The 144,179-nt window shown below is 39.5% G+C and overlaps 2 protein-coding genes across 2 annotated transcripts; one reads left to right on the top strand and one right to left on the bottom strand.

Annotated features, from left to right (window-relative positions):
- The first annotated feature begins 22,806 nt into the window (after positions 1–22,806).
- On the top strand, positions 22,807–24,156 carry LOC139741834 (transcription factor Sp9-like). Its single transcript, XM_071652413.1, has one exon. The coding sequence runs from the start codon at positions 22,807–22,809 to the stop codon at positions 24,154–24,156; it is 1,350 nt and encodes a 449-aa protein (XP_071508514.1).
- Positions 24,157–74,195: 50,039 nt separating this feature from the next.
- Positions 74,196–133,673, bottom strand: LOC139741831 (dnaJ homolog subfamily C member 13-like). Its single transcript, XM_071652412.1, has 53 exons — positions 133,580–133,673; positions 131,878–131,967; positions 129,860–129,935; positions 126,769–126,918; positions 125,824–125,868; positions 124,579–124,725; positions 122,753–122,806; positions 121,835–121,977; positions 120,576–120,735; positions 119,674–119,765; positions 118,308–118,474; positions 117,587–117,666; positions 117,280–117,346; positions 116,441–116,546; positions 115,088–115,187; positions 113,083–113,190; positions 111,968–112,123; positions 110,915–110,971; positions 109,438–109,635; positions 108,520–108,723; positions 105,432–105,479; positions 104,267–104,481; positions 103,244–103,403; positions 102,148–102,312; positions 101,573–101,677; positions 100,832–101,034; positions 100,111–100,195; positions 99,078–99,232; positions 98,297–98,342; positions 97,478–97,632; positions 96,532–96,733; positions 95,305–95,420; positions 93,892–93,970; positions 92,417–92,552; positions 91,659–91,843; positions 90,958–91,032; positions 90,598–90,714; positions 89,652–89,831; positions 88,603–88,770; positions 87,764–87,877; positions 86,897–87,013; positions 86,042–86,317; positions 83,786–83,885; positions 82,720–82,794; positions 81,974–82,174; positions 81,076–81,157; positions 80,334–80,376; positions 79,030–79,200; positions 77,975–78,154; positions 76,886–77,026; positions 75,843–75,983; positions 74,964–75,063; positions 74,196–74,346 (listed from the first exon to the last, which is right to left on the bottom strand). The coding sequence occupies exons 2-53, from the start codon at positions 131,940–131,942 to the stop codon at positions 74,249–74,251; spliced, it is 6,609 nt and encodes a 2,202-aa protein (XP_071508513.1). The 5' UTR covers positions 131,943–131,967; positions 133,580–133,673; the 3' UTR covers positions 74,196–74,248.
- Positions 133,674–144,179: the final 10,506 nt, after the last annotated feature.

Below are 144,179 nucleotides of genomic sequence, written 5' to 3'. Positions count from 1 at the left end.
TGATGGAAATTGGTTTTTGAAATGGCTGAGATTTCCAAAAACAAAGAGGTCCTAATAAAATGTGGAACCCATCTTTTATTATGACCATCTTGTTTTACTCTGCGTTTGGAAATCTCAGCCATTTGAAAACCGATTTTCACCAAGTAAACTTTGAATTCCTCTTAGAATTATGTGCTCTTTAATATGTGATAAATGGTTTATAATCATCTCGCAAAAAAGTTACAATCTGAATCCCCTTTAGCAACTAAAACTATGATATCCCTTTAGCTTCTTCGCGAATCGATCCTTCAACAAGTCAAGAAAGCTAGAAAAAGAAAATGTTGGCACGTATCCATGAAGCTGTGACAATGTTAGTCTCATTAGCATGGATGGATATTCATCGAGTGATTACGACCGCTTCTTCACTGGTCAACACGAGGAAGAAAGAGAATAGAGACTGGATTAGGGAAATCCGAGTATAAGATTGATCATGTGGTGGAGGGGGTATTAGCGACCTGAGAGCTTTAAATAAAGATACCATGTCAGTTGTACTTTTTTTTTTTGGGGGGGGGGAGGGCGGGTTAGTGATTCGTCCACCCTCTGGACTAGGGAGCACCCTGTCAATATCGACCAATTCCCAGACCATTAATTATACGACAAAAAGAACTGGACAATGGATCTGTCAAACCAGCAAAGACAAACATACCTTGCCCATTGTTTTTTGTAAAGAGGTCATCTTTTTTGTCCTCATCTTCTCTGACTTTCCATGAAGAAAGAGAGAGAAGAGAGAGAGAGAGGGAGAGAGATGAGGATGATAAAAAAAAGGAGTGACCAAGGTAAGCAGTCTTCAGCCAGACGTTTATCGATTCTAGTCGAGGACGTGGTAAGTGGCGCGTTAAGTTTGTTGGTGATTGTTCCGAGACACCCCTTTTCATCTCTTACGTGCTTGATGGTGGGGCTGACCAAGAATTCACCCCGGCCGGCCCTGGTATCCACCCCTTTGTTTTCTTCATCCCAAGCCCCCTTCTCCACCCCTCATCAGCACCAAACGGAGGTTTGGCGTGAACAATTCAGGACTTGCAGACCGTTACGGAACTTACCACTTTATCTCTTACTCTTTAACCCCGCGACCTCTCCGCTTTGTTCATCCGTAATCGGATCCCTATGCCGAAACTACGATATTTGTTTTCTTCGCCACTCTCCGCTCGCGCCTTGTATTTCGATCGATCAAGACCCAACAAGGAGGGGTGATACGTGAGTACTTATTGACCGAATCAGCTCGAAGTTACATCACCTGAGTCGCACGCTTTAGTATGTCAACCAATGACTAATTAATTATCTTGCATCATGGGCGTCATTTAAACAATCAAGTAATACATTTGATTATATTTCCCAAATTTGAATTTAATTCAATTTACGTACATCGCAGTTGTACCGAATTATGTCGAGGTAGTTATCGGCATACCTTGCCAAGAGAAAAAGAGTCTTCATTTATATCTCTTTGCTGGCGCACAATGGTAATGTCGCGTACATATTCATTCGACACCATGTTTCTGTTTAATTTTCAAACTAAGAAAATATTACCTTTTATTAATTTGTTTTGTCTCTTTGTTATTCTGTAAATATCTATATTATGACACTGCCAGTGCTTTTTTTTTTTTTTGCTCTCAAGAAGATGTCACTCGTGTTTTTGTCCATACTTTGAAATTCAAATGAAAGGACTCAAAGTATTCCCATCAATGTACTTCTGAATATATTACTTATTCAATGCATATTCTGCGCTCTCTTTGATTTATTCTCCTTCTTTTCATTTCTTTTTTTTTTTGTTGAGAAATCATGTATGGGTTTATATTTAGATTGCACATCGGGCCTGTTTTTTTTTTTCTTTTACTTTTGTCTTTTTAGTTGTATGTGTAGAATTTGTAGGCTCTATACAAGTTGGCAACCATTTTCTTAAGAAACCCTCAAATGATAATATATGACGTATAACATTAGTATGAACTTTCTGACATTTTGAAATGCAAGCTTTTCAATACGTGAGGGGCTTCACCAGTCCCTATTCCCTGTCTAACATGATAAAAAGACGATTTTGATTGATATCATATCTTTGATAACATTTAAAGATTAAATAGTTACTTCTCAATAGCAGATCACATCATAACAACCTTTGTCTTTCTTCAACTATTATCATAATGTTACATGTTCTAATAACTAGGTTGGAAATGAATAACCCTCTATCCATTTTAGTTTTAGTTTTGATGGTTGATGTAATAAACATAAATGGATTCCGGTTTGCGGGGAAATCATCAGTCATCACTTTCATTTTTTTTTTCCAACAAGTGCACTCCTAGTTTTTTTTATGCGTTCTTTCATTTGAACAAGAAACCGTCATTTTACCCTATTCCTATTATCAGTTAGTTGCCTGCTGGTTTCGCTTTTTCGTTTTGTTTTATAGGCTACAAGCGTGCTCTCGTGTTTGTTTTGGGTGTTGTTGTTTTTTGTCCATGCTGATATGAATTGACGGAAGCTAGAAAGCACAAATATTTTGAATTAATATACCAACATTTCATAAGCCGATATTGATCCTAAGAACCTTGTTCACTTGAAAGTTTTCTCCACTCGTGTATTCGTCAGAAGAATAAAAAAAGAAGAAGGGAAGCTAATATCGCGTCTTCATATAACCACGATGATTTCATTCCGTGCACCGAGTCCGCCCTCCGGTTATAAACGGCTGGAAGGCATTTTCTATTCGACGCACTCCCCCCAACTGCAGGCCCAGGAACAACGGCAGATTGCCTTGTGGAGGATGTTCTCGCGCGAGCTCCAAATGCATAAAAGATCCCGGAGAAGGGGGAAGAAAGAGCGGGAATTTATCGACAAAAATTGCGCATGATTCATTCATGTTTTCGATAAATCGAAAAAGCCTCTGCCACTTCACTTCAAACTTAATTAATCCGCTACATCCCTCCTCTCAGCTGCTATCAAGCAGAAAAAAAGGGGGACGAAAGAAACGTCCTGGCTAAATATACAGGAGAGGGGGGTAAATTTGCCGGCGCCTTAATTCAGTGGTTGTTGATTTGAAAACACCATACCCGCAGAAAGAGAGAGAGAAAAAAAAGAAGACGCTGCTGAAGCAATGTATTCCAAGTCCTACCCCGCTCATCCCTCAGGCATGTTCATTTTCGATCCCCCTTAATATTTCGTCGTTATCTACCTCACTTATCTTCCCTCAATGCCCCTTTCTATGGCACAGCTATATGTTTCTCTGCAACCAGCCTCTCTCCCTCTCTCTCTCTCTCTCTCTCTCTCTCTCTCTCTCTCTCTCTCTCTATCTATTTATCTATCTATCTGTCTATCTCCCTCCCTCTCTCTCTTCTTCTTCTTCCTTTATTTTTCTCTTTCTCCTTTCCAATATCTCTTAACTTCATTCTGTCCCTCTCTCGACTTTCTGTATTCTTTTTCTTTGGCTTTTCTTTCAATCTTCTTTTGAAAGCCTGCAGAAGTTCTTATAATCATATTGTTATAATTATTATCTCTTTTGACTTATCTCTCTTTTGATTTATCTCTTTTGATTTATCAACACGTACCGCCCACGTCACATCCCAATTTGTCCTTACTTAATTCCAAGAACTTGTTGCTGTTTATGAAAAATATATGCATATACAAATAATGGGCCTTAATTGAACTTTCGACAATGCGTCAGTGTTTGGGAAAATTCCTCTCGGTGTCAAAACTCTCGCTTCTAAATATCCTTCAGTTATGTCTGACTCTAGTTTCATAAGTCCTCAACAATCATTACATTTGTATTATACTCATAATCTGATAAACGCAACACCATTGGTCAAAAGCAAGCAGGACAGAACGAAGCTCATCAAACTTGACTCCCTTTTAGAGAGCGAGTTTTGTTCCTTTTCGACCGTTGTATACCTTCTTGCTTTAGAGGAGGTAGAATTATTTAAGGTTTTGGAATAAAGGTTTAGCGCTAGATGCAGTTGTGGTTATTTCCAGTCCGCGTTGCTTGCTTCAAATGTTTCGGTCTTGTTAGAATGTGCGGTGTCTTCAACTAGCTCTCATATCGTCGTATCACTCAAACAAAGGCCTATATCGTTCTATTTTCAAGTTAAAAAGATCTTTACTTCTCTCTTTCTCCCTACCCATCTCCCTCTCCTCATCTTCCTCTCTCAATCTCCCTCCCCCCCCCTCTCTCTCTCTCTCTTACCCTTGTTTTCTCATTTTCCTCATCCTCTCCTCATAATATGCGAGGTGGAGGATGTGATGTGGTTGATACCACCGTGACTTGGTCGTGGTCGGCGGAGTTTCGGTAGCGCCTCATCCCGGCTCTCCGGCTGAACCGCAGCTCCACTCGTATAAGGGGGCAATTACTCAGCGGCGATCTCTCGGAGTATGAGTGGCGTCTGGTTCCTCGGAAAGCCGCTTGGACTTAGGAGGGAGGGAGGGAGGGAAGAGGGAGGGAGGGGTACGGGGTAGGAGGAGGTGGGCGTGGAGGGGAGGAGAAACTCTACTGCATCTAATAGATAATAGGCAAAATAGCTTGGTACTAAACGGTGTATACGCAAATAACTATGGCAGATCGACGTAGACCGGTGTAAACTCTTCAAAACGAAATTATTTGTTGACACTTAAGAGGTGTTGGATAATCTGATACATTTTATTGCCCGTTTTGATAACTCTCTCTTTTTGGTGTCAATATGGATGAAAGATGTGATATCTTAGTGACGGAAACGATGACCATCCAAGAGTATGAAGACAAAATTTCGATTGCAGTAATTTCTTTGTACGCATGACAAAGCCAACGCCAGTCGAGGCGGTTGATTTCATATTTGAGAGGATATGTTGCATCTTATTTACTCGTAAACTCATAAACACACATATACGCACAAACAAACAAACAAACACACACACACACATATACACACACAAACACACACAATCACACGCTTCCCCTTGCCCCTCTCCACTACTCTGCCCCCTTCCCCCCCCCCCCTCCTCTTCCTCTCAGTACTTTGTAAGACGACGTAGATCTAATTGTTGGAAATCTGTGGTCAAAGTGCATTTGTTTTAGCCAACACTTTGGATGTTGGCGTGAGATTGGCATTTATTGATTAGTGATAAGGATGGCTGTGTTAAGTATTTCAAGTGGTTTTCTGCTTAATGCGACACACTTTAAGGGATTTAATATCACGTCGAGTGAGGTGGGGTGGTTTTTTTTATCATGGTGGGCTTGGGTGCCGAATGGGCCATTGACAATGATGAAGCGAAGCCGTTTTCAGAAGCAACACCAAACTCGTCATTGATGGAGGACTATTGCTTCGCCACAAATAGATAGCAATCTTTTGATGGCGCGCTGGACTCCTCCGATCTTAGTGGAGCAGACGGCACGTTATGAGCTTTCTGTTTAACCCTCTTTCTGGGGCGCCTTTTTTCCTTCAATCTCCCTTCTCCTCGTCCATCTGAACGCTTTTAGCGTTCGTCTATCAGTTTTTGTTGTATGCTCAATAATGTGTTGCAGGCGCTGAAGAGAAGTCAAGATGGGACATGGGCGGGCTGTTGAATTTCGTAAGTTGGTTTTGAAGCCAGCATCATTTCGATTTTAATTTTTTCCCCGGCTCTCTTCCTTCTTCTGTAGTTGTTCTAGCGATAGAAGCAGGTGCGTCGATACCAGCTAAACGCTCCACACGTTGGAAACTTTGTGCATGTTGGTGTTTCTAAACAATGGGTATGCTCCTACACCCCTTTCCTCGCCCGTGTAGACATTTTTTTTTCTTATTTCGTTCAGTAGCCGCTCGGTCAGACACCCCTCAACCATGGAGCGTCGGTCATCCACTCCTCACAGCGCACAAAACTTCCCCCATTCAACGAAATAGTCCGCTAACGGCCGATTTTTATCATGAAAACGCAATATAATAATCCTTAGCCCCTGGCAGTTTCATGAGATGTTGCCCTGTTTTTCCCCTTATTTTTTTCTTCCTCCTTCTTTTTGTCTTTAAGTTATTTCTTCTTCTTTCCTTCTTTTTTTTTTGTTGGTTTCCTTCGGGGAGAAATGAAGAACCTGGACGTTCGCACATAGGATGGAGCTAAGATAGGGATTAGAAGAAACGAGTTGGCAGTGGGATGGGAGGGGCAGCGTTCGGCGGAGTTCCCGAGTTGGGTTTCAGGGAACAATGTAGGCAGGACGCACACCAATCGAGACGTCCGCGAACGTTGCAGATGTCTGCGCCTACAAACCCACCCCATGATTATGTTGCCGGCCATTCCTCGCGCGCGTTGCCCAGCCAGCCTTTATTATTCAAAATCGACAAAAGCGATCAGACGGAAACAATGCGCCATCCTTAGACTTTCTCTGGCTCGAATTTCGCCAAACTCTAGCCAGAATTGCATATCGTTGTGCTGCAAAGGAAACAATTTTTCTTTAGAATCAATCTTTCTTTTCTCCCCCAGCTCCCCTTGCCCACTTTCACTCTCTGCATCCTCGTAGGAGATGGAAATCGCGCGGGAGCGCAGAGCATTAATATCGTCTGCCCAAACTACTCAAGAGCATGCCATCCCAAAATCCCCTTCTCCGATTTCACTTTTCTCAAGATAATCTTACCCCCAAAAGTAACGATTAGAGACTCTTTGTTTTCATAAGATATGAGTAATCAGTCTGGAATAGTCTTTTTAAGGAAGTGTTATACGAAAGCCTTTGAGCGTATTCAAGGGGGGGAGAAGAAAAAAAAATAGAGACGGGTTTCACAATCTCTGCCCTGCCGCTGGGAGAAGAACGCCGGGCAGTGTAACGCATCCACTGCAGACGACACATCTCCTTTACTTGAACTTCGCCTTTCTTTTCTTCTTTCTTTCTTTCTTATTTCTTCATTTCTTTTTTTTTTTAATTCGCGATCGAAATTTGGCGCCACTTGCAAACGCTCCCTTCATCTCCGCTTTTCTTCGCCTCCAGCGGTGTTGCTGACTTCATTTTCTGGTACTTTAGTTTGGTTTAGACCCGATGCCTCCTTAAAGAAGATTAAGGAGCCCCCACTAACGAAAGACACCCTCGCCTTAAAGGGAGGAGGGGAAATCGAGATCGGTAGAGAAAGACCCGCTTGGTTCGCCCGTCCTCTCCCCCGTTAGAGTTTCTCGCAAGTCTCCTTTTTTCTTAAGATACTTTTCTTGCTCTGCGGCGGAAGAGTCGGTACGATTGCAGCACAGAACACACCCGGCAGGGTTGTCTCACAGACGGACAAGTGCCGGACGGTAATGCAACATGGAAGGCTCGAGTTTAGTCGATATGAAAGATCGATATTTTGGAGATTTGAGACAGGCGAGCCACGTAGAGTGTCCGTGTAATTGGGTATCAGCCGGCTATAGCGCGACTTGGGTGTGCGACACGGTCCTGAAACAACGGCACACTCCCTTCACGTGATGCGCCATTATTCATACTTGGCAGTGATTTGATTTGTATTTCATTTCGCACTTGCTGTCCCTATATAAACACAACCCTACTTTCCTTCTTCTTTTTTTTTACCTTTATTCGAGTGTGCTGCCTGCGATATAAAAGAGAGAAAGTTGTCCCTGAACGTAAAAACATCCTGCGTTGATACTTGACTCCGTTGGCATGGAAATTTCTGGTTATCATGCAGTATTATTACAATGTATGAGAGAAGGAAAAATAAGAATGACAAGCTAACTGAACAACAAACAAGCTGTACTCATTCTTCAGAACAGTGTTGTTGTTTGTTTGTTTTTTGGAAAAAAAAGAGGGGGAGAAAAGAAGCATTTAAGCTTTTAATCGCTCGGCAAGATGGATGACTATTTCACTCAAAAACGTGTTCATCGGAGTGCCTCGTTCCATAGGACCTGGTGTATGTTTTACTCTGAGGCTTGCGCTTGAAACCTTTGCTGTTGTTGTTGTTTTTATTTCCGAAACAATAAAGTCATAGACAAGATAAACAGTGTTGAAAATGACATAACTGAAACATGAATCAGGATTGAACTATCAAAATACAATGAAGACAAGTTGACATGTGACAATGATGATAACATGTAACGGTGGATAGCCCATTTCAGATCTATCAACATGATAGATCTGTTCTTCCATGCATGGGGTCCAAGATTTATAACCCATAAAATAACTAACATGTCTTTAATTCATACCAAGCATAATAATATCTAAAATCATATCACAAAACAATCCCTCAAAACAACCCCTACCTATTGTTCTTGTTGTTGTTGTTGGTGTTGTTGTTATTGTTCTTGTTCTTGTTCTTGCTGTCTGTGCTGTTTTTGTTTTTGTCGGCAACAAAGTTTGACTTCGCGACGGGGTATGATGATACTTGTGGGTGTCACTTTTTCTTCTTCCGGTTTGTTTCCTGCTGTGTACAGTTCTAAATGATCATGTTCTTACTTAGCTCGGCACATGCTAAGAGATTAAGAACGTCTCCTATACACTATGGAGAATGCAAAGCTAAAATGATGAAATGTCAGCTGAAAAGCCGCGTGGTAACTCGATACGGGATCTTTTTTTCGTGTTGTTTCTTCTTCTTCTTCTTTTTTCGCCAATCAGGAAATCAACTTAACAGTGTATACTTCTGCGCAAAGCGTGTCTTAAGTTACACTCCTTAACTACAGGTGAAGAAATTCGTTACAAAAGCCTTCGCAAGAGAAGGAGAAGAAGAAGAGGGGGAAAGAAAAGGAAAAAGCAGGAGCGCGGAGACTCCCAAACCCCGCCAGTCAGGAGTGTCGTTTTTCGGTATTTTCGCGAAGATTTTTCCTCTGAAACTACTCTTAATCATTAAATAATATTTGTTAGCTTTGTTAGGCAAACAAATGATTTTGGTGGTGTTTTTTTTTTCTTTCTTTTCACAGTCGACGAAAGGCAGAAAGGGATGTCCCCCGAGACGACTCAGTATTCTTATTCATTTTGTCTTCCCCTGTTTTCTATTACCTTTATGGTGATATTATCGCCTGGGGCCATACGCTCCCACGAATATATTCCTTTTGCCTTTCCTATTCTTGTCGTATTCCTATTTTTCTTCTTTGGAGATAGAGTGTTCCTCTCCTCCAGTGTAAATTGCATTGTTGGACTTCGGGAGACCTTAATGAGTTAACTTCGGAGGTGGCAAAATCCCCCGTAGCCATGGTTACGTCTTCCGATACCGGTTTGTTTTCAGTCGCGTATTCTTTTTTTCTGATTGTGGACGGGGCTCAGTTTCTGGTCCATCCGAAGAATTCCCTTTCATTATAATGAAATATCGAATATCAGCTTGATGCAGCGTTAATACTTTAATCGTCTCCATCGATATCCCAAGGAGTGGGATTCGGGTGAAATACAAGATGTGTTATTTTTTTCGGCTTTGGGTCGTTTTTTGTTAAACTGTTGGAACAAAAACAAAAAAGACCGAAGGGCTGCTAGCTGTTTCTGATATGTCATTGAAAAGGACTCTTTGGTGAAGAGAAATAAGAAAGATATGTAAGGAGATTGTCAAACATTCAAGACTTTAGAATGGTAGGAAAATTTTACGTGCTGCCCTTCTCTATTGGGACTACTCAAACCGAAAGTTGCCGTGCCGTCGAAGAGAAATTCCAATTATTCTTCAATGTTGTCTTGGAGCAAGGTCCATGCTTGGAGTACCCATATTTTCATGCTCTGCTCGGCATTGGATACGAATTAGGAATGGACTGTTTCGTTATCTCTAACCTCTAAACTCTGAATTGTTTACAGATAATCTCAAATGTTTTGCACGAATTCAAATGATAAACAGAATGAGTATTTTTCCCCTTCGTTGGGAAGAGAGACATTAAAAAAAAAATGTTCTCGAATTTCACATTGCTCTCACAAGAAAGTAATAAAGAAACATTTTCCGGGACAATGTCATGCTAGCATTGGACACATTCTTTTTCGTGTAATTTCGGGTCATTTCATTTTCAGCTGGCTAAATTCATGGTGCTTATGAAATAAAATTCGCCCACTTTGAGAACGTGACGAACATGTGGTAGAAAACGAAGTTTGGTTGTGTCGTCGGCTTCGCGACAACAGTCACTCTCTATATGTCTCGTTTGTTTATGTGTCACTTGATGTCGACAAAGTTGAGTTGTTAAGTGTGTTTCTTTCTTTTTTTTTTTCGAGCAGACAGCAATGTTAACGGTAACTGAACAAAGCTCATTACAAATCGCTGTTGCATAGAAAAGCCTGGAGTGTATATTTCTAAGGTGTTCCCTAGATGATGCGGTTGCACAAGCTTTAATGCATTTATTTGCTCGATTGTCTTTTTTTCAGTTTGTCTGGTTTTGCTTGTTTCTTTGTTTTTTCGTTTCTTTGTTTCTCGAATGTCTCTTGCTGAGAGGCCTTCGAGGCCTCTATTTTTGGCAGAAGTTTTACGTTTATGCATTACGCATTTCGTTACATCTGCAGAAGGTGCGTGGTACTTTCATTGAGCACCAAGTGACCAGAACTTATGGTGTGTTGACAAGAGATGGTGTATGTAAGAGAAGAAAGGGAAAGTGTTTTTTTAGCGTGATTCAGGTTCAATCAGTTTTGGCAGTGTGAATGTAGCTGCATTTCCTCGTTTGGTTGATTGATTTATTGATCAATTGATCGATTTATTGATTGATTGTTTTATTGATTGTTTGTTTTATTGATTGATTGATCGATTGATTGATTGATTTATTTCTGCATTTATTTTTTCGTGTGCATGAATGTAACACAAAGTCTTCTGAAAAAAAAGTTATTAAGTAATATTATTTGAACTTAACAGCTAGTGGAAATACTCGGAAACAGATTAATGATTAAGTTTGAAATACTTGAAAACAAGCATTTTACGAAATTGGGAGTTCTTGGGATTCCCTCCACCATCACTTCTCCCTCGTTTTCAACATTTATGTTCGAACTTTGGAGAGAGAAAGCAGATCAGAAGAGCTACAATATTCCCTATTCATACTTGTGATCTTAAGTAGTACTCGATGACATTTTTCAGTGTTCTTCGACACTACTCAATATTGATTCGTCCATGCTAAAAAAATCATGGCGACATTGGTTCTTGTGAATTTTCTGAGCGTTAAGGTGCTTCTAATATAACGATGATTTGATTTGTTTTTATTCAATTTGAACTTTATTTCTGCGTTCCTTTTTCATAAAAGAATATAACGGAAAGCCAGTTTTGGAAAGTAAAAATACATGATGATGATCGATGATAATGATGCTCATGATAATGCTGAATTACAGCGGTAGAAGCTGAGGAGCAACAAGGAGGGATGACCATGTAATGGTCGCAAAAATAATGAAGATAATTAATTATTCATGTCCTTGCCATTTTTTATTATCATTATATAATGATATATAATAACAATAATGGCGATAGTAATGATAATGATAAAGTAGTAATAATAATAATAATGATACTACTACTAATAATAATAATGATAATAGTAATAAGAAGAATAATAACTGTTGTTATTATCACTATTATCATTATTACTACTACTATTACTATTACTATTACTATTACTATTACTATTACTATTACTATCACTATCACTATTACTATTACTATTACTATTACTATTACTATTACTATTACTATTACTATTACTATTACTATTACTATTACTATTACTATTACTATTACTATTACTACTATTGTTACTATGCTTCTTCGACCACAACTACTATCATTATTATCATTACAGAAGGACGATGAATTATAACCTTGCATTAAAAATTCATAATTTTGGCAAGATATAAACATGCTTTATGTATGAACTTGATATATAAGGAGAATGTATACTCAACGAAAATCTGTGAAATTCCTGAAATTGCCATATTACTATGTAATACCATACTTTTATATGCGATGACAATGAAATTGCTGAAAATTGATGTCATTCTAAAGCATGCCAGACAGAGAATAAATCAAATCAAATCAAATCAAATCCATGGAAGAAAGAGATGTGATCAAAAGAAGAATGCTGCATCAATGACGTAATACTGAACATGATAATGGTTCCTTCCCTTTTCATGTACTCCGTACTTCTCTAAAAAAAAAAGGGGGGGTTTTAGTAGTTTTTTCTCTTTATATTTGTTTCGTAATGTTTTTGCTGTTTTTTCCCGAGCCATTGTTTCTGAGATAACAGAGTTACTTGTTTGTGAGGTTACATTTTCCCCTTTCTTAACTCCCAGCCCCCTATAAGTCTTATGAGTCTGTTTTTGTTTGAGTTTTTGTCTTGTATTTCTTTGAAAACTACAATTAATCTTCATTATGTTAATGTTTGTCTTTTTTACATGGCTTTAATCATCTTTAGTAGCATGCAGAAATTTTCACTCGTCAGGCTTCGCGATTAGATTTGATTTTAGCGTTTTCGCACGTCCACGACTCCTTTTTGATTTATTAAATGTTCGAGATATACGTCGGTGGGAACGTAGATGGGTTTTAGTTATACTTGTTCCACTTGGATAGCTCCTGCCCGACGAAAAAAAAAAAGAGGGGAAGAAAAAAAAAGCGCAATAAATCGTTACACTGGCTCTCGACAGAATTGGATGATCTCAAATCTCCAAGTGTCCCGGCCTAACCCTGTATTGTACTTTCACTGCCTCTCAGGCTGTGATTGACAAGGGGCATCTTCCTTTCCTCCGACTCCCATCCGTCACATTTTACCCGTGCATCCTCCCCAATCACTATAGTGCCCGGCTAAAACTATGCCAATAATGGCGTTGGTTAATTAGTTAATTGACGACGAGTAAAGTACGAACTGCTAATTGACACGGCTTGCTAATGACGTGCCAACCCGTTAGCGACCTTGCGGGACGCGGGAACCACGTAGCGCAGGGAGTTAATTAGCCTGACAAGGGTTGGGTTCTAACGGGAACATAGCGCGCCTATCCAGTCGTTACCTCTTCCCTAATCAGGTGCCACGGTATTACCACTTTTTTTTTTGCATACCAAACAATGGACCTTGAGCGTAGCACGGTGATCACTGTTACGTAAGACCCGTGTCCTTGTCTGGGGCAGAGACTGGCGAGGGGTCAGGCGTACTTTCCCGTCCTCTCCAGGTCGGGGTTGGGTCACCGTTTGAGGAGAACAAAAGGGCGAGGCGTAGATGGCCTCCCAGTAAGTATCTACCAGGAATGTGGGTGATCCCTAGACCACCTTTGTTCCTGGTCCACGGCTGGCAAATGCTGACAGCACATTCTACACAGCGCGGAACATGAGCCCCACCCCAATGTGCCCATCAATCAATAGCCCCGTCAATCGTCTTTTCATCAGTTGCCATGTAGCTAATCTCGGTGCTCCACCCCACTAACAAATATTGCTTTCACGTCCAGAGAGCCCGTCCCGGCTGATCCCTCACCGCCCCGCCCCGCTCCAGCGCACTCCTTTCAAAGAGTCCAGAGTGTGGTTAGCTTTTTCGCCGTCCCCCTCTTTTTTTTTTTCTTCTTCTTCTTCTTTTCTTTAATGTCTTGGGTCGACCTTGTGGGGACCGTGGAGCGATTCGAAGCCCTCGATAATGCAGCTTTTTGTGTTCACCGACCATGACCAGAAATGTTCGGTGACGACAATAGGCGAGCCTCTCGTAAAGGGGGCTGGGCGCTTGTCAATTTCGATTAACTGTTCCAGCCCGTCTCGATCTATGTTGTGATACACTGATTGAAAAGGCTGAACTAGCCAGCCGAGCCCCCGCCATTGTATCGGAAACTCCGGGAGGAGGGACGCCCAACAAAGACTTCGCAATGTGGCACAGTTTTGGCTTGCTGCCATCACGTAAAGAAATAAGGTTGAATAAGAAGAAAATAAAATGTCCTCGTTTTGGCGAATGCAAGCGCATTTCCCCGATTACATCATCAAATGACAAACATAACCTGTAAAATTTTGACTCGTTTGACAATTGTGCGATCCGACGTCGTTCTTCCACGGTTATTATGTTCTTGTGAAAACTGATATTTTCATAACAAGTGCCTTGAGCATTACTCAGCTTATGTAAGACTTCTATATGGTCTATCAACTTTTCTTTTCTGTATTTCTGCATGTGATATGGTATGCATGGATATCATATTTACAGAAATGTTACATGAGCATGCATTATTCAACTGATCTTGAAATGATGGAAATCATACATGAAGAATTACTGATTCCTGTTTAGAAACAATGTATACATTATGTAGATATATATAGGCTACCTCTCTTCCCTTTTCTCTCTCCTTCAATCTCTCTCTCTCTCTCTCCTCTCTTCTCTCTCTCCTCTCTTCTCTCTCTCCTCTCTTCTCTCTCTCTTCCTCTCTCTCTCTCTCTCTCTCTCTTTATCTATTTATCTTACACACGCTCACAGCACACGCTTACGGACGTACTTTTACCCCCCCCCCTTCCGTCATTCCGAGAAAATGAAAGGTGACGTTCCTATATAACGTGCTGTACTGATCTCCCAGTCCGTATCGACTTTTCTCGATGGTTGTATACATGGAGCTCAGCATGCAAGATCGTATAGTCTTCGAATACAACTCTCGCCTTCTCTCATAAAATTGACATCACCTAAACTTGTCATGTAACACCCATTTCCTTAAAAAAATGACAAAAATATATATTGCACATCCTTTACGACTCCACATTGGAAATCAGAACACAGACTAAGTCGGCATCTTCTTAAGATTTCACACTCTCAACAACATCTAGTGCATGGAGTCGTTCTTGCAACATGTCTCGTACGATACTTCTTTTAGTAAATTGCCTCGTTATTCAGTATTCTTTAGGCTTGCACTTAAGTGAAGCTCAGTATAAACTCTAGCGTTTGGTGTGTGTGTGTGTGTGGGAGGGGGGGAGGTGGGGTGCCGACCCATACTCTAGCTTGCTTAAACCAATAGATCAGAAGTAGAGTTTGATCACGCTAATTCGGAGATGATAATTTTGACAACGTTAGGATTGTTTGCTAGCACAATGGCATTTTGTCTATCTTTCTTTCTCTCTCTCTCTCTCTCTCTCTCTCTGCTATAGACACACACTCACTTAAAGACAATACACACACACACACACACACACACACACACACACACACACTTCTTTTCATTCTTCGCACACATGCTCATCACTATAACCCTCTTTCCCTCCAGACCTCACACAGAACATAAACACACACAGAGACACACACATTCACACACTCACACAAACTCTCTCTCTATCTCTCTCTGTTTCTCTCCCTGCCCCCCCCCCTTCTCTCCCCTCCCTTTCCTTATTTTCTGATGATTTTTCTGATGTTTTATCCGCCACTGGTGCACGCAAACATGACCGGTGAGTTTACATTCATCCTAGACAGTTACTAGCCGGCCAACCCACCGGAACGTCACGGCGGGGTGAATGCCCGCTCCCCCACCATCTAGTGTCGGGCTCGGCGCGCGCTTTCTCAACCTCACGTGGAATAATGCTATTCCACCCAGGACACGGGCAGTGCTCACCGCTCAGAAAGCGGGGTCCTGATTTGCATCATCACTTCCTCTCTGTATCCTCCTTGCTGTCTACTTCTCTGTATTTCTCTCCCCCCCCCCCTTCTTCCCCTCCCCCTCTCTCCATATCTCTGTATTGAGTTGTTACCCCCATTCACTCTCAAAGCTGTTGATTAAGTATAATAAGTTTGCCGAGACAAATCCGTAACAGGGGGAATGAGACCTTTAGCTACTCCCGATGTGTGTTGACTTAGCTATACAGTGACCTATAAAGTACTCGCTTTAAGGTTCCGCGTTGTGAATTCCTTCCATGTTCTTTCTAAAACACCCTTTGTTTATCCGCCTCAGTGAAATCAATACCATGACAATAACAGATAACCAGTATCTTGCATGAATTACAATTCCCGCATCTCTTAGGGTGTGTTTTCGACGCACTAAAAAAAAAAAACATTCTTGCAAGCAACAAAGATTGCGCTTAAGCTGTCATTTCACAAAATATCTAAAGGAACTGTCATACAATTCTTATTCTAAAATAATGTCTAACGCTTTATGTGATTCGAGTAGTGATTGGCACACACAAAAAAGACCCCATAGCGTTGTACACATTGTCCAATGTCCCTTGCAATGAAAGGGTTAGACTGAAAGCTATAACCAAAGCAGTGGCGGATCCAGAGGGGGGCGCAACCGGAGCACGCCCCCCCCCCCTTTAATTTTCGTTAAAAACAAAGAAAAGAAAAAGAAAAAATGAAATGAAACCCGGAAGTGGCACCAGAAATATTAGTCACGCCCCCCCCCCCCTTTACAGAATTCCTGGATCCACCCCTGCAAAGTGTAGTGAAAAGAACGGTGACCATTACGTGGAATATCAAAATTAAATGAACCATCGCCAACCCAACCAATCATGATGATAAAATCTCTGTAAGCCCCACGTTAGTTGTCATGGTAACCAGTCATTCTTTCTGGTTTGTTTCTCGAATGGATCTCATAATAATTATTCCGTTTAACCCTAAGAACATTTGGGTTATAAAACGTATGAAAGTAATAGCTATGATATTTCATTTCATTTCATTTATTAGTTTTTGTGACCTTTTCCTGAACGCAAATTTTACAAAGAAAGTACATGGAAAGATATGAAAGTGTATGATACCAAGGGTTTACATGTTATATAGTGATATAATATAACACAGGCTTGTCAAAATCAATGAGAAATATAAATTGTGTTCTCCAGTGGTTTCTTCCTGACGGGGTGGACGAAAAAAGAGATTCAAAGCATGATGCGAACCTGGAAGAAATATGTAATCTCTATTTACTTTTGAACTTAAAACGAGAGGTTCAGGTGCATGGGGGTGGGGTGGGGGCTGGACGGGGGAGCTTGGCCCTAACAATGTATTTCGAAATCCTTTGTTTAAGTCTAAGCGTAAAATGTATAATAAGTGTTAGTGAAAGTGTATGCCAGTCAGTGTGTCCCCCTAATTTAATTTCAATCAGACGACACTCTCCTTCGTGAATATCAAATAACAATCGCCTCCTCCTCCTCCTCTTCCTCCTCCTCCTCCATCTCTTGTAAGAGTTGATTAGCACCATAATCATTCCATCTATTTTTGGTTATACGCGCACTAATTATGGCTGTTTGTTTCTAGCAGGCGGTGAACCGTTATACTTTCACCATAAAGTGAATTTTAATGAACCAAAGAATACTCGGCATATAAAACGATGCTAGAAACCATGATACATTCTCCTTATCGAATTCACGTGTGTGTGTGTGTATGTGTGTGTGTGTGTGTGTGCGTGTGTGTGTGTGTGTGTGTGTGTGTGTGTGTGTGTGATGTTGTTCTTGTTCTTGTTGCTGCTGCTGCTGTTGCTGTCGAGATAATGTTATTAAACAACACTGCTGTTGTTTAATGATAACTGTTGTTGCTGCTGTTGTTGTTGTTGTTGTTGTTGTTGTTGTTGTTGTTGTTGTTGTTGTTGTTGTTGTTGTTGTTGTTGTTGTTGTTGTTGTTGAAGAAGAAGAAGAAGAACAGTCTCCCTCCTTTATTAATTGTTTTGGGGCCTTTTTTTTCTTAATTATCGTCTTCATTTGCCATCATCCTCGGTGGAATTTTTCAGGCAGTGTTGTTTAATAATATTATCTCAAATGCTTGAAGCAAAATGTGCAGTAACATCAATTTTTTTCTTCGCCTCTTCCCCGACGGGGAAGATTTTTTTTTTCGTCTTTCTTTCTTTCTTTTTTTTTTAGTACACCGATAAAACCAATTCCCTCACACTCCTTCTCGCCCCGATAAACCTCACCGAAACACTCACAGCACAAGTTGACATTTCCCATTTTCTAGGCTGCTCCGCGATCTTCATACTTTTACAGAATTATTAGTGTAGCCCTTTCGACTATCACATAAGAGGAGAGAGAGGGAGGTAGGAATCAGCGGAAGAGAGCGAGAGCGAAGGGGGAAAAAGAAACGCATTTGCGGGAACGAAGGAGGGCACTCCACCGTGTCCTCGTACGCTGAAAACGATACATCGCGCCGAGGAATCCTAATATTTGTATTGAGCGCGGGTTTGCGTGTTCACTGGCCGCAGAGGCTTCAAGTCCGCGTCGCGTGGGACAAATATTTACATACCGACGGTACTCCACGCGCTCGAGAGCGGGGCACTACCCCGGTCATTACTCCGCCTCTACCTGCTTGGGACGCTATACATTCACCGCTAGCTTCTTCTTCTTCTTCTTCTTCTTCATCTTCTTCTTCCTTCTTCATCGTCATCATCTTCTCTTCTTCCTCTTTTCCTCGTCTCGAAATCTTCCCGCATTATTGTCGTTGTAGTTCTCATTTTCCCTTCCTGTCCAGCGAAGAATCGTATGAGGTATCTCTTGAATGCGGAGATTTAAGAGCAGTAAAAGGTAAACAGTAATTACTGCTATAAACAGACTTGTACTGTGACAAAGCCAGTCCAGTTTGTAGGACGAATTTTGCCTGCCCTGACCGTGACTGACTATTATCATAGCCACATACTTTTTTAGTCCCTGTTGTTGTTTTTTTTAACCTCCTCATTAATAGCAAATCTACACACTTTTTTCATTAAGAGTTTCTTTAGAACATCTATAATCCGCTCATTACAATAAAGCAACCGTTAAATGTGTAATCATGAGTATATCTGTATCAGGTTACAAAATGTTGTTAGGCTGCAGTGGATGTCTGGTATTATTTCTATCATATCATAGGGTGTAAATGTTCTACAGATAACGCTTTTTTTACTCATTCACATACAAACCTCACTCTATGTTTATAATTTCATTTATCCCCCTGCTATTTCTTGTCTGTTATTTTTTTCTCGCGATTAGATGTTTCATTCATTGATTCCCATTCAGACTCATCAGCTGACAAAAACAAACAAAACAAACAAAAGCTTACTTTGATGAGTAGGTGTTCACCTCTCAGACATACGAACAAGTTTAGGTCGATCGCTTGACCGACAAGAACGCGTGGTAGAACAATTAGTGTGTATGTGCGTATGTGCGTCTGATCAATGGAGTTGGTTGTCTGGCTTCATTAGCTTGACGTCATAATTGATCTTCGCATGTTCGACCCAAATATCGCAGGGGAGCTTTACAACATATACTAAAAATGTCCAGGTGATTTTATAGATTCGTCGACATGTATGTGTGTGTGTGCGTGTGTGTGCATGCCTGTGTGTGTATGTAACGAAATTCAAGCAAAGAATATCATAAAAACGACAAAAAGGTGTGTGGGGGTTGTTATGTTATTGTCATTTACCAATTCTGTTGTTGTTATTATAATTTGGAATGTTATGTTCATCATATCGAGTGTTCCTACCTCAAATTATAGAAGCGTTGACTGCACTATCAGTAGTAGTACTAGTAGACGTAATAGTAGTATTACTAGTAGTAGTAGTAATAGTAGTAGTAGTAGTAGTAGTAGGCCTAGTAGTAGGCCTACTAGTAATAGTAGGCTTAGTAGAAGTAGTAGTAGTAGTAGTAGTAGTAGTAGTAGTAGTAGTAGTAGTAGTGGTAGTAGTAGAATTACTACTAGCAGCAGCAGCAGTAGTAATAGTAGTAATAGTAGAAATTACAGTAATATTCAATTCTTTTAAGCCGAGTTGAATTCGCTGACAGTTAATCGACATTTAAGGAAATGCTAATGAACAGTTACGAACGGATCCAAATTGATTCAATTAAACGCGACTCCTCTTGACTCTTAGTATCCATTTCCCTGATGATGCAATCATGTTCGAGAGTAACCACAATCTGAACTCTTTAGTGCTTGGATGTTCCATTTCAAAACGAACGCATTGATCTTTCATATAAACGAACATAATTGAAACTGACTTAATGAACCGGGGCGCTAATTACCCGAAAGGCATACCCGATAATAATACAATCTAATGATAGTCAGTCATACGAAACATTCGCGAACCCTTTTTTTTTCTGCCTAACAACACCCTGTGGAACACATACAACACTTCGATCGCAGTGAGATCGATCGTTATGATTCATCGATGATAATTAAGTGAGTTCGATAGCAGTTAATCCTGTCTTTCCTGCCACGACTCGATCGATTGCACTATTCGATCACCGTGGGTCAAACGTCGTCTGCAAGTTGACGCTCAGTTAGCTCAAGTCAACCGCAGCGTTGCACATTTGCACATGTCTGCCCGGAAATTAAGACTGTCACAATATTTTGTTCCGATTATGACACGAGCAAATCGCATGCAGCTGTCATGAGCCACCAGAGCAAATGAATCCAGAGTTAGCGTTTTATGTAAAACCATGTACGCTGGTGTAGACTCGCTTCGAGTCGTTTCGTCCACGTTAGATTCAGGCGAAGTCTGCACCAATAATGGTGTGAATGACCAAAAGATAAAACCAAAAGATGGCAGGTGACGGGAAGCGAGAAGAGGAACGATCAGAACACTACGAGGATGACTGCTAGTATATTAAACATCCTCCATTTTTTATGCTTTATTTCAGATGAATCAACTGATGATAAATGTTGTCGTTATTTGTAAGATTCTACGCAAATTCCTGCAAATTTGTTGTTGCTCTGTATATTTTATTTCCATCGAATTTAGTCTACATTTGTCAAATTACATCACAGTTTGTCGACCAAAGTAGAAATGGAAGAAATCATGGACGACGCTATTACAACAACGGGTTTACCATAGGTTCCCGATGTTAAAATCTAATTAAATATTGCAAGTTATGATATTAGGCTTCGTAGAGTAGTCGAAGTTGCGCTAAAAGATGTTGTTGCTGTTATCGCCAAGGTTGTCGCTGTTGTTGTTGTTGTTGTTGTTGTTGTTGTTGTTGTTGTTGTAAGTAACTGACATTCAGAACAACTTCCGAGTTGGTCTACATCCGTAGTGAATGCACGTGAACTAGGTTCATCGTAGAGAGTTAACGAACCAACGAATTGAACAATCAAGACTAGATGTCACGTGATGTATTTCCCCCACGAGGGCGTTATATTCTGTGAAATGCGCACTCTGTGGCTCATCGTCATAGACCTTCGCTCAGCTAGGTCAATGGTTCGAAGTGATTACTAATTCGAAACTGTCCCAGTAACTTCTTGATCGTCTTCCTTCTGATTGCTGGGCCCATATCAATGTACCATTGCCTGTGTGTTTGTTTGTGTGTGTGTGTGTGTGTGTGTGTGTGTGTGTGTGTGTGTGTGTGTGTGTGTGTGTGTGTATGTGTGTGTGTGTGTGTGTTTGTGTGTTTGTGTGTTAGTGTGCAGAGCATCGATACAAGGTTGTATCTCAAGGGTCAAATATGAATCACTTTTTCCCCTTTCTCTCTCTTTCTCTGTAAGATTGCGATATCGCCCAGTTTCGATTTATACGCAGACGACACAATTCATAATATATATTTTAGAAGATGTTTGGCTGTCATCATTGGCTCAACTCAGCCACTTGTATGTTTTGATGTGCTCCGAAACTCAACGATAGTTACGCTCCAAATGCTCAACAGTCTCTGTAGGGACGTGTGAAATATATTACACGTTTCACAGAGAGAGAGAGAGAGATGGCCTGAAAAACAAAAAAGATGGAACATGTAGCTACCGGATTTTTTTCTTCCTTTCATTCAGATTTAATTATTGGACCTCGGAGTGTTGTTGGGAGAATCGCATCACTTAACCCCCATTAGGTGAAAGAATAAAGTGTCGAAACAAGAGATAGAGTTTCGTCGGAGCTCGAAGCAAAGTTCACAAAATATCCATCTTTTATCTCGTATCGAGCGAGTAAAGGGAGCCGTGTTGTCTGCATTAGACAGCCCTCCAGCCGGTACTTAGGCGGGAAATCATCCAAAGGCGACGGGCAAAGCTATCGTGCACACGCCCTATTCCTTCGCACCCCTTTTCTTTCGGTCCCCGTGCCATCTTCATCGGAGCGGGGCTGTGGGGGCGCCTCATATCAATGGGGTGTCATAACTCTGGTATCATTTTTCAATTAAGAAGAATCTTGAGCTAAGCGCGGCGTGTGCCTATAAAAACTGTTTTTCTCTTTCCATTTTTTTTTTGTTGGGGGGGGGGGGCTCCTCTTATAATTAAACAGTCTTGCGGCGTCTTGCACCAAATCTCTTATATACCTATATACCAGTGAATCACGAATCACAAACATTTAAACAAGTATTGTCTGTTCGCATCTAGGCATTATCAAAGCTCAGTCATAGCTTGTTACTGCGTTTTGCGTTGTGAGCTGCTTCCTGGGTTATTTGTTTTGTTTTGTTTTATTCATGTCGTGTGTGTTGTGGCTGCTGCTTTTGTGTTGGTTTTCTTTGTTTTAATTCTGTTCGTGTCTTCCCATTCTTTCTTCCATAAGATCAAAATGAATCCACAGTGATCAGTTTACTATGACTTTTCCACATGCAACTTTCGTCGACTTTAATAAAAATGAATTTTGCCAGAGAGACACTCTATAGGAACGGGTCAGTTTCGAAAGTCAAACACGCGACATCACCCACGAGTCCATTTGCAAGCTTTCGTTATCGATTGAGGACGTGTTCAACTAGCATGGTGCGAAAGGAAGGCAGAGACGCGTGGTTGCACTGCCCTGGAGCCTCCCACGAAGCGCCCCTCCGCCTGTACTCGTCAAGCGCCCTATCAGAATCAATTCACACTAATGATAACAATTCACCGTAGAATCGCTGGGAGTAATTGTACTTTCTTCTCTTCTCCTTCCGAAAAGAAGAAAAAAAAGAGGAAAAGGTTCGTTGGGGGTTAGTAACTCTCGAGAAATGAGCATTACTGTAATGATAATAATTGCCACCTCGTCGCGACAAAATTCCATTAAAGTGCTAGTTTGATTAATAACCGCGATGTATCTTGTTTCTTTTTTCTCTCTCCCCCCTACAGGCTTTGTTCGAAACGGGAAGAACTGCGCCTTTAGCCATGTTAGCCGCCACTTGTGATCGAGTCGTTGAGGGGAGTTCGGAGAGTTTCCCAGACCCACCCAAGGCGAAGGGATTCCATCCTTTTAAGCGGACAGCGCCAAGTATGACAGAACTTGCCGCGGAGCACGCAGCGTCGAGATTAGCCGGAGTATCGGGCCCTGGAAGCGTGTTTGGCGCTTCTCTGCCCTACCCCTTGGCACCCAGCAGCTCGTTAACGTCGCCGTTTTCGGGAGAGCTGTTCTTTTCGCGAAAGACGGAACCTCGCGTCCCGATCGCGACGGAGACGGCGAAATCGAACACGTCGCCGTTCGGACACAAGACAGGTTTCAGTTCCGAGACGGAACACCTCGCGGGCATGCTTCCGCACCACGGCCTGCAGTTATGTGGACACGCTGCCTACGAGTCTTGGCTAAAGGCCGCCACATCGGCTTCGATGCTGTCGCGGGAGAGCGCTGTCTCTGGCCTAAGTCCGGCCTTTCTGAGTTTACCAGGAGCCCAAGCGAATTGGTTTGATCTTCACAGTAGCGCGGGAACTTTGCCGTCACATTTTGGCAAAATGCCGACATGCAGCAGCGCATCAGACTGTACAACACTCGGGATGAGTCACTCTATCTTACCGTACCCACCTCTTACCCCGACCAGCCCTTCCCTCTTTGGTCCCTCACACCTCTTCCCTCCCAGTGGCTTCAACTCGTTGCTACCCCCAGGGTACGACATCATGAGTCTTACGGAGATGCGCTCTTCTTTCTTCGGACCAGCCGGCCTTGGACTTTCGCTCTCTAGAGCTAGTCGCAGGTACAGCGGCAGAGCGACGTGCGACTGCCCGAACTGTCAGGAGAATGAGCGACTTGCAGCAGCCGGACAACCCCTCAGAAAGAAGAACATACACAGTTGTCACATTCCAGGATGCGGAAAGATTTACGGGAAGACGTCGCATCTGAAGGCGCATCTGCGTTGGCACACTGGAGAGAGACCCTTCGTGTGCAACTGGCTCTTTTGCGGGAAGCGCTTCACGCGATCGGACGAGCTCCAGAGGCACCTGCGCACGCATACCGGGGAGAAGCGCTTCGCATGTCCAACCTGCAACAAGCGATTCATGCGCAGCGACCACCTGAGCAAACACGTGAAGACGCACCAGAACACTACCACCAGTGGGGGCGCCACGCCCAACGGCAGCACCACGCCCAGTGGCGCTGGAAAGGTACTGGGTGACACCGGGAAGATTTCACCCATCAAGAAGTTGGCGAGCGTTGGGAGTAGTGAGGCTGAACTGAGTCCAAGCGGTACAGACGATTCTTCGTCCCCAGCTTCAACCTGTCCCGGTAGAATTGGTGTTTCCTTGTCGTAATCAGCAGGACTTTACAAACAGGTCCACCTTCGAATGGACATGTTATAGAGCTGACAGACTCGTTGGTTCAACATTTGGTGTATTCAATTGTACCAAGGTGATAGCATCACTTTAAATTGTCCATGTAAATGCAACCTCACAAAATGTATTTGCCCTTTAAAAAAGCACAAACTGAAATACTTACTTTGCTGTATCCCGAGTGGACTCAATATGTAAAATCCGAATCCAAGTAACTGAGATTAATTCAAACGCACGTAATTCATGAGTAATCATTGACTATAAATGAGTAGTACAAGGTATGTAAATAAACACAGACCACCCTTCACAACCAAAGAATATTTTGCAAGAGATCGAAATGACAACGCCAATTTAGAACTACTTGTCATAAAACCATCATCAGACATCATGAACCTAAGGTATAAATTTTTATTCTTCAGATTGTCATCTAAATTTTACACCTAAATTTTCATCTCCGAATTCACTATGCGAACTTCACCGTGTCTGTTATAGAAACGGATTACAAGAATGTCATAACAGGTCCTGGAAACATTAACACATTGCATACGGGAGCCTGCTAAACCATGAAAGAAGTCTCTAGGAATTTCGTGGACTCATAGGGAACAGGTAAATACCATGCAATTGTCACAGGTGAATTCGGACTTCAAGGTTTTAAAATCATAGTGATCTCGTACGCTGTCATTTAGAAATGATCTGTAATGTTTCAGATTTTTTTTTCTCCTTTGTCATTTGTTGCCGTGAATGTTTTGGTCTGGTTATTCTTGAGCTTCGGTTTCCATGTATTCTGTTGGCGTTGTGTTCTAGTCAGTATAGTAAGTCAGTGGAAAATTATGTTATACGGAATATTCGTGTGTGAAAACGATTCGGGAAGCGGTGCGAAGGTGTGAACGGTTTAACAACAACTCTTCTTTAGCTTAACTCCTTTCTTTTCCGAGCACTGCACCAAATCCCCTTGAATAGTTTAGATTACGAAATTGCAATACGTATGCTTATACTATCTTGCCTCACTTTGCTGTAAGCAAGAAATCATATGTACACCTGTGTTTAAACTTTTAAACTGATTCTAAGAAGTAAGAAGCGATAGCGCTTCCCATTGGAACACATTTATACAGTGATATAATCATGTATGGCTCGTCCCTGGAGGCATGCTCGTGTAATATCGACAATAAAGTTACGCGATTAGTATGACATTCTCAAGGACATAGAATATTGTCTGTTCGTGTCTCTGACAGGCAAAAGGTACGTTTACACTACGCGCGTCATGCAACAAACCGACTGCCTATCATAACGCATTCAACAGCTTTGCTTTAAGAAAGTCCTGAAATCTTCCAAGCCTGATTTGTAGTCGTTGTTTAAGTTCAGCGCCGTTTTTTGACACATGGCATACATAATTCAGACATGTAAATGATAGCTTGAACCGCGCTCGTCGTAGATTAAGGTGATCTAAATCACTTTTCGTGACTTACGCAATGCTCGGCTGAATTTGACAGGCTTAAGTAGACCGTGGATCCGATACAAGATGGACCACTACACGACCATTGGCGAGGGGGGAAAAGATTGATACATCGCCTGAGAAGAGAAGTCAGATGGAACGGTTATCTGCCGTCCCAATACGGTTTTAGCGGGATCTCTTTAATGCGCGTGTTCTTATACTTTGGCATGCCGTGAGTATTAATGTGGGGACGAGCGAATCGACGGGGGTTAAGCGAAAAGTCAGACATCGGAACTGTTCGAGTTGAAGATGTCAGCGGAGTGGCGCTTCTCCTACTTTACGTGCGCAAAGGAGAAAGGGATATGGGAGAGAGGCGAAACGGAACGAGAGAGATGAGGGAAGGGTTTTAAAAATGGCAGGCGATAAGATATGGTGTAGTTAATAAAGACGTATCGCCGGGGTGAGGGAAGGTGACAGGACGAGGCGATTGCGCGTTTAGCAGCTAACGAGGGTCTGACGTATGGCACTGTCTTTTCATCGAATTATGGAGCCGACGGCTTGAGAAGCGGGGTATAACGTGTTCTCCTTCGCGAGCTGAAGGCCAAAACATTCACCAAACGCTACACGTAGCTTTATAGGAAATCCACGCAGAGAATGGAATAATATGCGTGCACGCGTGGGCAGAAAAAAAGAAAGCACAGAAAAAAGAAAGAAAAACAACAACGGTGATGTTTTGGCTAACGAACATTAAGTGCATGTTGAAGGAGTATGTGCATAATATCCGCATTCGTTCAAGCCGGGGTCATTTTGGGGAGTTTGTGATGAAGGTCGCGACGCCTTGCATAATCATCGGGCTACTGTGAAGTTCAACGCTTTGGAACTTATCACAAACCAGACGCAAGCATTCATCTATCATAACACCATTTTCCGTTTGCATATTTCCCGCCTTTTCTTTCTCTGCAGATTTCAACTGATGAATAATAATATCAGGACGATCCTTTGACTTTAGAGGGTGCAAAGTGTCATTTAATTTGTGTGGGGGTGGGGTATGTATAGATGTTTCTACTGTACAAATGCTGACCTCCCTCCTCATTGGCAGCATCTTTTGCTATCATAACCATATTGATTCCATCTGGCGGTAAAACCACCATGCTTAACTTATATGTCATTCAAAATGTCGCAACATTATGTAGCATACTTACATTGCTCTGTAAAACACTGCGTCTTCACATCATCCAGCCGCCTCGTTTTGTTTCCCCAACAATCTCTGCAATAACACAGCCACGCTTTCATCGATGATGATTTACAACAACTAAAAACAAAATAGGTAAATGATTACCCACATCAAACACTGTAATTCGAAAAAAGGCAAGAGTTTGATGTCATAATTTGATCTTATAAGTTTTAAGAGATTTTTCTGTCCCAAGGTCACGCCTTGAGCTACTTGCGACGAAAATATCGGAAGTGCTGTGTCAATAATCAAAGAGATGATGTTCTGAGTCTTAAAGGCATAACTGTGATGTTCACGGCAGTTAAGACAAAATGAACACGACGATTCACTCAAGATTGCACAATTCTCATTTTATTCTTTGGTATGATAACTTGCACAATGGGGTGATCCCACGAGACCGACACCCACGAGTCATACATCCCACGAGTTCGACATTGGGGGGAAAAATGGTCCATGAGTTGTACACCCCATGGGTCATGCAGCCCATGAGTTTGACACTAGACAAATAAGGCCCATGTGAGTTCGACGTTACTGTGTCGGTCTCGTGAACCTTGTTTCCTCGCGTCGAAATCATGGGCTGTATGACTCGTGGGTTGCATAACTCGTGAGCTGTATGACTCATGGGATGTATGACTCGTGGACTTTATTATTCGTGGGTGGCGAACTCATGACGTGCAGCCATTTTGTCATTTAATATTGTCAGTTCTTCTCTGCCCAGAAATAGAAATCAATTTTGTCATTTGCTTAAGCATGAAAGGACAGGCTGCAGAGTGAAATCTCCGTTCTCTAACACACAGCAGGCTAAGGTGACATCTTTTAATGGTATCATTTCGTTCTTTGGCACAAATTTCGTTTCCATTTCACATTAGTTCTTGCCTCGCCCCTTGATTGACAGGTATGACGAAATTGTAGGTATTACCATTTTCTGATGTGAAGGTGCGACATCGAACGATCATGATTTTTAATTATTTTTTGTGTTTTTGTTTTGTGAATGGAAGGAGACTGAGTAAAAATGTATACATAAACATCTTTGCAATGCGCTGAACATGGAAATATCTTCTCTCGTGCATTGCAAGCTATAATCTTATTGATACCTGAAATAACGACCGACAAGTTACTACTCAAAGTCTAATTCCATGAGAATACTAATGAAGTTTCATACGATATGAATAGTTGATTGAAGAGAGGTATTTGCGTCTAATTCGAATTAATCTCAGTTAAGCTGAAAGTGCTATACGTGGATACATACTATGACGTTCTGTAATATACTTGTTAATTGATTGGAAATGTTATATTGGACTGTACGAAAAAAATTGTAATTATGGTTGTATCATATACAGCGTGTATCTACAGATGTTCGGATGTTGTAAAGATTGGTTTAGTGTGAGATATATATATGAATATATATACATATGTTAGAGAGCTGAAGCCGTTATAAACGGGTAATGATTTTGATGTATTGATGTGGGGAAAACATTACGGTGATTATGTATGTTTCTTTCTGTCTCTTGTCCAAAAGATATCATGGTTACAGAGTACAAAATATTAAAAAAAGAATGAATTCAAAGCAACGTCTGTCATGTTTTCTTGTTTTAATTACTTGGACATTCATTGTGCTGTTGTGCGAACGAAGCTACTTTGTGAAATGTAATGTGATATTTCACATATAAAGAATTACTTAAGGTCAACATTGTTATCTCTCTCTCTCTCTCTCTCTCTCTCTCTCTCTCTATATATATATATATATATATATATATATATATATATATATATATATATATATATATATATATATACATATGTTGAGAATTCACGTATTGGCTCGACGAAGAAATGAAGAAATAAACTGGTAATGCATTTTTTTTTTGCTAATAAAGACTGAGTTTATTAGACTCGAATTTTCAACGGCCTCCGCCTTTTTCAGAAGTCTTATTTATATATATATGTAATATGTATATATAGATAATATAAACATGTATATGCATACATATATTCATGTATATATAATAAAAACATGCCATAACGATAGATATAACCAAATAATGATAATAATGATAATAATAATAATAATAATAATAATAATAATGATAATAATAATAATGATAAAAATGAAATGAAATGAAATAACGATAATGATAATAATAATGATAAAAAGATAAAGAAAGTGGATGGATCACTGGGCAACATAATATGTTTGTTATATAGCATATAACAATGTGCATGTAATATAATATCTCTCTATCTATGTTCTTCATGATAAGTTACTTGTCGTGCCTTCCCAGAAGCCGATGCAGTAGTTGCTGTCTACGTTTGATTGCAACATTATGCGTACACATACAAATATGAATGATTGAAATGGTGTGAAATACATACACAAATATATGAATAACTAAGCTTACTTGATACTTGATACTGTAATCCCTCTCGCAGCTCCAAGAAGCTGTACTGGGATGAACTACACTTGTGTGTCATGGGGAGGTGTCACAGTGATGATATTATTTACAATAAGCTTAGCTTAGATATACTTTTGTTTATCTATTTTATACATACATATACATGTATTCATAGGCCTACACCCATACATACATACATACATACATACATATATATACATACATACGTACATGCTGGGCCTACATACTTTGTATGTGGACAAAATACTCATTTGCAACACACAATACACTCCCACACACGTGCACTGACACATATGAGCACAAATTAGGTGGCATTCTTGCGCAGTGTATATCATAATAATAACAGGATAAAGTTGCTGCAGCTCTCCTTGGAAATTTTTAAGTGATTGCTGTTCAAAGAAGAATAAAAGATAGGGTAATCTGTTACAAATTATACTCCTATTAAGATTAATTTGTAGCGCGGAGAACAGCGGCAATTGTTCAATACCGGCAAATACACACACACACACACACACACACACACACACACACACACACACACACATTCAAGACGTTATATATACGTACAATACGTTATATATACGTATATATATATATATGAGTGTGTGTGTGCGTGTGTGTGTGTGTGTGTGTGTGTGTGTCCGTCCGAAGGGAGGATTGATAAAAAACAAAAACAAACGCAAAATAGATTATTCGGCTATCCGTGGATTCGATTCCCAAAATTGCTTTTGTCGCGTGTATATATTGGGGAGAAGACATCCGACGGGGCATGGCATTAACAAGACGTTTTCGAAGATACATCTCCCCTCGCGCTGAAAGGGCAAAACCTGGCCGCGTGTTTTTCTACTCCCGCTCCTGCAAACAAATTCCAGGCATGGCGCAAACACACCCACTAACCGCCGGGAAGATGGAGACGAAGTATTTTGACATCTGCGCGGTTCTGGAGAAACATAAATTGACGGAGGTCTAGAGTTCAGATCGGGAGATGTCGCCCGAACGCCTCTACGTGCGGCCTACAATTCTTCTTCTCGGAGTAGGCTGAAGGGGGAGGTGTGAAGGAATTCAGTATTCCCCCCCCCCTCCTTTTAAATTCTGACACACATAAACACACACACACACACACACACACATACACACACACACACCTAATCAATATTGCATTCTCACCCATATCCCCCTCACAAAAATACATAATTACACACTTTGTCAATTTCATTGTCCTTTCGAATTTCAGTTGGTCATAAAAAATATCAATTAAGTTATCCGTCTTCGTGCTGAGACAAATTGTATGATGTATTGATTTTCAAAACTCCTACGTCAATGGTTTACATAATAACGAGGAAGATGAGTTATTTCAACCAATAAAAACAGACGTACATGAATTCAGCAGTGACGCATTGAGCGATTCAACCCGCAACGCCATGAACAGTACGACGCCATTTTGTGTTCTTTTTCGCGAATTCAATCAGTAGTAGATCGCTGCCAGCAGTATGTTTGTATAATAAGGCGCAGTAAATGTAAAAATGGATATTGCAAGTATTGATCGTTTGGTACGTGATTATAAGCATCTTACGCTTAAGACACACGTTGAAACATGTGTTGCAATGATGCATCCCCGACCCCCGAAAAAATGTAAGTAAAAGTGGCGCTCCCCTTTTCACATGCCACTCGTGAAAGCAGCTTTGCCGCGAGTCAAACTTCTCCTTTTCCCACCCAAGGTGATCCCGTCTGCACTTATGGGAGGCGAACACGCGAAATTGCCATCGTTAACTTCGCCGAAAGATCATCATCATCACTTTTTTTTTAGTCCTAACCTATATTGCATTCTCACCCACATCCCTCCCACCTCACAACACACATACACACACACATACAACACACATACACATACATGCCTACACTTAATTTGTCATCGTCAGTTATTTTGTAGGTCTGCGTCGGCATTTTCCCTCGCAGTTTTTGTCAATAATATTTATCCTCTTTCCCAGCCCGTTCTTTTCATTTTACTCCTCCATCAAATCCTTCTCGGTTTCTATGTTCCTGCTCTTTCTCCCTCCTCCTCCTCCTCCCCCTCCTCTTCTTCTTCTTCTTCCTTTTCATCCTTATCGTCTTATTGTTCTTCTTCTCTTTCTTCTTCTTTTCTTTTCTTTTCTTTTCTCTTCTTCATTTTCTTTTCTCTCTTTTATCATTTCCTTCTTCTTCTTCTTCTTTCTCTTCTTCTTCTCCTTCTTCTTGTCTTTCATCTTTCTTCTTCGTCTTTGTCTTCCTTCTTTTCTTCTCCTTCTCCTTCTTCTACTTTTCTTGTTCATTTTCTCCTTCGATTCTTCTTCTGTTTTGGGTGTGTTATCTGCCCTTTGTTGAATCTGTGATATGTCAAAGTCGATAGCTTTCCGTATCCCTTTTGATTTCATTTTATTTCATTCTATACTTCTCAAATCTAGCCTTAACGATTTGTTTGATATTCAGTTCTTTTTTTTCTGCTCTTTTGGAACTGCCCTCTGCAAAATATTGCAGAAAGTTTGAAAGAGAAGCTGTCTACCACTGAGTATAGGTACCCGATTGAAATTATGAGCACATGATGTAAACATATAAGAATATTCATGAGAAAGCAATGATGTCATAGGTTGTGTAAGTTTCTAACATTTCCCACTTCAAAAGACCTGATTGTACTTTTAGCTTTTATGAATTACCACGTGAAAGTTAGCATAATACACCCTTCCCCTCCGTATGTTTATCCCCTTTGGTAGGTATTTAACGGGATGTCATTGACACATGTCACTCTAAATCTGTAGTTCATTCATTTTCACTCATTCATTTATCTTTTTCCATTTCCAGCAGAAATATTCTTATGATAACATTGTCTGATAACACAGCCAAAATGCAATGAAGGGCTACCCCTCGTTTTACGGGGCATTGCTTTACTATTTCAGTGCAATTTTAATCAGATAGTCATCATGATCATAGCATTGTTACTTGTGATAACAAAAGGAATCCTAGGTTAAGATACAATGCTGCATGCTGGAATCCCTTAATAACATTGTAATGAAGTATCCTTTTTATTCCACTACTTCGGTCACCGATGTTGACTGTCTGTGGATGATTCACTTCTTTTCTTCTTTTCTTTTGTATGTGTAACTGAAAGTGGACAACGAATGGCGGATACAAAGTACAAACAAATAAACAAACAAACAAAATATAAATGTCAGAGATCATGCAAGGTTGGATCATTCTTGAAGAAGATACTTTTTTCCATGACATCCTTATCTACCTAAGTGTGAAAATATACAGTAAAAAGTTTCCGAGACCCATGCTAAAAGACTTTGCAAAATGTTAATGAGTAGCCACGCAAATTTGAAACCTACTAAAGGAGAAAAAATACAAAAACCAAATTGAAGAAAAGTACAAGTGGCAGGATGTAAGTGACAGGGGTGTCGTATACCTTTATAGCCCATCAAAGCAAGTATGCCGGGTACGTGGGTCAACATATCTATTTGAACATTTTGTTGCACTGTACTTTTGAGGATCCGTCTCGCTCTCATTCTTCCAGTCTCGAGACAGGCTGTTGTTATCATTATACTTTGATCAAGACTTTTACTTCTGGGATTGATCGGTCTGGTTCCTCAGCCCGACAAACTCCGCCAGCTATGGCCAAGCCAGAACCGAGTGAGCAAGGAGAAAGACAGAGAGAGAAAGGTTATGGAAAGTTTAGGCGACAATAGAGCTTGGTGGAGCGTGATGTTAATCTCGGAGGGAATTAGGGGGGACAAAAAATGAGTCTGAGGATTGGGTGGGGGGGGGGGGGAGGGTGGGACAAAGGTATGGTAGTAATCGATAACTTGCCATTAGAACATTCCTTGACGTGACGGACAATGGATCGTGATACCTGTTCCTCTCGCCACGAATTTCACAGTGCAACTCGAATGTTTATTGTCCAATCTCTAATGCTTTGACTCCGGCTTGGTATGTTATTTATACTCTTTGTGGGAGGCCTAATTGTCATATAAAAAAGGGGGTAACCGTCTCCATTTCACCTCCTCTAAAGTGGGCATTATGGATCGATGCTAACGAGTATTTGGTAATTCTTAATCAGCTTAAGGTGTTGATGCACATTTGACGGACATTTGCTGAAGTCTTCAGTGTGCTGCGTAGAGACGGGATTAAGATAACCCGTATAACAATGCGTGATCTCGTTTTCCTAAGTCCATAAACGATAACCATATAATCATTTTTGGGAAATGTTCATTTATTATAGACCAGGGCATGACTTCGGAGACTATTCTCAATTGACTTAGAATCGTCACATTGTTACGTCGCTTTTGAAATTGATAAATCAAGTTCAATTGCTTCAATATGTCATATTGATTTCATGATATAGTGATACACAAAGACGCGACTATAAATACCAAGCATATTGCAAGTTACCTGTTCTTATGTCATAGTAACAATGATTCGACACTAGAGAAAAATAAAGCCATGGCGCCGCCTAACGAATTCGAATGCATTTATTTAGAAAGTATGTGTGATTGACTTCAAAGGCTGCATTAGAAGCCTCAAAAGCGTCGCATCCAACTTCATTTGATCTAGATTAAGCAAGAATGTGTTTTTCTTAGAAGTCTACACAAAAGTTTACACAATGTATGTGTGCATGTACATATCAGTTTGTTTGTGTGTGTCTCTGCGTGTGTATCAAATAATCTAGCACGTAGGAGAAAGGTAACTGCGACCTTCCCTCTAGGCCTATGATGTGAACCTTCATCTGGAAGTGACATTATCCCTTTTATTACCCCGTTTCAAGTTTATTGTGGTTATATCGTGCTGTTAATTTTCTCCTGCAAAGAGGTAATCAAATATCCCCTTTTTCTCAGCTTTTATGCCATCTTTCTGCATGCGCGTATGGGGTTGTGCAGTTTGCCCTCAACAAGTTTCCCCCATAAAGTTTGAAGGACAAGTTCACCTTCATACGTATGTAAATTGAGGGACTGCAGCAATATTAATGGAACACATCAGTGAAGGTTTGAGGAAAATTGGACAATCCGTTCAAAGGTTGTGAATTTTGTAAGTTTCTATGCAGTCACTGCAAGATGAGAAGACTACTACAGCTTGAAATGTCACAAGTGTAGAATGATATAAAGAACATAAATAATAAAGAAGATTCAACATACTTTCTCCTTTCTCGCACGATAAAAGAACACTCGACTTGCTTCTCTCAGAAGGCCGGAGGAATAATATTACCATTAACTATGTCAGAGACAAGGGAATGTGCGCTTTTTTCAAAATGAAAAATGACATTTTTTCAATTTTTTTTTATTTATTCATATTGTTTTAGTGACATCATAAACGGTAGTAGTCTTCTCATCCAGCAGTGAGTGCACAGGTATTAAAAAGAAAATCATAACTTTAGAACGGATTGTCCGATTTCCTCAAACTTTCGCTGATGTGTTCTACTACTAGTGTTGCTGCATTCACTCAATCCACATGTATAAGAAGGTGACCTTGTCCTCAGATAATACAAGTCGACGGCAATCCAGCGGGTTTTCTGGTGTGACGAAGGAGGAGGAAGAGGAGGAGGAGGAGGAAGAACAAGAACAAGAAGAAGAGGTGAAGGAGGAGGAGGAGAGGGGATGAGGAGGAGGAAGAGGGGAGGAGGAGGAGGAGGAGGCGGAAGAGGAGGAGGAGGAGGAGGAAGAAGAAGAAGAGGAAAGGAGTAGGAGGAGGAGGAGGAGAAGAAGGAGGAGGAAGAGGAGGAGGAGGAAGAGAAAAGAGAGAAGGAGGAGGAGAAGGAGGAGGAGGAGGGGGAAGGAGGAGGGGGAGGAGGAGGGGGAGGAGGAGGAGGAGGAGGGGGGAGGAGGAGGGGGAGGAGGAGGAGGAGGAGGAGAAGGAGGAGGAGTATAGGCCGGTGCTGGGGCGAGGGGAAGTCGAGAACAAGGCCACCCTATGTCACCGGAACGTCCCTCCATGTGGGAAAGCCATAAAAGAAAAACCCGAGCAGCTACAAACTCGGTGGGAAGCCCTCACCGACACGTCCCCCTCCATCTAAGGAAGGGATGACCCCGAATCACGGCCGGTAATTCGACGGGGCAAGAAATGCCCTTAAAGATGTCGCTATTCTGGCGGTCTTGATGCAAGCAGGGAGACGCTCACTCCCTCCTGTCCGACCAAATGTAAGGTAGCTTTCCCTGTAAGCCACGTCCAAGTCACTTTTGTAATTACATTTTTCATTTAGCATAACACTTTTGCCTCGCTTTTAGAAAGAAGAATGTGAAATGAAAAGAATCAGAAGGCGTGAAAGATAATTGATTTTATCCGTCGCATGAAATCAACTTTTTTGTGCGTCATTATTCTTAACTTTCCCGTGTGAAGAAATGTCAAATCATAATTTGCAAGAGTTTTAATCAGAGATCAAGTCTATCATGTCACAGCATCTATTCTTGTCCCGGATGATTTATATGCCTGTTTCTTGCTCCACTTTTAAATGTGTGAGACCACTAAATGATTTCACAGCAACTTGTATGCGCACGCGGGATTCGAATTGATTTCTCATTGCATTTCGCATCGTAAAATTTCATTTCATTCTATTCACATTCCCCCTGCCATAATTATGATTTATTACTCTTGTGCTACTCTTCTCAGCATTTAAGACAGCACATACACACATAGAAAGTTATCACATATTGCAATCTGATACATATCATAATCCTTATGTTATATAAATACGTATCTTTGTGCTGTATACTATTGTTATAATACAGATTATTATCTATGAGTATACACTCTATGTGTGTTCAGCCAAGGAGAAAGTGTGAATAATACCACATCTATATAACAGTAGTATTACTGTGATATCTAAATTCACACACACATACACACACACACACACACACACACACACACACACATATATATATATATATATATATATATATATATATATATATATATATATATATATATATATACATATACATTCAGAATCAAGAACACATGATAAAGGGCGAGTCGCCCGAAAATTTGTGTGTCAAAATAAACTGTTGGTATCGACAGCATGAACTTAAGTTCTGTTTTATTTTTGATATTATTGCACCAACACGTGGACTACTTACTCAATACATACATGATGTCGTTTGATGTAGAAATGTTTGGCTTTTGAGTTATTAAGATAAAGGCGCGTAACCCATAGCTATCTAAGTCTTGGCTTAATTTCAATGGATTGTGCAATCGCATAGACACGAAAGAACACACACACACGCATACATGAATAAAAGAAAAAAAATGTTTCTTCCTAATATTGCCACAAATTTCATTTTGTCCTGCTTTATAGCAACAATAAATGCAGGAGGGAATAAGATTTATAGTTCAAAATCATAAGACGCCCAAAGTCATTGTATAACGTTCCTAACGGTGTAGTGGAGTGTATTATGAGCTCTGCGCGGTCGAGACGTGTATCGTGTGCGGGCGGTGATATTATGGTGAACTGCATGCTTAGTAGGACGTGCACTCGTCTCTGCTCGCGTGTATGAAGACGTGTACGTAGTTTATTTGTAATTTCCCGACCTACATTAATGTTCGTCCCCCTGAAGAAACGCGATACTTCCTGACATGAAATCGATACCTGCCTTTCACATTTTGGTATCGTCTTTGGCATCAGCAGAGGTCTTTTCGAAGAACAGAGAGTACACGAGGGGAAACCGCGGAACTACTTCTTTTTTTTCTCGCCTGCGTTTTTGTGTGTGGTATTCAAACCCACTTATACGATTTCTATTTTTCTTAAATGTTCCGTCTTCTCACATTTTTTTCCGGTTTCTTCCTTTCTCTCGCCACGAAGTCGTCGTAATAATAATGGACATCTCTGCAAGACTATTAATGGAATCTCTATCAATGTATGCCTGTTCTGCCCCCTAAGTGTGATAGTCCGCAATTATCTTTCACACGGACCTTATGTTTTTTTTTCGCACTATGGTTTCTGCATGTAGTCTGAGATCTCATTCCATAAGAAAGGACCGTCGCTCTCCCAACCGTACCTTATATTATTGTTCTATTCTTTTCTTCCTTTGTTCTTACCCCCCCCCCTATTCTTTCTTATCCTTCCTAACTCTCCACTTCTCTCTATTTTTGTCTCTTCATTGTTTGTTACTGCCATTGCTAGAGTAGTTGCAGCTGTAACTTTTTTTTTAAACATTTTCTGCGCACATTTTTTTTTTTTCGGTTTGGTAAAGGTGTAGACGAAATGCAGTGCTAAGACCAGGTGACTATCATTTATTGAATAAAACACTTTTTATGTATGTTTTTAGTGATTTTCAATATTCATAACATCTTAGCCTAACAATAAATATATCACATAAAACAGAAAAAAAACAAGGAATTACACTTGTTTTAATTGCAGATGTCTTCGATATAAACAATTTCTTTCACTTGTCTTTACGAATAAGGTTAACTAATCATTGGATTTTAAAACTCCTTGTTAGTATTTTGATAGAGAGTTGACATCATTCACATCTATTATACTTCAGGCATATCATCTACTTGAAAGATCGTCACCATTGATTAGTCACTAACTTGTTAGTAATTTCTTCATTACACATCAAATTATTACTGTCTCATGATATCAACAAAATTTGAGCAGAAGTTTGGGGATTTCTTCGCTTTAATTCCATTTGTTGTTTGATTCATGGTGAAATATCATTACTAAGAGTTTATCTGTAGCTGTATCTCACCTCTAGCATCGTGCGAAATGAAAAATATTGTCATCAAAGTTAAACGTTTGGCAGTCTTCGCCCACCCAGTTAGAGGCATGGCCTTGCTTCCTTACCGCCTTCTACGCAGCGCGTAACACCTCGGGGTGGTCACCTATTACGAGCAATCGGGGGTGATCAAAAGTATAAGAGAAAAAAAAAAAAATCCTGGAAAACCAATCACAATTCATTTGCTTTATCAGACGTCGCTTGCAAGCCCGCCCTCCGTGATCCGAGTTTTGACAGGGATCATTCAACGAGTTCAATTTGCGGCCGCCGAGAATTCAACGCATTTGGGTTGTTGTTGTTGTTGTAGCTATGCATGGTGATTATAATGTAGATGAGCTGATCTCAAACTTGTCATATTTCTACCTCCTCGTTGATTTTTTTTTTTCTTTTTCAAACTTAATCCGTTCTCTGTACCTCTCTTTATTTCTTTCTCTATCTCTCTTTAATGCCTCTTGCTACTATTACACCAATAATTTCTAAAGAATTAATATTTTTCAGTTTTCATGAAGAATATTGTATTTTTTTGTTTCCTTCATAATTGTGAGTATAATCTACAAATTTTCTGCTGTCCTGCACAACTTGATGGAAAGAGGAGACCATGATGATGATCAGTACGAATATACATTTGTTTTTGTTATCACTTTAAAGATTACTGTTACTATTATATTAATAATTATTATCATCATTATTGTTATTATTATTACTCCTATTATGATTATCATTATGATTATTATTATTATTACTCTTATTATTATCATCATTATAATTATCATTATTATCATTATTATTATTATTATTATTATTATTATTATTATTATTACTCTTATTATTATCATCATTATTATAATTATCATTAGTAGTAGTACTGGTAGTTGTGGTTGTAGAAGTCTTTTTTATATTAGTAGTATGAGTAATATCATGTGTTATCATCATCATCATTATTGTTATCATTCATGTTGTTACCATCATCATAAGCAGCTTACCTTTGTTTTTTATCAGTGTCATTCCATGCTACGTAATGCTATGATATGTTTTTAATCTTTGTTTGGTTTTATTGTAAAATGCTCTTACTGTAAATAAATAAATTTTGATGTGTAACATGATTTGGGCATTTTGTTTTTCGAGTGAATTACGTTTTGCAAGCTCCTCTTCTTAGTAGATCACTTTTTACGTCGATTTAATTTATTTACTTTTTTGTTACCACTGAAAAGTATTCCTTGTTTATGTTCCTTCGTTCATACAAACATCTCATGATCTGCATCGCTTACAACTTGTTAATAATACATGAAGATCGTTTATTAGTGTATACTTTGTATCATTTCTTTGTTGGATGGAAATAAAAAGCGCAGTTGAGTTGAATTCCCTGAATAATGATATAAAAGATTCCCCCTCTATATATTCATTTAAAAGAAGATTAAAGTTTTCTTTATTGCAATTTTATGATCCCACAGAATTGAATTAGCCTGTTGGCTTATTTCAATTCCTTTTCGAAGAACTTGGCTTACAAGTGATATACCGTATTTTCTCGTCTCTCTTGTCCTGAGACACCTACAGAGTAGGTTTGATTTCATTTATATTATTTCTGCATCTATTTCTCTATACTTTTCTATATAATGGTATCCTTTTCACGCATCCCATCATTTTTTTCAATGAATTCTGTCGAGGATCACTGGATCTGCTCTGTCTTTCTGTCCGTTGTATTGTCTTCCTGTTATATTAGTCTTGTCTCGTTCTGTCTTGTCTCGTTCTGTCTTGTCTATGAGTCCCCCTTTATTAGTTTCGCCGTCCCAGTTTCGTTTTCTGTTTACTCGCCTGAGTATGTATGTCTGTTTGATACTCTATCTTCCTAGAGGGCTTCCAGACTTTTTTCTTTTTTACTTTATTCCCAGTCTTTCTTCCCCTTTTTGCATCAGTTCAATTTCTATTGACATTCTGTACTTGAGGGGCCCACATTCTACAAGCATTGTCTTTTTAGTGGGTCCCTCCATTTTTCGATGTCTTGATACGCATTATGTCGTCTTTATCACTTCAGTCAAGTTTCATTACAACGTATTTCTTATTCCAAGGTTCTTCGATTTTATTTTTCTCAATTTACTTTGTCTTGACTATGCAACCTTATTCTCTGTTACCAAAGAAAGTGAAATGTTTATGTTCTTTTCGAAAAATGAAATAAAGCATGAATTGAATTGAAAATTGAATTGAAGTGAACTGAATTTAGTTGAATTGTTTACTTTCACATCGCCTTTCGCAGCAAACATGTTTTCAAATCCCTCTTCTTTTTTCTGCCTCCGGTGGACTGATAGAATCGATGACACACTGTAAAAACATCGGTGTTAGATTTAACACCATGGGTGTTAAATTTAACACCGATAAAGTGTTAATAGAGAACCACACCCACAGGTGTAGAAAATGCACTGTGATGGTGTTGAAAAGTGTTCACCTGACACTTTGTGGTGTTAATTTGACACTGTACCTGGTGATATTTTGACACTGTACTGGTGTAAATTCAAAAATGACACCACATAGTGTTGATTTGATATTGCTGGTGTTAATATCAAAGGTTTAGCACCCGTCCAGCTTCAATAAGAGACCACACCAGCTGGTGTTACTGTGGTGTAAATTTAATTTCACATTTTTTCAAAAATCTAGTATTTTAATGTAAAATTCTTGATCGTCTTGTTTAAATAAAAAATCAACAAGAAGTGCAGTTACTAAGAAACTCTTCAAAAAACAGTTTTATGTTTGGAAATGACACCCGGAGGTGTTAATTTAACACTACAAATGAGCACCGAAAATTTAACACCAGCTCGGTGTTCACTATTTAACACCGGACTTTTTGCAGTGCATGTTTTTTTTTTTTCACAAAAAGTTCTGTTCTTTCATTCATTTCCAGATATTATCTCAGTTACTCTTCTTTCTCTTTTTGTTCTTTTTTTTTTTTGGGGGGGGGGGGGGTCTTCTCTGATATCTATGACTACGTCCGAAAACAGATCAGCGTTTTTTCAAAAGAACACAAAAGCTGCTCGCACAAAACATATATTTGTCCTGCCCTTAATTCATTGTTCCCCGATTTCTGTCTGACGTGTTTACAAGCGAAGCTTCCCGTCCGAAGATGATTAGTGTACCGACCAATTGTAAATTATTCCCCAATATCCTGTCCCATTACAATCATATTCGCGACACAAACAGGTAAACTAATTTTGTGGGTGGCAAATTTAGGGGGTAGCGAAAGGGGTGGGGGAGTAGGCGGGAGGGACCCGGGTCAAGAGGAGGTATAGGGTTGTTAAACTTGCCCCTGTACGTGAAAAGGGCGAAACTATTATACCAGCTGGTTTGAATATCAACGGGAGCTGATGCGAGGAGACCGGGTCGTTACCGCGCGGGGCGGACGAACCCCCTCGTTACGGGCAGACAAAGAAGGAGTTGTCTCCCTGTTTTCGGCTAGCGTGTCGGGCGGGCATGTTAACGCCCTCTCGCCCAGCAAGTGTCATGTCAGTTTGTGACATGGAACTTCACTTTTTCATTTCTTCGTTTCTATGATGTTTCATGAAGTCCTCTTTAACCTCCCTGATGTACGAACACTCCCCCCTCCCCCCATCCTTGTAGTTTACATTGAAATAATGTCCTTTTTAATTGTAGCCTACTTACTGGTTATTGTGGGGTTTTTTTTCTTTAATTCGACGCTATATACTTAATTTTATAAGGATGCATGATTAAGATACCTTTTCTAGCTTTGACACATTCCAAACTTAGAATATATTCAGACAAAGAGACTATAGATCAATTTCTTGAAAGGGTTCATTATAGAGTTATTAATTAGTAGAATATAATGAATGCTATGACCGCTAATCGAACATGACAATATCAATATCATACTAATTATGTTTAAGAGTTGTTTTTTACCTGATTCATATTTACGTGTTGTGATCTTGTGTCGTTTGGCATAGTTAATCATTCTGTGTGGGTTTTTTTTTACCTTTTTACCTTTTTCTTTGTTATGACTTTTATGTTCATCTATATCATTTTGCAAAATCAAATTATCTTTGTTTTTTTTTTATTCTATTTGTGCGCGGACATGCTGAAAGAACTGCCATGGCTGAAGCTTGTGCCGTGCAGAAATAAACTGAATGAGTGAATGAATTGATGACCAAAGAGGCATCGCTTATCTCATCTCCGAGACATTATGTTTGATGACACCTTCATTTTAGAAACCTGCTACAATAGAGAACGAATTGCTCATATCTTATGAAAACAGAGGACAGTAAAATGATAGCATTGTTCATGATAATGATATCAACAGGAAAAAGTTTTTTTTTTCGCCGCTGAACGGACAAACGGTTACAGACTGACGGTATATAAGTTTATGGTTTACTCATTCTCCACGCTATCATAAATGTTCGGAATCTTTGCACAACATGTGTAAAAAAAAAAGATTTCAAGGAAAAGTTTGTTGATGATATTGTATGGTATTATCAAACAATGCTCAATGGTAATATCTGTGACTCTAACTCTTAATCTTAATGTATGAATGTGATCATACGATTGAAATTCGTGAGTAGCGAGATCTTCTACGTCATGTTCCAAGTTTGCTTGTTTGATGTTGCTGTTGTTGTTGATTTTTTTCTTTGAAATTCCAAAGCTCTTTGCCAATGACAAATGTAGAAAATGCAAGGAAAGATAGCTGCAAAAGAATAATGCTTGGATCACAAAAAGAAAAAGAAAAAGAAAAACATCTGACAATATTGACAAAATTGACATATCCCTTGCTTTCGTCACTCCTTTTGAGATGGTCTTTCCCTGGCCCCCCATCGCGGAAGGCAGAGTATGTCGGAAAGGGAGAGGGAAATGCAATAAGACCGTCTGAGAACGAGCGAAAATTTAGCAAATCGTGCAATCCCTTTCTTTATCTCTCTTTTTTTCTGTCTCTCTCACTCACTCCCCCCCCCCCCCGTCTTTGTTGAGCCGTGGCTCTTTTCATGAAGAGCATTTTTTTTCCGCCAAAAACAGTCCTAAGCGGCAATGAGTGTCTGCCGCGTTAATTTCGAAACCCTTGTAATACTTCCATTTGGCCCAATTTGCAAACAGGATAGGGTGCTAAATTCAGATAGGATCTCGAGCACGGGCGTACAGGTAACCCTGAATGAACCCAGAGACCCGCCACCCGGCGAACCAAAAAATTCAGTTGCCAGTTGGGGATCGATTTCTTAGGATTCAACGATGCTATCTACTATTGCAAGAATAATCATCTTGAACCCTCTTTTTTTCGGGGTGGGCTTCGTTGTAACATTTTCCACAAAATATTTCTGCTTTGAAATATTTCTTTATTATATTATTATTCATTATGTATATTATCCTGCATTACTGTATATGAAAATGAAATTATTTGAATTAAATTGAATTAAACTGAATTGACTTTCGGGAAAAATCACGGGAATCCAGACAGTTTGAATATGAGGAATGGGATGAAAAAAAATATATACATGTAAGGAAAATCGAATGGATTTTCAAATGTCCGTGTTCTCTACTAAATTTCGCTTCCAAACATAGAATTCTCATTTGTTTTTACAATTCTCCTTAATAAGCCATAATCATCCCCGCTCTGATTAGAAGTGTTTAGCAACGAAATTATTTCTTATTTCTTTATTGGAGCAATGATACTGTATCATTGTATTTTGAGTGAATAAAATGATGCATTTGACACTCTCAGAAATGATACAGCACGTCTGTTTACGTCACTCTATCGGGAGTTCAGTGTATATTTTCAAAATATGTTAATCGATGCGAGACCACCGAAGATAACTTGACGCCCGTAACCATGTTGTGGTACGCCACGACGAACGCTGCATCGCCTTGTTACTATGGCAACGCGATCGAGAGTCAAGCGGTTTCTGGTACAACGTCCTTTCGCGCACTCGGAGCGTACCCTCCTCAACCATCCCCGCTTTCCCTCCCCTCGACTCTTTTCATAGCTCTCGACATACAGGACAAAAAAAAAAGGAGCACCCTAGGCTCGCACGAGCGTGGTGAATCGTAAATTTGACAGTGTATGATTGTCTCGAATAGAAAGGACCGGCATGTGACTCACAGGATATGTTATCTGTGTCACAACATTCTATTCATGTTACCGGAGTATCAAACAAAAGGCACTGCAAGTGTGATGAAGACAAGTTTACTTCAATGCATCACGTGGGCGCTGTGAGCAGTTAAAGAGTAAAATAAAGGGAAATTCATGAAATGCTCCTCATTTTAAGAGCGCTTGTATTTTACCTGAAATTTCATACATGCTCTTTCGATTCCAAATACCGCACTTGGTGGAAATTGGGTGGAAATTAAGAGAACTTGCAAGAGGAGGCATGTCCTTTGCTACCTCATCACGGATACGACTAAAAAGTATCTTCTTCTTTTGGAGAGAAAAAAAAAAGAAAGGTCAATTTTTACGTTCGGTCTCTTTCTCGCTAGTCGCGAATAATTGATTGCGGAATATGGCCTCCCATAGCTTATTTAATTGCGAGTGGAAATAATGGCGCGAATGGACTTGGCAAAAGCTCTGCCTTAATGCCATCCGTCAGCGAGCGAAGCGAAGTTTAAATGACATTTAGGATGTGGTGTTTAGCTTAATTCTTACAAAACCTTTTGAGTGATGGGGTCCGCTGCGCACCTCTTCCCCCCCCCCCCTTTCTCTCCCTCCCTCTAACCATGTGATTACGTTTGTGAGAGTGTATGTGTCTGCGTGCGTGCGCGCGTGTGTGAGTTGAATATACATATGTAACATTGCATTTATACATTTTATGTTTCTGTTAATTTGCCTTTTTTTTAGCAATAAGTCTCTTGTTTACCATTTGCGTTTTCATAATCATGCTGTACTCATCTAGAGTACCATGCGAGGAGTATTTGAAGAAGTGTGTGTGTCTGAGTGTGTGTGTGTGTGTGCGTGCGTGCGTGTGTGTGTATGTGTTTGTGTGTGTGTGTGTGTGTGTGTGGTTCAACCTCGACGGAAGTTCATTTATGAGTGACATGTGTACAGTTGATGGATTGGGCGCGAGGCGCGTCCCATTCTATACGCCTCACTAAAAACCTGGGTCGAGCGTAACGCACCAAAAAACATAACATGAAAAACAAAAACCAAACCTGCAAATGGTCTAATTAAATTGTCTGTCCCTGTCTATCTCACCCCCATGATTAGCCTATATCTACCCATTTGTGATGATTATGCGAAATCCCACGGATCGGCGTGGGGGGTACTATACCCGGTTTGTTAAAACCTGTGGTCAGACGTGTCCAATAAAACAGGTGCAGCTGTTCCATTTTGACATATTTTATTTAAAATTCATTCGTTTCCTCGTGAATTCGCGGATAGGATCTAAAGTCTATTAGTTGAATTTAAAACATGGAAAGAAAAACGCAGCGCAAACATATCATAGGAAACTTCTCCGCACTGTAATGCTCATATACTGTATAATAGTTTTCGGGTATTAAGAGGGCGGGGGGGGGGGGAGATGTTTCCTTGTCTCCAAAATACAATAGGAAGATTAATCGCTCTGTTTCCGTTAATGATGAATAGTTAAGAAAAAGGGGCAAAATATACATCATTTCCTAGTTCTAAGTCTTTTTATGTAGTTCTGGCAAGTCGTAGCATTCACGAGAAAGACGAGACTTGTAGTAAATTCAGTTTTCCATGTCCGGAACAACGGACTAACTTTGTCGATTTTTTTTTTCGTTCAATTAAGGTACTTTGGAAATACGTTTTCCAGTGCAAGTTCGCCACGCTCATATATTGTTGACCTTTCATCTGGCACTTCGTACTGATCTTTCAAGTACAATGGATAATTAGAACAATGTATTCACTCTTATCTCATGGGCGAAGAGTTGATGAAATTAAATCATGATAGGTATAGATGTGCTGTTTAAATTGATAAATCAGTGGTTACTTGCGTTTATCCTATGTTTCATGTCAGGGACGCTTTATACCACGCACCGAATATTGCCACGCAATACGATGCCCATTTGAAATTGACCCGTCATTTTCATAGGTCCGTTCTTGTCTCTCGGGATTGGGGGGAGGGGGGTAAGGGGGATTATGCACCTAAAGGTGTGAACTAGTTCAGTATTTAAGTACATGTGTTTTGCATTAACCCCAAAATCAATGTTCGATGATAATTCAATAATGCTTTGGGGAGGGAGAATGATATGAGAACATTTCCGCGGTATGATCGACGGCTGCTATCACTTTGTGACGAATTAATTGCATTAAGATTAATTTTTTCCCTATTTTATGTCTCCATGTTTATTCATAGATGCTTGTGCGGTTAAAATTGATGACGCAGGAAACTGACTGGCTGCAGTGTGTGGGTATGTTGGTGGAGGCTATAAGATTATGACCGTGATACTGCTGATGGAAATTGTACTGAGAGCTTAACAAATGATCATGAAAACCAAATAGATGTACACTGGATGTTGACCACCCTTGATGGTGGAATATACATATTGTGTCAACACGATCAAAATGATATCAAGTATGATGGTGATGGATTGATGATCGTGACAGTGATAATGATAATGATGATGATGATGACGACGACGACGACAAAGATGATGATGAGAGGATGATGATGACGACGACGAAGAGGAGGACAACGACAGCGGTGACGAGGATGACGATGATGATATTGATGATGATGATGATGATGATGATGATGACGATGATGACGACGATGATGATGATGATGATGATGAAGAAGATGACCTAGTCGTTATGATAATGAAGATGATGATGATGATGATGATGAAGTAGCCGTGGTGATAATGATGGTGGCGATGATGGTGATGGTGGCGATCAGTGACAATGACTATGCTACGGATGATCATGACGGTATTGATGATGACCAGGGTCATTGTGAAGCTTGAGAATGCATAAAGATTTTGTTTGCGTGTTTGTGTGTGTGTGTGTGTGTGTGTGTGATGGTGCCTGTGAATGTGACACTGTAACAGGTAATGGTGGAGGTATTCATACATACGAAAGGGATTTTTAAGTAGTTGTTCTCCAAGTTTCCTGGAATGATGTCTCCAATTCAAAAATGCATAATTGTTTTTCTTTCCTTCCTTATCTCTCTCTTCTCTTTAGAGTTTATTCATCTGTTTCTTCTTCATTGAATACAATGTGGATCAAGTATTCTGTGCAATCATATTTTCATTCGACTTTGTAAAAAGGCTCGTTTCCGTGCGTAGATATTATCCCTTTTTGCGTAAATATTCTCCCTTTTTCTCATTATTGGTCTGATTTATACCATCGCAACAGATAGCTTTTGTGCTCTGTAGATATTTCATTCTAACAGGTTTTACACACTTTTAGAGGCAAAATTTAATTATCTAGTCAATGGACCGGGTAGATTAACATATTATGTCTTAACACGTCAAACAATTGCTGAGTGTTCCTTTGCGACAAAAAATACATAATATATGTATAATACTGAGTATACTTCAGTTTTGGAGCAGACGAAAGAATGCCACAAAGGATCGGCGAGACTTTTGATTTTGACATGATATCACTCTCTGATCAATTCTTTTTTTTCTCTCTCTCTTCTTACTTTTCTCATGCAGATCTTATCTCATCAATGAAATGCCATTCCAGCAACCAGCCTTAGAGATGTTCCAGAGATAGATATAGACGGATGCCAAAAATGGATTTCCGTTCGAGCACTTAAAAGAAAACGAAGAAGATACGAAAATGAATCAAGGAATAAAGGAAACGAAATGAGAAAATGATTGACACTTTTAAACTGCGAGAGAAGATATCTAGTAAATTGTAAATCAAGTTTCTATTCCAGTGCGTTCAATTGTTGTTGTTGGTTTTTTTGGAGGCAAGTTCTATGTGGGGGAGAGGTACATGCCTCCTGGACTTACTTACAAGCACACCTCCAATAAGGGTAAACCTGTCCCATTAGTCGAACAAATCGAATTCCAGCAATATTTAGACATCGAGAGACAACTGTTGGGCTGCTGAAAAGTCGAATCAGTCTGGATCAGATAAAGGCATTTCCCGACCATCCCAACTTTTTTTTTCTCTTCTGTGTGGTGGCCCAACTCCCTTTCAACGAGTAGGTCAGACCCTAAAAATGATCGGCTGCGAATGATTTCATCCGACTAAAATGTTCCTGAATCTTGTCAACGCAGTCAATCTCATACAACCGCTGGTGCTTTAGCACGAGTTAGACGAAACCCGTAGATTTCATGACTTTGGACATTAAAAAAAATACTTTGGAGTACTGGTTTTGATTTGTTAGAAAACGTTTCACATTTATGTAATAAGTGTCCTATCGTGAGTTTTCACTCCCAAATGTAACTGTTTGACACGAACAGGGTTATAAACGGACATAGAGTAAAATTTATAGAATCAATGACCGCATGATTAATAATCATTTATCATATTAACTACAAAATATCTATGACTGTCAGGAATTGTCCATGAAATGACGTCATGAAACTAGCTTCAAATCTTCCGAAGATGATGAAAACGATGAAACAGAACTTTTATACTGTTTAGGCCAACTTCAATGCCTTTCATGGTGACTCTCCTCACCTCAACACCGACCCCAACCAATGTATTCTCACTGTTAGAATATCCTCCGATTTTAGCCATAGAGGGAGTGGGTGATTCAGTGACCAATAATCCCTAATTCACACCTACTCACCCGCTGTACTCGTTGCCAATTTGAGGCCGCCCGTCATCGCGAAGATCCGCAATTGGAGCTGATGTGAAGTGGCCCTCCATTTCATAATTCAATTTTTCCATATTCGACTTTAACAATAAAGGGCTCCCGGTTGGACGTAATCCCTCACTTCTTACAAGCACATAACTATCTTCTATTTCTTCGTCACCAAAATCCACCATTATACACACTGCCTAAAATAGAAAGCACTGAGCAAGAATTGGAGTAAATGATCAGAATTATTTCGGTGAAATGGAGTATTTTGGGTTTATCTCAGACAGAGAGAGAGAGGGGGGAGAGGAAGATGTACTGTAATGTTGGAGATTTGTGCAAGGAAAGGATCGATGGATCTTGTCGGAAGGTCTCGTTTGCTGGAATATGAACGGTTTCCTGACTCCGGGTGGGGTTTGAAACGGGAGGTCGCGCCCGGACACCCGGGGAAGGCTGTGTCGAGATGAGGGCTAGAACGTCGCAAAATGACTGAGAGAACCGGGTGACAACAGGGGGAGTCTGCGTCTTTAGTTTAAAAAAGAATGAATAAATAAATCTTAGAATCTGAACCTGTAAATCGTATTACATCTAAACAATTTTCTTCTACAGACAATTCGTTCAATGTTAACGCATTTCTCCAGCAATAATTACCGAATTTATTCTTTTACATATGGTTTCTGAGAAACGAACAATTTCCTCGAGAGAATAGAAATTTCACAAGTGGTCATTAATAGCTCTCTCAATCATAAGGCAAAGCCTATTAACCAACAATTTTGTTCAGTAAGTACAATTATGTTCATGTGCATTCTAATGTTAGATAAGATGTTGATTTAGAACAAGGGAAAAGGGTTTTTGTTGGCACTCAGTGCTTACGCTAGTATATTCTTCAGTACATTGCGGTCTATGGACAGAACTTATGGTATTCGTCATTGGTAATAATGATATGACAATAGATGTTGCCAAAATAGAAGAATATATTTCGTGATAATACTACCTTGTAACTAGTTTCATATCATAGTGTAGCAACTGGCTGTAAGTACTAAATGAAAGGTGAAGATGTCTAACCGAGTAACGTTGGGGAATACTCAGCGGATATGATTTCATATTGAAACTTTCTGAATGTAAACCTAGTTAGAAATCAATGAGACTGAACATGTTCTGAAAGGTACGAAGTAAATGAATGATAATTCAGCATAATTCCTCTTCTTGCTGTCGATCTACTGTAGATCAAGGATAAGCTTTTGTGACAGAAAAAAAAATCATATTCACCTCAGATGATATCAGTAACCCTTTATCAAACACATGCATACAAATATTTAATTATTGTTATATGCATATATGCATTGTGTGTTTCTGTGTCTGTTTGTGTGTTTGTTAGTGTGTGTGTGTGTGTGTGAATATGTGTGTATGTATTGTATATCTCTATTTGTATGTATATACATGTATCTCTACTTGTTAATCATCGTTTCGCACATTCTTATGTATATATGCTTATGATACAATTCATGATTTTAGTCTGTGTTATGTCTTGTTGGAAGAAAAATGAGGATGAAAATAAATAAATTGAATTGAACTGAATGGAAATGAATTGTTATGATATCGTGACTGTAAAACTGCAAGCTTTGTAAGCATTAGCAAAATATTCTTTGTGTTTGCAAGCAGCATAAATTATACTCGCTAGTATATGCAAAATGACAAGTTAAGACAGAGATAGAAAGAGACAGACAGACAGACAGTCAGAGACAGACAGAGACACACACAGAGAGGGGAGCATCAAAGATGTGGCACCTAGCACCGAAGACGACAAAGGTGGCATCTCACGTGGAAGCAACCACCTTCATCAACTTGGTCACGACGTGATGTTTAGTCGATGGCGTTTAGTGCCCTGAGGGCGCCCTGCCAATAGCAACACACCTATACAAGTCATTCCCGAGTATGAAGATAGAGATCGTATAATTATACAGTTAAAGAAATTGTATAATATTTTAATGCATGTTGATTTGTGTTGATTCATGATACCCTAAACATCTGATTCACTAATGTGGCAAAATGAATATCTAAATACGTACTATATATTTATGATTTTTTTTTTTACTATTCTCCTATCATTTTTCTTCAGATTATTTGGATACGCCCACGAAAAACTCGTCTTGTTTCGTTATTCATTTTGTTTATACACATATTCAAGTGGAATGTACAGTACAGCATCGAATGAAATTGAATAAAACAACAATTTTGAGAAAAATTAGGTAACGAGTTTATCATGTTCTGTTGAATGTGATTGCGTGTATGCGTTTGTCTCAACTAACTCTCGTGTTGTTGCTGTATTTTTTTTTTTTATATTTGTTTTCTTGTCTATTACAGTTCAACGATTCCTACACATGCTGAGGGGGCTTTGTTATAATGAGGAGTCTTAATCAAAAAGATCATTCGGAGTTGAATTGTTGTAAGATCCTGATGAAGTTAAAGAGGGAGACAGACGGTTTGTCGATTCTCGAAATACGAGATACGGCAGGCGTCGAAGTAGGACGTTAGCTCGCTTTGAAAGTATGTTAGGGACGTGTTCCGCCAAAGTCAAACTGATTAATCGTTCAGGGCTTTGCTCGGATCTTTGTCTTCCTAATTTCCGTCTTTGTTGGGATGCTCTACGACTTTTGATATTTGATACCCCGAAAAAGTAGCACCAGTAATAATAAGCCTTCCATCAGTCTCGAGTAATAGAATCATAATTGGCGATCGTCAATTCTCCTCCGTTAACAAGGAGTTCCGTTATCGCAGTGGCCTCTTTTTCGCAGTGTTAATGTTATCGATCGCTCATTCACGCGAAATCGTTTTATAATGACCTTTTGCATCTCAAAGCGTTGGCCTACAATGATTGTTCCTGTCAAAGTAGGGCTCCTTGGGATTCTTTTTTCTTTCTTTCTTTTGGGGCCCTCCTTGTTATCAATTATCATTGATCCCTGGCTTTTGTGTATAATACGCTTTGTGTGGTCACTTCCGTGCGGTGAGAACGCGGAAATACGTGCTCGCACGTCTCATATGGCGGACTTTGCATGTATCCCAGTGAACCGTAACGTTTGAAATGGTTTCGGAGTACATGATTTGGACTGCTCTATTTTCTGCATGGTTGACGTTTAGCTCCCCCCCCCCCCCCTCTCTCTCTCTCTCTCTCTCCCTTAAGCCCCGGTAACACAGCACTCCACGTCTAAATCACGTACAAAAAGTTATGAAAAATCTGGTGGACGTGGTCGTAAGTGGTAATTTTTGGGTCAATTTTGGTTTGGCCGTGCTTTGTACGGGGTATGGCCGTTGGCGGCTGTTCCACTGCTGAAGCACTGCCTAAGCACGGCTAACCACGTCCACCCACGTGTATGTACGCGGAAAAATCCATTTGTCAGTGATAAGCCGCTAAACACACGCTATTTCCCGTGATACCAACGCGTAACACGCGTCAGATGACCGTGCTCTGCCCGTGACAGACCGCTAAACTTCCACGTCTTACTGCGTCTCCCCAAGTTTTAATCACTGCCGGAACACGGATTATCACGTGTGTTTCACGTGCGTTGCACGTCTTTACCACGTGTACCGCCCATGGTTGTCCGCGGAATAAAATTTTGAGCAGTTCAAAACTTTTTACCGCGTCCAACGCCGTTCCGATTTTTCCTGCCACGTCTATAAATCGACCGTAGCTCGTCTTAAACTCGACATCAACGCGAACAAACATCGTCTGCTTCACGGGAGACCATTTTTTGACGTGTTTTGGCCGTGATTAAGCTGTAAAGCGCTGTGTGACCGGGCTTTTACTCTCGTTCTCTAATGTTCTCTTTCTCTCTCTATACACACACACACACACCTACAATGTATTATGTTTCACAGACCTCAAAAATGGCTGTGGTGACTTTTGAAAAGTGACCATTATGTATTTGATGTGTGCTCACTCATGCATGTCTCAACAAGTTGCTCTCATTTCTACGCAGAAGTCGACACGTGTAAAAATACCCTTACCAATTTACTTTGCTCAAAACCTATTCGTTCAAAAGTTACGCCATTTTGATTTAGAGAAGGGAGTACTTTTTCTTTGTTAAGTGTTTATACAAAATGATCTTATCGAAGGCATGCTTCTAATGTGTCACTTTCCTCTTTTGAAATGGTAAATTACTGCACTCTTTCGCATTGACAAGACTTTTTAAAGCATTTTCGATCACGGCTGAGAACGACTCAGAGAGATACAGTATAATAATGTTTTCAAGAGTTAAGTCGTCTGCTTTGTATGTCCAAGGAGTTACGCCACCTCTCATTAGAGACTGCGTTGCTTTTCAAGTGGCAGGGGATCCACGTTTTGTCAATTCCTCGCTAATTGTCACAAATCACCTTCGGTTGAGGTGAGAGTAAAGAGGCGCATGGATGGGAGCGGACGTCTCGCCCATTAGAGCTAAAAATGTTGACTAGTGAGCCACACTCCATGATTATTGTCACAATTCATAATTGTCACATTCGTGAGAAGAACATATTCGGCCTCGACAAGATAGACTGTTTAAGCGCGCCCCGCACTGATGTGCAAAATTTTCGCGCCCTCGGGGAGCGCCGTTTCCAAAAAAGTACGAGGCGATTTAACCCTCTTGGTCCCCCTTTCCTTCAAATGTCATTGTGGTCATACATGCTCGTCTTGCCTTTGGATGGTATAATAGGGGTTAAGGCGCATCGTCTGCTAAAACATTGCGCGCACGTACCGCATTGCGCTCTATCATCAATTAGCGCACCTCCTTATACAAAATCAGCCACTGCGTAAAAATCGCTTCTGTCGCGAACGATTTCCTTCTATTAGGTCACCGCAGTTTCGCGCCCACTTTTGTCCCCACGACGAGTTAACAACACAATCTTGAAGATCTACGAAGGCCATAGTTCTTGAGCATGGGTCTCACAATCCGTCCTGCCGATCACACCAGGGGGAAAAACTTATTGCTCGTTAGATAGCATCAGCTAAGATGGTCGCAATCCATTGGTAAAGGGGGAAAACACCTTTTCTTCACAGAATCAAAGTTCTTTACGGTTTTTATCTAAACCGAATGCACTAATATGTTTTCATTCGTATCCTTAAAGCCTTTTGTGTCCGTTCATGTTGACATAATCCTCAATTCAATGTTAATTTGCTCTCAAATTAAAAAGCGATAAATGATCGAAATGCACGGTTGAGAAAAACGTCAAAAGACATCAAGTAGGCACTTTCACGAAATCTTTCCACTTCTGCCGAGATAAAAGGAAGAAAGAAAGCTGACTTTTGACAGTCTTTTTTTTTCTGCCTTTTATGCGGGATTTTCCCTTTTCCTTTTTTCTGTTTTCCTTTGTCTCCTTCCTCTGAAGATTTCTGCTCTTCATCAGCTGACGCATGCGCAGAAGAGATCAAATTCTGCAATCCGCCTTCGAAAGTTCTTCCTTCGCCTCTTATAATTTCTGCTATTTCTTCCCATGCTAATCTTTTTCATTTACAACAGAGATGCCCCGTGTTTGTTTGAGTGCGTGGATTTCTTTTTGTCTTTCTTTTTCTTTTTTATGGTAATTTTCCTACTTTTGTTAGTTCAGCAATTAGTTACTTTTGTTATTGTTTATGAGGAGATTGCAAGCTCCATGCTCTGCTATTTTGCAGTCCCCTCCATTTCCAATCTAATTGTGATATTGTAGTTGTCATGAAAGACATGCCATTTATTGTATTTCAGTTCATAATGATTATTTTCCTGGATTACAATGTTGTATTGATTTTGTGTAATCATGTGTATTCAAAATTTTTTCGCAATTGCATTTTTGTTGGACATGGAAGGAATGAAGTCGAATGAAGTGAATTGAAATGAAATATAATGAAATGATATGAAATAAAATGAAATAAAATGAAATAAAATGAAATGAAATGAAATAAAATGAAATGAAATAAAATGAAAGTTGTACTCCAGGCTTGTGAGCTGCTAAGAAAACGTGCAACCGTGACACCTTACGACTAACTCTTTTCGAAGTCTCTCCTATATATCGTTTTTTATCGTAGAATTAACAAGATGAAAACCCCTTGGCTTTTTTTTTTCTTTATTTGAAGTTGTATTCTTTCTTGTTATGAGAGTGCAATAAGAGAATGGTTTTAAAAGCTTGCAAACACAAACAAGAGATAGAAAAGAATGTCGGGCATTGTCATAATCATAAGTATGGTGATCATTAGCGCTTGTAACATGGAGATGAGAATGAAGAAGAATTCTTTTAGAAGATACATGTGTGTTTGAGTTGATGGTTTAGATGATAATAGTATGGTACATTATCATTAATTATTGTTATTGATTGAAACAATACAATCGTCTCAAAAATTCAATGAGATTCTTACAATGACCTTAAAGGGACTTTTAATTTCATATATTCCTAATTCTTGTCTTCTAAGGAAAACGATCTCTCAGCCGGTAGATATGTATTTATCAATTTGTTTATTTATCTATATGCATTTATTTATTTATTCATCTGCCTATTATCTATCTATCTATCTATCTATCTATCTATCTATCTATCTATCTATCTATCTATTAATCTATCTATTTATCTATCATGATAGTGCTTCTTGTAACTCTGTCAAGCGTCAATTCGAATTGCATCCCAGATCTCAACTTCATCGTGTAAGCCAGCACCAAGCAAAGCAAAAACAAAACAAAACAGAACAAAACAATCTGAAGTAAATCTATGTCTCGTCTCAAATATAAAGGGGCGTAAAAGAACAAATGAAACATACCCTAAAGCTCTTAAGTCATCGGTGGGCGATTAAAGTCACTCATTACGAGGAAAAATCCTACACGGCGGATGACAAAACCAGTTCCAATTGAAGAGTTAGACTCAACAGCTTCGGCCCTCAATCTTTTCTCTCTTTTTTTTTTTTTCTTGTGTTTGGTGTTGTTGGGTTCTTTTTTTTCATACGAAGGCTGAGACCAGACAAAACTCGGACGCTCTCCCCCGACCACGCAGCTTTTTGCCATTGTCTCTGTGGGTAATTGATTATAATGGATGTTTGCAACGCTGTGCTTCTGGCCTGTTTCCCCCAATCACTGCTGAGGCAGAACTGCTGAGGCTGAGGCAGAGCGCGCAACTAAACTGGTGTCTCTTAAGCGAGAGATGCCTCGAGGCTCAACGATGAATAATCCGTCCCGTTTAAGCTCTACCTATCCGCAACCTCCCTCCTTCTCCTTTCAAATTTCAGTCACGAAAGAAAAAAAAGGAGGAAAAATGACAGTGTATGTTCCTTTAAAGGAGGGAGCCAGTTATAGGTAGCAAGATTTTCCAGGGTGCTTGCGTCTGGTGTTCAGCATCATAATAATGTAACAGTAAAATCATAGTTTTTTGTGTGTGTTTTGTGATTGTTTGTGTATTTGTTTTTAAAGGAGGAAACCCTCTGGGTAGCAAGATTTTCCAAGGCACTTGCATCTTGAGTTTAGCATCATGATAATTTAACATATTTTAAAAGTGTGTAGCAACTTTTATGTATAGAATACGTGTTTCTTCTGTCTGTCTGTCTGTCTTGTCATAATTGTTGCCTGAAGTGGTTTCCTTTTTAATGAGAGCTAGGAATTATATCTTGGATGTTGGGTTAGGAAAACATCCTTGATCCGCAAGTTGTCCTTGTTCTTTCTCACTTAAAACCTAAATTTATAATTCTATAGTCAATATTCCACACACAAGAGCGACCAGAATAAGAATAGTAAACCTTCTCCTTATACGCAATAATCAAAATCAACGCATCATCTTGAGTAAAATGGCCCTACCCACAGTAAAAAAAAAAAAATGATCTACAGAATAATAAGCAAAAATTCCAAACTAATAAATCATCATGCTACGAATCTATCGAATGTTACATATCAATGTTTACACACATTATGCACGCATACACAGACACACACACTCACAATAATTTGAGCGTACAATGTATATTATATACATACTAACTACGAACATAGTACGTTCATACAAACATACACGTGCAAACACATGCATATATACACACATACACACACATACATAAAGCATAGGACCCTACATTAATAGAATAAATGGCTGCGGATTTATGGGAGTAATGCATACATTGTCTATCAGTGTCCAATTAAACACGTCCTACGTATGGCACCTCTAGGACTAGTACCAGTTGGATATAAAAGTCCTCCATAATTCTCTACATTTCCACATCTAATCATGATGGTCGCCCTTGGTTCGTCGTTTCAATGATAGCAATCAAGATCACTCTATAGTGTTACATGTATTATAGAAGAAAGTGGAGAAGCTTGCAGTTGTAATGACCCTATAATATCAGTCTTAGACTATGATCGATACTTAAAAACACGCAAGGTAAAATGGTTGTTGTTCTCGTTAATGATGATATCATTAGTTCCCTACTTAAGCGACGTGCGAGTAGCTCTGAACAAAGTAATGACAAGATGAAGCAAGGCATTTATAACAAATTGTGTTCCTTGAGTTTACTGTAAGATGTGCAAAATTAGTTATCAATGTCAACGGTGTCTCAGATGATGGGATGCTGTGAACTTTTACACCTGCTCGTCAGTCAATTCGTTGACGCTTCTGATGATTAAGGATTATTGCTAGACGTTCTTTCCTTAATTAAAGAAACACAGTTTTTGAAAACTAGAGTGTAACTTTAAGGGAGCGATCGTCCACTGACCGTACGTTTCCACCCAAGCCCTCACCAGAACCAAGCCGAGAAACGCCCGCTGATTGCGCCCTCCCTTGTGGCCACTCAAATTTGTCAGTTGGACCCCGCGATTAACTTCTCTTCCAAAATTTCTCGTTTCGATTTTGCTCAAAAACGATTTCGAATTCGTCACTCACTGCCGACCAGCGTGACGTCACCATGTCGAAAGTAATAGAGCGGGAAGCTTTCATCGTGGGGTAAGAAACTGCAACACTCTCAAAAAAAATCGAAGTGAATGTGAACTTTGCGTGAAATCGAAAGACGCGCGCAGACTTAATTTGAGGGTGGAGGAGAAGCTAATGTGAAGTGATAAGGCGCTGCTTCAGTCCCACCTGTTGATTGACGTGTGTGGTTTTAATCAGTCTGAATACATGTACCCGCATAGGCGTATCTCTGTGATCGACAGATGGAAGGAAGGAATGTGATTATTCAACTTTCGCAGCTAATTGTCTTTCCGTACTCGGTGTCAATAATCTTGGGGTGATTCCCTCTCAAACACGCTCAAGTTCAAGCGATGACTACCGAATCAAAAGCCAATTGTCTACTTAACGCAGAAATCAGTAGGTCGTACACCCGGACAGAACCAATGCATAAATATGATCGTCGTAACAGTAACATCGAATGGCGCGAGGTATTGAGCTTTTAATTGGCAAGTAAAACACAAAATGCAAAAAACAAAACAAAACAAGAAGTACATTCATAACACATGATTTTTGTATCAGTTTATTAATGAGGTTTAAAACGGCTAGACTCGTAGACAGTGACTTCATTTCCTCCGTTGAAAACAAGAAAACTATTAACGTTACCTGAACCGAAAGTAATCGACGCGTCATGTGAGAGTTGTAAGCCTACAAGTTGGTTCTTGTCACTTCTTCTCCATTTGCATTTAATCAAAATCTAAGATAAAAGAACTGAACTCACTTTGCCATATTCTGTTCTCTTATCTTCTTGCTGCTATTGCTATATATGTGTATCTTTCTGCGTATTGATTCATCATACTATACATGTCTATTTGCTATTGCTATACCATATCTTTCTTCGTATTGATTTGCCCCACTATACACGTCTATCTCGGACAATAGATTTATATGTCAGCCTGTACATCAATATCCCTTCATCTATACATCTCACCACATTTCTCGCTATCTCTCTCTTTCTCTCTTTCTCACTCTCTTTCTCCGTTTATATAATTTAAGTATGAACCTGTCTGTTAGTTAATCTTTATCCATATTTCTGGATTCTATGTTCTGACATGTCCCACATCGACCCTAGTTTATCCCCCACCTCCCACCCATGTCAGACCCGTCAGACTTCTCTGGGTCTTGAAATCTCGCCATTACTCAAGCGAAAGTGGGTGGACCATGTCACCGACAAAAATAGCCTTTCAAAGACGGTGTGTGCCACTGAAAAAAAAAAATAGGGACTCGACCATAACCTCATGGTTCATGAACCTCGCTACTGACCATGAAGAGCGAGGGGGGAGGGGTTCCCCCTCTCTCCCTCTCTTTATCTATCCCAGAATTCTTCCTGACAATTAGACGTTCATGAGAATACCCGGATGCTACGCTTGTCTCACCCGTAGCTATCGGGTTTCAAAATACGGAAATATTACTTTCAGTCCGCCTTTTCTGGAAGAAGACGCGTCGCTAATTGTATTTTCCTCTGAACCCATATGATGTCTGTCTACACGTCTTGCGTCGCGTGTGGCTATAGAGGTGCGTCCCCCTGGACCACGCCCCCGGGGATACACCCCGAGGCAAGGCAAAGGAGATGGCTAGGAAGGGTGGGGGGGGGGGGGGGGGGGGAGAGAAATGGGGGTAGGTTTAATAAACGCGGAGTTCAAGCGCAAGGTGGTTCTTTGACTTTTTTATGACTTTTTTTTTTCGACCTCTCAAACAGCTGTAACAGACGTGCAAGATCTCCATACCATCAAAATGTCTGCAGTAAGAATGGAAAGATCTGGAACCATTAGAGAACAAAAAATGGAAGACGACACGAAGGAGAAGAAGAAGAAGAAGAAGAAGAAAAAGAAGAAGAGGAAGAAGAATTTTTTATGTCTTTGACCCCTCAAACAGCAGCTGTAGCAGACCTACGTGTAAGGTCTACATATTATACTCCGGATGTATGCAGTATAAAAGATCTGGAGCCATAAAACAAAGAATGGAAGATGACAAGAAGAAGACGGAGGAGGAGAAGAAAAAGAAAAAGAAAAAGAAGAAGAAGAAGAAGAAGAAGAAGAAGCAACATTTTTGTTCTGTCTTTGACATCTGCAACAGCTTTACCAGACTCATGTTCAATGTTTCTCACTACATGGATATCTGCAGTAAGAGTAGAAAAAAATCTTTATCAATTGAAGAACAAACATAGAAGATGACAAGAAGTAAGAGAAGAAGAAGAAGAAGAATCAAGAAGCAGAATAAATAAAACGAACATCAAGTACCACACGAAAAATGAAAGACGGGAACTTGAACTGAGAGAAAAGGAAGGAGAAAATGGAAGGAAAAGAGAAGTAGAAAAAGTGGCAGTAGTAGCAATATCAGAAGTCTCAGTAGTAGTAGTAGTAGTAGTAGTAGTAGTAGTAGTAGTAGTAGTAGTAGTAGTAGTAGGAGATGATGGTGACGATGATGATAATGATGATGATGATGATGAAGGAGAAGAATTGAAAAATCAGAAGAAAAGGGGGGAAAAGACGAAGAAGGAGGAGGAAGACGAACAAGGAGAAATAGAACAAGTATCAGAACATAAATAGGTAGGGAGAAAAAGAGGTCGAAGAGAATATTTTGTTGTTTTTAGAAACATTGAACATTTTGATAACAGTTGTAACACAAATGGAGATCAGAGATTAGTTTTAGAAACATCTTCGCGTTTGAGTTATGTGATACAATGTAATCTCTCGCTAGTTAAGCTAGTTTATAATCTCAAAGTTGACACTGTTTGATATGTTCCAGACTCGGGATTATGTTATGGAATGTCAATTTTGTTCATCATTTCTCTCAATGTTCAATCCAGAGAGTTCAGCCATCACGTTAGGTGGGCACTATGATCTCGTGTGCAGCGTCCTCCTTCAGTGGTATACAATTTATTATGTGTTTTTTTTTTTTTTTTTGTTTAATCAATGGGTGCACATCCCATATTGTACAAATTGAATAATTCCATGTATACAGAGAGACCACCCGTGGCTGTAGATGTTGACCATAGGGCAATATGTATGCTTAATGCATTTTTGCACTGAGTCCGTTTTACACTCAGTCTGTCTCTGCGTTTTTGTTGGTAATCGATCTTGTTTGTTAATTTTTTTTGCTTGTTTTGTTGGTTGTTTGGTTGTTATTGTTGTTTTTTGTCTAATTTTGTGTAATGCGGTTCTTTTTATCTGCACATTTCCGATAATTTTTTTTCTCGTCAAAATATAGATGAAACTAAGCATAGAATCAAAATGATATTAAATTCAAATCTATCTTTCTCGTCGCTATAAGTATTGTAACGTCTGGATATATCTTGGTTGTTCTGCAACTTTTTGAGTTCTTGGCCTTGTTCTCTGCAGTCCATCACCACCCGGCAACTTCTTGTCGTCACTAGCCCCACGTCGAGGTTTAATCTACGTCCACAGTCCTACCTTGCGATGGATATCTCTTGGCCCCTTACCACACACCGCGTCAAACATCGCCGGTGAAAAAACATTGGAACAGTGTGAAACATTTCAAGGAAACCTGGCACATTGTAGGAAACATGTGTGACCGTGGTCTAGAAGATCGCTTTGGGCACCAACCAAGTCCAGGGATGCTTTACTATTGTTTTTTCTTTGGCGAACGCATACACCACCTGTGCATCATTCTTGTCTCGAAAGATTTCTTGGATTATAGGTGTCGTTTTTCCTGCACTCTTATCGATAACCGATAAGCAAAACTTTTCAATCAACGAATCTCACCTGGTGTGAAAACATTAATGTATCGTCGATGCGGGATTTTGTTTTTTTCTTAATGGTATTTGATCATACGCATCTATGAAAGCTTGGGGGTATACATGTCACGTTTGTTTTCTGGAATTCGCGTTTGATCGGTCCTTTCTTGTCACTCTTTGCTCGTGTTTTTCAAAGATTCGAGGAAGCCATAAATTCTTATCAGTAGTTAGCATGAGCTGTCTGCATTTCATGAAACATAATTTTCAACAGAGATTTCATGATGCTATATTATAGATGGCAACAAAAGACGTCAACCGACGACCGTTATTACGTACTGTAAAGTCTGTCTCACACTGGTGTCAATACGTAAATGCGACGTGAAGGATGTATATAAGACTTTGGAAAATAAAGCTCTCTCCTGATCTTGATAAGATCATCAGGGCATTGGTACATGTACAGACGTAAAGAGGAAAAAAACACCACAAACTTCACACAGCGTTCAAACGCATTGTCAGCACATTTACTGACAGGTGTATGATAAGCGTAAGAATAGGTTCTAGATGACTATAGGACCATTTTGACATGTCCTAACGATGCAGTGTGGCATGCATCAAACAGATTTGGAAGTCGAATTAGAGAAGAAAAGAATTCAAAAACCTAACTGCATGGCTTAATGAAAAAGAGATGACGTGGATGATGTAACGGAAAAAACAAACATACACTGTATAGTGAATGCGACAGATTTACATTTCTCCACGATTTGTTGTTTAGTTTCGGTTTGGTTTGGTTTGGGATTTGTTTTCTTGTTTCTTTCTTTTTTCCTCATTGGCTCTTCTCTTTAGATTGATTTTGATTACCTATTTTCCGATTAAAGTAAGGACGAATTTTTTTTTTAAAGGCTTGTTGGACATTGTTACTGGTGGTTAGTGTGCAACCTTGGAAATGCACAGAGATACGTATAGCACAAGCCACAAACCAAAAAGAAAAAAGTTAAACTCTTTAAGGTTTGCCATAGGATCACTAAAAATCTGAGTACAAACAGACAATAATGATCTCTGGAATAGTTGGTATATTTTTTTTCTTATATTTTTACTGTAATTAGTTAGATTGGGCAACCTTTCACGGGGGGGTTTCCCCAAGTAGGTCATTCAAGTTGCTTTGACTGCTGCTCGGATGGATAGCGAATACAAAATGTAATGATCGGTGACAGAAAGAATATGAAAATATTTTGAATAAGACTGCATATTGGACAAGAAAACAGTGAAAAGTTTAAGAGGTGTATCCCGATTCTCAGCTGAAATGCGGTGTAATCGGATAAAAAAAAGAAAATCACTATAAAAACGATGATGACAATGAAGAAGATGCAGAGTACGATCATGATGATGATAATGATGATGATGATGATGATGATGATGATGATGATGATGATGATGATGATGATGATAAGCGATGAGTTGGCTCAGTCGGTAGCGCGTCTGCCTCATGATCCCAAGGACCCGGGTTCGAACCCGAGTCTGGACTGAGCAATGTTGTGGGTAATCATACACCGTCCCCTCTAGCAAGAGGCGAAACACTCTGTCCCTCGGATATAGGACATAGAATGGAGGTCCCGTGTATGAGAGAGTCACAAGTCATGCACGTAAAAGATCTCACTTCATTCATTCATCGAAAAGAGCAGGGTGTTTAACCCGATGAAGTGGTCCCACCTCACATCCAACTGGACCCCATGGAAGACCAGCTTAGCGTAGCTGAATATGGGCTATCCAGCCATCTTCTCAGGTGGAAATGAACAAACAAACAAACAGATGATAATGATAATAATGATGATGACGATGATATTTATGATGATGATAATGATGATAATGATAATGAGAATGATGATGATGTAGAAGAAGAAGAAGAAGAAGAAGAAGAAGAAGAAGAAGAAGAAGAAGAAGAAGAAGAAGAAAAGGAACACTGTATGGATGTAATCACTCATCCAAACAAAGTCGTCAGAATTTTCCTAAAAGAAGTTTTTTTTTTCCCGAAAAGTTATTTTAGGACCAGCCAATGTCTATGAATATTTTCTTTTTAAGGGAATGAAGACAGATGAGAGAGAGAGAGAGAGAGAGAGAGAGAGAGGGAGGGAGAGAGAGAGAGACAGAGAGACAGACAGACAGACAGAGCGAGACGGAGAGAGAGAAAAAACTCAGACTTGGTAGAACACGCCCTCTACGATGCGACTGAAGCTATGAGTCAAGTAACAACATTTTAGCAACTTCTCACATCAACATTTTGATATCAAGAGACAAAATGCCTATTGTAAGTTTGCTGTGCCGCACGTCTCTGAATTCGAGCGTGAATGCAAAACTAGATCTCGAAACAAACCGTTCCTTTATGATGATATTATCCCGGGCAATTTGATGAAATGTCATTATAGATATCCTAATTAACGTAAGCTGTGTATCATTGCCTATTGATATGATCCCTTGGCTATTGAAATGAGTCATTCATGTAGATCCTTATGGGAGTCTCTTTCGTTATCAATTACGGTTATCTCTTTACATGATTTTGCTGATGCAAAGGGAAAAAAAACGATAATCACGAATGGAAGGCTACACATCACGTATAAATCTCAGTCGCGTATGAGATCGCGCCAGAGAGGGTTGGAAGGGGAGGGCAGTCCGACCAGTTCACCACCAGGCCGCTGCGCCAGCGGGCCCGGCGGACGGAGAGGAAAGGAAGGGGGTGATGTGCGGAGAAGAGATAAATGGCTGCGCGACACCATTGGGACCAACTATACAGCTCCTCTTCCTGATTCTCATTTCATTCCATTTTCCCTCCTTTTTTCAAATTTCTTCCATTTTTTTTTTCCTTTCTTTTTTCTTTCTCTACTCTTTTCTCTGATCTTGGCACGCGTTTCTGAGTGAGAGTTGTTGATTGAGTTGTAGCAGATTCATACTTTCGATGGAGCAATGTTCTTATTCCCCGCGAGAGCGGAGAGGGGACGTAAAGATTGCGATGCCCTGTTTGAATCAAAGCGCTGAACACCGGCTTTAATATCCACGCATGCAACAAGGTCAAGCATAACGAGGGTACAATGTGAAGGAAAGATTGAGGAAAATGAAGGAGAAAATGACGAAGATTCGTGTGATAGAGAGGCAGCCACACAGCAACACAAACTGATTAACGTTATCCAAGAGAAAGATAAGAGCATAAGATTGTACCTGATAATTTGATGGTTAGATCACAGATGATTTCACAGATAGAAATGTGAAATAGTACATAGAAAGACAGTTATATAATTACACAGATGTATAGATCGATTTATAGGTGGATATTATAGGCAGATAGATAAATGGATAGATAATTGGGTCAATCGATGTGTGGATTAACAGGTCGATAAAAAAATAGAGTGTAAAATTCATGGTGACGACTAACAAAATTAATGCATGGTGAATATATAGACCGGCAGGTAAACAAAAACAGCTCATGAATGCATACAGAGTTTGAAGGACAAATAGAAGATGAATAGATAAGTAGATATGGATAGATAGATAAATAAATATGTAAATATATTGATGAATAGATAGATAGATAGATAAATAAATGAATAGATAGATAGATGAATGAATAGATAGATAGATAGATGGATAGATAGATAGATAAATAGAATATATGATAGATAGATAGATAGATAGATAGATAGATAGATAGATAGATAGATAGATAGATAGATGGATAGATGGATAGATATATCTAAGTCAGAAATGGCAATTTTCACCTTGAAAACTATCAATAAATACATATTTAACTATTGCTGAGATTATATAATAGTATATATATCGAAGTCTTCCAGCGTGCCGAGAAAATACATCAGAATGAAAAGAGAAGAGACTAATCGTCGTGGTTTGCAGCAATGAGATGTTGGCAGAGAAGAGATATGGTAGAAAAAAATCTTGTGATGCTTGTCACAGATGAGGAAGACTCGCTTACGTTTTAAACAAGAAAAAACAACAACAAAGGATATAAGGCTCTCATATCATTTGAATGACTCCTTCTAAATGAGATTGTGAGTCATCTGGTCAACTAAGGAGAGATTATATAGAATCTATGTAATTTAGATACCCAGGATATTAAAATGAGGCATCCTGGGTACATTTTTTTTATAAAAGTCTTACTGAAATAAAGAATCTCTTGAGCCATTATTGTTTGTATACCGTATAATCGTTGGTTAAGGCTGGGTTAAAGTTCATCAGGTTGTTATAATGGTTGAGATTCGGGACTTCGGACGGGAAAAATAACGCAAAGACTAAGGAGGAATGATTGACTTTGGTAACAGCTATAGAGAGAAACATGAAGGAGTATAATAATATACTAACGGGCTATAAATCAGGTTTAGAATGCCTCTGCCAAACTTTAACCTTATTTAGGCTGGTATCTACCGTGTGAGGAATTCCTATGGCAGGGATAAACAGAAGTTTATGATTATGTCATTGTCACTTTTCGAAAGAACAGACGACAATAAGATCATCGACTGCCGTTGATGTCAGATGAGAAAAGAGAAAAGAAAGGTGGGAGTATTATAGGGGAGACGGATAACGAGAGAGTGTATACTTGAAAGGTAACGGTCGTAGCAGATCATGATACTAAGGATTACATAAAAAGACCAGATTTATCCTTAAGCTACCAAGTTCAATCAAAGCCCTAGCATCTCCAGGCAACAACAACAACAACAACAGGAAACAATATCGAGTAAAAATATACAAAGAATAAGGAATGTAACAACAACTTAATTTAATCATATTTTATCAGAAATGCGGTTCGCGTCAACACACGAGAAATATGAAATGAGGGAGAGCGAAAGGGAGTGGTAACATACGTTTTTCTCTATCCCTCCCTCCCCCTTTTTCTCTCTCAACCCCCCCCCCCCTTCCTTCTCTTCCGCTGCTGTAAAAGTAACTCACGTTTATAAGGAAGACAGTTTTTTCCGAAGGTAAATACGCCTTTCTTCTGGTGACTGGCCAAATGAAGGTCTCCCTTCATTAGTTCATCCTTTAATATCACTCCTGAGATGTCGTTAAAAAGCGTCGTGCCTAATGGTGCGAGGGGCATTAAGTAAGATATTACCGGCAATTAGACGATCCTATAACGACCGCCCAGCTCGAGCTCGCGTCGCCTCCCCGCGCCCTCCCGACAACACGACCCCCGTCTACACGGGCCATCACATCCGCGCTCCTGCCGGAGCTATCGTAGATCGCCGGGGAAAAATGGGGTGAGCTTCTTGTGGCGCAAATGACCCAAGCAGACGACGGCAATTTCTATAAAAGGCGGGAAGGGCCGCAAAAACTGAGGACAAATTATCCAAAGTGTCAAATCTGAGAATGGAAAGTCTAGCACCCCATCATTTAAAGATTCCTCTCATTTCCTTCCACGGCTTACGAAATCATAGGCCTACGTGAATTCATTCGAGCGAATAAAAATCGCACACCAGTCTTAAATTGATAAAAATATTATGTCCATGCTTAGAGCGCATCTCATTGCAACTTGCTTCATAAGCTGGTTACCTAGCATGCAATCGAAACAGTTGCATGGATACCCTCGAGAGGATGGTTCATGACCCCTTGAACTATACTGTCTTCTTATTTTCATTCCGTTTTATAAAATGGGAGGCACTACAAAGCTTTAAAAGGCTGCTGACGCAAAGGACATTACTTCTTCCTACTGTTACTGTCCTTGCCATTAAATATAATAAGAAGGTCACGTGCCTGATCTGCATCACACTTTAAAAGCTTTTGTCCAGGACTGTTTCAAGTGAAAAATATTTCCCAATGTGCTTGTAAAGTTATGAATAATATCAACGAAATGATGCTTACATTGCTTACAAAATCAAGGCAGGAAAGGTATAAAAGAGTGTGGGGAACGAAGTTAAAGAACAGGAAGCCAGAATGGAGAGAGGTGATAGAGGAATAGGAGGAGGAGGAGGAAGAGGAGGAGGAGGAGGATGGGGTTATAGAAGGAAGAGGTTCAGAATAAGTGGATTGGAGGGAGGAAAATGAAGAGCGGGAGAAGTAAATTCGTAACTTTAAATTTGTGGTTGGATTGTGGCACAAAGTATACATATAAACGGAGACTCCTACACTTACGAGGAGAAATGGGAATTTAAAGCTTTTCAATAGGACCCGAGCAGGGGATGATTATGATAATACATAGAAAGATGTCGTTTGTACCAAAAGCCCGATAACATGACAGAAAGTCACGCACATTACAAACGAGATTATTGTGTGGAAGAATTGTTTAGTCAAAGATGTACCACGCATGCAACGTTCGTCGATGGTAGATGCGTACATTCTGTCGTTTAGTAAAAATCTCCATAGCTTCATGGCATTCAGCTATTTGAGAGCTAACTCTCAAGATTTGTGGCTAGCGGTCAAACATGCGAAATGTGCACAGGGGGATGCTCTGCGTTTTGTGTAGAGATTGATTGACTGAAGACTGCCCTCCTGCGGCCAAAGGTGGTAAAGATGTAGCGAATGTAATGAGTGTGGACACGGTGCATTAGTCCCCCCAGCGCGAAGGAGTTGAAAATACCAACCTGACGGTGCTTGTGGGCGTTTGCCCCCCGAGTTCTACCGACATGGCTGCATCCATCGGCCTAATGGGGCGCAGCACATTAGGTCGATATTAGCAGCAATATCAACCCACTAATGCCTGGCACACCGGATGAACGATTAATTGAGCTTCATCGAGGCCCCTCAGTTCTTCACCCTTATGAAAATGGCGCGTGGAGAGAGGATTTGTGTTGTCGAATTCCCGATGCCAATGTCATTAACGTTGTCTCTTTCCTTTCCTCTGTATCATACATGTACAATGTATTACTAATCTGCGTCATATTTCTACCAGTAAATCCTAAAATCATCCTGGCATTAACGCACATCGTTGTCAAATTTGGAAGACATGCTTTTTGCTCGCAGCAAACAAAATTCCAACTGGTCAATTTTTAAAAGCAGTTAATGTCTTGCAACATATGATTATGTAAATGATGTTGATATCAATTTCCTACTATTCAGACATAAAAACAACAATGAAAATACCTTCAGTTTCTTCATTATTTCTAATAATTTCCTGCAGAAGAAAGGGGGATAACCCTGCATGTTCTGATTGTATATTTATAATCTGGTAATATTGACAGCATTTTATCAACACCCAGCAGTGGTAAGTAACGGTAGGATGGATTTTTTTTTTTTAATTTGTATGCATTTTTAGTCACATTATAAATGATGCATTTATGAACAAACAAACTGACCAGATTGTAAAGTGATAAAATTGTCACCTTCAGTATTTCTATCATAATTGTCACCGCTCATATGAACATTTAATAAAACATGTAAAGCTTTAGATATCCATAATTTTCCCATTTTTGCATTCTGAGTTATATGATAACCTCAACTGTTGTTTCGGCTTTGCACCCTCTTTAATCAGAATAAAATCCAAATACTGAGTACACTTTCTTCTTCGTGCTCTTCCACGATGTCACTGCATCTCCCCCGCCCCCACATCAAGTTCACACAAAAACAGAAACAAGACAAAGAAAACAAAGAGAAATGGAATAGTTTTTCATATAATCATAGCCAGCTCAGTTTCTTCTTTTATTATCTTCATAATATACAATTCATAAAGGTTTGACTTTTTTCCTCTTAGCCTATACAGAACCGATGAAGACGGCATATCATTGATCGACCGTCTGCAATAAGTCTTCGAATTTGATCTCATGTCATACATAGATCACATCAGAGTCTTAAGCTGTCTATTAATCGATCCAACATTTAAAAAAAAAAAGATGCTGAACATGTTGATCTTAATCGTCATCATCCATACAAATCGTCGCGTCTACTAAAATATATATCTCTATTCATGTCATAATTTTGAAGATAATCACATTATCGTCGGAACAAATACACATGTATGGAAAAGCCACAACAACGTTACAAAATAATGAGAATCATGGGTACATGGATGATTGCATTCATGCAACTAGCACTCACGTTGTGCCGCATGAAGCCACATGGGTAACAGACTTGGTAAGTATAATATCGCTTCTGCACGTACACTGTATGCTGACAGTAGCTATACAATAATGCTCCTCGTACTCGTTATATAATGATACACAGACGACATTGGGCAGACACGTACTCAGATAGCGGAAACGGATAATTACGAACGATTCGTGCGACTTCTGTCTCTCTCTCCCTCTCTCTCTCTCTCATGATACTGACCAGACCTCAAAATCATATCACGAAAAGTGAACATGTGTAAAAATAAAAACAAGCAAACAAACAAAAATCTGAGAGAAGTTGTTATCGCATTTAGAACACTGGCTGTTTGAAAACAGTCACAGTTAAGCCACTGAGGACGAGTCCCGAGTATACTCGGGCAAGCATCAATGGGAAATGCGTGTTGTAGCAAAATCAAACCATCCTCAATGGGTTTAAGACGTGAAAAATAACTCAACAAAGTGGTCTTTCTCTTCCCTTTCTCTCATCTGTTTAAAAAAGAAACCTGTTCATGTCCACTCACAAACTTCTTCATGCATGATCGTCATTGTTTTACGAACATGCCTATTAACTCTTTCTATGCCAGGGACTTTGAACAGTGTGTACAATGCTAGGGGGGGGGGGGGTTTTCTATGCCATTAAGCACTCGGAGCACACAAAAGGGTCATTTAACTGTGCCACATCACCGCGAGACAATTTAGTACATTTGCATCACCTTAGCGCCCGCAGAGAAAAAAAAAAAGAATTGCTTTGCCATAGTTGAATAGCTGGATGGAATTGAGTCTTAGTCTACCAAGCAATTCGCAACTTTGCGATAGACATAAAATGAAGCATTATCTTCCCCACCATCTCACAATGACTACACTGTTGAATGACAGTGAGATGCACGTACAAAGCATCTATACATGGCATGGTACTTGTGAAATGGGGGAAAAAAACTTCACAGCATCAAATGAGTAAAACATACCTCATGAGTTTGACATAAAGCAAGCAAGCTTCAACAGCATAGATAACAGAATTAGAAAAAAAGAACTGAAGAGAAGAATATATATAGGCCATTATCGAAATGAGGCACTAAAATCAATCGAGATTGAATCAAATATATACTGGTACATGTATCATGAACTGATTCTGATAGAGTTATCTTTTTCATAAATCAACATATATATAGCTTAAGGAATGAAAAGAAATTAGACATTCTGAGAGTATTTACACACATGGAGATCCGGTCCTCCTGGTGTAATGGCAATAAAAAAACAAACAAAAAAATGGTACGATAAGAGCTGTAAGTTTTGACGTCACTTAGAGTACGACTTCACGCCAACCAGACCAGATCTCAAGATTACCACGATTCAGAAGGGATCATATTCACGTCGCCAGGCACAAGTACAAAAACCTCTATAAATATATTAGTATGACAAATCATCATAACAATTACAATACTTATACTACAAAGTACCGCATAAGAGTTCATTTTTCACCCATCATCTTCACACAGCGCCATTAATTGAACTCCTCAAAAAACACAAAAAACAAAAATCTGTGGCAATTACAACAGTCGGATGCAATGATCTGTGAGTGACAAATTAATGATTGTTTTGGGATATACCACTCTTCCAAGAAGTTGACAATGCTCTTCTGAGCACTTTACAAATTATTACCTGCATCACTAGACGTAGCTGATGTCAGAACAATTATGCTCCGCCTCCCACCTGCCTGGAGAGTGCCACTGCAGAACAATTACGCCAGTGGAATAGTGGTGTATTGGCGGCTTGTGCTTGAACCCATAACCTTCTGATCCTCTGCAATGTGCTTTCAAGCTAGACCACAGCACCATTTCGGTTTCAACCTTCTCTTCTCAACGTGCAATGTACGATAAAGGGATCAATCAGTAAAACAATTAACTCTTTTCAAGACCTCATCTCAAACAAAGAAATAGCCTGCACTCACGAAAAAGAATTCGAATCTGGTCCGAGTAGGCAAAACTAGGTTTCCACCAACACCGACGTAGCATCTGTCTCTAATCCCATCCATCTACACAGCAAAATGGGTTTCGCACAAATTACCTGATTAAACTGTTCTACTCTTCTTATCCCTGCCATGAAGGTGCTGTGAAGAGCGTCAAAGTCTATTGGCAGACTGGACTGATTAGTCACGGATCTTTGCAGAAACAGGCCCACAAAACCTCTTTCTGAGTTATTACAATTAATTACTGTCACAATATCCAACATTGCTGGTGTTGTCGTTGTTGTTGTTACTGGTCAAATATCAATCCACTAAGAGAGCAAGAAAATATTGCATAACTTTGCTGGCTTTTTTTTTTTTTTAATCATTGCACAGTTGCCTCCTCTTCATAATATGGTGTGTGAAAATAGGCAGTTTTTCTCTGTGTTACATGGATGATCGTGACACTTACTTGTATGGGGACTTGTAATGGTCTCACCAACAATGAACAGAGAAATCCAGTCTGTAGCACACTAAATCCTTTATGTGGGTGGGCATACACTAACTGTCCATGAGCCAAATTTCTAATCAATGCATGGACCTAAATGGCTTCTAGCCCGCTTGCACCAGGATTTTTTTTTTTCTGTGGTTGCATCTACCACTTGCATCTACCACCATAAAAATGATTGACAAAGCGAAGACAGCATGGCTATAGAAGATATATTTCTTCTTCTTTTTTTTTTCAGCTGCAGTTGTATTGAAAAAAGAGTGCTGCAAATCTTAAGTGCCTATAAGCCCCAAAGTAGCCAAGATTAAAAGGCAAAATATAATGATAATAATAGTAATTGTGCTTGGGGAGAAAGCATTTCATCCCCTTTCAAACTACATGTACCGGTACTCTCTTTTGCACAATCACTTCACGACTTCTCTCACAATGTAGAAACCTAATTTTATGGGGTCGTGGCCACCTAAATGTTTAGGTGCGATCCACGAAGTCAGGAATAATCACAAAACTCTTGCTGACGTTAATGGTGTTATTTCATTTATCGCCAAGGACAAAAGACGTCATTCAATTTGGAAATGGCCATGATTTGAAGCAAGCTGACTTTTTCCCTCTGAAGCCCACGCAAACCTCGATGCTACTTCTTACTCACCCCCCCCCCCAAAAAAAAAAAAAATATTGTGTAAGAACCCTGCTTTAAATCTCAAACTCACACAGAGAGATTTCACAGAGGCAAAGCAGCAAAACAAGAATAAGGCAAAGCAACAATGGACCTGGAGAAAATTTGTCACGATGCGGCATTGGCAGGAATATTCCTTCCTTCTTTCAAAATAATTGCACTTGTAAATAGCAAGCAGACAAGGAGACGCATGTGGCAAACGTTACAGCGCGCTTCTGCGATATTTCTTCTTTTTTCTTTTTTGCTTACTTCTGCTGCATGCTCAAGAATGCACTGTAATTTTGCTTGATCGACTATCCACAAGATAGCATCGGCAATTTATTTCTCTCTCTCTGAAAATAAAGCCTTCATTACTGATCCTGCACACAAGCTTTGATCATCGTACCTGCTGCATTGAAAAAAAAAAACAACACACGGTCTATGCTTGAGATGTAATGGTGGCTCAGATTGCCAAACAGAAATGAGAAAAGGTCCTTGTTAAGAAAACTCAAGAATACAGATGGTCGCTTTAAAGCTCACTGAGGAAAAAACTGATCACATTAGGCTAGTACCGTGATGAAAGGAGGGAGCACCTCACAGTAAAAGATTTCTCATTTGTGGTTGTCGATGGTCTATCCCCCACTCCCTACCCACTCCCTAGTTCTCACTCAACATGTGATTTGTAGTCATTTTTAAATAGCATTTTATAACAACTCATCTGGGCCAATCTCAAGTCTGGTCTTTCAGTTACTGAAATGGTCCTTGATCATCTTACAAACAGAAATACATGCAAACACGCACCCTCACACACACACACACACTCACACACAATGCCTCAAGCACTCTCGATGCTAAGACACAGGTAAGATTGACTGAACCTTGTCTGGAATGTAAGATTCTTCCTCCACAAATCAGAGATACTCAAACATTTCACCTACAGCACGAGCGGAGTTGTACACGAAACGGGGAACACATTTCACACATATTCTTTTGTACACTTCCGAGACCGTGACACAACGTCTGCGTGGATTTTCGACTTCATAACGGATATTTCTGTGTGTTTATAGGTCTCAATCAATCTGTTTACCACTTCTTACAACATGCATCTTGCTAAATATTTCCATTAGAATGTGAAGGCTTTAAATTCTCTTAGATTTGTCTCATGCTTTGGTCTTTGCTGGATTAGTGTGCAGGAACTGCCTGCAAAAGGTGATTCTCGTTCCACGGTGTATATATGGAGAAGGAAAATCAAAACTTTGACTTCAATTCGTTGCAGCTTCCTCTATTTTCATCGCTTCTTCTTCCACCAAGCACCACTGCCGTCGAGAGACAAATACTGCATGGCCAAATTCCAGGTCACATACTTCAGAGCACAAAATCTCCCAACATCACAGTCAAAGTTTTCTTTGTTTGTGTGCTTGTGTGGAATTCCGTCCCTCTCGCAGCTTTATATAATTCTCTTCCCTAAACTGATACACTAGCTTTGGCAAACTTTCGGCGCACCATTACAAGAGTTCTTCTGCTCTGTTTCTTACCCCCTTCCATCCTCCCTGTCCCTCAGGGAGTCTCATCAATTGGATGATAATCCTCCCGTCCTCATCAGTCCATCCCTCTATCATTTAGTCCATCTCTCATTCCACTGTCCACTGCTGTGTATTCCTCTCGGTGTCCCTCCCCTATTCGTCTATCTGTCGTTCGTTGATACACGTCCCTCCATTCTTCCCTCCTTCACCACCCCATGTCATCCCCTCATCATCCTCCTCTTCCTCCTCCTCCTTCCCCGCTGTCCTACATCCAAAGAGTGGTCTCTACTCCACTTGGTTGTCGTGGGTGGTGTCTACTGGGGGTGGAGCAGTGGAGACGCTGGTCGTTGACCCTTGTGTCAGATACCCTGCAACTCCGGGACCTGTATTATTATTTTTTTTAAAGAAAGACAAAAAATATTTTACATGTGATTGTTAGTCATGAGCGGGAGAAAAGCCTGACCCGCATACTACTACTGCTGAATAACTCAGTCACTGAATAATTTAGTTAGTCACTTTGACCAATCAAATTTTTAGATTGGTCCATCAGCTGTCAGTGAGAGACATGTATACATGAGCTTCTTTGGCCGGTGCTCTGTTTATTGTTTGTAACTTCTGCTACCAAATGCTGGCAGCAAATTTTGGTAATTCAAAGATGCAAGTCAAGAAATTCATCCAACATTGGATTGGAAGAATCTAACATTCCATTTTGCATCGTGACTTGAGAAGAAGAAGAAGAGTCAAGAAATTTGAACTATTGTAACTCTAGACACCCTATCACACTTCGGTCGGACAATCCATTCAACACTTGGTTTGACTAGTCTCGCATAACGAACTTCTGCTACAGTAACTCCTCTTGCAGTAACTACAGCCAGAGGGCCAATGGCTAAAGGCAAAGACACAAGCAGCTACTGACGATGAATCATTCGGTACTTTGTGTGAATAGAGTCGAACCCAGTACAAGAGAATGACTGAAGAGGTTGACATCCAGCATTCTCACCTGTGAGGTACCCGGCCACGTTGTTGTCGCTGAGAAAGAGGTCGTGCCTCTGCTCTTTGTACGTTGCCCACACCGAGGACTTTTCGAGAAGGGAGTTGACCTGGTTCGGCACGAAAGAAGACAAGATACAGATAGCATTCTCAGTAAAGATTACATTTTAAAACAGTGTTGATCATCACAAGAGAAACATACATGGCACACAATGTATGTCATGCTACAGTGTTTATCAAAACATCTTTCATCGCTCAATATGAATGTCCTATGGAACTGTTGACCAAATGCCCCCACTGTTTTACTCTGTCTTTCTGGTCATTAGATAACAGACTCACAAGAATGGATTTGGAAAGGAGGGTCTGTAGCTATGAGATTGTTTTGCCTGTTACTACTGAGGATGGAATGCTTACACATAACATTGCTCTCAGTGAGACTCGGGAATCTAACCTGATACCCTTCGATCTAGAGACAGACACGCCATATCACCGCCATTGAATACAGATTGAGATAACACTACAAATGTGCCAAGTCACCAAGAAGCTGTGATAAAGTCACTTAACATTGATTTTCTGATTTTGGTACGATTAAAGTTTTGAAACAGGTGGAGGAGCTTGAGAGTGTTTTCTTGAGGAAGGAGGATGCCCCAAATCAGGTGAGGTGGCGAGAAGGTGTGAGAGCCGTTGCTGTTAGAGTGAGGTAAATCCAGCAACCCCCGTTCCTGAGGACAGACCCAGATGAGAACTTGATGAGGATGACAAAACTTTCCATGATATTAAATTTGTAACTTCCCATTTCAGCAACACCATTATCCCTCCTTCCTCCTCCCCTTCCCCCACCCCCACTCCCCTACCACCATCCCTATATCTCCCTTAGCTCCCAACTCACCTTCTCTCCATGTTCCAGGCTTAGAGCCATGGCCTTCAGTGATTTGACGATCTGTGCCTTGGTTGCTGCAGCGTTCTCAATATTGCTCAGGTTGTTCTCCAGTAGACTCAGCAGATACGGGATGAGGCCACAGCTCAGCGACTGGACACGGTAAAAAAAAAAGAAAAAAGAGGATGGTCATTTGCGACTACCAAGCTCAAAACCAACAAAAAGTAGGCCAAAATGATCTCCACTTTTCTACAAAGCCTAAAGAGCAAGTTCTAGGCTTTAAAATGACATATAACTTGTTAAAATGGGAGCATCCTCACCCATTCAATATGTAACTGAAACGAGAAACCATTTGGAGGTGCAGTTTAATAGGAAAGGGAGATATCAAACGGATTTAAAGATTAGGGTGACTCAGGCATGCTGTGCAGAAGCATCAGAGAAGGATGTTCTATTTCACAGAGAAAGCAGCATTTGTCAAAAAAAGAAAAGAAGAAATGGTCCGGTAAAACCGCTAATATCTCACATTTGGCTTCGCTTTCACCTGCCAAATTTTGACAGTAGGTAGAGAAAAGATTACTCTTCCAGCTATAAAAGTCAAACATTAAAAATCTGGACCGGTCAACTCAAATAATATATTTTGGTCCATTACAGAGAATTGTAATCTGTGAGTTTTGTTCTTTTCACAGTGCTGCTTTCCAGAGAAGCTAAAAACAAAAACAAAAAACAAACAAAAATTAAACTAAAAACAAAAACAAATACAAAAGCATAAGAAAAAAACAGAATTATCAAGGAAGACTCCACTAAACCTGTACACGACACCCCACGGTCCCTTTACCTAGGCTGTTAACAATCACACCCCAAAAGCGGGGTCACTTCAAAGAGTACTCGGGGAAAAATCTTGTGTGTTACATGCATCCCAGCGGGTCACGATACTTTCTGAAGTGGGGAAGCTCTTGTATTCCTCTGCCAAAAATAATGTGAAGGAGTAATATATTTTTGAGGAGTCCACCACCACAGAATTGAGAGGAGACTGTGCAGCCCGGTGGCTTACATACCTGCTCGACTAGCTCGGGGTGGTTCTTCTGAAACATCTTGTGGAGCAGGTCACATGACAAGGCCGTGGTGTCTGTCCGTAGCTTCATGGCCGCCAGGATGGGGCCGATGCAGTCGATTTGGGCCAGGCTCCTCACACAGTTCTGTACCCAAAGACAGGGAAGGAGCGACAAAAGTGAGAAAATACTTCTTTTTTTGTTCTTTCACTATAGAAAGAGAAACATAAAATGTGACCTCAATGAAAACATTTGTTATCTTCACTGTTTTTGTTTCCTTGTTATTGGTATTTTTTCTTTTTGCAAATTGACAATTTCTTAACAGCTTAAGTCATAATGGAGCTGAAAATTTAAGAATATCACACAGGAAAACTACTTATTTTCTATCATTCCATAATAATAATAATAATAATAATAATAAATATCATTTATAAAGCGCTTATTACGATGTTTCTAAACGCTGAAGAAAAATTAGGAAAAATAGATTCAATCATGGAACATATAAAGATTGAGATACGATGAAACGCAATACAATATACAAAATACATAAGATAAACATTGTAAGTTATAACGTATAGAACGAACTTAACATATATACAGACTGAATATAATAAATCAATACAAATTACATGGCATGAGAGAACAGATGAGTTTTCAGTGATGATTTGAAGGAGTCTACTGTTGGAGCTTCACGGACGTGGATGGGCAAGTTGTTCCATTCAATCATCCATAATCAATTCATCTACTTCCGTTGTTACTGTTGTTGCAATCTTATACTTGACATCATGCTTAGCATTCTTTGTTCTTTCAAAAAGGTGAATTCGTCGACACAGAGTACTTTGAATAAAGCAAAATTAAAACCCTGAATGTAATCTCACACAGCAAGTTTCACCACTGAGCAGCACGAGGAGCAAGAACAACTTATTCAGACAAAAACAATTTGAATTGCATAAAGTATCCAAGTAGCATGTATTAAATAATTGTTGCAACTTGAGACCACCAAGAAAATATTACTATTCAGAACACATTTTAACCATGCAACAAACGCAATGGACGAGACAAACTACTTTCTGTGGAGAGGGCGAAAAAGCTTACATCACTGTTTGCGACGCTGTGTAGCACCATGAGCCCACACTTAGGGATGGCATCGTTCTGGCTCTTGAGACATTTTGTGATGGAGGGGAGGTGGCCAAGCTGGGGCATCTGATCCGCCATCGTTGGCTGGGCCGTGAAGAAGCACACCACGCCTGTCGTAACCATTTCCAGTGTGTCGCCCTGGGGAAAATTGTCATGTTTCAAGTTCATGTCGTCATTTTCATTTTCCAATTCATTTCATTTCATTTCTTGGTTCCTGCAACTTTTTCATGAACATAATCTTATAAAGAATATCTGTAAAGATGATGAAAATAAGGATAACAATCATTTCATTTTATTAACTGGTTTCTGCAATTTTTTTTCATTAACAAAAGTCTACAGAGAAAACAAATATACAAGATACGATGAAACTACATGTAAAGGTACACTTGAATTTCTTGTTGAAAATTAGTATAACATAATACAGGCATAATCATATCATTATCAACGCAATGCGCAAGATGAATACGTTTTTTAAATTTTTATTCCGATTCATTGTTTGTGCATGGTTTTGTAATCACAACTTTTCAATGCACAATTTATGGTTGGTTGTCAAGTTCCACATCAAAAGTACCGGCTAACATTGGTACATGAGCAGGATATAAAAAATTAGAACCACAGAAGGAAGTACCACACACAAGGCTGCGGTCTAAAGCAAAAGCTAAATGATTATGGAGCTCCAATGAACTAATACCAATGAGATGGAAACAATTGTAAGAAAATTAATTTTTGTTATACCAATTTAATGTAAGCAGCAAAAACACGAATGGGAACAATCCCTAAATTGAATCTTAAAACCAACATCAAAACCAACATGCCTGATCTACAAGGCTTACAAAAACCAGTATCTTTACTGGAATCATACACTGAGCTGTAACAGTGGATGTTCTTTTACCTGAGAAATGAACACACTGGAAGACACACAGCAAATAGAGCAACAACAGCCAAAAAAAAAAAAAAGCAAGATACTCTTCGGCTATCTGGAAAGTGACCACAGCACTGACCACTGCACTGACCTCTGGGTTGTTCATGCCGACCAGCTGGGTGAACTTCTCCAGGAGTTCCACCAAGAACTCCTTGGGCTTCCTCAGGACCCATGTGGGCTGGGCGATGAAGAGGCGCAGGTAGACGCCACCTATCACCACCTCACCGCTGAACTGACTCGTGATGGAGAAGTCTTCAGGAAGCTGTTGAGAAACAGAAAATATACCTTGATTGGACGAAAAATCTAGTCTAGTGGTATTGGTCCATGAATATCAGATATATACAATTGTATACAGTCAACCTTGCCAAAGTCAAATCTATTTGGACTGAAGAAATAGCTTCGACTTCAAGAAAATTTGACATATGAGGGATTAACATTAAGAGAATATGAAGAAAAGATTTGAAAAGACCTTTGACCGAGGTGTTGATTTGACTTATGCGAGGTCAACTTAGGCAAGGTTGACTGTATGTACAGTTTTTAAGGGCAGCGAAATGAAGAGAAAGCACGACAAAATCTGAATAAAAACATACAATAAATGGAAATGACAAAGATACAAAATACTTGTATTCTATCTAATATGACTCTCAATGACAGGAGATAGTTCAGATAATGAAAAAATTAATTATGAATTATAAAATCTCCAATTTTTCAGCCATATCACCTTGGTCTTGCAACTTGATCGAGATATTGCAATGAAAAAAGACACACACAGGACCCAAATATATCATTCTTCCTGAAAATTTTGCACTGGAAAATAGATTTCCATTTCTCCGAGGAGAGAGAATGTAGGGAGAAAATGTCTTCAGAACATCTTGACCATAATATGAGAACAGTGTTCGTTCTCAAGGATACCAAAATTGATGACACTAAAAACACCCACATCCCATCACATTGCAATAGACCTGCCTGCAGTAAGCAAAGGTTCAAATAACCACAAATTCAAAGCAAAACACAACAGTTGTAAAACTAGATATTACTCACCTATCTAATCCAAGTTGCTTTTATATTAACCCGTTGAGGACGAGCTGATTTTGCTACAACACGCATTTCCCACAGACACTTGCCCGAGTATACTTGGGACTCATCCTCAACGGGTACCAAGCTCCATTGAATGTTTAGATTTTTTTTTTCAATGCAACGCAGAAACACTTCAAGCACTGTCCATGGCATCGCTCATTATGTACAAATGTAATTCTGTGTCCCATTATGTTGCTATTCTCACTGTGAAGATGATACTTCAAACTAGCTTAGTAATACTGATGTGGACCTTCAGTGTTGGCAGCACACACTAGTGTACTAGCTGTAAACAAAATCTGAAGAAACTGGACGATTTACCTTCCACGAGGCATCTGCATTTTCTTTTTGCTCTTTGTAGTGTCTGCAAAAAAACATAGAAATAGAGAAACATATAAGAAACAAAGTTACCTAAAAGCCACAACTGCCATTCTCACAGCAAGCAAATCTGTGATTTAGGTATTTCCTCAAACCTAACCCAACAGGCATATCCACCAGGTACATGTACCTGATAAAGTCCCACAAAATGAAAAGCACCAAGAAAACATTTTGTTTTTGTTTGTATTTCATTTGCTCCGATAAGTTATCGTATGGTTGTATTATGTGCTGTTCATGCTGGCTATGTAAGAGTGCCACGAGCATCATTCTTGATGGACTTCAGCACATAATAAGAGGCCACTATTATTATTATCATTAAAACAGTGAGTAGTGCTCAATTATGTTGAGGAATATGAGGAAGGAGAGGTATAAGAATGCTCTAATTGACTACAATAAGACAAGATGTCACCAAAATATGACTTCTTTATTTGTGTGTTCTCCGATTACTTAGTTTCTTCTCTGATTAACAAATACAAAACAGCCTATTAAAACAAAACAATTTGGGATAATTACATGCATCATCCTTGCACAGCTTTTCCTCAATGTCTGACCTAATTACTAAGGCTCATGCCTAGATATGACCAAGTTCCTTGACCGAATTCAAAAATGTGTTCAATATTCCTAGGCAGCAGGTGCTTGGCTAGTAGAAAGGGATCAAAGCCCCCCCCCCCCCCCCCCTTCTCACCTGTCCTTCATCTTGGTGATGATGGCCGAGACCTTTTCCCTGGACTCATCATTCCAGATCAACTCCGGGTTCTCCTGGACACCTGTCCATCAATACAGACAAAAAGGCAGAGTCCAATATTACAAGTTATTTATCATTGGCACTTATCTTCGGAGCTCCATGCAAAGGGTCAGAACATCACAGCCACTAAACCACACCCACTGACCGCATCAACTCGCCCACTTACGTATATGTTAACAGTATTTACACCATTGGAATGAAATAAAATCAAACAGCAGAGCTTATCTTCAACCACCTGGACACACCTGATCCAAACTACAATTTTCAGAATATTGAACAGGTACTCAAAGATAAGAATATTCTGTGAAACTAGAGAAGCACTCTGAGAGCGCAGATCTCCACCAAGTAGCTAATTTCCACCACTGATTCTGTTCTCCAACAGAGATCAGTGATTTTCAATCATATTATTGTATTCGTGCCGAAAATTGCCCCATTTCCCAATATAGAAGCCTTTTGTTACGTCATCAATTTCCAGCTGTGCAGCGCGCCTCGCCCTAGCAGAAACTTGAGCACGCACTTCAGTGCGTGTATGCAAACCTCAAAAAATGTGCAGCTTGAACTCCAAAGTTCATTGGCCCTACCTACCAAAATACTGAAAATCCTTCATAAAATCCGTAACAATCCCCGGATCACTGCTAAAATTTAATCATCTGTTCCTTGTGTCACTCTCAACCTTTCCTGTAAGTTTCATCCGAATCCGTTCACAACTTTTTGAGTTTTTTTGCATACAGAAAAACAAACCAACAAACAAACCGACAAACAAACCGATACTGAGGAAAACATAACCTCCTCCCTGGGCAGAGGTAATAAACTCGACACAACCAGCCGTTTGACTCACTCTCAAACATGTGCACGCTGGCCTCTGAGCTGTCCCGCATGGCGTCCATGAAAGCGGCCGGGAGGAACTTGATGCAGAGAATTCGGATGCGGGGGCCCACCAGCTTGTCGGACTGCATCTTGGCCAGCAGCTCGGCCGTCTTCTCCCGCACGGTGGGGTTGGTGGAGTTGCAGAAGAGGTCGAGCAGGTAGATCAGCCCTCCTGGTGTCATTAGCGGGGCATCGGGAAGAGATAAGGAGCAAAACAGAGCAACGGTCAGTAAGGGGATGACCATTGAGTATTACATGTAAAGATGCCTTGCAGAGTATTTTTTCCATTTTGTTTAGTAACTCATCAATTAGCAACAGATAGTGAGATACATTTACAACACAAATGGCAAAATTTACATATCAACGTAGGCAGGACGTCACTAAAACTAGCATGCAAGACAAATGTTTCTGTGAGGGAGGGAATGAGTAAAAGCAAATGCCCTTGTGTAGGCTAACTGGCAAATTGGAATAATGAGGAAAAGATATATGATATCAGTATATTTCAACACTAATGATCAAAATTATCTCTCACTAATGATCTTAAAATACTCCAAAAAAACTCTTTATCTTGGCTGATGGCATCAGCCGGACAAGTCACTAGGTAGACTCTTTTTCGATATATTGCAAGCAAATTCCAAATGGTGGATGATGGATTCTGAGCCCTTCTTAGAACTATGTTTAAGCTTTAACAAAGGCCATGAATAGATGTGCACTCACCCTTGGAGACGATCTCCTTGACGACCTTGGTGTGGGAGACCAATGCAAATAGCGTCTCCAGTACTGACAAGCACCCTGGGCAGTAAAAAATATAACATTGACTTGAAGAGGTTTCCAAGAAAACAGAGTGCAATACATGGAACCATCCTACGAAATGATATGATTTGGTCTGCAGATCTGGCTGAAAATTGTGTACTGATTTCTTTTGGTCTTCAGATGTCGACATCGTTGATATTCTGAAGAGGCTCTGAATTAAGTTTCTGCAGGCCACCAATGGCAATAAAACCGTACGATGAAAAAAAAAAAAGATTCTATGGTCTATAACTATGACAAACAGTGATCATGATGAGTGCATGAACACATTCAAAATGTCAAGGTTCTTGTGAACATAGGGTAGAATACAAAAATATTGCCGACAGATTTAACCACAAGTCTTCTCCTCAGCAGTAACAGAGGATGTGGTGCGTCCTGCTCGCTCTTTCTACCCAGCGAGATACTTACCAATCATAACATAAGCTGAATGCAGGTTAGGTCTACATTTAATGATATTGCCCTACAAAGAACATATTTGTATCACAACTAAATTCAGCTTCAACCAACCTTTATATTCGACTGGCTAGGATTCCTTGAAGCTTAATTTTGTTGTGATATATACTTTCCCCAACAAATGAAAGCTTTCTGTAACAATATTTTGTGCTGGACCAACTGAATATGTTTTTTCAAAGCTCAGGCAATATAAAACAACGTCTTACAGACTTATAGCCATTCATTAATGTTCTGTATATGCCATATATTTTGCGAGTTTAAATTTTTGCAAATTAGGACTTCCCGACGATTTCGTGAGTGGTTAAATTCGCAATCATGGAATACTGTAATGAATGGAGATATGTATACGTGTGCGTAACATTTATATCGGGATGAAAGTCATAATTTTCGTGTGTCTTTAATTTCGTGAATAGCACCTGACTTACGAAATTCACGAAAATAAAAACCTTGCAAAATATTTGGCATATGCAGTATACAATTTTAACTTTGTATATCCCGTCTCCCTTCTCTTATAGCTCACCTGAGGGAAGAGAGTGTAGAGTGAGGAGGATGTACCCAACGACACCAGACTCTCCAATATTTGTGACACAGTCTTGGTTTCCGGTCACATTGCGGATGACCTTGCAATACAGGGAAAAGATGTAGAAAATTATAAAGCAAGTCTGGCATAAGAATGCTTGCTCCTGAAAGATGTAACACAAATCTGAAATCAAGATTGTTGAACACAAACCAAAAACAACAAGGAAAAGTAGAAATTACGCGGTGCGTAATATATGTCCCCGCCGTAAGTAGCAATATGTACTATACAGGTCAAAAGTCAAGGTCAAAGGTCAAAGAAGTCAAAGGTCAAAATTCTGCGTAGAAGTTTTGAAGCCCTCACCTAGTGCCATCACATAAAGCAAACGGAATCGAAATTGGGTTAGAAATGGCGAAGGAGTAGCATTTTGTAGCCAATGTCCAATAAAATGTAGGTCAAAAATCAAGGTCAAAGGTCAAAGTTCTGTGTAGAAGTTTTGAAGCCCTCATTTAGTGCCATCACATAAAGCAAACGGAATCGAAAACGGGTTAGAAATGGCGAAGGAGTAGCATTTTGTAGCAAAATGTACAATACAGGTCAAAATCAAGGTCAAAGGCCAAAGAAGTCAAAGGTCAAAATTCTGTGTAGTAGTTTTGAAGCCCTCACCTAGTGTCATCACATAAAGCAAACGGAATCGAAATCGGGTTAGAAATGGCGGAGTAGCATTTTGTAGCCAATGTACAATATGGGTCAAAATCAAGGTCAAAGGTCAAAGAAGTCAAAGGTCAAAATTCTGTGTAGAAGTTTTGAAGCCCTCACCTAGTGCCATCACATAAAGCAAACAGAATCGAAATCGGGTTAGAAATGGCGAAGGAGTAGCATTTTGTAGCAAAATGTACAATACAGGTCAAAAATCAAGGTCAAAGAAGTCAAAGGTTAAAATTCTGTGTAGGAGTTTTGAAGTCCTCACCTAGTGCCATCACATAAAGCGAACGGAATCGAAATCGGGTTAGAAATGGCGAAGGAGTAGCATTTTGTAGCAAAATGTACAATATAGGTAAAAAATCACAGTCAAAGGTCAAAGAGGTCAAAGAGGTTAAAGGTCGAAATTGTTTGTAGAAGTTTTGAAGCCCTCACCTGGTGCCATCATATAAAAGCAAACGGAATCGAAATCGGGTTAGAAATGGCGAAGGAGTAGCATTTTGTAGCAAAATGTACAATACAGGTAAAAAATCAAGGTCAAAGAAGTCAAAGGTTAAAATTCTGTGTAGGAGTTTTGAAGTCCTCACCTAGTGCCATCACATAAAGCGAACGGAATCGAAATCGGGTTAGAAATGGCGAAGGAGTAGCATTTTGTAGCAAAATGTACAATATAGGTAAAAAATCACAGTCAAAGGTCAAAGAGGTCAAAGAGGTTAAAGGTCAAAATTGTGTGTAGAAGTTTTGAAGCCCTCACCTGGTGCCATCATATAAAAGCAAACGGAATCAAAATCGGGTTAGAAATGGCGAAGGAGTAGCATTTTGTAGCAAAATGTACAATATAGGTCAAAGGTCAAAGGTCACAACTGAAATTCTGTGTACAAGTTTCAAAGCTCCCATGTAGTGCTATCATATAAAGCAAAAAGAATCAAAATTGGCTCATACATGACAGAGAAGTAGCAAATTGAAGATTTTGATCACACATGGACGCACACACGGACACAAGGACACACGGACACACACACATACGGAGCCCGTTTCATAGTCCCCTGCTCGAACTCGTTCTGCGGGGTCAAAAACAAAACACACAAACACACACACACACAAACACCCTCACATTTCGCGACTATCCAGCAGGGAGATATATAAATTTGATTTAGAAGTGTTGTTTGAAGAAATATCTCGTTTCTCACTGCTGTGTTGCACAAACGAAACAGAAATGCTGCCTTGCTGCCTTGCTGCCTTGGTGTAAAGATGAGCAAGCAATGCCACAGGAGGAATTCACCTTCAATTGGTTTTACCGTGACTACAGTAGCAATGAATCCAGGAGACAGCTTACAGTGGCTGGTCTTATTGTGAAAGGACAAATTAGGTTGGGTGGTTTCCATACTATGGGCCCTGTTACATCATATCCAATTTTTAGTAATAACTTTGTTGTCATGGCAACAGGCAAAAATCCTCAAGATGATAAACTGTTGCTATGGTAACATCCATCACTGTCACAGTTACATGTAAGTTGCTGTCATTAGAAAATGTCTGTATCTGAAGAGGCCCATATACCTCAAGGGCAAGAAGCTGCAGCTGTGTGGCACCGGTCAGCCGGAGGAGGGAGAAGAGGAGTTTGTAGTGACCGTTGCACTGGATCTCGGTGCCTGGGTTGTTCTTGATGACCTTGGCCAGGGCGTCCAGGGCCATCTCGCAGTGCTTGAGCCGCGTGGCCTGCTGGCTGGACTGGCTGGTGTCCACCTCCTTGGCGGTCAGTGCCATGAGGGAGTGGAGGTACTGGGCCTGGGAGCCCAGGAAATCTAGGAGTGCATTGGTAAAGCCTTTGGCATCCTGTAGGGGGTTGGAAGAGAGAGAGAGAGATATTGAAAAGGGGGAGGAATGATGGATAGCGCCCTCTTTTGACAACTGGGAAACCTTTGAGTACTGCACAAATCACACTTTTTTTTCTCAGCAACATTGATGCTCATGCTTTAGCTTCCGATCAGTGCCTCTGATCTTAACAAACTACTGTGAGTGGAATAGAATTTGGCATTGATAGTTATTGTGTTCCATACACAGCTTAATTCATCTTCATACTATGTATCTAAACTCATACCAAACATTGTAATCTTTTTATAGAAAAAAGCTTAGACCAATTAGGCACCTTTAGGAGGCATGTATGCTCCTAGATGACATTAGGTACAATTAGAAAATCGCACTTTTATAACTGATGAATCTATTTCTGCTCAATATCTGAACAAAAACATTGGAAAATGAACAGTACAGCAACCTAGACTGACAATTTTGCAGAAATTACACTGCTGTACTTGTAACTCCACAAAATGCACATCCACTTTGCTCTTTTCACTTTCAGAGTGACAAAAAGAACCTAGTTTTGAATGAAAAAAGGTCAAACAAGAGATTCATTACATGGAGAGGGAATGTTGGCATGTCGTTGTAGATTCTGACGAAAATGTCGCCGACGATGAGTTCCTTGGAGTGCGAGGTGAAGGTGAAGTCGGCTCCAAACTGAGGATCACACTCGCCCTGCAACCATAAAGTAGTAACAACAACAAAAATATATTTACATATTCAAATCAATTATTGTTACATCAAGTGGTTTTGTTTTTCTTTTCATTGATAATGTCTGAACAAGACCTTTTTTTGGTTTCACATGGCTTTTCCTCAGACAGTGAATAATCAGCGTTAATCTATGCTGAGGGGTGGGGTACATGCTGTTAATTAGTTGCAATTAAACATGTCTGGCTGCAAGAATGATTGATTTGATCAATAAATATGCAGCTTCCATTGCTGTAGGGGATTGGGGCCATCGCTGGCTGTTGGGCGGAAGCTCAGTAGTCTGGTGGATATGACGCCTATCCAGTAATCAGGAGGTTGTGTGTCTGTATCCCATTCGAATATGTATGCCCATGATATGTTATTATTGCCATTCCTCAGACACTGAATAACTGGTATTTATTTATGTCGATAGGAGGCAATTTAATGAGATGAGAACAAAATATAACTTATTATTTCTGTTTGAGAATTTTATGTTCTGTGACTCATCACTAAAACTTCCAAAAAAAAATATTCCTATTCCTGAAAGTCTCAATATCAGACTACAACAAATATGATTCTTAGGATAGAAAGAAAGATTGACAATCAAAAGGAACTTATTACTGTCTTTACCATGATCTCAACTTGCTTTACAACAGACAATAAAGAGGTGAGTCTATTTGCCTAAACAATATGTACGGACAAATACGCCACTTTTATCAAGAAATGATGACTTCTTACCGATCTTATCATGCTGGCCTGTTGTTCCTTGGCGAACTCTACCAGTTCAATCCTGGTGGCATTGTCCCACAGGAGGTAGGGATTCTCTGTGTTACTGTTCAGCATCTTCAACACCTGGTAGGAGAAACAAGCATAGATGACAGGCTCATTATCATCTCCTAGCAACCACACCTACCAGCAATCAATACCCAGCAACATCATCTTTTATCTATAATTTATATCTCAACACCTAGTGTGTAATAAGCAAGTGTTCAGGGACACCATAGTCGTGGTCAATATCTTTATTGTATTCAACTAGACAACAAAAATACCACATTTCCATCGCTGAAACTTGCTTGCAGTGAATAACTTTGATCTGACACTCTAGTATCAACAATATCATCATCATTTTCTTTGTAACACGTACAATGAACAGTAGGTTGCCAAAGGTCTAAAAATAGCACTTACTGCTAAGCATATGCTAAATCAAAAAAGGATATGTCAATACAAAGTATGTTAATGTTACCTGGAAACAAAAATACCTACACCTCAATATACAAAACAATTACGTGTGGTAATGATCTCATTTACAATACAGCAGATGGTTGTCTCTACAACAAGCTTGCAAATTATTTGATATTCAGCCCTCATTTAGAAAATTTTGCAGGAACATCAGTGAACAGTAATGGTGATTTGATGCTACAAATGGACCCTCAAATTAACCAGTTGAAGATGAGTTTCTGATCCTGAGTACACTTGGGCAGGTGTCTATGGGAAATATATGTTATAACGAAATCAGCCCGTCCTCAACAGGTTAAGAATGGACTTAGTTCCAAGTTCCCAAGGATGCTATAGATTACCTGGTTTGGGTTTTCAGAGCTAAGCTGGCTGGCAATGTACGGAGTGAGCAGGGCATTGAGGGACTTGCGAATGGCGGGGTTTTCAGGCGTGGCCTTGTCGCCCTCCTGGTAGCCGGCTATCCTGGCCAAGGCGGTGAAGCAGAGCCTGGCCAGAGTGTTTGCCACTTGCTGTGAGGGATGGATGGATGGATTGACGTGAAATAAGAGAATTTGCGGTCAGCCTTACCAATGTACGAAGAAAAACTAGCAAGATTCAGCCAAGCTTGAGAGCCGAGATTCTATTGACTTAACAGATTTCATCAAACAAAACTCCAGAAGTCATGATGCAGTATTTCATTTCATTTCATTTCTGTTAGAACTTATCACAAGCTTACTGTTGTATGTTTAAGTCATGAATACATGAGCAGATGAGAACATTAATTCTCTTCTGGTCCTAACATTATCAATAGGCAAGAAATGGGTATGGAATACAGTATATCCACATATTTCGCCTGGCTTTTATTTCCACGAGTCGGGTGCTGGTCCCAAATTTAATAATACAAGAAACTATTACCTCCGATACCAACATGAATGTGACGAATACACATACACTTACTGGTATGTAGTACACAGTACAAGAATAATTGGCATGAAACACAGTTTGCCGCATCAATCGTGTAAATTCAATACGCACATTTCTTGATTTCTCTGTCGACTGCGGCACTATACTACACAATCACAGATTCAACCACTCGTGAAATTGTCCAAAAGTAATGGCACATAAAAAATGAGACTTGCTAAAAACTGCACACGGCATATATCTAGTGAGTCAAATTTTTCACAAATCAGGCCTTCCTGAAGATTTCGCGACACAGAAATTTATGCCTGTATGTCACATGTACATCAGGAACAGAGTTGTTATTTTCACAAGCTTTAAAATTCACGAATAAAATTGCAAAATTCCCGTCAATAATAACACCTTGAAATAGATGGTGTATACAGTACATGTATACAGCACATCCAGCAAGTGATCACAGATGGAGATAGATGAAAGAAGACTTGGCCCCCACCTGTTGGTTGGACCCCTCGCTGGCCTCCACCCCACTCTCATCAAGGGTGAAGTCGTACTGGAAGAGGTAGAGGAGGAGGTGCCAGAGAACCCCGGCCTGCTGGAGGTGATCCTGGAGGTACTTGTCCACGGCGAAGGCACTCACGCACTCGGCCGACACTGAGCACAGGATTTGCAGGTTCTGACCAAAAGCACACACAGAAAGAAAAAAAGCTCACATTTACTGTAAAACCAGAAATGTTTGTGTGCATTAAACTAAAGTGAATTTTTGCGAGGAGCCAAGACTCACAAAAGTAATATGCACACAAAAGTTTTTGTCTACACAAGGCATTAAATGCCAATTGGCAATCTCCAAAACAAGTTACATGCTGCAAGAAAGGCCAACGGCTCAAATTTGCAAAAGTTTAATGCCACAAATGTTTTTAGTTTGTGGTACCTCCTTGATGAATATGTGGAGGTGGCATCAATACACAGCTTCTGTACACACATATGTATGTACATACTACGTGCACTGAAATATTGACATACACAGGACAGTTTGGGCAAAAAGGTCTGTCAAATTTTGTCGGTCCATAGATTACCTTTGATATATTAATTGACATTATTCTCTGCTGGTATTTTGTGCACCTCATACAATTCAGATGTCATCCGGTCAACATCAAACAGGTATGTATGTGTGCATGCATTATGCATTTCTTTGTGTATATATATAAATATATACATATGTACCAGCTGTACAAATGTATGTATGTACAAAAGGTAAACATGTACATGTATCCACGTATCTATCTTTCTATCCACTTACCAGCTTATCTTCTATCTATCTGTCTATCAATTTATCAACTATCCAGTTACCTGCCCATCTGTCAATCTCGATAACTATATTCATTTTCATATCCTTCCATCTTTCTACTTTTCCATCCATCTATCCGCCAAAACTGCCTCACCTTGTAATAGAGCGTCCTGCACAGATCTTTGATGATGGCTGGGATCTCCGTGATGCGGTCCCTGCATCCCTCAAACTGGGCCGCCACCGCGTAGCACTTGATGACATAGATACACACCTGTTGTTTGGAAGCCAAACAAAGGGATAAAGATGTAGATAATATTCATATGTGAGCCCGTGAATGAGAAAGATAATACTGAAATGAAAGAAATATATGCATATTCTATAAATTCAATACAAAACATATGAGACTGGCACTTGGTCACTCGTGATGGAACCCGAAATTTCAATTTAGTTTATTTGTTCCTTGATCAAAAGAGTAAGAAGTGACAAACCAAATAATTGCATTCCAGACACTCACCTGGACGCCCATGTCATCCGGATTGCTGGATGCGCTGAGCACGGCTACACACCGCATCAAGGCGTCTTGCAGGGCCTATGGGTTGGAAGGAGAAATAAATTCCCTTAGTAAGTTTGGCATCATGAAGTATTTATGTGTCTACAGTGCAATTCACACACAAATTGTCTTTTACACCACGTCTACCAAAGGTGTTAAACTCTAATGTAAACATAACTTAACTTCTTCAAAAGTTAAATCCAAGACAGTGACAACAATATGATTAGCCAACCACGTATTGAAAAAAAAAAATAGAAGAAAAGCACATCAACTTCTATTTGCCACACTAATCAAACTTCGTATACCCAATGTTGACACACTGACAGAGGCATGCAAATATTTCAAAATAAACTGAATCCATTTTGTCAGTAATTACAAAGCATCACTTTTACTGTAGCTTTACGAACAGACACTTCACACCCCCAAAAATGGGGAGACAATTACAGAACCAGCACATGCTTTAACAATCTGAACAAATGAGAGGGTTTAAAAATGTTTTTTAAAAAGTCAAATCACATCAAAATGAGATTTTGTCTTCATTTATTTACATCTGCACAACCAGCTGACAAGAAACAGATTAAGTCTGCTGTAAACACCAGCCCCTGGGGAGACAGCAACCCCTGGGCAGAGACCAACTCCTGGCATCCAGGGCGAGAACGACTCACCTCGATGCCCTGTTCTCTCCTCAGCTCCTCCGCATTCAGCGCCGAGCAGTTGACGGTGTGGAAGGCGAGCTCGCTGGCGGCCGAGAGGAGCGGGGCGGACTTGGAAAAGAGGGCATCATCGTGCGTCTCCATCTGGATGGTCTTGATCAGCATGGGGTAGCCGGCGTACTTGTAGGGCTCCAGAACTGCAGCAGAGGGGGTGCAAGCAGGGAGAGAGGGTGCAACTACATATATCAACTTGTCTCAAGACAGAGGTGATCAAGGGCACCTGTTTTTGGGTGGTGACAAATATCACAAGTTACCCCTCCCATGACCACTATGTTAGAATTCTATTGGCACTGAACACAAACAATTTGTCCAAGGAAAAACGTAGCACAACATGAGCTGATTTAACCAACAAATATTTAATCATAAAAAATGAATAAGCACATCAACAGTCCACATATTAATCTCATGCATACCCCGAATCCTCCTGCACATGAATACAAGCCTGTTACTGCGCAGGTTTAACTGGTTGAAACAAAGCAATCAATCCACCATGCTTCCATTCTTACGTTTGTTTGTTTGTTTTTTTTTCTTCCTATTTTCACACAAACAAACAAAAAATCTAATCATGAACAGTCTTCCAAATGGGCAGCTGAAAGAGAAGACACATCGCAGTCTTCATACTTGGTTTATACTATAGCACAGCAAAGCTGCACCCAGGCAAAAACAATGGTACATCTGTTACCATGGCAACCGCATCAATGAGGTCTTACCTTCCTTGTAGCGCTCAAAGAGAATGCTCTGCGCCCTGAGGATGAGGACTATATTCTCTGGGTTGGGGCCCTCTGTCAGACGGGAGGACTTGCTGCACAGGAACTCATAAGCCTTGTTGACCAGCTCAAACATGTCCTGGACAAAGCAGAGACACATGAGATAAGATATAGTTATCTTCTTCTATTCTTACATTTTTGGTACAAAGTCTCAAACAAAACTAGGGCATCCTTCTTGAAGAGGCATTAAGGCCAAAAAAAAAAAATTGTTGCATTGGCGTAACATGAGATTTTTCCAATAGGGTCGGTCGGGCGGATTTTTTTTTTTTTTTTGCTACCTGCATTTTACGTGTAAAACTCGTGCTCAGCTCAGTAAACAGTTACAACTGCTGCACCGAATGTGCTGTGTTCATCTATTCTACAAATCATTTATGAGGCCGATATTACTGGAATTATACCCCTTCACAGAATTTAAAGATGTTGAAATCCCTATCCTGAATGTTTTCACTTCATATTTTACTATTTTGACTTAGATAAGATAGATGCAAATTGACCCATATGTACGATCTTTTCATCGCACACGGCGATCTCTATTACAGTCCCACATATACAGATTCGTGTAAGTTCTCCACACAAGAAACCTATGGCAAAACTGTGCACAATACATCGCAGTCTGAATGCTACGTATACACTGAATAAATCTTGTTAGAGTACGTGTCCGTGTTGGAAACAGATGACGTACTGATCAAGGAAGGCTTATGCGAGGCGCTAGATCTCTCCCTCGTACATAATACATCCGATATCCCCAGAGCCGTTTCCACTTCCGGGTTTGTGCGATCGCGATCGCAATCAACAAGATATTTGATATCGATAGCAAAAAAAAATAATAAAAAAACATGGGGTCGGCGGAATTTTTAGGGTCGGGCGGGTTACGCCAATGCAACAATTTTTTTTTTTTTGGCCTAATGAAGAGCTTGGAAGATATTCCTTCTGAGCAGTTGAATCTGAGCATGTATCTACACATAAACTCAACTTATCAGGCTTTTGCACGACAACAACCACACCTCCGTCATCACCGTTTCAGAAAACAGGAGTCATCTCCAGTTGAAACCTATCAATGTTCTGTTTAGAGAGCTCAAGTAATCAGCTCCTTGTTATAAAAATTAAGGCAGGATAATCATAATGACCCTCATTTACAACAAATTTTAACGGGTATCTTGCATGCATAATTTGGTACCAGAGAGGTAGGGCCAGGATGAGGCAAGCTCTAGAAATGCTGAGGGGAACATTCTTCCACTGAAACCTACTGAATTTCAAAGGCCCCTCTAAACCCTACCAGATTTATTGTAAATTACGGCAGCTGCTCTTCACAAAACATAGAATATTATAGTGAGAACAGCTACTTCTGAGAGAAACACTAACACACATCAACTGAAAGCGATATTCGTGGATAGCAGGAGCTTGAGACATGAACTTACCCTGCCCTCAGGGTTCTTGTCTGGATGGTATTTCTGGGCCAGTCTGAAGTAGGCTTTCCTGATCACACCTTCCTCATGCCTGTTCAAAAATGGATACACAGCGAGACCAGCATAAAATACATGTCAAACCTGCCTTAGAGGCCACCTGTCTACAGCGACCACCTGCCATATACAGCCATTAAAAGAATCCCCCCTCCCCCACTGAATTTCCATTAACCCTAACGAGGCCGGGGGGGGGGGGGGGGGGGGGGGGAGGAAGGGGGGGCCTTCGAGGCCCCCCCCCCCCCCCCCCCCGACGTTCCGCGCGATGTATCGCTAACGCGAAAAGCTATCGCTGCGACGTTTCATGACTTTTTTCTTTCGAGTCTCCTGCATCTTTTGACACCAAATTTGCGATGCCCAGGTGCGCGATTCCGAAGTTGCGCATAAATATGTACGTGCATGTCACACCAAAAATTGCTCAAAAACGTGAATTTGTGTACAATTTCAATGCAAACTGTGCTTACAGGCAAATTTCATAAAAGCATGATTATTTTGGGGTTTTATTAATTCAAATCAATTAATAACATGTTTCCTTGTTCGGAACAATGTCGCGAACAAGTTTCATTGAAAAAACAATGAAAAACATAAAGTTGAAAAAACAAAGAAATACATAAGAAATTCAAAAAACAATAAAATACTTAAGAAATTTTTTCTGATGGCATAATTTTTTTCTCTTATATTTGCTCAGGACACTAAAAAGAATATTTACACAAAAAATGCACCCATTTTGAGATTTATTTAGTGATTTATACCAAATTGTCTGATTTCATGCATCATCATGCATAAATTAGCATAATTTAGCATAAATGATAATTTTTTTTTAAATTTAACATCGTGGTACTTTATATTACATCATAGGCAATGTGTGTACCAATTTTCGTTGCGATCGCGCCGTCGACGGCCGAGATCTGGAGGGGGGCCTTGGAGGCCCCCCCCCGGCTCTATGATCTATCTAAATAGCCCGGCCTAGTTAGGGTTAAGGCTTGATCAAAGAGTTTCAATTCTTTCTTTCCTTAAAGGTCCCAATGGCTTCATCGCTAAATAGGTGAGTGATGATGTAGCCATCTTCACTAGCTGGGCACAACCCCTCCCTTCCCCCCTCCCCTCTCTCCCCACCCACTCTTGCTCTGAATCTAACACAGCAATCTGCACTTGGGCAAATCAATGCTACATCTGTTACCATGGTGACCATCACATCAGTGATCACAAAGTCTCAATTCACACATTCCTCAAAAGTATACAAGAGCTTCTGCAAAGAGGTGAGCATTCACGTTGTAATCTTCACCAACCAGGCACACTCCCCCACCCCCAACCCCTTCTCTCTCTTTCCCCTGCCCTCTCTTACTCCTGAATCAAAACCAGCACACCTACCCTCCAGTGCCGGTGGACAGTTTGAGGGTCTCGTACGCCTCATCGATGGACATCGTAGGCGGCTTCTTCTCCACCTCCTTCTTCCATTCCTCAAGGATGTCCTTAAGTAGTTTCACCTGTACAAGAAATTAAAAAAAAAATTAAAGATGACTATACAAGTTTCAATGGAGAGCTGAATGAATGAATGTTACCTACATACATACATACAACTGAATATTATCCCCAATGTCCCCGAGCATTACATACTTAATACTTGATGAGGTAATCCCACTTACTGTTCCAAGAAGCTAAATTGGGATGAACTACACAAGCATGTCATACGGAGGTGCTATGGTGATGATGTCTATTTACAATTATAGAGTGCTCTGTGCGAATAAAATCTGTTTACATAAGAATAACAGTACCAGTAAGAGGCCGCACAGTTTTGATCATGGGGAAAGCAGCCTCTTTTAATGATGTAAGGCTGGTGGCATGCACACCTTGACTATGCAGGCAGTTCCAAGAAATACCTGTACTTGGACATTTGAGCAAGGCCCCCGTACTTTTTACAGGCAAGTGCCCATGAATATCACTAACCCCCATAATGAGTTTTGATTGCCCTGGGGCAAGCCAGTATGAAGCAACTTGCACTGTGCCTCCAAAGCAACACTGACTACAGTGACACCAGTGTAAGATAATGGAGCTCCTCAACTCTGCCCTTATCTCACCTGATTTAGATTCTTGCATTGATCTACTCAGATTTTGATTAAAAAAGAAAATAACACTTGGCCACACAACTCAATGTTGATGTGTCATTATGGATTCTGCAACTAAATAAGAATGTATGCAAAATATGAGCAAATTTCTGAAAATAGTCTCATGGATATTACTACAAAATTATTGCAATACCACACACGCATTGCAATGCCGCAGGCGCTTAATTCACATACTGGAAAGCTAACACATAGTTATGTGTCTCATGGATCAAACAATAATAAGACAGACTGACAAAATCTAATCAATACACATTTTGACATTGTTTTCAAACTAAAATTCATGAACTTCGAGAAAGTGAATGCTCATGACCATGAAGGTAAAATTAGTCTTCTGTCAATGCTCTGATAACATCTACGGCTTGGACATGGTCTCTTTAAAAACAAAGCCTCAAGTTTCATGGCGGTCTGAGAAAGTGGTTGCATCCATCAGCAATTAGGATAGCCTGTCGAGAGGAAGAAGTCTTGGTCTTACCGGATCCTTGATGGGCCAGTCAGGGAACCTGGTGGCGTCGCATAGATGCTTGAGATAGTAGATGTTGACAAACAGCTCTTTGTCTAGCTGTGGGTAGTTGACGACAGGGATGGGGCAGTACTGGTAGAGGGATCTTGTGTTGCTGCGTAACCGTGGTGAGAAGTCCGCTATGTGGGACGCGATCTTCTCGATCATCATTCGCCTGGCGAGGTGAAATAGCGATTACCATGTATTTTCAAAGCGTTTCATTTTCCTTTCATGATGCCCACTTATCCTCATGAGTTTTGATCCATTGAATAGAGCAATATCAACTTCATTTCTTTTATTTTTGGTTTTTTTTTTAACAAAAAAGTATGATTCCTGTTGACCTTTTAAATGAGATACACACAAGTGCTCTTTTGATGTCCTAGACAAAGTAATGTATCAAATTCCATTTTATTTCCTTCATGTTGCTAATGTCTTCATCACGAACTGTTGTTGGGTTCCTAGCTACAGAGGGTGAAACAAGGAATCAATCAAACCATTGAATATTCATAACTTTCTTTTTGAACAGACAGTCCAATTTTCCTCAATTCTTCACCGAGTGTTTCACTAACTTATTTGCTTTCACCACATCTGCAAACAATTGTATGTTCCTAGGGTTACAAGACCTCATATCTCAAAATCAGAAATTTTCAGTAGAGCGAAAAAACGTTTTCGTGTTTTTGAGGGGGCAAAATAACATCTATGTTGAGGTCAAATAATACAGAAACATTGTTTAGGATTACATTAATAACTTTTCTATTTTTAAACTCAAAAAGAGTTTTGTTTTTGTTTTTTCAAAATTGCATTAAAAGTCTTTCTTAAATACATGCCAACTGGGATATAAGGTCTTGTCACCCCCATGGAGGATACATGTTTGGGGAATCTGCCCCCTTGCAGTCTTTGCTTGCTGGGGGTTTCCCACCTCATTTCATTGCTCCAGATGGCCTCTGGGGTGTCGAACTCTCCCAGGAACGTCTCGGCAAACTTCTCAGCACTGTGGTTCTCCAGGAAATGTACCATGGCTTCAGGCAGGATGTGGCCCAGGATGCTGCACTGGATGATGTCCGAACCTTTGTTCTGGACGAGGGAAAGAGGGGATATTGGTCAATCGGACTCTCGAACAAATCTAACCCAACCCCTAAGATATTCCGAAACATTTACCTCATTTTACTTTGGGTAGCTCAAAGAGGGACTTGTCAATCAGACTCCCGACCAACTTCCACCAAACCCTTTAAGATATTCCGAAACAGTCACCTCATTTTGCTCAGGGTACAATGTAGCTTCTTCTGTCTGAACACTGCTCTACTACAGGGCCCTATCATTATAACCCTAGTGTTGCCAGGTACCCATTTGTACACCTGGATCAAGAGGGACATTGCGGGCAAAACGTCTTGTCCGAATATGTGCCCACCTTGCAGGATTATAACCTGTGGCATTCTACTGGAAGCAAAATTTAATTAATTCACAATCAATGTTTAATTTTATCTTTGTCAGCTTTCACCTCCTGTTTTCTGCAGGCTCAGTCAGACTGGCATTGACTCCCCATAGATGAGATGTTGGCAGTCTTGAGGGTCCAAGAAAAAAGAGTAGGCAAAACCTCACTAAGGTGAAATCAAACTTTGTTTGTGAATGAATGAAATTCACTTAAAAAAAAAGATTTACCAATCAGATAAACCTCGTAGAAGATCTGTGGCATTCGGTTTACGAATCTAAGATAATGCAAGACGAGCACTGGACTTACCTCATCTGACCTGAAAGCTTGCCTCATGTGTGCATACTTGAGGAACCTGCAGACACATACCACACACACACACATATGATTATGTACCTTGATCAAGGCATTTGACATCATGGCACACAAGCACACTGATTTACTAATAAATGGTATGTATTTCAGCTGGCATAATATTTTGTGAATCAAGACTTGTAGGGCCTTTCTGCAAGTGGTAGAATTTGTGATTAAGAACCACAACAACAAAATGATAGATATATTTTACCCCCCCCCCCCTTTTCTTTTTTTTCAAGAGCCATTTTCCACCATGGAGACAACAGAATACCAAAGTGATGATGTCACAGTCTTTTGTTACAACTTGGATTGGAACCAGGTGCATGCATAAACACTCGAGCCGGTTGAGGTTATTTAGATCCAGTTTCCATGGAGATGAATGGCTAATGACATCACAATTTGATACTCTATATATGTTGTACATTTGTAAGAGGAGGCAACATTCTGGCGAGTTGTTAATTTCTAAAATATCACTCCACTTGTGAGGTTGTGGAGGTGTACAAACACAGAGCTAAATATATATGGTGCATACAGCACATTATCAGAAAACAAATTCAGTAGAAACATTCTGGGAATAGGGAGGGCCACAGGGCCTATAGTATGCATGTGTATGTCGAAACGGATAAGGGAAAAAATGCACACATTGACAATAAATAGAAGTGAAACTAAATTCCAACTGATGGGAACCTTAATTGGGGGGGGGGGGGAGAACTAAAGAGGGCAGTATTCTTCTCACCATGCCAGTGGAAGAACATTTGAGCCGGTGTACATCATGATGAAGAAGAAGACGCCCGAGAGATAGAGGCGGGGCAGCTGAGGGTTGTCCTGGATGATGGTGTACAGCAGGATTGACACTTTCTCCACCAGGATGGGGTCAAAGGTCAGGAGGAGCTATATGTCATGAGAGAGAAATCCAATATGAACTTCATATACATCATGACTTCCTACCTTTTATTAGAATAATACACTTAAGGAGTAGTTCAAACTTGAATATACAATGTAGATCTGATTTCTTATAAATTCTAATAGTTGCACTGCAGTAGAAGAAATGCTCCTGTGTGAAAATGAAATTGTCTATAGACTACTTTCTTCTTTAATTCTGAGAGTGAATCTCTTATCTTGTTGCACAATAGTTATGTTTAATATAACTGATATCTGATACATTTGAAGTTGCAATGAGCTCAACATCAGTTGTTCCATAAACAAGGCAAAGGAACAAACCAGCATGAAAAAGAAAATACATAGAATTTTCATGGATAAACTAAAGAACAAGTAGGCATCTCAATGTAGACCAAGGCACAAACATTGTAATTATTTTTTTTGTTTTTGTTTTTCTGAGGGGGGTTGTTTTTTGAGGTAGAGTAAAAAATCATGTTCAGTTTAGGCCTTCATTGGTCATATAGGATTATTTATTTTGGTTACAGAATTTTCAAAAGGCTTTTGATAGCAAACTCAATATCTGATTCTCAAATTTGCAACATGGGTCAGAATACCAACGTTCCTGTTTCATTCTCAAATTGGCAACTTTTTTTGTAAACTTCTTTCTGATTTTATGAAGACTTAACAAACATAACCAGTTCCATCTATATCTCTTCTCAATATAAGATGATAATTTCAGCTAAAATTCCTCCAGGACTTGATGGGTGAACACTCAGAATACAAGACTTTAACCCGCTGAAGACTAGTCCCGAGTATACTCGGGCAGGTGTCTATGGGAAATGTGTGTTATAGCAAAATCAGCTGTGCCCCCAAGGGGTTAGCATTATTACCTGGACGATGTGTGGCAAGTTTACTGCTTCTGACAAGAGTCTCTTTGGCTTGGGGAGGGGTCGAATGATCGCATCATCTACATCCCTAGGAGAAGAGGCAATGGAGATGGATAATTGGTATGTTGAAAAAAAAAAACAAAAACAATATATCTGCAAATATCTATCGCATGATGGAAGCAACCAGGCAAAAAGACTTATTTTGAGAACACTAATGAAAAAATTATTTAAGCTGTTGAAGGCTAGTTCCCAGATCAGCTCACCCTCAAAGGGTTAAAAGAAAGAAGTGGAAGTAACGGTTAGCATGAACATGCTTAGAAACATCTGTATTAAGCGCCTTATAAAAATTTCTTCTTCTTCTTCTTCTTCTTCTTCTTCTTCTTCTTCTTCTTCTTCTTCTTCTTCTTCTTCTTCATCATTATTATTATTATTCCTATTATTATTACTATTATTATTAGCATGGTTTAATAGTGCAGATACACAAAAGAGAACAACAAAACCCTACTCTACTATAGGGAAACAGAAGGCAAATATCTAAGGTAGAGAAGAAACTATTTTTAAAATGTAATCAAATATGAAAAACATACACATATACTCACAGATGAACAAAAAAAAACAAAAAACAATAAAATAGTGACTTCAGTAATCATGTCAATGTCAGCAATGTAACAAAACATGAGGGTATGTCTCTCTTTTACTTCTTGTGGGAACACACGTAACTCACCTGCTGGGGAAGTACTCGCAGATCTTGATGAGCATGTTGAGGATGAGGGTTGCGAGGTCGCTGTCGTTCATCACGGGCATGCCCGTTGCCAGGAGACACCACTTGAGTTGGGGGATGGTGTGGAGGGGTTTCCAGCCCTCCAGTCCCTGGGCCCAGCACCGCGTCTTGGCATTCAGCGCCCCATCATCCCACAATTCCTTCATCTGCCAATACAAAAAGAAAAGACAATGATTACTGTAAAAGCAGAAATTTTCGCATGCAGGAAACTTTTTCCAGTTTCGCAAAAGTAAAATGCAAACAAAAGTTGTTTTCATTTTTCTACTCAATATTTTGAATGCCAGTGGTAATTCACAAGAGATTTATGCAATATTGCCAGTATTAACCGAATACGAAAGAAACAGCTTGGCCAGTAACAACTGACATCATGAACTGAAATCTTCCGTTTAAGATCAAGCCACTACTTATCCAGGAATATCAGTACAACAAAGGCAAAAGAAAAGAAACTCCACATGGGCAGTGAGGTGTCTTTGTAAAGAGAACACAAAAGCATTGAACACACAATCAAATAAAGTCAGGTCATTTGTCACTTCCTCTTATTTTGCCCTCATACTCTTAAGACACTTGTGTGAGAGTCATATACTACTGAGACATTGAGTTCATGTGTACGACAATGAAAATGTTATCCATCATCAACCACACATCGGAAACAAACTGCAGATTCTGTCTTGGCCCTATACTCACCTCGCTGAAGCTGTACGGCCCAAGCCTCTCCCTGGGTCCGTTGCCATAGTACCACTCTTTCTCTGTCGAGATCATCGAATCTGGAGCTGCCTCAATCACATTGGACTGTTGTTTGAAAGCATATGGAGTAAAGACCTTTAAAACACACTCTGACTAGTTACAAAGACATATTGCACGAACCACTTCCCTAACAGACAGTGGGGATTCTGCATAATGATGAATCAGCATGTGAACTTACTCTGCAATAACACAAGTACCGAACATCTTCCTCGTTCTCTTGCTGTATGTTAGCAAATGAATTTTTTAATTTTTTTAATTGCTCGAAGAGATTATCTAGTATCAACAAATGCCTCCATACATATCAACCTTACATTTTTCACAAAAGGAACAACACTGCATGACAGGTTTTTTTTTTCCAAAAAAGCACTTATTTCCAAATGCAATCTTGCACATCAGCAAAGCTACATATTCGCACAAAACACATAGCGTTATCCTTGAAGAATTTCTAAACAACTTGGGGGAACCATAAAGATCAGACGATCAACGCAAGAGCACTGCCAGTCAGCCATACGAACCTGAGTTGGAACAGTTGCTCTTGAGGTATGCAAATGAGCCAAGGTCAAGAGGTCAACCAGGACCCTGATGCCCCCAGCGTCGATCAGGAGGCGGACGTTGCGTATGTTGTTGAGGAGTCTGTTGAGGAAGAGGACTAGCCGATCTCGCTCCTGCTTGTCCGTGCTCTGGGGTTTGGGGGATAAGAAGGCGGGGATGGCTTGAGGACCAAAGTGATGTTCATTCAGACATTTGCTCTTGCGACAATTGCTCCCATGAAATATCTGCACGCTAGGCCAAACATAAGTTCTACCCACAGACATAACCCTAACCCTAATCCTAATCCTCAGATCCAACTAAACCTAAAACCCTATCATAACCCTAACCTTAACCCTAGGTCCTTGGAGAAAATAAGACCGGAGCAACTGTTGCAGAAGCAAATGTGTCACAGTTCATACAATACTGCTAAGAGCTAGCCATAATCATGATCAAAATGATGAACATATGTCACTGTCAAGCTTGGGTGCACAAAATTGCCCCTATTCCATTCTACACAGACAAAAGATGAATCCTCCTCCTCTCCCTCCTTCAAGTATGTCTTTTCCACCCTCCAGACTCGGAAATTAATTTTTTTTTTGTGTCCGTTCCACTGTACCTCAGCCACCATCTCTTATACTCAACTTCATCACAGACAAAAATATATCAACCTGTAGATGTTGTGTGTGCAATTATTCATCTCCACTTCTTACTCGAACATTCACTTTTTTGAACTTTCATCTGAAGTGTGCACATATACACATACTGCTCATGGGTTGAGTTTTAGGTGGAGATTGGGGGTAGTAAAGTTGAGGTTTGAATGAGGTTAAGGTTGGGCTTTGTGGGTTGGGTTTGGAAGGTGGGAGAGGGGAGGGGAAGGAGGGTTAAGGGCTGCGTACAAGAGTGAGGTTAGAGGTGGGGCCAGAATGAGATTGGGTAGACAAGGAAGGGTGAAGCTTAGAAGAGGAGGTTGGGGGTTAGGATGAGGGAGGAGGTCAGGGGAAAACGCGTGAGGGGTGCAGTCGTGTGGGCAAGATTTTGGGATGGGGTTTATAATAGAAAGATGATCTGCTCTTAACATACCCTGTCCAGCATCTGTACAATGTACTTGGTGTCATTGAAGGCACCAATATCCTCGTAGCATTTGCCGTAGACGATGGCCATGGCCTGAAGACACATGCACTTCATCGGTATCTTGGTTGTTAGGAGGAAACGGTGGTACAGGTCGTTGAAGAACTCGTACCTACAGAAAACAAGATTGATAATAAAAACGCCAAATAATAAGCATACGGTCTTGTTGGAGACGGCTTCTCCAGCATTGGAACAGCTCGTCAGGATAGTCCTATCACCATAGAGTACTCAAGTGTGACATTATAGCCATTCATTGCCATTGAAAGTGCTTGTACACAACTTTACATATTTGTAGCCCAGTTATCTCTGTACACAACGGTTGCTAACCATGATCAAACAAAAGACTGTAACATTATCACTTTGGTACTCTATTACTATCCCCAACAGTGCACGATACAAGAGTAGCATCCAGAGACTCTACATCGGGGACATACAATAAGTAAGTAAATATGTGGGTGCTTCTGCCTGGGCAGAATGGAAGGTACAAGGCTAAATTAATATAGAAATATTGAAAGAGACCAGACAATGTGATGCTTTAGGGAAGCTGCAGATGGTTATGCAGTCGTCACACTGACTCAAAATTGAGCATAGATGGACACACGACTAAGGAAATTTTCAAATTTGCCTCTGATCATATAAACTTTCTGTAATTCCAGAGGACATCTGATGACCGCCAATGGAATTTCTCAGGCTCTGGCAAACTTTGTGAGCGACGGTAAATCGTAGGCAAGCCCAAAATAGCCTGAAGATGTTACAAAGGTTACTTTTATAATAAAATTCACATCTTTGTGTGGTCTCCTAGTGTGGGTCTGGTGCAATCATGTGACATACTGTAGGCATCATATTTGCTTTGGAACTTGATTGGCTTTTAACCAAGTTTGGGGCCAAGTTTTGGGCGATATCAAAAATTCTGTATTTGCATGGCCATCTTATGTCAATTTTGGAACAGTGTGACGCCTCCGCTTATGATCTTACGATTTCTTGATGGCCGCGATCTCCTCGTTGGATTCGTCGGCCTCCAGCAGGAGCCTGAGGTAGTAGTCGCCGATCTTGATCTCCTCCGAGAGGCAGACGTACGGCACCTCAAACTCGTTGTGGTTCCACGAGATCATGTGACTGGCCCCCAGCTCCCGGTCCACGCTGAATGCCCGCATCTCATTCTCCAGGGCCTGCCGAAGCTCCTCCCTCGTCTGCGGGAAGGGTTACGGTCAGGCGAAACAGATGGATTTCATGATCATAAGTGTTGGTCACCATCCAATCATCAAAGATTTCAATTTGCCAACAAAATATGTTCATTTACACAAAGAGAACCTCAACTTTATTCAAACCTTAATATATTGTAACACTGCATTGCAAACAGTTATATATGAGAGTACAGATGTAATTCATTGATTGATGGATCAAAATATTTATTTGATTCTTTTTTTTTTCATTCAGATCTGCCTATCAACATACCACTCTACCTATTTTACTCTGTATTACATCTATTTCATTGCTGCGCACACGTGTCTTACCCTGTTGAGGACGAGTCCAGAGCATACACGGGCAGGGTCTATGGGAAATGCGTGTTGTAGCAAAATCAGTCCGTCCTCAACGGGTTATCATCTATCAACCATATATCCACAAAGTCTACTATGTAGCTGGTTTAAGCGATGTTGCCAATGAGAGAGAGAGACAGGTGGATCTATAGAAGAATATTCTCTCATGAGGAATCTATGACTCTTTTATGTATCTATCTATCCATCTATCCAATTCACTCTGCACCTTCATTTTTGTATTTCATGACTTATGAAACTCATTCCGCGACAACCTCTCTACTTACAAAACTACTCATCTACATCATCATGCACTGCAAAAAAGTCACTCCCAACTTAGGCTGAGTCTCTACAAGTCATGTTAGTAAGAAGAAGAGACATGACACATGGGAATAATTAAACTGTAAAGAATCTGTGACCAGTAAATCCTTCAGGACTTTGCATTCTTATAAGTCAAGAGCAGACTACACTCCGAGAGGAGCTTCATGCCCCCAATCAACCAAAATTACCAAAAATGAAGACCCTTTTGAATGTCGATAAAATTTTGGCAGTGGTATTCTAATGGTTACTTAAAATAGTGTTTTCTCTATCTCATTCTGCATTACCTTGTAGTTCCATATAAGGTTTGGCGAGAGCATGGTCTTTTGCTGAACCTGAAATTGGAGGAAGAGATGCGAGAAGGACATGTCATTGTTGTCGACATAAAGTGTGCATAACTGATCTATCAATATGCACTAAAGATAACAGCCACCAGAAGCTTTGAATATACAAATAAAATCATACATCAGCCCAGGATACAAGAGTATACGTATTCGATGTGAAGGAAGTTGATACAAGCCATAGATACAAGTCCACGTTAGAGAGCTATGATACCTCAGCAAAACATTTTTTATCCTTTCTACTTTTACTAAAAGAAGCTTAGCAGCTCATATGAAACACTTCACAAAAGGATAACTGAAATGACTCCCATAAACGGTATAAAGTCCTAATAAAAAATTGATTTAGTTTCTGTTCATTCAGAAAGAATGATCATATACTTTGGATTTCACTCTTACCTGTAGTAGAAAAGTTGCCAGTTTGCTTCGATCGTTATCCTTTGCCTTCGTTTTCTCAGCACAATGGGGTTCTGTTGGATACAGCAGGTAGTCCAAGATGTTTCTTTCTTTCTCTCATTGTGAAACAATTTGAGCAATATCTATGAAGTTCACAAAATCCAAAGAATGTTCCAAATACTAGGAAAGTGAATTTCTTTGGAATTGCTTGTAAATGTCCCCTATACCACTAACATACCTTATAGAAAAAAAAATAGATGTTTTTTTCTCCCTTCTTCATTTGCATTCTCCCTACAACATGATGAATTCCAATATCATCATGGCACTCAATGAATTGCACAAAAAGTTATTTTCATGATTTCATACTTCCAACACATAGTCATTTATAAGCATGTCTGAAATGGTTAAAGCAGAAAATATATATATTTTTTTTTTGCAACAAAGGAGACAGGTGTATCTGAATCTTATAGCTGGTTCTCTTGGGGAAGATAAGAAGTGTTTAATATTAAGAATACTGAAATGTTGCAGAAAAAGATATTGATGGCCATATCTAATACATTACCCATTGTCCCATTTCTGTGGGTGTCACTGATCTGGGACCACGCCAAACACACAGCAAATTAACATTTTTCTCCTTCTTCTAATGGGGGGGGGGGGGGGCGTGAATATTGTCATTAGACAGGGAGGGTACTCAGTGTCTGTTTGGTGATTTCGGAGCTACAAATTAGGCAACTTTTACGCACAGCATGTTTGGCATGTTGGGGGCAGCAAACGCAAGCTCAAATTTGAGCGGCAATTGGAAACTCATGAGCAGTAATACTGTATAAGACCAATATTTCGCGAGGTTTTTATTTTCGAAAATTTCGTACTGTGTTATTCACAAATTCAGAGACATGAGAAAATATTGACTCTGAACCCAACACGAATGTGACGTGCACATATACATTTCTCCGTTGAGTACCGTACTCCATGATCGCAAATTGATCCACTCGCGAAATCGTTGGGAAGCCCCAATCTGCACAAATTTGACTCCGCTAAATATATGGCGCATACAGTAGTCTTTAACTCTGTCCTGTAAATTTAGAAGAGTGGGTGGGGGGGGGGGGGGGGCAACGTTACTCAGAGAGCAAGGGAGATATAATGCTTACCAAGTTTGGCTGCTTGAGTGGAATTCAGATGGAAGCAGCAGCAGCGGAAGTTTGTTTGCATGTTTGAGAATGTGGGAAGGCGAAGAAAAGAAGATGCTAGAAATCAATGACAAAGCTGAATGTTCCATTTGTATCACAATGATGAGCAAAGCCATGAACATCGTTAATATATTTCTGTGACTTCCATTTTAACCGCAGCACTCTTATTGTGTCTATAAAGATGATACACACGATTCTCCTCACAGAGCATGCACAGGCTTGCGGAAAATTCAAATTTGAAGAATCTAGCTGGATTAGCACACATTGTACACAAATGGGAAGCACTGCATTCCAAAAGTACATGTACAGGTTGTATTGCCACAAAAATGGTGCAATCTTGAGGGGTCATGGAAACTTTGCATAAGAACAAATGTAACTTTTCAAAGATGACTGGAAGACATCAGTGTGTAAGATTAAGTCTTGTTGGCTGATGACGTGGAAAGTAAAATGAATGAAAAATCATAACCATAAAGAACTGCACCAAAAAAAGGAAGAAAAAAAGATGGTCCATGGAATCATACCAAGCAGCAGCATGCATTTAAACAGGCAGCAACAACAATAAATAGATAAATCAACAATGTAAGAAAAATGAATGACAGTGCGATGAAATATCAACATTACATAATAACATGCATAACCTAAAATATGAATCTGTAGTGGGGTGGTGAAGCCTTAGTGTATGCATGCAAAAAAAAAAAAAAAGGTCTTTGTTCCATGCACCATTTATAGACCCAAGACCCATTTCACAAAACTGGTTACTATCATTGGTAGATGCAATAACTGCGCTTGCAGATGGTGCAAGATACAAGGCAACAACAGAGCAGTGAACATTTCATTTGCTGCTGTGCTAACTGCAGCTGTATTAATGCCATTCCAAAACAGGGCTACTAAGGCCACATCAATATTCAAACTACAGACAAACACAATTTGTAAAAGCTTAAATCTGTAGAGTAAAAGTCTTATAAGCATGACACATCAAGTGCAGCATAAGACATTCCCTGTGAGCCAGCATTCTGAGCTAGTTTTATGCACAAAATATGCCCCAGAATGTCTACCAGTTAAGGCTGTTTTCTACAGGAACAAAAACTCTCTTTTATTTTATTTTTTTTTAATTCATCTATTTATTTTACCAGCACAGCAAAAGATGGAGATGAGCAAAATGCTGTTTGTGATTTGGTCATTATTATTCCTTGGCATCTGGGAGATAATTATACATTTAAATGGGTGCAACTATTTGAGAGCAAATGTGTTACACAGAAAAAGGCAAATGTTAATGAGATCTATACAAAGAGAGATTCAATGAGATCTTTGTAGAGGCAGATAGAGAGAGGGAGACAGACAGACAGAAAAACAGACAGACACACACACACACACACACACACACACACACACACACACATACACACACACACAGATAGAGAGGGAGAGAAGACAGATGTCCAGAAAAGACTCACATCTTGCTTGGGCTTCTTGTTCTGGAGCCCCACCCTCTGCCTCCAGTGGAGGAGGACGTTCTCGATCTGGTGCCACTGCAGGTTGGCCTTGGTCCTGCCCGACTGGTCCTGGGCCATCTTCAGGTTGTCCCTCAGGTGGATCAGGTCCCGCTCCTTCTCCGGGACCTTGTCCTCCGAGTCCAGACTGGCCAGGAGACCCGCCGGCTGTTGATCAAAGGAAAGAGACCTTTAAATCACCTTCTCCATCATTCTGCATTCACTTCCATTCAAATAATCCCCAAAACAGCAATTTAATTTGGTATTACTGTACAACACATCAAAAATAATTCGTTTAGTAACATTTCTGCACTTGGAAATAGAAATTAACAAACAACTGGGACACACATTTTACTTTTCATTGCAAACAAATAGAATGAACCTACAACATGTAGTACAGCAAAATACCAACCTCCAAAAAAGGAAGAATATCATTTTTTCAATAACAACCAATACCCACAAACAATTCTCCCTAGCTGCCCTTCCTAGCGATATACCTTTAAACTATCCAAAACAGCACAAACCCTCCTTACTGCCCCTCTCCCTTTAAATCCAGTCCAATACCAGACTGACATCTGTCACTCCTATCCCTCCCTCCTCCTTTTAGTTCCCAAATCCAAATATCCCTATATCAGATGAACGCATTGCGTGACCCATAGATGGCAATTTACATCACATACATCAAAATTCTCACCTATGTAAATGATAAATATTTCCACTTTACCATGATTACATTTCATTCACAAGAATCTAATCCAGCACAATCTATTAAATCTACAAGATGTATGATGAAACAAATGGCAAAGACTGGTGAATATGGGAAATCATGAGCTGCATCATACTGAATTGTTCAGGCCAAGGGGATAAAATAGTAAGCCCTACCAGTATCCTCTTGAGCAGGGCCATCGCCGTTGGGTTGCCCGTGATCCAGAGGCCCACAAGGTGTCGGCTCAGCTGCCGGTTGGTCAGCATCCGAGTGTCCGAGCTGCCCGTGAACATGGCGACGTGGAGGTGTTTTGGTAGTGCGCCCTCTGCCAGCGCGAGCTCCTGCATCTTTGCGGCAATTTCGGCATCTCCTTCCTGCAAAGTTACAGCAAATCCACATGGACTCTTATAAGGCACATTGAGTACCCCAGGTACAAGGTAGAAGTCCATTACAAGCAGACCTCTCAACCTCTCTGACTGAAAAATAAGGATGATTTGGCTCACAAGTAGGAAAGGAAGAGCAGTTTCCATAGGAGTGTGTAGCAAAATTATCAAGAAAAAAATACATGTAGGAAACTCCTATTGAAGCAAGAGGAGGGAATGGTCAAAGTTCAGATTCTTTCCTCCAAATTCAGACTGGTTGGGAGGGTCTGCCATTGGGTCACGTTTACTACTTTGAGCTACAATTTACATATCTGTCACCTGCATTCACACTTTATGCCACACTTTTGTATACCAGTTTTAGGGTTTTCTGCTTGCCCCCCCCCCCCCCCCTTCACTCATGCTGAGGTTATTTAATTCCTTTCCTATCCTTCAACTTTGTGTTGCTCCTAATCTTCTATGATGTTGCCTCCCTATTCATCTTTATCCTTCAAAGGTTGCCCATCAGTGATCCTCAGGATCATCACCAGCCCTACACCTCTCCCTTTTGTTTTCTCACCCCTGGGCTTTAATCTCTTCACAGGTTGCCTATCAGTGATTCTTAGGATCATCACTGGCCCTACCTCTCCCTTTGTTTGCTCACCCTTTTGATTTAAAGGAAGGGGGGATTAATACCTGTTTGGCTCCCTGCCTTTGAGACTTAACCTATGCTCCCTTTTGTTTTCTTTGTTCTGTGTCCCTAGCCCCTCCTGGACAGTACAAGCTGTGTGTAGTCCATTGTAAGTCACATGTGTCTGCTTAGCCTGTACGTTTGTCATCTTGCCTATGACAAAGATTCTGCTAGGATCAAAAGTTCAGGCCTCTTTTGACTCCATTTCACGCCACTGGCTTGCCACTACTTGATCAGCAGTTTTCAGCACTTTTTTTGTTGTTTTGTTTTGTTTTGTTTGTTTTTTTCTACAACCAAGTTCATCAATGCTTAAATCATACTTCCATTCCATTTGTGACCCTGCATCACAAAACCAACAAAAACTCGCCAGATATGGATCTCTAGATAGGGACAGATCCTGAAAGAGAAGACTCTTAAGCTTTAAAATGATGTATACAGTGTAACTCAATTCAAATGGACTCCCCTAACCTATTTACAAATTAAAAAGAAAGCACACACTCTGGAAAAAGTGTGAATTGAGAAAAGAGGCTCTGAAGTACAAGGTCTATTCAATGAATGGGACAAAAAACAGGATGTAAACCACCAGAGCAGCAAGGATCTTACCTCAATGATGGCTTTCATCACGAGCCCAGCTCCTTTGACGACAGTCATGGACGGATGCTATAAGAAAGCAAACAGTATAATATCACTCGACATCCTCCCACCATATGCATGAGGAAAGACTGCTGCTAAAAATCATACTTTGAATACCAGTTACACATGTTAAAAAATAAAAAAAAATGCACTATACCTATGAATTCTTTGCCGATGATCACATTGTATGCTGATCTACATATCATCAGGATTACAGTAAAGCAAGATAATTTCATGGCATGACATTTTCAGGAATTGCCTCTAGCATTCAATGCGTACAGTGTAGACAAGAACTTTCACATGCATTTTAATTTCACGAATCTTGGCTCTTGCAAAATTCACGAACTTAAAATGCATGTGAACATTCCTCTTTTCAAAAAAGATCATTTCACCACTCATGTCAATGACGTTCATGTCACAATATGGATTCCTGCATATTTCCTGCTCAATGACTTCTGTGTAGTGTCAAATACATGTATCACAGCTGATGGACTGCAGTGGCAGAATACAGCACACTACAAGAATAGCTATTTCAATTCGTAGGTATAATGGTAAATGCAAAGTAGTAGTTGAGACTAGAGTATCACACTTTATCTTTGCCATGACTGCATTGTTCTAAATACAGGCACATTATGAGAAACATACTAGTACAGCATAAAACTGTACAAACATTTCAAACTACATTTGTATTTGGCCAGAATTAAGCAAGCATAGAGAAGACACTGTCACCATGTATTTTGAACGCAACATTGATCTTACGAGGAAACATTTTCCCTTGGAGAACTTCTCTGAAGACACTGCAGTTTATCACTGACCAGCAATGTAAACATCAGGCTGAACATGACATGTACTTGTTCCTTGTGTGCAAAACAGCACATTTGATGGCTTGCTATGTTCACGGGATGGCACACAAGAGAATACATGTATTAAAAATGCTCCACACAAACTAGCAAGTCACAGTTGGCAAAGAAGGGTTAATAATGTGAGGGTACTCAAGGGGGTCAAGAGACTCTCTATCCATACCTGGAATAGTCTGTAGAGAACTCGCCCCTGGTGGGCCACCAGTTCTAGGAGCTGGTCGAACAGGGTTCCGTCCGTCGTCTCGCTGTACGGAGCGCAGAGGCCAAAGGTCAAGAAGTCTAGGAGGGAGACTATCACCAGAGCACCAGTCCCTCGAATCTACGGGAGACGGAATGTGAAGTGAATGTGAATATAAGCAGGGCTCCACACTAACGGTGGCCCGGTGGCCCGGGGCTATCAAAAATGAAAGTCAGGCCACCAAATTTCAAAAAAGTTCAAATTTGGTGGCCCGCCTCGGGCCACCAACATTTTTTGAAAAGTAGGGGCTTATGTCAATAAATTCGTAACTTTTTGTGCCGGAAATGCATAAATGCATGCAGTGAGTGTGTGACTCATTAAAAAAAACCCAGAACTTTTAATGTTTTTTATTGTTTTTTTCGGGCCACCAAAAATTTGAAATTGATGATTTTGGTGGCCCCATTGGGCCACAAAAAAAAAAGTTAGTGTGGAGCCCTAATATAAGTGTGAAATCATAAAACACATAATCACGCATGCACCCACAACACAAACATACACACTCACACATACATTGTATCTACACATACACACATTCACAAACACACACACAAATGTAGTATTGAAACATTTTCGCAGAACACATGACAAATATGAAATTCATGAAATACAATGTAGATACTAATCGAATAACTGGTTGAGAGCGTACAAGTGACCAGGCATCTATTTTGTCTCACATGTAATTTTGCTTGTGACATCTCATTAGCACTTTCACATTGCGATGGTACATGTAAACAGGCGAGATTGTATCGTTTTATTTACTCGCGAAAATGGCTCCCGCAGAATCTAAAACACCTACTACTGTACTATTGAAATTCTTTCGGATGACAAGGATCTGCTTCATCATTTTATAAAACAAATAAGACACAACATTTAGTTCAGCCATTAGTACAATTACCCACAATTGGTACCTTCGAAACAGTCCAAACGTTCTCGGCCATCACCTCCGGCATGTTAGACTGTTCCAAAGTTACCTTGTGTGGGCAAGTTTTACTAATGCTGTCACTGATAAGTATTATTTGCATTTAAAAAAAAAAACTCACCACATGTTGAGCAAACAACTCCAGGAGGTTCTCCAGGAAAGACTTGGATGAGAGTAGGGACGACTTGTTCATCTGTTCTGTCCTCAGCTCGTAGTCATCGTGCATGGGCTGGAAAAAAAAAAAATCATGTGATTTATATTTCTTTTCTAATTCTATTTTTTCATCATGGAGGCCTGACAGTAACAGTAGCTTTAAAGTACCTGTGGCTGATTTCATTGGACACCTGCATTTGCAAGATATACTTTGCTGCATGATCATCATGTAAAAGAGGAAAATTATTTGCCTGGAAATGGTGTGCTGCCCTGTATACACATTAGTCGTACACTCGTCAACAGACGTAGCTTATAAGATCACTAGCAATACCTCACTGGGAACCTTTATAATTGAGCTTTTTTGGCTATTCCTTTTTACAAAGTTCAAAGCCACGAGTTTCAGGAATGAAAAATCAACATGTCATCAATCCTTTTTTTGTGTGTGACTTTGGGTTTCTTTTTTCTTTTATCTTTTGTTTAGTGGGCAAGAATTTGGTGTCTGGTAAATACATCAGATATTACAGAACTACCCCAGCAGGATTTGAAAAGAAAGGAATGAGACAGATACACAGAGTAAAGTCAAGACATAGACGATTAAAGAAACCGCTCAAACTTATCATTAATTGACAATGAAAGGCAAATTAAACAATGCTACGAGAGGAAGACACTAAAAGGTACTAGAAATGTCACTATGGCGACTGGTATGCCTCTGCCATAATGCATGATTCTCCTAATGAGTCTATAGTACATGTGGACAATGTGTGATTACATTTTCACAAAATTGGCAAAATATCAAAATGACATGTTTGTCACAAATGTATCGAATGTTCACCTTCCTTGACCTACATTTAATTGGATGAATAGGAGAGCACGTATTTGGGGATTTAAGAACTTTAACTTGACATTGACCCTTTCATAAGTTTACGCACTTGAGTAATTTTCAAGGTATGGAGAAAAAGTGCAATTTCCGTATTGAACAGTAAATTTTTATCATTTTCATCTGGCCTTTGATTCATAAGAGAATCACTGTCAGGCAGAACATACATAAATATGTACTGTTTCAAGATAACTTGAGCCACTTCCGAGATATGGAGAAAGAAGAAAGTTCAGCACTTTCACTTGATCTTTGACCTTTTGACCTTTGACCTTCTTGGCAAAAAAAAAAAAAAATCCCAGAGAATCTCTAGTGGGTTATACATGCATACATCAAATAAAAAATATAATAATCCTGCTGGCATTGCATAAACATAAGGAAAATAGTAACATTTTGAAGTATTGCCCTTGACCTTTAACCCCTGACCTTTGACCCCATGAACCCCAAATTCCCTAGATAACCACTGCCAGTCAGTACATGCATATATACTTTGTTCCATAAAGATACCTTGAACAATTTCAAAGGTACACAGAAAAAAGTGAAATTTTAACATTTTACTTGACCTTTTGACCTTTGACCTTTTGACCTCATGACCCCAAACTTTCACCAGAGAATCTTAATTGGGTAATACAGGTATACACTAAGTTTCAAGAAAATATCTTCAGGCTTTGCATAGATATGGGGGAAATAGTGAAATTTTAAGCATTTAACCTTGACCTTTTGACCTTTGACCTTGAGCATGTGTACCCAAAAGTTGATAGGCACAACTTCACCCCCTAATACACATACATGCCAAGTTTCATTAGGATACCTCAAAAGGTTTTGATAGTTACCCTGTCCACAAAATTCATTATGGACGGACGGAAGGACGCTACGACGGAAGGACGGACGGACGGACGGACGGACGGACGGACGGACGGACAACCCGAAAACATAATGCCTCCGGCACCACTTCGTGGTGGAGGCATAAAAAACAACAACTATACAATCAGAGGGAATTTGAATGCAGAATGGGGGGAAAATCCACAAATAAACAAATTTGAATAAACCACCTTCCCCTCTCTTTCTATAGGCAAACAAAACATATCTTTCTTCTTACCTGCATTAGTGCACAGAGCATGTCGATGGCTGCGTGCGTGACACCATCATCTTGCCGCTTGAGCGCCTTCACGACCTTTATACCGACTCGCTCGCGGAACCTGAAAAGGATGGGTTTGAGAAATACTGAATGCTACACTGGGATCTTTGGTATTCCCTATCTACGATACTGACATAAATGAAAGTAAGAGGGTAAAGCAGAGGGGTGAAGTATGCTATGAAAGATTTTTATCACATGTCTCCCTCTGTACAGAGAAAAGTGATAAAAAATCTTTTCATAGATATTTAGATACATGAACATACTATTTGCACTTCTACTGCAGGGTGATATGCTGGATCTTACGGTTTGAAGACCCTCTGAGCTTCAAGTTCTAGAATCTATAAGCATCCATCTCAAACTGAAATAGGGCAAAGCTGACAAGTTCAAGCTCTCTGAACATGGTGTAGCTACGAAGTAAAGAACTACTTCGGTAAAACTCTCACATAGTTACATCACTGGACTTTCTAAAGTACTTTCACATGCTGCAAAATTCCTTCATGTACAATGTACTACACACACATAATCATTTCATATATGTGACGTGCTACGTAATGAAACTTTTTAATCATAGATAAAAAGTACAAGTTGTACCACTCAAACATAATAAATCAATAAGTTTGAATGACATGACTGAGGATTACTGTGTAAGTGGAAATTGTCAGGGAGTGGAAATTTTCACGCATTTCACACCACATGAAACAAGCAAAATCTGAAAGCGTACTATTTTTTTCTTCTTCTTCTTTTTTGTTGTTGCTTGTTTTACATGTGTGAGTTTGTTATATCATTTCATGTCTTGGTATCAAGGCAAGCATATTGAAGGGGTATTAATGTCATGTCATTGGCAGTTTTCTTCACATTCAAATGTCCTGTAGCATGAGCAACTTTAATGTTGTAATGCAGACCAGTTACCTTTTGAATAAAGTAGCACAATGTTTTTGCTGCTAAAGCTCTCAACCACCATGTCAGTGGCAAAGTGTTTGAAATGCTCACTAAATATTGTCCTGACAGTCTGTAAAATTGAATACATGTGAAATTCATCTTCCCAGGCAGACCACAAGAAATTTACTTGCGCCCAAATTTCAACTTTGACAACAGTTGTTGGGAAACAAAGCTGACAAACCCCTGACAGATCAGCCAGTTGGGGGGGGGGGGTGTTTCATCAACGTTTGTCAGCGCTGACAACTTGAATCACCATAGTAACAGTCAGTGACCAGAGCATCTCAGCCAATCAAAACCAAGGATTTTGCTGAAATTGGTCAGCACCGACAGTTGTCAGCGCTGACAAGCGTTGATGAAACACCCCCCAGAACTCACTTCTGCAGTGTTGTGAACGCCCCGAAGCCCGCCTTGGACGCTACCAGCCTGCGGAGGGCTTGAAAGTGACTCTCTAGAACCTCTGCCTTCATGGTCATTGGGTCTCCTGGGGGGCCAAGAAAGACATAAAGTACTCCCCTTGGTAACAATCATTATAAACAGCGATTGAAAGTAATCCTGACAGGGTCCTAGTCATGTGAAACGTTCACATACTTCTCAAACCCACCAATTTCAAGATTATCCTTGCAGGATACGGTCAGAATATCAAAGACACAATTCCTGTATGAGGCATTTACAAGAAACATACTTCTTGCTTGTTAACTGAATACAATAATATATACCACTTGTTCATACTGTAGTTGTAGTCTCCCTATGTGCTGCTTTTTTGTTTTTATTCTTTTACTGCTCATACAAAGTACATGTCATTCACTGAATATGTCTACCTCTGCATTAAAACTTCCTCCTTTCTACCATGACTGCATAAGACTAGTAAAGAGTTTTCAATATATGACCTGTAATTCATTAACTCATTAACACTTAGTCATATCCATTAACTATGCCTTATGACAAAGTTTATATAGAAATCTATTGGTATCAGAACCAGTATGTACATTAGTTGTGCTGGGCAGGACAACATGACATATTTTCCTTAATAGATTATGGCACAGAAACTGATTCAACTCGGAAAACCAAATAATACGACAATGTAATGTAAGAAATGAAAAGGAATTTACATCCAGAAAACTCGTACAGAGTCTAAAGCTATGCGCTAATTGAAAGATAATTTTCTTGTAGTACCAATGAATCCTAAAAGGGTTTAATTCAAAATGAATTCTGACCTTCATGAGCTAGTAATGCCAGCAGAGCACCATTGATCAGCTTCTCCTTGTTTTCTGCAAAGAATCCCTGGTGTGTGAGAAAGTGAGAGAAAGATAGATCAAAGAGGGGATGAGAAGACAAAAAACTGGTAGTATTACTAAAATTAATAGCTATCATTTTCATCATTTAGTTGCATTGACAATTTATATGTTGGCAAAGTTGCCTGTCGAGTTTTGTTGGAATGTTGTAATTTTTTTTTTTTTGCTCGTTGTGATTTTTCACTCATCAGTATGAATGGCCCTAATATCATCGATTCAGACGACTTACATCTTGCGTGACCGCATGAAGGAGACCGCTGTATGAGATGTTGTTGTTGAATCGCATCACTGCTTCATCAAAGTTGTTATCTGGAGGCAGCACAGAAAGAGGAAAATATCACACATTAGTATCATACCAGAAAGGGTACAAATGACTCATTACATCACCTTCACATCGAAAGAACAGATGATTGAAAAAACAGCCCTCCAACTCAATGACTTTTATTTCTAGTCCAACACCAACATATTGTGATATATTGTCCATCACTTTAACTGCCCTGGCCTGCCTTGTTATGACTACATGGTCTGCATTGACACACAGCTGCTAACAGTCACTGGTCAATTTCAGGGAGATTCCTGAGAGCTATCAGGGAGGTACCTGCAAGTTACATGCATCTCAATAGGCAAACATATTTCCAAATGAGGGAAGCTTTCATGTTCCTCCTGAAGGATGTGAAAATGGAATCACATTTTTCAAAGAACTTCTTGCAGAATCAGGAATATGTGGCATCATAATCACTACAAAATCATTGTCATAATCACCATAATCACGATAATGATCCATTTTGCTTTTATCATTCACTGTCATGATTAACATTACATTAGAATTACCACATATTGAACATGATGTATTCACATATAATTCAACATTTCATATCCTTTCAATCTCATTCAGCTTTTGGATGGATTTCTCAGATACCAGTTGAGTTGCCATGGAGATAAGAACTCACTGTAGGGGACGGCGAGGAATCGGAGGTGATAGCTCTCCACCTCTTCGTCCACGGGGACGTAGAGCGGCTGATGCCTCTGACCTCTGTCGGTGAAGGTCATCTTGACGCAAACGTCCCTGTTTCCGCTTGCCCTGACGCCGTCTAACACCCCTGCTATGAGGTTGTCCCTGCGAATCAGAAGCAGCATTAGGAAGGTGAATCTAAGACTCTAGTATCTTTGCTATTTCACTCTGATACCACGACTTATATCATTGCTGGGCTGACAAGACCTTGTATCTCAAATTTCGGTGAAAATGACTTTCTTTGATTAATGGGCAGATAATCAGTTCAGTGATGTCCTGTCCAAATCCTAGCTGTCATACCCCAAACACGAAGCCACCATGGCATGTCAAAGGAAAGGCTATCCCATTTGATATAGTGCTTTGGCTGCCATATTTTTTTGCTCTCCTGAACATTTGACATTTTGTAGATAAGCGGTCTTGTCGCCCAAGCGATATGTTTGATAAACATCTAGCAGTTTTTCACTAACTGATGGTCTCAAATCCATTATAACACAGAAATCAGTGGAACCTCATTGTAATGAGGTCAAATATAGCGAGATACCTCACATAACGAGGTAAATTTACAGGTCTCATTCCTTTTATATTCTCTTGCTTTTATCCCTCATGTCACGAGATATCTAAAATAATGAGAAAATGTCAGAAGTCCCAAGCAGCTTGTTATAATGAGAGAGATTTTAAACCTAAAACAGACGGGAGACTTCCAAGCACCCTCCCCCTTCTAGTATTTTCTTTCGCTGCCCCTCAATGGCTACAGCTTTAGCATTCATCTTTTGTGTCTTTTTTTTTTCCTCTCATGTTTCCCGCACATTTTAACACCCACTTTTGTGCGAGACAGACATATTGTCAAGGTGTCTGACTTTTGTGTCAGTTCACATGTCCATCTAAATGTCTTATTAGGCATTAACCTGTATGGAGCCCTATTGGCAAGCAACACCTATTTCCATAAATGAATAGCGCTAGCATTTCCAAAAACCACTTTCACTTTCATCAATATATTCATTGTGATACCATTAGTGGGGAGCCAAGCATTCATGAGATCCATACGGAGACCTACAGTGTTGAAGATCATTCAACAATAATGCACACTGGCAATTGTTTTCCTTCCCTAAAGGCAAAGCACAAAGGTGCACATGGAAAAAAAAAAATACAACACACAGCTATCTTCAAACAGAAAGCTGTAACTCTGTTTAGTTGTTGTAGTTTTTTTGTTGATAGATACAAGACTTATAGGGCACCTAAAACAGCAATGATGATGTAAAACATGACTCACTGAGGAGCGCATCTTAAAAAATCAATTTACTTACCTATCTGTTGACGTGTACTTCCTAATTTGACCCCTGACATACTCTAGATAGAACATCTGAGGGTTCTCTTGGCAACGGATTATTGCAAATATCTGAAAAGGAAAAAAGGGGGACATAATAGAATAATAGCTTGAATGGGCCAAAAGACTCTAAACATAATATAAACTGATTGAAATGTTCCACTATATTGAAAGCAATTGCTTGGCACTCAAGTTTCTCATGCTCTTTCTCTTCAGAAAAATGTTTTTTCCAACATATATTCTTCTTAAAATTTCATCATAAATATCCCTCAATCTGCTGCAACTTCAGCTGTGGTGAATTAATTAGCATTAACGTTTATAATACAGGGTCACAAAAACATTCAAGCGATTCAAACTGCTGATCACTGATAATTATGACTTGAATTCATTTCATTTTCGCTGATTATTCATGACGCACCATGCCAATCTTCAAACTTCAAAACAATGGCCAAATGTTAACATTTTACATGCACAATCTGCACTTCTTCATGGTTATCACTGTACATTGTATGAAGTTCATACTCAAGTAGTTTTGTTTTGTGTGTTCAACACATGTCATGAAATGTTTCTTCTACTACCACTACTACTTCTGTCTGTCGCACCGTTGTCTACTTTTGTCCTTAATCTTTTCTATTATCTATCATCATGTCCTGCACTATTGTAAAACTAGAAACATTCATGGCATGAAACTTTTGCAATCATTGCAGCCAATGGCCATTCTTATGTCATGAAACTTTCGCGAATCACTGCTGGCATTCAGTGCACTGGGTAGACAAACACTTTCGCGTGCATGTCACTTTCGCGAATCTTGGCTTCTCAGTAAATTCACAAAAGTTTCATACACACATAAATTTCTGGATTTACAGCACTTTCTCCACTCACATCACAGAGAGGCTTGACGGTGACGACACTGTAGCTGGCGGGGTCCCTCTCCACGATGCATGTCTCTGTCAGGCACAGCACCCTTCTCTGGGGCTCGTTGTGCCGCGGCGTCCACTTCTGTACCCCAAACTCTGCCAGCGAGGTGAGCGCCTCATCCCCACTGCACAACAGGCAGAAAAGTCAGTCGCCAAGCAACCATGACAATGTTCAGTAAGTGGTGATGTTTTCAGGGCAAAACTTTCATGGACTGATACAATGCGGTGCATATGTAATGTATATTTGAAGAGTTTCTTCCCAAAAGGTGCTAAATCCAGTTTTCGAAGGCAAGGAGGAAAAACCTTGATATTTTTTCACACCCTTCAAAGTGTTTTCAGGCAGTGATTTCATGTCTCATAGGAGTACCCAGTAATGGAATGAAAATATGCCTCAAGAAAATCTCTGTGTCCACACTGATTTCTAAAGAATCAATATTTTGGGGGATTTTGTGGATTTACCACCTTTTGAAACAAAAATTTCAGCCTGGTTATGTACAACATGTAAATGTTGTTACAGTGACTAGTTCCTGTCACTTTAGGTATTTTTTTTTTCTGGGACAATTTGCTATCTCAAAACATTCTCTTCCTGTTTCCTCGATCTCTCTACAGAATTTATAGGCTCATAGAAATGGAATATTTCATTGTTAAATAATCAAGTTTCATAATATAGGTCATCATGAAAGCTACACAGCTAGGAAAGCTAGCCAGCCTGGTATCACTCTGGGGGGTCAAAGTGCAGTCAAGCATAAACACAGGCTTCTGATTGGCCCCAGCTGGGCTTAGCATCTTTTGGAACAAAACAGACATGGATTTAGCACCGAACAAAAAAAAAAAAACAATAAAAATAAAACAATGTTTTTTTGTTGTTTTTTAATAAACACTGTAATAAATACTGTAAAACAATATTTTCGCGGCATGAAATTTTTGCGAATTGGAGCCAACGACCTCTTCCATGGCATAAAATTTTCGCAAGTTGCCTGTAACATTCAATGCATATAGTGTAAAACAAGATTTTTTAACTTCGTGAATCTTGGCTCTCATGAAATTTGTGAAATTAAAATATGAACAAACATTCCTCGTTTAACAGTAAATCGTGAAGGCTAATGATTTTGTTCAGAATTTCTTCTACCCAGCAGTGACATAACAAAAGGAATATCAAAGCATATCAACATATCAGACTAGTGTATGATATGAATTCCTGATGGGAATGAAAGCAAAACGTACTTGTATTTGCCTAGCCTGTTGACGTTGAACTGCTCAAACGTGATAGGCTCCCGTCGTATCCTGAGGATCACACCAGTGTATGTGGCGGCAAACTCCGTGGCTTGCTTCATCAGTTGGTCCTTCTGCTCCGAGGCAAACAGGTGCTGGAGGAAAAAATGTATGGTCATTATTAATAGCTTTAATCTCAATTGAAAAAAAAAACAACAACACCAAATAAACAAATAAATCCCATATTTGATTGCATATCTACATTCAACTCTTAATATGCCACAGCCACAAGTATGCACCAAGCAATATGCAAAAAGTTCATAGTGGTGTATTTCGTCTGGCATGTTAATTACAGAGTCATAAACGTGTAGTGGGATGTTTGATGTTGCATTCCATTTTCTCAACATTCAACATGAAAGTCATACACACTCATACATACAGTGTACTAACTCCATGATTTTGTTGCTTTTGTTTTTGTTTTTTTCATAACATCATCAGTAAGTATAGGATCCAATGGTATCAATGACAAAATTGTGTGACGGTTTGAAATCCTCCAAGCCTTCTACTGTTCTCATACTCCGGGTGCTACAAGTCCATTTTCCCGTTCGTCTTAAAGAACTGTCAGTCTGGTGAGCTGGAGATGCTTTTGCCCATTTAATAAGTGTGAGGCCCTTGCCCAAATACCCATATGGGCAAGTGGAAGGAAAAGGATTGTTTGTGTGTTTTTAGAAATGCCCCGATAGTATTCTAAACTCACAAAATTGAATCCATATTAAAGTTTGGGGATAGCCTGTGATGTTTTTACTGGATGATTTCATTGAACCGTAATGTATACATGTAGTTATCAATTTTGCCCCTTTGGGAGGATTTTGAAGATTTTTGAGAAGAGACTTGCAAAGCCAAATGACCCTCCTGGGTACAAATACTCACCAGTCGGCTAAATCCTCCCTGAGCGATGGCAAAACCTCCAGGGTAGTCCGAAACCTTTCATGGTAAACCGAGAAAACAAAATCATTCATTGTAGATAAATCATGCAAGATATAAAGATGCAAAATCTCACAAGCCACCACAATGCAAGACTGTTGATAACAGTTGCTCACAATCATACACAACCTATAAAATATTCCTGATAAAATCCTCAGACATTACGATCACTAGAAGGCCCGTGATAAATTCAACATGTACATTAATGTCAGAGCTCTTAGCAGTCTCTGCAACTTGTGCACAATATTCATAAAAATTGAATTTGACAGACATTATAGCTTGAGATCTTCCAATGTCAATTAGATACGAATCAATACAGCAATGTGAGCCTGAGTATTAAAAGGTACACATTTTCCATGGCCCAGTATCCATCCTGAAAGGGAACAGTATTCTAATCATCATGCATTATTCAAAGTTGTACTGGTGGTATAAGTGGATGACGCCAGTGCTAAACCTGAGTGAAATAGCCAATGGAATGCGTAGAGTTGAGCCAAATATCATTCAACAAACATACGAATGTGTTTCAGTTCTTCATGGCTCTTCCTTCTAGGCATCCTACACTTCTTCGGCCTGTCCTTCTCTCCTCAATGATTACACCACTTCCAACCTTCTGCCTTTTATCCCTGGCAGTACCTTTTATTCAGATTTTGATTCAGTCATCCTTCTAGCAGGTCAATCAACTTCTCAGTATCACCAATGCGCAGAAAACTTCTGTGCACGCTAAAAAGCCTTGCCACAGATGCACTGTGGGATTCCTCGGTGCCATTGTCACTTCCAATTATCTTGCGCATGTCTTTAGTTCCCATGTAATTCAATGTAATTTTCGTCTGCATTTCTTTTGTTACTGCTTTTTCCTTCACTTAATTCAACTGAAAAAAAAAAAAGTTTAAAATTTCGTGATTTTACGGATTTGCGGTGACTAGATTCATGGTTCAATACTGCATGGCTTCAATGTGCTGGTCACATGATGGAATGTGAAGAAATCTGCAAAAACAAATACCCCTGGATAAAGACAGAATGTGACCAAAGTGCATATGCACCCAAATCCAGGGCAAGTTTGTCCCCCGAGCTATCCCATAATGCATCTTAAACGCTGCTCTGCACACAGCACCTAGGTACTGGCGATACCGATAATTATGAAGATCTGTTTTCTCTGTGACATATTTCTAGCAAATGTCACCTTCTGTATCCCTAAGATTATAACTGTTGATCTAAATTTTTGATCAAGCATGTCAGAATAACAAAACCAAAATCAAAATCAGTCAAATCCAATTGACTATTTGCAGTCCCACTGGTTTTGTTTTCAGACGTATGTTCAAAAATTGTAGATCTTATTCAGCAGTAGTGATCTTTACTCTGCAGAGGGTGTCACTTGATAGAAATATATTACGACACATCTTCTCCCTTCAGCATGAATTAATCTCTTTTCTTTCATCTGCTTTCTCTTTCACCATTTCCCCTCCAGTTTCCCCCTCCAAGAATGTCTAAACTGTCTATAAAACTGAAACCTCACAGAATGCATCACAGCCACTTCTTCCGGTATCTCTCACCACTGTCTACTATTCTCATACAGCTCCAGCCAGCATTTTTGCAGAAATGGGAAAAGTATGCTTGCCGGAAATCATTACTGTCCCTGCCACCACCATAAAGTAAAACTTTCAACTATTTGCTTTTCACATATAGGGCAAAAGTAAGCTTGCTGGAAATCATTACTTTCCCTGCCACCACCATATAGTAAAAACTTTCGACAAGTTGGGTGGACAATGACTAACCTGTGTGAAACCCTCGATGTCCTTGTAGTAGTAGGAGCAGATGACCCGCCCGGACGCAATGTCCTTCTGGTCAATGGAGCAGGGGGTGACCTCCAGCACCACTGACTTCCTGTTGTCACTCCAGTGGTGCTTGTATGCATTGTATCTCTGCAGGTGGAGAAAGATGTTGTTTTCTTTAACCCACTGAATCTTAGAAACATAATTCTGTATAGTTTGTGAAGTCATGCTATATCTTTTTATCGAATTTCTTTCGAAGTATTCATTGCTAGATATTCATAAAGGAGAATACAAAAATAATCTTGTCATTTGAACCCTTTGTTTTCATACATACATCATGGCTCGACACTAACTTTTTTGTTTGGTGGCCCGATGGGGCCACCAAAATCCTAAATTTCAAATTTGTGGTGGCCCGAGAGAAAAATTTGGTGTCCCGAAAAGAACAACAATAAAAAACATTAAAAGTCCTTTTTTTATGAGTCACATATTTAAGATTTATGATAGTAAGAATTAGAAGTTGGACATATCTACTCATAAATAAACTTCAACAAACTTGCAACACTCACTCTCAGGCATTCATTCAGTCCTTTTCATCCATCCTTTGAAAAAATTTAACTGCTAACTTCCGGCGCAAAAAGTTACGAATTTATTGACATACTTTTCAAAAAATTTTGGTGGCCCGAGACGGGCCACCAAATTTGCCCTTTTTTTTAATTTGGTGGCCCGACTTTCATTTTTGGTGGCCCCGGGCCACCGGGCCACCGTTAGTGTCGAGCCCTGCATACATGTAATTGTGTAAGTTAAAGAAACTTAAACCCTAATAAAAGTAACAGCTTTTACAGTAATATGAGACTTTGAAACTGAAATCTCAACCCGTCCATCAGACTTTATAGCAGTATTTCATGGAATGTGTTCTGTCAGTGTAAACACATGGTACAGAGTTTGATTGTAATCTGCAAAATATTGTTCCTGTTCAACCATGACCTTCTTTTTGTATTTGTTTTCCAGGAACAGTACAGAATCCTAGGATGATAAAGTTCTGCTACGTGTTCTCTGTCTTCAGCCATAAAGCAGTACAAACACTCCCACAGACAAATTAGGACAGACAGACACACATGCACACACACACACACACGCACACACACACACACACACACACACACACACACACACACACACACACACACAATCATATGAACACAGGAAGTGCAAACACATTCACAGACATACACAAACACACTCACTTACTTGATCAACCGATGACTTGCCCCCGCCAAACTTTGCTCTGTGTTTCTGCATCAAACATGAATGGCAAAGATGTTTGAATATCATCAGTTAAGGTACAGAACAAAGTCAAAAGGTCATTCACTGAATACACAGGTGTTGTAAAATAAAGTACTGATTCATCGTGATCTTCAGAGCTTATGGGACAATTTACATGTATGACACAATGAATAAAAGTAACTCAACCATAATTTTAGCTGGTCTCAAATAATGGCAGAATTGACATAAGGCATCAAAAAAAGAACAGTACGAGCAGTAGTAGTAGTAATAGTAAACGTAGTAGTAGTAGCAGTAAACGTAGTAGTAGTAGTAGTAGTAGTAGTAGTAGTAGTAGTAGTAGTAGTAGTAGTAGTAGTAGTAGTAGCAGCAGCAGCAGCAGCAGTAGTACCAGTAGCAGCAGTAGTAGTTGCAGCAGCAGCAACAGCAGTACTTCTAGAAGATGTTGTTGCAGTTATTGTAATCTACTAGTAGTAACCATGATATAAAACAATAGCCATACAAACATAACAAATGTATTGAGGAAATTCTTACCATAAATAAATAAATAAATAAATAAAACATGATGATTTTAAGTACAGCCAATTTACCAAAAGCTAAGTATCAATGTCTGAACTCCACAGCATATACCCACTTGCAACAACTATAACTTCGTAAAATATTTTTTTATTATTGCAATTACAAAGACACTGAAACAACAAAATTAAGGAATTGAAGTTGTTGCCATGGTGTGGCGGGAATGGTGGGAAGTAACAAGCTTGGTATGTCTTTCACACAGTGGTTTACTTGTGGTCATCAGTAAAAATCTATTGGGTGCTGTCGCTCTGGGGGTTTTCCCTTGTTGAATTTGTTGTTGCTGACATTTATCTATTTGTTTGCTTTGTTGTTGCTGTTGTTATGAAATCCTCTTACCAGGGCCTCGGTGATGACATCTGGCCGGTGCTCAGTGGAGAACCTCATGGTCTCCTGCTTCTTGCCCCCTTTCTTGATGGAGATGATGAACTCATTGTTGAGCTGGGCCTTGGTGTTGGGGGCGATACCAAAGAACTCTTTGTAGGGCCACTGCGGGGAAGACGAAGAAACAACTCAAAATTTGGACAGATCTGCATATCATTTACTGGCCTTTCTACATCTTTGATATCAAATTGCATTGCTAATACTCCTACAAAAATGTTGAACTGGAAATTTTGACAAAAACAAATGTAAAACATATGATAACTGATCCATTCAAAGCTGATTCTTGACAAACTCATTCCAGTCACACAAGGAAACAGCTTTACACACGAAATCTTAGTTGTTCACGTGTTATTCGTTTATTGCTATTGCTCTTTTGCAGAATAAAAATCCTGCACGACATCAAAAGCAAAATGTACGAAATTAATATTAATATTAAAAAGAAGAAGACGGAAATAGTCAGGGAATGGTTCATTCAGAAAGTGCACCAACAGACTTGCAATTCTTACTTGGAGTCCCTACACATCTACAGTTGTATGATGCTGTATACATGGTATGTCTTCACTGTGCTCAAGGGTGGAGAAGTAAAGGGTTATATGTTTAAAACAAGTAATGTTACATGACAGTATAAGACTGAACAAACCAAACAAGCAAAAAACATGTGATTGTGCAAACTACCCTGTGTCTCATTTGCACCATGTGCTATGCAATGTATCTTAAACTTGTACACTGAAACAGACATTTCTATTTCCATGCGCTACAGATAACAGAAAGAAAGTTAGTTTTCTCATTTGAACCATTCTGATAGGACATCAGTAGGCTCACAACTTCTTACAGCAGTGCCTATAAACGGACTATTACAAAATCTACAACCTCTTTGACAGCTTTTGCTGGCAGAGTCCAAAGTTTACGCTCTATTCAGTGGACTATGAATGATAAACCCTGCACTGCAAGCAAAGAAAAGGATAAACAAACACAGACTAAATATCCCATGACATGGATGCCATACTACCAAAATAAACCCTCTATTTACATCACGAACACTAAACGTCACAACTCACATGTTTCCATGCTAATGCAAAACATCATATCATCTAATTACTTAGGACTATGACTTTGGACGATGACTTTCCAATCCTCTGGACTATGCACTCAATTCTACCTACCCACTGAGTGCTCGATGCATGAGATAGTCAGTAATCTGCATTCTTCACACATTATTGATCAAATGATTGTGATATATGTATGTTGACATGACATGTTCTCTACTTTAGTTCAGCACAGTTCATGAGCAATAGAATAAGAAAGCCAAATCATTACACTCAAATTTAGTTCATGGTAAATTCCCCCCCCCCCCCCACTCAAAAAGTGCATTCTTTCTTTCAAAAATTGTCCTCTTTCTATCCACGTTAGTCCAGGGACAGCACATAGTAACAGAGCACCACATGTAAAATATTCTGCTCAAAGTATAAGTACCCAGAGGTTTTCCACGAAGGACTTTCTATGATGGCTTCCCAATCACACTAACCTAGTCCTCTTGCTCCTTCATAGAGACTTGAAATATGTTTGCACATTACATTTGTGGTTTTGGTTTTGTACCTACTGTGTATATGACTCATCATTTCCTGTTCATGCATTACTGCCTCTCGATCTTGTGAAGGGTTTTCTGAACAAGGCTCTGAAAAGTTTGCCAAAGATTGCAAGTCTGGAGGCAAATTCAATCCCATTAACCCTAAAGGGGCCGGGCTTTTTTGGCTATGCTCAGACCGGGGGGATGGATTTGGTCTCAAAAGTTGCGTGAGACTTGAACAAAGAAAGTCAAGAAGCCTCGCGACGAGGCCTTCTCGCGTTACAGAATTATAGCGCGAAACCGTCGAGGGGGGGGGGGCGGATTCCGCCCCCCCCCCCCCTCCCGGCCCTTTTAGGGTTAAGTAGTACCATCCTCATTCCGTTCAAATAACACATTATTTTTGGGTCACGATCAGGATCGCAACCCAAGTTTAAAAATGTATTTACAATGTGAAACCAACTAGCACATTAGTTCATGAGGTTTGGGTGGCCATCCAAATTGTAATAATTTGTGATTTTAAAAAAAGAGCAGCAAAGCAGTACCGTCTGAGCGGTGACCACAAAAAAAAGTTGCAATTTTTTATTTCACAATGCACTGCATGCGTCACTCCTTCCTCTTTTACCAGTACACTGCAATACATTGGAGTGGCATTCGCATGCACGAGTAATCTTTGTATGTTAGCAAGCATATCTCATATTCACATACAAGTATGTTGTGTGCAATCATTTCTATCACTTGTTTTTACAGTTGCATTTGTTAAAGCATGTACATTGAGAATGAGAAAAGATTTTGGCTCTGATCAGCATCAGCGGGACCAAGAGGTTGGAAGAAACTTCTATTGAAGGGGGGAAGACGTTGCACAACACAATTGTCTTGGCACTAAATAGTTTACTCAGGGGGTACAAGGTTGACCTCGGGTCAAATTTCGATGCATGCACCAGTTAGCTCTTCCCAAATGACTGCGACCCAAATTTTAAAGTTTTTTACAGCACTGGAGAATGAGGAATCAAAAAGAGGCAATCATGATCTCAGCCGAAATTTTGAATTTTGTTCACAATGAAAACGTACCTATTGTCTCCAATTAAGATTTCAACAAAGTATTCATAAATGCATTAATCAGACAATTCCAACTTCATCAACCTGTATGCTATTCCTCGACAATTACATATCGTTGCTGGGGTGACATGACCTTGTATCTGCAATTTTGGTGAAAATGACTTTTTTGCATTTATGGTCAAATAATCAGTTAAGTGATGTCCTGTCCAAGTCCTAGGTGTCTTACCCCAAAAATGAAGCCACCATGGCACGTCAAAGGAACGGCTGTCCCATTCGGTATAGTGCTTTGGCCGCCATGTTTTTTGGCTCTCCTGAACATTTGACATTTTGTAGATACGAGGTCTCCTATCAGGACAACTACTCACAATCAGACGGACACCAACAGGCATCGGTGTCCTCCGATTCGAAAGGTGAGTCACTCACCTGATTGGTGACCTCCATAGTGCTGGGGTTGTACGTCGTGATGCCATGGCTACCCACGCTGAAGATTCGTTTGTACCTGCCGATTCAAAGTTCACAAAACAACATTTGATGCAAATCTGACTGGTCAGCAATGCAGAACATGTACACTGTAACTTCCATTCAAAACCTCCCATAGAGATACGAACAGATATCACACAGAATATCATAGTTTTGTAATGACAAGATAGGAGCAGCAATTCTAGACAACTATATTACAGTTTGTACTTTTACATACTGATGACAGCCCAATAAACAATTTCACACTTCAAATACTCTCCTTTGGAGGATTCTAGCTATCTTATCAAAGGATTATACAGAGCACTTGCATTCTCAAATGCTAGACTCCAACAGCAAAGGTTAGAAAAGTTGGGGTTTTTCACAACATACATGAAACTACAACGTTGTACAGTCATGTAGGAATGATGTTAACCATGGAGTACTGAAACAAGTGCAAGCAGTTTTTGCGATACAAGGTGTAGAATGCCAAGACGAAGTTTGGAATAGATGATCATATGAGCCTAGAAATTGAAACCTCACAGGCACCTGCCATTTTCTTTCAGAGCTGTGAGGAGAGTCCCAAATAGGGACAGACTTGTAGCCACTTTTATAGAAGTTGTCGGTGTTCCATTGCTGCTGCAGGTAAATGCATTTTGCTCCTTCATATTTCACATGTTATAGTGAATTGTCTTTTATGTACATATCATGCCGACACACTTTCTAGTCATGACCCACCTTATATCATATTTTGTATCTAGCTTGTTTGTTTTTATTTTTTGCTATATGTATAGATGTCAAGTGAAATATGAAAATAAATGTGCATCGACACAAGTTAGAAATCTGAATTTGTTTGTGATTATAAACACACACATTTCAGTGGTACTTCAGTGCCAGCATCTCTTGCGAAGTGCACATCCATGTATGAAGGCATATTTACCACAAAAACAATTTCGCATGTTGCCATATCGTAAAGGACAGACATTTAGCCACACTACTCAGCTCTGTTGACTGTACAAGTGGGGAAACAAAAAGTGTCTTTCGTCATTGAATTGCGCAATTGTTGCCTACATTGCCTTGCCTGGGAAAGGTTACTTTCTATACAAGGAAAATGTAATACAGATTTCATTGCCTTAGTGAAACAAAATAACCATCTATCCTGTATTCAAATGGAAATGGGAAATGGGAAGATGGCAAGTCTTTGATTCAGGCAGACTTGTGGAAACAACATTTCCATGCCAAAAGTGTCATAATAGCGTAATTTTAAGGCAAGGAAATTAATGAAAAGCTCTCTGAAAAAAAAAAAAAAAAAAGGTTTTTGGTCATTTGTCTAAGATTTTTATTTTCAGATGCCCATAGAACTCAGTGTTTAAAGGGGATGGCTAGTAACTGATCAGTGGGAATCAGTGGGATTGCTGAGGGTTGATTGTTCCAATCCTTGTGGGATTCATTTAAGAGTACATTATATCTATTCTTGTGTGAAAACTATTTGCTTCAGAATGGTCTCATATTCAAGTAATGTGCAGTTTAATGTTTCCAGGTAAGCCTCCCTGGTCAGTGACGGGGCATTAATCTGCACATTACTTGAATATGAGACCGTTCTGAAGCCAATAATTTTCACACAACAGTAGATATATAATGTACTCTTAAATGAATCCCACAAGGATTGGAACAATCATCCCTCAGCATTCCCACTGATTCCCACTGATCGGTTACTAGCCATCCCCTTTAATGACCTTGTTGTATGGCCACCACTTCCTAAAAATTGACTCAAATTTGGTAAGACTTTTTCAAAGTCTGTTGATTGTTACTGCACTGCTTATATTCCATGTTGTTAGCCTCTTCAGGGGTAGTAATACATTTTGCTAGAGCAATTGTTGTACTGCCTGAAATGTCTTCTTTTTTTTTTTCTTAATGGGTACAATCTCATCGCTAGTCCCATTCTACCTACAATGTACAATGCTTGAGGTTATACAGATACTCACTTTCCCCTCCAAGAATGTTTAGTGGTGAAGTAACTGGCTACGTCTTTGTTTTCACTCATCGCCATGGTGACAATAGTCTATGTACAGATTCTGGAAGAGAATAACGGTATGAGAAACACATGTACAAAGAGAAAAGTTAAATGAAATGCAATTATTGGTTCAGTGGATAAGACTCTCGACATTTAAATGGAGGCCCAGAGTTCAAGTTCTGCCAAGTGTTTACATTGTATGTCACTGGATGAGATGTTCTTAACCTTGCCCCTCTCGACCCAGGTGTAAAAATTGATACCTGGGTAAAAATACTGGCAGAGCCCTCTGGAAGAGCATTGTTCTTATTGTTCTGACAGTTTCTCACTCGGATAAATTTCCCCTGTTTCATCACACACACACATACACACACACCAGGGAATAATTTTTCAACTCAAATTTGATTAGCAATTTCATCTGATGAACAATATTTCAAATGGCATCCTCTGCACTTCTATGGAAGAAAAGCAGTGGTGTAAGAATGCATAGCAAATTGGGATGCGATACAAGGAAAATTATTCCCTGCACACACAAGGGAAAAAAATGTTCATTCACACTTTAAAAATTACAAGTAGTTTGTCTCATGTGACTGGACAGTACTTTCATGCCCTATGCAATGCTGTGAAATGCCCAAGTTCCTAAAACTGCAAACTCAAGCACTATGCCTTGAGATCAAGGTTTCCTCCACAGTGTTCCAATTTGGCAATTTATGTACAGACTGGTAACAGAGGATATCAAATTCAGTATAAAAACAACAATCTACAGAAATGTAAGGCAACAATTCTCATTTCCAGGTGTAAACTTTGTAAAATATGTAAAAAATCAATGCGCAAAGTGCCACACAAAGGTTGTATACTATTGAAAGTCAAAGGATGAACGGGAGGTATGAGATGAGTCATAGAAAAATGTCTTTTCAGGTTCGAGACCACATGGGATCAGTGTGGAAATGAACAAGTGAACGTATGGTACCAGGTAAGAAACGTATGTAGGCCTAAATTTATATCATAAAAGTAAGCCTTTTGTTCGTGAAATACGTAACTTATACAGGCGCCAAAATTTGTGTTTCTTTTTCATCATAGAGCAATAGCACTCTTCTGACTCAGGGCGCTCTCACAGCATAAATGTGTGAAAGGAGCGCCCCGGGCCGGGGTTACTGACAAAAGGGTGAGTTTGTGCATGTTCTGACTTAAATCAGAGATTATTTGACAAACAGGTGCGAAAGTACACTTCACTAGCGCCGGAATGTTCCTTATCTAGTCCTGTTTCCTAGAATAGCCAGCTAAAAAGGGAACTTACTGGGACAAAGTCAATGATACAGTCATCACCACAAGAAAAGAAGGGGGATCTCATGCAATAACACATTAGACAGTACTTAGTCTAATGTTACACATCAAGGCCCACATCAATTCAATTAAATTAATTACGTCTACAGTGGGACAGATAGACGTGCATACGATACACAAACCGTACCCTCCCCCTGCCGGACAAACGATCAGCTCAGGGCAGGGTGCATTTTTGCGAGCGCTACAAAATACACACACTGCAGTGCATATCATGTCACGAGAAAGTAACTCAGCATGCACCTCCCTTCCGCTTGCATGAAACGGCAACAAACACTAAAGAGTTTTTGAAAAGTTCTACCAACCTACATCATTTGTCTCAAGTTCATACTCACTACGGTGAGAGTCATCAAATCAGTGATGCGGAATGCTCATCTTTCAGGAAGCGTTTAGCTCGGGAGTTTGCGACAAGCAGGTCGCCATCTTCCTACACTAGGAAAACACTGCGCGTGCGCGGTGGGCGTGTGCACTTTACACGTAATCGAGTACTAAATCAGTACTCTTGGCACAGACGTAGCTGAAAAGAAAAAAGGACAGTTCTTTACTCTAGTTGAGACAAAATGACAAGGAAGGCAAACAGAATAAAACAAACAATGACAGAATAAAATCAGAAAAACACGAAAAACAAATAACATTAAAAACCGTCGCTCTGTGTTCAAGTTTTGTAGAAAGTGGCGGAAGGGGCACCTCTTTATTACCTACCCCTCTTCGCTTACAGGTGGCAGAACATAAAGTAGGAGGGAGAGTTAAAGCATTGGAGTGTACAGTGACGTGAAAGTGTATAGAGTGTGAAAGCATAGAAAATAAATCATAAGTCTGTTAAAACTATATTTTTCCAAAATACTGTAGTCATTTGGTGGCCGTGGCTGGGCACGCTTTCTATATCGCTTTAGATATCATTGATGTAAACTCCTCAAAATAAGTTCTGCAATTAAAGTTTGATATATCATATTTCTCTTATACCCGCATTATCTTCATTAAATATGACATCATAAGAAAGCCTGGTTAATTATGTTTGAAATGACACCTCACTTGCTATGATAGGGTTTTCTTGTAATGTGCAAAAAACAGCTGAGTATGGGCCTTTGATAATGTAGTTTTGATGAAAAAAAAAAGGCCACTGGAATAAGCAATGCTGACATGAGAGCACTTTAAAAAACTCCCATCTCCTAGACATTAGATGACTGTTTGGTCGACCGTTATGTTCAATTTTACTCTGCATATACTACTGCAGTCAAGGAATGATAATCTCACAATGCATTGTTTTGAAGCACATCCCTTCCCTGAAACGACAAAGCAAATGGGAATTACACTGTTTGACATACCACGTTTGCTCTATTTTGCAACATTTCACATTTGACTTTTCCTCATACTCAGTTGTACTGCACATTCCAGGAATGCGTAATGTAAACAAGTGAGTTGTCGTTGTAAAGAAAATTAATCATGCTTTCTTATGATGTCACATTTGAATATGAAATGATGTAGTTTTAAGAGAGATATGATACATCAAATTGGAATTGCAGGACTTTTTTGAGGGGTTTAGAAAACAAGTGGTCCAAAGAAGTTTCTTTGAGGTACACCACAGGTGATATGTTGCAAAATAGATGTATGGCCATTGATGTAAACAAATTGTTTGCGATTTAGTGAGGTAATTCCTGAACCACCCCAAGGTCGTCCCTCGATTATCATAATGGGATAATTTATAAAGAAGTATTTTGTGGTCGATACGGGTATCGAAGGCCTTGGGGAAGTCCAGGAATACACCTTTAATATGATCAAATTTATCAATAGCTTTTGAGACTTTATCAAGGAAGACAAGGACTGCATGAGTTTTTTTTTTTTTTGGGGGGGGGAGGGGGGGGGGGGTTTGCCGAAAACTAGATTGAACAATCATCAGAAGTTATCAGAACAAAATATCATGCTTATTGAGAAAATCCAGAAGTCTAGAATAAACAACTTTTCCTAGTAATTTAGAGGTAGTGGATAATAAAGATATTGGTCTATAAGTGGGCCTAAAATGGATCGCCGGGGGCACCCCACATCTTATCGACATCAATATTTTGATTCTAAAACTTCAAAAGTAACAAACTGCTTACGATCACTTAAATAACTTGCAAACCATTTATGTATTACTCTACAAATTCAATACAAATAAAGCTTATGTAACAAAATGTCATGATTAAGAGTATCAAAGGCTTTACTCAAATCTATTAAAAAAAACTTAACATTATATTTCTATTATCCAGAATATTTCCAACTTTATGAACAAATTCAATAATAGCAGAAGATGTTGAGTGACCCTTAGCTCTCTAAATCCATGTGGCTATTTCGATATTACACTTATCCAACAGGTTTTCTCAGGAGTATCAATGAGCAGATAAACCACCTTGCAAATTAAAGACTTGGAGTGGTTCCTTAGACATGGAGCACGGAGGACACTGAATCCTAGTTTGTTCGCTTCTTTTGATTTTTTTTTTGTGCGTATATGATTTGTTTTATGATGTTCCATCCTGTTTCTAAGACAACTGACATATCGTTTCGTTTGACTATTATTTCATGACTAATTTACTCCTCATGAGGGGGCTGTATTCTACAAGCTATTAGGGCTTTTAGCAGTGCCCTCCATTTCCGACTTCTTTTCCTTGATATGATTCAGTTACAGTTTGCAAATGCAATTCCTTAACCCTCTGAGTGCCACATTACTTCCCTCTTCATAGGTTTGTGTGTGAAATTTGTGCAAATTTGACTCATTGGCATAGAAAGGTTAAACTATGCTTTGTTTAATTGTAAATAAAAAAAAAAAAGAAAATGAGCTCCATCCCTCGATGATGTCTATCAAGAGAGAGTTGCTTCCATACTGCGGAAGATTGATGCAGGACCCCACCCACCCACTCAACGAAAACTTTACCTTCAACCGTTCAGGTATTCGCTTGTGTGTTCCACGTACTCAGAAAACCCGTTTCAGGCAATCGTTCATCCCTAACGCCATACATCTCTATAATGCGCAAGTCTGAAGGTCTGTGTCACACCCGTCATGAATACCTTACCCAGATATCAATTGATCGTAATAACTATGGATAATCTTTTTTTTTTCTTTTTTTTTCTTGTTTTTTTTTTTTTTTTTTTTGGTGTATCAGATGTAACATTGATGTAACATTACATTGATGACGTAATTCTGAAATATTTGTGTGTAAGAAAAATTTACTCACACAAACACACACACACACACACGCGCACCCATACACACACTCACACATACAAAATACATACCACCCTTACTCACACCATACCTTGTATTACTCTCAAATGTTATTGCACAGATATACATCTCACCATGTATACATATTTTCGTAACTTAAACTCATATGTTGTAATTAAAGATTGTATTATATTGGTTTTTTTTTCTTTAAACGAAAACATTATATGAGTTATTATTGAAAGTTTTTTATGACTTTATATGATACAGAATATTTAGCCAAAATTGATTTACAAGTTGTATATTATCCATATACTTGGTCTATTTCATATGCTATCCTTATGTATACATTGGGCAAGCAGAATTATATGTTATGCAATATGTACCTTTGAATTATAATGAATTTGTCAATTTGTAATATGTAATTGTATTTTTTTTTTTTTTTTGTCTTGTTCACTATGTGGACTACATGTAAAAAACCAGTGAAAAGAGAATTTCCTTTATGGACAATAAGTAAAGCAATTCATTCATTCATTCATTCATTCATTTCGCTTGTGAATGCAAAAGTCACATTTCATTTTTATTTTGTACTCTTTATTTTCATTTTTTGTATTATTTATATGCAAATGTCATGTTGTACTCTTTACTTTTGTCTGCAATTAAATAAAATGAAATGAAATTAAAAATAAAATGTTGTATTTTTGACATGGAGAATCTACGTTTAAGGCCTGGATCGTGTAGGCCTAAAGGGGATATTCGAGATCGTATAAAATAGATGGAGACAGAGCGGGGAGTATGGAGGAGGAAGAGTTGAGGGTGTATGGGGGGGGGGGGGGGGGGGGGGGGGACAGATGTTACTGGAGAGTCACCCGAGTGTGAGGGTGAGTTTATGATGTGAAACAGCAGGGATCCCACCTCCCTGGAAACAGTGAAGGACAGACATCTGGATCTAGGATTGTTTGTTTGTTTGCTTGTTTGTTTGTTTGTTTGTTTGCTTGTTTGTTTGTTTGTTTGTTTGTTTGTTTGTTTGTTTGTTTGTTGGTTGGTTGGTTGGTTGGTTGGTTGGTTGGTTGGTTGGTTGGTTGGTTGGTTGGTTGGTTTTGTTGTTTTTGTCTATTTGTTTGTTTTTATCTTATTTTTGATTGTTTTGCTTGTTAAGCACCTGCATGTTAAGGATTCCTTATCATTGGTAGGGTCCATCATTGAACGCTGGATGGCGCTCTTGCTTTTGCGACCTACGGAGCGATAGGATGCTCATCCGAGGATATGAATATTCTTTAGGATTAGGGTTAGTTTACCCAGTGTATTACCCTATCTAAAGGACACCGAGATCGATGTTACCCTAACTCAGTCTCTAACCCTAACCCTAATCCTAATCCTAAACTGAATAAACTCTAACAGCAATCCTACAGCATCATGTCCTCGGCTGAACATCGCTCAGCAACATAAAAAACATTATGCTATCGCAATTGTCTATATGATTTGCCAGAAAGTATCATACGGCGAAGGCAGCGATGGTCGACTGCAGTTATGTGTCATGAAGCCATATTTTCAACATTATCAGTCCGCACATTTGCTACATAGGCCTACAACTTACTTATAAAACCATTGTGATTAACAGACTAAATTATTTTGACATAATAAGGATATGCATAATGTGTTGTCTTTTTATACGGGGCTTTCCCTGTACGTATAGAATACAAAGATGTTAGAGGAACCATGTTGTCATCTCTATAATATACTGTCAGGAAGTGTATAATATTTCATCTATGACGAGGGTATGTTTTGATGTTTAAGGAATCTAATAACACCGATGGAAGATAAGGTGGAAATCACAATGTGGGTGGAAATGAGCTGCATGGCGGAGGTATGAGCCCGCCAAGGGCTTTTCTGGCTGTGTTGTTTTACAGCAAGTAGTGTTTTGCTTGCCAAAAAAAAAATTGTTGTGTCAAGACTAGAAAATTCCCTTTTCATCAAAAACTTAAAATTCTATATAAAAAAAACAGACAGCAAAAAGTAGGCGGAGGACACGTGGTTAAGAATTCTATGCTGTTGCTCTTTATCAATCTTACGTAAACAATGACAGTATAACTTTATATGTATGGAACCCTTTTTATTGAAATAACATACACTTTCTGATCATAGACGTATTATTAGTGGTGCTGTTTATCGCCAACCCATGTCAGACGGTAAAAATTTTGTGAAGTTCCTGTCAGATTGTTATTGCTTAATATTTCTCTTATGAATAACAACGATTGTTTCATAGTGAGGGATTTAAATCAACACCGATAACTGGAAAAAAAAACGGTTTTCACAAGAGATATTAGACATTCTATTATTATTTCTAAGGAACCCTTCGTCGACTTTGTAAACTTTCCAAACTAAATCAATTGTTATTAAATTTGTCAATTTTCGGCTATTATTTCCAATTTGGAGAGTAAAGAATGTTTAGGATGTGATAATATCAGTAATTTCATGTAGAAAATATGCATTCTCTGGTAAATTCAGTGGTTTACATATTATTCAGTATACTATGTCACTATGTAATGGACGAGTCAAACTGCCATGATGATTTATAATTTATGAAGATTGCCAAGATTGTCCCATTATTAAAAGGGGCGATAAGTTATAGATATATTTAGATCTGTGATATTCTATATATCGAATTTCCATATGGTTTCATAGCACTGTAAACTCATATCTTACTCTCTTTTTGTAGGAAAATACCTTTGCCTATATAAATGAATTTTCTATACATGGTGGGCATTTTCCTGGACCTGTAATGATTACGACTCGATTAAGCATGATAAATCGCTTTAAAAACTAGAACATTATATGGTATACATTATACGGCCTTGAAGTGGCTCCCCAGAAAAAAAGCGGTAATTGTTTAAATATATATAGGTCTGTGTGTCTGTGTGTGTGTGTGTGTGTGTGTGTGCGTGTGTGTGTGTGTGTGTCAGTATTTGAAATTTATCAATTCCCGTCTTTATCAGAGTAGTTTACTGCGTTCGCTTATAATGTTCATAAATTATTATCTATTGAAATGCTTTATATTGCCGCTAATATCATGGTGTTTATTTCTTATTGTTCGCGAACGACATTCATTTTCTGTATGCCCAATGAAATCTGCAAACTCTTGCAAAAAAAAAAATGAATGAAGTAAAATTTGCAGTGCATTAAAGCAAGTATAATCATTATAACCTCAAAAAAACTAAGTACATGGTCTTTAATAAATCGCTAGATGCACTGCCTGTTGATCAATTGTTAGTGGATATGACTCACTGCATTAGAGAGAATATCATTTATATACTATAAGTTCGTATTAACTATCGATTGCAAAATCAATTGTAAACTCAAATGAAAACATCATCCCGATAACATTTGTAAAAGTTGTCTCTCTCGAAATAGATGTTCTTAGTATAGACTATGAGCTTTATTTGCCCAAGACTTTCTTTTTTGCTATATTCTCCTTTTGCATAACCTTATTTACATTATACGGATAGCGAGCTTGAAGAACGGTCATAAAACTTTGTTAGAAAGGCTACGTCTTTTTAAGAAACGAACAGGCTTGGTATGATACTTTATGTTATTCTTTTACACAATCCTATAATTCCTTACTACAGAACTTTTCTTGTCGTAACTGAAGACAATTTACGTTACCTTTATGTTGCCTATAATATAAATATATATATATATATATATATATATATATATATATATATATATATATATTGGAAGATATACTATGTTCTTGGAAAAATTATAGTTCCTTTATAAAAAGCAGTATTCATCACGATGATCAAGATGATAAAAGCTTTGTCGCTCTTGCGAAAATTCTTTGCCCATAATTATGATGGTCCTATTCACGTATAACTATGGAAAGCACTTCATGATGGTCCGTCTTTTAAATTCGTTAAGATTAGATCAGGGTCCTGTTGCATAAAACTTTTTTAGCAACCTTAAAAGATTCAGGTTGGGATTTGCCCAACCTGAATTTTTAAGGTTGCTAACCTAAGAATGTAAAATCCGTTGCATAAAAACTCTGGTTGGGAGCTTCCAACCGGAATTTTGTGATTTCAACAGGACAAAAATCCGGTTGGAGTTTTATGCAACGGGCCCCAGAAAACTTTTTGCCGTAGTTTCACAATAGAATGATATCTCAGTACACACAGTCATCATTCTTTTGTGCATTACTGTCCTATCGTGATACAAGCCATCTTTATAATTGACAACCCTTTCATGTTTTTTTTTTATCGTGTGGTCGCTCGTATTTCATTCTGTAAGTCGCAGTGCACCTCAGTTCGACTAATATCATTGTTTGAAATGTGATTTTATTATTTTGTTGTTCCTTCTCAAGTTCCTTCCCCCGCTATAGCTTTGTGCGTCTATCACTTCCCAGTCTTCGTACTTTAATGGTGCGTCTTCTCTCTTAGACCGATCTTTTAAATCGGGATTATTAATAGCTGCAGCGGTGCGAGTTCTTCGTCTTTTCTTTCTTTCTTTTTTTTTCTTTTCTCATTCTTTTCTTTTCTTTTTAGTCTTTAAATGGAGGTAGGATAAAAAAAACCCCAAATAGATATGAATTAAGATATGATTATGTATATACCTGCAGTCATACATCATCCGAGCCAAATATTGCGCAACAAGTTGCATTCGGTTAAATCTGGTTGACATGTCGCAAATTAATATCGCAAAATACAAGACAGCTATATTTCATCCTCCCTGTCTATTCGTTCGTTCCTTCGATATATGTAAATACCAAGGGTAATGTGGGATTTCTGTCATAATATGTAACAGAAAAAACAATCCGTGTTCAATTCACTTTTTTTTCAATTCAGATTTATCTTTTTTTCGCGTATTTATAAACGTAATACAAACTAAACACCCTTACCAATGCAGTTGCAAACAATATAATTTACAAGTATCAGGAGATTAAAAGTAGTCCTACATGACATCCAGTAGATGACGTAACAATGCGGGGAAAGAAACAAAATTTTAAGAGTCTCTCAATTTTTGTAGATCTTTTTAATCTAAATGGTAGAAACATATAGTTCGACTGGAGAGAGGACAAAAAAATATATATATATATACATAAATGCTCCTGCATAAGATTGCATGCATGTATGAACATAATATACACACAAACAGTGCATTACAAAATACAACATACATTTATTTAACTAAGCTTTGATATATGCAGAGGGACTTAAAAAAACAACATAAACAATTTACAACACGCATTTACAAACAACAACCTGCCCCCTTGTGTGTTCATGCATGCGCTCATTTTTTTTTTAATACTGTCTCACTTTAATAGATGCAAATAATAATACTTATTATTCTTATCTTAAAATAAATAATCAACAATATTTGCAGGGTGTCAAGAATGTATCATTTTAATGTGCATATAGACTTACTATAATAGCTGCTCCGTGCTGTAGTCGAAGCACGTGGTATTAGTAAGGCTCTAGGGCAGCTACTAAAAATCACCGTATGCGAATTTGGAACGAAAAGACATAATGGTGTGTTCCTGGGTGAGACAACACGTAGATAAGTTGTTGTTGTTGTTGTTGTTGTTGTTGTTTTTTGATCAGCCAGCGAAACAACAACAACAACAACAAGGTAAAAGGGAAATGAATAAAATTGGATAATTAACTGAAAGGAGATCGACTGATTTTATTTGCGTATTTCTTTTTCATACATAAATGTAACATAAAGTCACTTCGTCAAAGATATTGAACATTGCTTGGATCTAACCATTGAAACAGCTAAGTGATAAATTGATTATTTCAAATGTCATAGACCGAAATCCTGAAAAGCTAAATTACTTCAAAACACCTACTGTCAGAAAATAATTTCTGGAACACGAAACAGATGAAACCTAACATAAACCATCATATTTTATCATTAGAATAGCATTCACTTTTCAACAGATTGAGACTATTATACTAAGAGATGATCATCATATATGAGATCTAACTCGGCGTTGTATTTTTTTTTTGCTTGTTTTGATATTAAAAAATTGTTTTTAAAGTTTTTATTTTCCCTTTGACCTTGAATCTGGATGTAAAGCGCTTTGATCAGCTTACTGGAAATGCACTACAGAAAAGACCATAATTTATATTATTATCTATATCATTGTATATTATATATGTATTATATAATATGTATTCTTTGGAATACTCTTCCTCCAACAGTCAAGATTAGTAAGACCTTACGTCAATTTAAAAGGCTTTGTTAAAAAGTGTATTTTGGATGAAATGTATCTGAAACTACAAATATAATTATGCATTGTTTCCACCTCTGTCTCTTTTCTTTTCTTTTCATTGTATCTTCCACCTTATTATTTATCAATTGAATTTGTCTGATAATTATTCAGTTGAAATCTATGAATAATTGTTTGTAGGGGATCATTTCCAACAAGCCTCGTGTGTGCTTTCTATGATCCCTCCATTCAAAGTGTATAAATGTACCAAGGCAATTGTGTTTTGATATTTGTAACTATTATGTTTTGATATGGAAATAAATGAATGAATGAATAGTACATATATATATAATCATTTCATAATATATTTGGATCTTCTTATGAACAGTTTAGCACACAGATATGAAACTTACGGGTTTTCATATGGACTTAAATACACTTTTTGAAGTTCTGTGGAGAACATAGAATTTTTCATGTCGAAACAATGAATAAAAATAGCTTTGAAGGCGGTTGGAGTGAAATATAGAAATTTTATTTTGTACACATCCCCGAGCGAGGAGTAAAAAAAAAAAAATCACCCGAAGGAATTGCAAGAAAATGAAATAGCGCCATCACATTACAGAAGTTGTTCGTATTCTTGTTCTCAAAATAGACATGATAGCCTGTACTCCTTAGTGTTTATGATGAGTAGATGCTCCGATACTACCACGCCGAATGGCTCTACTTCCATTTCTACTGAGTGACGATCGCACAGCGCCGTTATCAGGCAATGTATGCAACCGTAGCCAAGTGCGGTGTTGTCTTGCCTTCTTATCGATCCAAGCCCACTCTTGTTCCGGAAGTTATGTGACAGGGGACTTACGTAGGAAAACTGGGCAATGTAATACGCGGTGGAACTCGACCCAGATGTTACAGCTGTTCGTTCGGTTTGGAACAACCGCGATCGAATCGGACTTCTTGACGAACAAGTGTATATTACTGTTTGGAATTGGACAAACTTTAGTTGTTTGGAAAGTTTTATGCTGAGGACCAAACTATTTACTGATAACATTTCAACGAGGAGAAGCACCAAAGGAAGAATAATTCTGTGACGGGATTTTTCACTAAAACTTTACGAGGATACGGACAAACATGACGGTTCGATGGAAAAGTAGAGCCTTGTGGGTGGTAGCGGTACTGGTGGTGTCCGTGGGCCTGTGTTCGCCCGAAGTGTCAGGCGAGGCGGTCGCTCTCAATGCCGAGCGAGGTAACTAACAACAAATTATCTCTGTCATGATCTTTATTGTCGTGTCAAACCATTTTACGCCATGTTCTTTGACAAACAAGCGTCATCCCCATTTTTCATCACTTACTCTGTACTGGTTCTAATGTCTTCGCCAGGATTCAATTACATTGATCGTGTAAGGTAAATGTAGAAAAAAAGGGCATAATAACTTTAAGTACTGGGGTCGACGCCACGGTACTATACTACTGACAAGTACATATAGATCTAAGTGGATACATCTGAAACTGATGCCTTTTCCACTTGAGA

Source organism: Diadema antillarum, unplaced genomic scaffold (genome assembly GCF_040938485.1).
Source record: "Diadema antillarum isolate AM-2024a unplaced genomic scaffold, OU_Dant_1.0 seq00000956_RagTag, whole genome shotgun sequence".
NCBI classification, from domain to species: Eukaryota; Metazoa; Echinodermata; class Echinoidea; order Diadematoida; family Diadematidae; genus Diadema; species Diadema antillarum.
Note: the sequence above shows the minus strand (reverse complement) of the source record. Positions and strands in the feature narration are given on the sequence as shown.

What these genes read in the sequence shown, in the direction of transcription:
- LOC139741834 (XM_071652413.1), top strand. Translation starts at nt 22,807, where the DNA reads ATGTTAGCCGCCACTTGTGATCGAGTCGTTGAGGGGAGTTCGGAGAGT.
- LOC139741831 (XM_071652412.1), bottom strand. Translation starts at nt 131,942, where the DNA reads ATGGCGATGAGTGAAAACAAAGACGTAGCCAGTTACTTCACCACTAAA. An exon ending in CCGTCAAGCCTCTCTGTGAT is followed by an intron (nt 119,766 to 120,575) that starts GTGAGTGGAGAA and finishes TTTCCTTTTCAG; the next exon opens with ATATTTGCAATAATCCGTTG. An exon ending in TGCGAGTACTTCCCCAGCAG is followed by an intron (nt 100,196 to 100,831) that starts GTGAGTTACGTG and finishes CTCTTCTCCTAG; the next exon opens with GGATGTAGATGATGCGATCA.